General features: G+C 40.7%; 1 protein-coding gene across 1 annotated transcript; it reads left to right on the top strand.

The window, feature by feature from the left end:
- The first annotated feature begins 64461 nt into the window (after positions 1-64461).
- On the top strand, positions 64462-140468 carry HLF (HLF transcription factor, PAR bZIP family member). The gene is made up of 4 exons (XM_044671819.1): positions 64462-64678; positions 66784-67116; positions 133145-133365; positions 140253-140468. Exons 1-4 carry the CDS (start codon positions 64564-64566, stop codon positions 140466-140468), a joined length of 885 nt encoding a protein of 294 aa, XP_044527754.1. The 5' UTR covers positions 64462-64563.
- The last annotated feature ends 3711 nt before the right edge of the window (positions 140469-144179 follow it).

Here is a 144179-nt window from a genome sequence, read left to right as displayed (position 1 = left end):
TCAAGGGTTTCTACCAGCAAAAGAAATATCATATGAGTACAGTTTAATTTTCTAAATTTCATTGTCCTTAGCCATCATCCAGCATTCTTGATGCTTCATGAAGCATTGTGAAGTTATCAAATCATGAAGTTGTTCTCCATAAATTGGGGTTTGGGAAAGAAGCAAGACTTCCCCATCATGATTCCAAGCAGACTGGGGGATAACAGTCTACCTTGCCTGAATGGTAGAGAAATGCCTTATTGTGGCACAATAAATTTATTTCTGCATCTCATATCATTTCTACTTCTATAGCAAAGTTTCTCAAAACAGTGTCATCTGGACAATTCAACTTCATGAGCAGAAATCTTATGTTACATGTTCTGAGAACTTTATTTTGGAAAGCACATCTTTTATTCAACTCTGCTATAGAGAAATTCCATTTTATTTCTCAGGTTGGCCTTTCCTTTTGAGCTGTGTGATTCTTTGTTTCATAAAAAGGTAAGGAGTCATCATAGAAGTTTTTCATCCTCAACTGAAGATATTTCAGTCTTTATTTTTTCCAGACGTTTTTATATCAGTGTAATTTCTCCCTGTGTTCCCCTTCTTGCCAAAGCCAGACAGCCATATCATATAATAAGGAAAAATTCAGTATAACCAGTCAGTACTTTGAAACAGTTTGAAAATGTTTATGATATACATCTATGGACTTCCCAACTGTACAAAGAAGAGTGGGTGGGAGTCTTTTCTTATATATCTTCTTCCAAGTCATTTTTATTATTTGTAATTTTGCCCCAGTAACTTTTCATTGTTATTGATAATTGAGCTTTACATTTACATTGTTTAGTCATTGTGTATTTTGTTTTCTTGCATCTGTTCATTTCAATTTTCATTAGTTCAAGCCTTTTCATGATTCTCTATATTCATTATATAGCCATCATTTCATTACAGCTAGTGATATTCCTTTACATTCATGTACCATAATTTGTTTAGCCATTCCTTAATCCACAGGCACCTACTTTGTTTCTAATTCTTCGCTATCAGAAAAAGTGTTACTATAAAAATTTTGGCAAACACAGGTGCTTCCTTCATACCAATGGCCTTATAATGGTATAAAGCTTAGTAATGAAATCTCTGAATCAAAGAGTATGGTCATTTTAGTCTTTTATTTGCATAATTCCAAATTGCTCTCTAAAATGGATGTATGTATTGATTCTCAACTCTACCAACAATGTACTAGTGCACTTATTTTCCCACAATCTCTCCAGTATTGACTATTTTCCCCCTTTTCCCCTTCATCTTTGCCAATTTGTAAGGGAGCAAGATGAAACATCAATATTTTGATTTACATTTCTCTTATTACACTTTTTTCCTATGGCTATTAAGAGTTTAGAATTCTCCTTTTGAGAACTGTTTGTATACTTTTTTAAATTATTTTTTTATTTTGAATATTTTCTCCTAGTTTTATATTTCATGTTCTTTCCCTCTCCCCCAGCCCCCGCTAACCCCCTTAGCCAATGCACAATTCCACTGGGGTTTTTTCTTTTTTTTTTTTAAACCCTTAACTTCTGTGTATTGGTAAGGGTGGGCAATGGGGGTCAAGTGACTTGCCCAGGGTCACACAGCTGGGAAGTGTCTGAGACCAGATTTGAACCTAGGACCTCCCGTCTGGCTCTCAATCCACTGAGCTACCCAGCTGCCCCAATTCCACTGGGTTTTACATGTATCATTGATCAAGACCTAATTCCATTATTGATAGTTGGACTAGAGTTATCATTTAATGTCTACATCCCCAATAATATCCCCAACAGCCCATGTGTTCAAGCAGTTGTCTTTCTTCTGTGTTTCTCCTCCCACAGTTCTTCCTCTGAATGTGGCTAGTTTTCTTTCTTATATGTCCCTCTGCCTTGCTCTGGATTCTTGCATTGCTGCTAGTAGAGAGGTTCATTATATGTTCAATTGTATCACAGTGTATCAGTCTCTGTGTACAATGTTCTCTTGGATCTGCTCCTTTCACTCTGCATCAATTCCTGGAGGTCTTTCCAATTCACATGGAATTCTTCCAGTTCATTATTCCTTTCAGCACAATAATATTCCATCACCAACAGATACAACAATTTGTTCAGCCATTCCCCAATCAAAGGACATCCCCTAATTTTCCAATTTTTTGCCACCACAAAGAGTGTGGCTATAAATATTTTTGTACAAGTCTTTTTCCTTATTATCTCTTTGGGGTATAAACCAAGCAGTGGTATGACTGGATCAAAAGGCAAATAGCTTTTTTTTTTTTAATTTTAAACCCTTAACTTCTGTGTATTGACTTATAGGTGGAAGAGTGGTAAGGGTAGGCAATGGGGGTCAAGTGACTTGCCCAGGGTCACACAGCTGGGAAGTGTCTGAGGCCAGATTTTTTGAACCTAGGACCTCCTGTCTCTAGGCCTGGCTCTCAATCCACTGAGCTACCCAGCTGCCCCCAAGGCAAATAGTCTTTTAAAGCCCTTTGAGCATAGTTCCAAATTGCCATCCAGAATGGTTGGATCAGTTCACAACTCCACCAACAATGCATTAATGTCCCAATTTCACCACATCCCCTCCAACATTCATTACTCTCCTTTGCTGTCATTTTAGCCAATCTGCTAGGTGTGAAGTGATACCTCAGAGTTGTTTTGATTTGCATTTCTCTAATTATTAGAGATTTAGAACACTTTCTCATGTGCTTATTGATAGTTTTGATTTCTTTATCTGAGAATTGCCTATTCATGTCCCTTGACCATTTATCAATTGGGAGATGGCTTGATTGATTTAGCTCCTTGTATATTTGAGTGATTAGATCTTTATCTGAGTTTTTTCTTATAAAGATTTTTTCCAAATTTGTTGTTTCCCTTCTAATTTTGGTAGCATTGATTTTGTCTGTACAAAAACTTTTTAGTTTAATGTAGTCGAAATTATTTATTTTACATTTTGTGATTTTTTTCTAACTCTTGTTTAGTTTTAAAATCTTTCCCTTCCCATAGGTCTGACAAGTATACTATTCTGTGCTCACCCAATTTACCTATAGTTTCCTTCTTTATATTCAAGGCATTCAACCACTCTGAGTTTATCTTGGTATAGGGTGTGAGATGTTGATCTAGGCCCAATCTCTCCCATACCCTTTTCCAATTTTCCCAGCAGTTTTTGTCAAATAGCAGCTTTTTGTCCCCAAAGCTAGGTTCTTTGGGTTTTTCAAAAACTGTCTTGCTGAGGTCGTTTACCCCCAAGTGTATTCCATTGATCCTCCTTTCTGTCTCTTCACCAGTACCATATTGTTTTGATGACTACTGCTTTGTAGTACAGTTTAAGATCTGGTACTGCTAGGCCCCCTTCCTTCAAATTTTTTTTCTTTATTTCCTTTGATATTCTTAGTCTTTTGTTCTTCCAAATGAACTTTGTTATAGTTTTTTCTAATTGTTTGTATACTTTGTCCATGTCCTTACAGTGGAATGGCTTTTAGTCTCAATTTGTTGTTTATATATCTTGGATGCCAAATCCTTATCAGAGAAATTTGATGTAATTTCCCCATTTACTTTCTTCCCTTCTTATCCTCGCTGCATTCATTTTGTTTGTGCAGAAGCTTTTCAGTTCCGCATTATCAAAGTTTTCTATTTTATCCTTTATAATTGCCTCTCTCCTTTTTTTTAGTTAAGAAGATATCACCTAACCATCACTGTGAAAGGTATATGAGCTGCTTCTCTTCTAATATTTTTATAGTATGGCTTTTAATATTAAAGTCTCATATCTATTCAGAATGTATTGTGCAATTTGATGTAAAGTATTGCTCTAAGATTAATTTCTGTCAGACTGTTTTCCAATTTTCTTAATTTTTTTTCCCAAGAAACTTGTATTTTGACTTTTAGTGAATACTGAGTTATTGAATTTCATTGGTTAGGATTCACCATTGTCTAGTCTAGTCCATTGATCTGGTTGGATTTTTAAGACAATACCAGAGTTTTAATGATTTCTTTTTTGCATAATTTGAAGTGTTGAAAGGGCTATCTCCTCCTTTTCTCTATCTCTTTTCATTATTTTTTTTATCTTCTAGATGTTTTATTTTTCCAAATGAATTATATTATTTAATTGAGCTCTGTAATGTGTCCTGTTAATAATGTTATTAGTATATCATTAAATTATAAAAATAATTTTTGTACTATTATCATTTTTATTATATTGGCATGGCTCAGACATGAGCATTGAACATTCCTCTAGCTTTTTAAGTTATTCCTTATTTCATTAAGGAGCAATTTGTAATTAAATCTATACAGTTATTTTGTACGCTTTGGTAGATTGAACTCCAGATATTTTATATATGTTATAGTTACTTGGTGTTGTAAGTAAACTGAAGCTTGTATCTGATCAGCTAAAGTTGCTATAGACAAGCTAAAGCTGTCAGGGGTTCAACTAATTTGTAAGTAGTAGATGGAAGGCCAGAAGCAGTTTGATCCAACTGTTATTTATTTGTTCTTCAGGAAGAGGTAGGGAGAGGAAATAGAAGGATACAACTAGGAGTTAGGAATAGGATAGGAAATCTCTTAACCTTACACTAAAATCTCTAAATAACCCACCTCCCCCCCCAAACTGGCTTTCTTTAAAGCTTCTTCTTGTCTGCAGAGCAGACCTACACTTACTCTCTCTAAACTAAGATTAAATTCTATCTTACTACCCCTACGCTAAACGAAGAACCTTAAATTTATAATGAACTCCTTAAATTAATTCTTACATTAATGGTCAGTTGAAAGCAGCCAGTCACACACAGACACAGACAGTTCTGCAGCTCCCCTCAAAGAGCTGTGGAGAATAGCCCTCAGAGTCATGTCTATCTCCCTCAGATTACTGAGAAGGGAAATTCCTCAGTAATTAGACTCTTAACTAAAAAGTAGTAAAGTCTTTTCTTCTTCAACCTCCTTAAATTTGTTCTTCTCAAACTCCAACTGCCACCGGCAAAACTATTAGAGAGACCTCTTGACAGAGAGGCCAAATAACCACTCCTACTCTCTGAGATTGCCAGAGAAGATGGAACTCAGAACCAACTGAAATTCTTTTATCATAGGCCTCTTAAAGAGCCAGAAGCAAGATCTGTCTGCTCTGTTTCTTAAAAGTAGACAGCATGACATTAATAAAACTTCTGCTCCTAATGAGACAGAATGAACATTTAATAAATTCCTTTTATGTTGGAATAGGATTTTCCTTTCTATTATTGCCTCTTAGGTTTTATTATTACATGTTATTATAAAGGTATTATTAAATAGAAACGCTGTTGATTTTCGAGCCTACAGTTTTGCTGAAGATATTGTCTTGATTAGGATCTTTGCTGATTCTCAAGGAATATTTAAGTAGACCAATATATCTTCAGCAAATGGGATAATTTTTATCTTCCCATTATGTATCATTATACCTTAAATTTTTCTCTTGTTTTGTTAGCATTTTAAGAGCTCTATCAAAACAACAGAGGAGAAAGTGGATATTTTTGCTTTACTCCAGAATTTACTGGGAAAGGTTCCAGTGATGCTTTCTTTTGCTCTTAGATACATTTTGTGACTTTATAAAAGGTCCCCTTTATGTCAATAATTCTTATTCATTATAGCATGAATATGTTGTCCTTTGTCAAAGACTTTTCCCTCATCTATTGAGATAACTGTGTGGTTTGAGATGCTTTTATTTTTAATATAATTATGTTGATTGCTTTCCTAGTGGTGTTGAGTCATCCTTAAATCCCCGGTATAAATCCAATCTGGTTATGAATGATTTCTTGGAGGAATTGCTGTAGTCTAACAGGATTTATTTCAAAATTATTAATTTTCATTAATGTTATCAGTACACACCTATCAGACTGACCAATATGGCAGCAGAGGAAAGCGATAATTGTTGGAGGGGATATGGCAAAATTGGGACACTAATGCATTTTTGGTGGAGTTGTGAACTCATTCAATCATTCTGGAGGGCAATTTGTAATTATGCCCAAAGGACTATAAAACTGTGCATATCTTTTGATCCTGTAATACCATTACTGGTTTTGTATCCCAAAGAGATAATAAAAAAAGGGGAAAGGACCTACTTGTATAAAAATATAATAGTTATTTTTATTTTTATTTTATTTTTTTTTGCGTTCATAGCAGGTTGCTTTTTTTAAGTTTTTATTTTGAATATTTTCCCATGGTTACATATTTCATGTTCTTTTCCTCTCCCCCTAAGCTCCCTAACCCCCTTAGCCAACGCACAATTACACTGGGTTTTACATGTATCATTGATCAAGACCTAATTCCATATTATTGATAGTTGGACTAGAGTTATCGTTTAGTGTCTACATCCCCTATTATATCCCCATCAGCCCATGTGTTCATGCAGTTGTTTTTCTTCTGTGTTTCTCCTCCCACAGTTCTTCCTCTGAATGTGGCTAGTTTTCTTATAAGTCCCGCAACCTAGAGCAGTTATTTTTATAGTGGCAAAGAATTGAAAATTGAAGGGATGTCCATCGATTGGGGATGGCTGGACAAATTGTGGTACATGTTGGTGATGGAATACTATTGTGCTATAAGAAAGGAGAAGATTTCAGTAAAAGCTGGAAAGATCTGCATGAACAGATGCAGAGTGAAAAAAGCAGAACCAGGAGAACATTATAACAGCAATATTGTATGATGATCAACTCTGAAAACTTGGCTACTCTCAGAAATGATCTGGGACAATCCTGAAAGACTTATGATGGGGAATGCTATCCACCTCCAGAGAAAAAACTGTCATCTTTCACATCAGTGTATTTATGGTTTTATTTTGGGGTTTGGGCTAGATATGAATGTGCTCTTAAAATAACTACCAGTATGGAAGTGTATTTTACATGACAATAAAAATAAAAATTTTAAGGTAAAAAAATGGTATCAGTACATAGTTCTGTGTTTTATTCTTCCCTGGCTTGGGTATTAAAGGTTATATTTGCCTCATAAAGAGAATTTGGCAGTGTGTGTGTTCCTTTTCAATTTTTGAAAATACTTTTGTCTTATTGGTACTAATTATTCTTTAAAATTTTGATAGAATTCTCTTATGAATCTATCAGGAAAAGTATTTTTCCCCCTTTGTTGTTTCCTTAATACCCAGTACTATCTCTCCCCCCTGAATTTGGATTAAGATTTCTATTTAGTCTTATGGTAGAGGAGTTTAAGAATTTCATGTTTTTGAAGGTTTCCCCAGTTTCTTCCATGTTCTTGATATGTTTAGCATTTTGCTGTCCAGAGTAGATCTTGATTTTATTTTTTCTGGTTTTATTGTGATTTTATCTTGCTTATTTGCTATTTGCTATTTTATCGACTTGATTTCTGCTCTAATATTTTTTTTTAATCTTGAGCTTCTGTCTTAGAATCAATACTATATATTGGTAAGGGCTAGGCCATGCTGGTTAAGTGACTTGCCCAGGGTTACACAGCTAGGAAATGGCTGAAGCCAGATTTAAACCGAGAACCTCCAGTCTCTAGGCCTGGCTCTCAATTCACTGAGCCATCTGGATGACACTGTTTTATTCTTTTTAATGACATTGGCTAAAGGCTAAAAGAATAAAATTCGAATTTTATTTAACATTTCTAGAGGTTTTCTTGGATTTCCAGTTTTTCTCCTCTAATTTTTAACATCTTTCTCCCTTTGTGCTTCCTTTGGCTATGTTTATTTGTTGGCCAACTTTTAAAAATGCATATTCAGTTCATAAATCCTCTCAATTTTCCCATTTTGTTACTGTATTTTGTTAGGGATGTGATTTTTCTCCTGCTTTAGCTGCACCCTAGAAATTTTGGTATGTTGTTTCATCATTATCATTTTTTCCATATAGCTATCATGTCTATGATTTGTTCATTGACCCATTCATTATTTAAGATTTCATTGTTAAGTTTCCATTTGAGTCTGCGTCCATGAACTAAATTTGCACTCTTATTGGGTTATAATCTGAAGTGGATATGTTTATTATTTCAGCTTTTTTATATTTGTTTATAATATCACTGTGTTCTAACATGATCAGTTTTTATAAAAGTTTCATGCGGTGCTGAAAAATACATATTTAGTAGACCTATTTAGAAGATGCCATAAGTCTTTTAGCTTAAGTTTCTCTGGCAATTTTTTCAATTCTGTATTTTCCTTTTTGTTTATCTTTGATTTATATAAAACTTAAAAAAATAACACTGAAATTTCATACCACTGTTGTCTTACTGTCTATATTTAATCTTTCCTTTATAAATTTAAATGCTATGGGATTTAGAAGATACAAGTTTATGTTGATATTAGTTTTCTATCTATGATTCCTTTTAGTTTATGTAGGTTTTTTGTTTATCTCATTTTATGTTGTCAGTTTGGAGGTTTGCTTTTTTTTTTTTTTTAAGATTCACCTGATGTGTAGTAAATTTTGTTCCAGATCCTCCTTTTTTTATTCTATATATGACTGTTTCTTAGGTATATTTCTCCTAAGCAATAGATTATGGAATTTTGCTTCCTTGTTCCATTTGTCATTCTTTTTCATTTTATTAGTTTATTTAATCTATTCACATAAAGTTACAATTTTTGTTTTACTCCCATTTGTTTCCAATACTTTTTTCAAATTAGAATTTATTTCCTTTTCCTATATAAACACAGCACAAAGTCTCTTCAGTTATTTTTGCTTAGTGTACTTTAAGACAACTCTATTCCCACCAACTCTTCCCTTTACCCACAATACCTCTCCCCCACCTCCAGTTTGTTACTCTTTCTCTAGTTGTTTTTTTTTTTGTTGTTTGTTTATTTAGTTCCCTTTTCTTTTTTCATTTTATCTAGTTATTTAAATCTACTCCTTTTTCTTCTTCTTGGTTAAGTGCTCAAGAAAATCCCCTCTTCCTCTAATCCCTTTTCAACTTGTTTTGTTAGATTGTAAAATTTCATTTTCATTGCCTTTTTTTTTCCTAAAAAGGATTTCATTCCCTTGTACAGTTAATTACTTATCTTCTTTTTCTTTCTATTCCAGATTTTAATTCTTTGGTTCATTGCCCTTTTACTTAGTCCTTCTTTAGTCACTGGTTTTTAGTCTTTTTATTTCCCATGGAATTAAAGTTTCTAAGGAACCTATTTTAGGTTACCTCTTAAACCTTTTCTATGTTATTACCATCTAGATCTTGACCCCTGCCCTCTTTTCCTGTCATGCCCCACTCTTAGAAACAGGTAATGGAATGTTGCTGTTTGTCCATTTCCAAGGAGGACCAAGGGTATCATGGGGTGATGTCTTGATTCATTTGTGGATTGGATTTAAGTGAAGCAGAGTTGCATAAAGTCATCAGCCTCACTCTCAAAGAGTCTTTGAAGCCCAGGATGACCAGTGAGGGCCCAGGCCTTCGTGGATGTTGGAACAAATTGTGCCCATCTTCCCATTCCACTGGAGTAAGTCTTCACATGCTTGGAGTATACATTCCCCTAACTCACCAACAGGTTTGAGGCTAGTTGGTTACCTTCAATTTGCTTTTGTCTGTCTGCTGTGATAGTTTTACTGAAATGTGACCACAGTGCACACTACAGCTTCTTGGAACCACAATAGAGAGTTGGGTGAAAGGTGGACACCAAAGGTAGAGAAAACAGCCCTGAAAGGAGCTTAACAAGCCCTCACACCAGAGGCACTCGTCCCCATATACTCCAGGTGATAGAATATCATTCCCTGGTGGGTTGGATTTTTTCCTACATCCCTGAATGATCAGTTCATCATTAACTTTATTATTTATTATTAACTTTGCCCTCCCCATAGCTATTTTGCTCCATTTATCATGAAATCTCCTCTCTGGGTCTGTGCTCTCTGATTCATCTGTTCGCCCAAGAGGACCGATTCTCCCTCTCCTGCAGCAGGATGAGTAATCTCTCTCAACACCAAATCCCTGCAGATTATACCCACTATGAGGTCTTCATTTCCTTGTACAGAATAGCTCTCTTCCCCTTTGGGAGTGTTCGTCAGTGGTATTACCTCCTACTACTGAAAAACAGCAACAACTCTTTCCCCTGCTATTCAGTGTTTCCTCACCCATTCTCCTGTATGCTCTTTTCTTCCTCAGAGACTATAGGGTTATTTCCCCTTCATTATTAACTGTTGACATAATTAGAATACAACCCATATTCCCCTCTATCTTCTTCTTTTTCTCTCCCCTATTATGTGCCCTCCTGTTCTATAATTCAGTCCCACAAAAGGACTGATTCATTGAAAGGAAGGGTGGAATGATTTTGAGGGCCTGCTTCTCCATCATCATTTCTATTTGACTTCTAATTTCACCTTTGTCTCCTTTTATATTTTTTCTTCTTTTTCCTAAACCCCAATTTTCTGTCTTTGAAATAATACTAAGTGCTGGTATCAAGGCTGAAGAGCTAGGCAATTGGAGTTAAGTGACTTGCCCAGGGTTACATAGCTAAGAAGTATCTGAGGTCAAATTTGAACCCAGAACCTCCCATCTCTAGCTCTTGCTCTCAAGTCCACTGAGTCACCTTATCAGCCCCTCCTTTCATATTTTTAGAAAGAAATCTGAATCTCTATTATTTTGTGGTGGTTGTTGTCTGTAATATTTGTTTACCTTTCCTATGTTACTGTCATCTGGGATATTAGCAAAGTGAATAATTTGCTCATGTCTAGTTTTCTTTCTTGTAATGCTTAGGATGCCTTTTATTTTTTATTGAGCATCCTTTTTATTTCTTAGTGCTTTAGGTTCAGGTTTACAGGGTATGTCACTCTGGGTTATCTCTTGAAGGCCTTTGCTCTTCAAATATATCATTTTACTCCCTCCTGTGGTTTGGTGGCAAGGGGAAGGGGAAGGCGACTATGAAGTAGTTGTGTGTTTAAATTTTCCTTTCCTTTATATTGGAAGGTCTTCCCCTGGTTGCTTGCAGAATTTACCAGTAGAATTGTTCAATTTAACCACAATGTATAGGGCTTTTGCTTGTTTTCTGGAAGTAATTTGAGTTTTTTCAGTTGGTACACTTTTCTGTGTTCAAAACTTCAGGGATATTTTATTGTATTATTTCTTGCATTATCAAGTTCAGGTTTTTTGACTTATCTTGTTCTTTTAGGAGACCTATAATCCTTAAGTTGTAACTCTACATCCTATTTTCTAGAACATTTTTATATTTTGTTTGTATGAAGATCATGTTTTCTTTTAAACTTATTTTTTCCTTCTCTTCCTCTAGATCAATGATTCCCAAAGTGGGTGCTACCTCCCCCTGGTTGGTGCTGCAGTGATCCAGGGGAGCGGTGATGGCCATAGGCGCATTTATCTTTCCTATTAATTGCTATTAACATTTAAAAAATAATTTCCTGGGGGCTAAGTAATAATTTTTCTTGAAAGGGGACAGTAGGCCAAACAAGTTTGGGAACCACTGCTCTAGATTGTCCTTCATTTCTCTGTATTTATATTTCCAATCAACTTACTCTTTTCTTTGGCAAGACTTTACCAAATTTATCTATTATGCCAATTATTTCTGCTGTGCAGGCTCTGAATACTTTCCCAATTATTTTTCTTTTAAACCATTCATTAATATCCTGCTGTGGTTCCATTCTCTCTTAGAAATCCAGAGTTTTCCGTTTCCCTAGGTAATGATTCATATTCCTTTGTTTTGTAACATGTGTTCATATTATGGATGATCTGGAGGTCATATTTTTTTCTATCTTTAGTATCTTTCCTATCAGTTTATCTGTTTATGTTCAAAATATTTAACTGTATTTTCTTTCTCCTAAGATCCTTTGTTTCTTTCCTTATATTCTCCTGATGCTCACTTTCTGACTCCTTCCTCTCTGCAGTTTCGATGGAGGTTGGACTTCATTGCTGTCTCAGCCTCCTCCAACATTAATCAATTCACATTCCAGCAGGTAGGACTTTCTTGAGGGACAGAAAGGGGCCTGGTTAGCTGCTGGACATTTTTGCTTCAGGCAGGCCTGGGCCTGGTGTTAACATATACATTCCACCCCAGGTTCTGTTTCTTAGTTCTCTAGAAGAGTAATGCTTCAACACAGAGAGCTGCATTCCCAGTTAAGAGCAAGTGTTTGTCTTTGGTTTTTCATGACCTTTGGGGTGAGGACAGGGAGATCAGTACATTCTGAATGGGATGAGGGGATAAGTATGTTAAGAATTAACCACCTCTGCTTTTAGTTCATTGAGTATTTTTACCTCCTTAAAGGTTCTTGGTGTCCTAGACCATGGAAGCAACTAAAATTGCAAGCTGGAACTGCAAGAGATAACTTCAGTTTTGGAGATGTTTGAGAAGTCATGAGGATTGGAAGTATTATCTAATCCTCCATCTTACTGACTACGTGAAGCAGAAAATATGACAAAATCTCAAAGTAAGATATGGAGCAAGTGAAAGAAAATAATACCTAATGTTTTCAAAACATTTGCACTTCAGAACAACCCTTTCACATTGGTATTATCCCCATTTAACAGAAGCAGCAGCTAAGGCTCAGTAACAGGGTAAAACTGGTGTGATGAGAGAACAAGGTAAAATTGCTTCATATTCCTTAGATGAGGCCCAATGTACTTGCCCTCTACAATAAAATATTCATTTTGCTGTAGTGGATAGGATGCTGGACCTGGAATCAAGAAGATATTCATTCCAATATTGCCATGGATACCAATAGCTTTCTGACCCACAGAAAATTATTTAGCCTCTCTGGGCCTTAGCTTTACTCATCTGTGAAACAGGGACGATAATAATGACAATACAAAGGACTGTTTTGAGGTTTGAGTGAGATGATATATATAAAGTGCTTTGCAAGCATTAAAAGCTGATACAAATGTGAATTATTATTATTATTCCTAAACATTTCAAGATAAAGAAACTTAAATGTTGGAATATGATAATAACGATCTACATTTTCTAATGAGTCTTTATACTATATTAAATTTTTATAGAGAAAAACTTGAATCTATGAGAAGAGTTCCTTATTAAGTCTGCTTAGCTCTATTTTTCCTCTTATAAAGAGATTCAAATTCAGCTCCTGCACAGTAAGAGCGAAACAGTGTTTTTCCCCATTACGACACATTTTTTGCTTTATTGTCAATTAGGCCCAAATTAGGCCTCAAAAAAAGAAATCTTGTTAACATTCTGATTAGTGATATTGGCAAGTTGCCAGCTGAAAAGCTCCTATTTCTTCCTTTGATAAGAACTGAAAGAGTAATAACAAATGGAAAAAATAAAATTATGGCTTCCCTCCTGGTGCCAATCAAAATCATGTATTTCCCAGACTGCAAAATTACAACATTTGAAAGCTGGAAAGAAAAGGGTTGATTCTTTTTAGGTTTAGGGAAGACATTTTTGTTGTCACTTTAATAAACTTTCCATCCAAAATATCGAAAACATATTTAAAAGCTATATGAACACTAAATGTAGAAATAATTTCAAACTGTCAAAAAAAAAAGCCCCAAATATTTTAAAGTACTTAGTCGCTTAAGAAAAGGCACACTTAATATTCCTTTGTAAGCAGACGTTTGTCAGGAACTAAGTGAATTTGAAAAGGAGAGAGAGAGAGAGAGATGATAGCCCATTTATTAAGCATTTATTATGTGTTAGGAACTGGGCTAAGTGCTGGGAATACAAATAAAGTCAGAAAGACAGCCTTACCCTCAAGGAGCTTACATGCTAATGGGGGAAGATGGCACAGAAAGAGAAAAGAGAAAAAAGAAGGAGGAAGGCAAGGGTACCCGCAAGAAAAGAGAAGAGCTGAGCCAGGAATGGGCCGAAAAATGAACATGAATGGCCTGGGTGCTTCATGAAATGGGCAGTCCTGGGCAGGAGCTCACTAATGGGTGGAGGAGAAGAGCAGGGATCAAGGCACCTCCAGGATGAGGAGGCTGCTAGTAAAGAGATGTTAAAAGTTTGGAGTCAGGAGTGGAGCTGGGAGAGAAGATGCTCCATCTCACTCATTTTACTGGCTTTCTTCATCATACACACCTGTCATCTTAGAGTTGGGATGAACATCAGGGGTTATTTCTAAATGATAAAAGAATGCATAACTCTATGAATGGATCAATCAATAAACACTTATTAAGTGCCTACTATGTGCCAGGCACTATGCTAAGCACTGAGGATGCAAAAAGAGGCAAAAGACAGTCCCTGCTCTCACGGAGTTTACAATTCGGTGGGGGCCCGCCAAGTTCTGGGCAAATGTAGAAAAGGCTCTGTCTTGGGGACCTTCACCCAAAAGGCCACGTAAGTCAGTATGGGGCAACATCCTGGTATTCAGGTGAGTCTTTTGCTTTCCCACAGAGCGCTACACGGCCCGTCCAAGCCGCCGCGTGGTGGTTTGAACTTCTCTCCTCCATCAGAAGGCAAACATACTCTAGGGCTGCTGAACCAGCAACTTCCTTGCCATTTTAACCTACGACATTTGAATAATGTAAGGAAATAGGTGGGCAGCAAAGGACAGGTATTCTGCTTCTCTATTTTATGGCTTTCCAATGGGAGCTTGCTACTCTTCTAGATTTGGGGAAGTTGCAGTGAGGAACCTCCCCTTCTCTGAGAGCAAGCTGCTCAAGGACCTCTCTTTCTCTCTCTAGAAAGAGCAGATCCATAAACTCTCAAACTGAAGAATAAGTCCACGCATTTTTATTTTTCCCACCAAAACAAAGAGAAAATGAAATAAACCCAGAAAGAAATGGTTCTGGAGCACCCCGGAGTTTGCAGGGACCACTGCAGCTATAAGGGTGATAGGTAACTCCAAGCAAGTCCTACACCTCAGTCCCAATCCCTTTGGAAATTGTCATAAAAGAGCCAATTGACTTGACAGCTCTCCCCACTTATTTACAACTTTCCATCTGCTCCCTCCCCTAAGGTAGAGCTATTATTAAAACTGAAGAAGTGACCCATTATATGCCTAACCAAAGTGTGATTTTGGTGTGAACAGGTCTAGTTTCAGACATTGGGTGACATTTTTGGTTTCAGAGTATTCTCCCAACATGAACTTTACACAAGGAGAGATGGATGATAAGGAAAGGCTTATTGATTTTATCCCTCAGGCCTCTGCCTCTTGAACAGTGAATTTTAAATTCACAACAAACAGTACTCAAAAGCTTCGAAACAAATGACTTAAGAACTGTCAGAAAAGAAAGCCAAGGAGTTCAAGGTTCCATGCTAACTCATTAATCAATTGGAGATCAAAGTCTCCATTAAAATTCTCCAGTTTTCAAGAAAGGGGAAAGTGGAGCATTAATACCTTAAAAAGAAAAATCTAAAAAAGGGAATGAATAGTCCTCCAGTAGCCATCAGCATTGTAGCAATGTTGAATGGAAATAATTTGTGCGTGCAAAAAAAACAATAATGTAATTCCATCCTGTCGTATTTGAAAGAATATTCTTAAATGCAATGGAACACTACTGTGCTGTTAAAAAATGAAGACACAGTTTCAGAGAATAGCATAAAAAAATATTCTGAAAGACTTGAGAATTCTATCAGTCAACCAAGACTCCGGAAGACCTTTGGTGAAAAATACTACTCGACCTTCTGATCCAGAAATGATGGACTAACATGCAGAACGAGACACACATTTTTGGATATGGTCAACATGGGAATTTGTTTTACTTGACTATACACTTGCTAACAAGACTGTCTTCTCCCACCCCCAATGGGAGGGGAAAGTAAATGCTTAATAACTGAGAGGACATTTACATATGTAATGTTAAGGTAACATATAATAAGGTGCATTCAAGGTTTTTATTGCTGGTGTTCAAGAGGTGGTCACCAGGAAAATTCCTAATAAAAAGATTTTTAATAGGCATTGGCTAAGTTAAATCCACTTAATTCAGTACTTCAAAAGAACTGCAGTTTCCTAAATGTGGACACTCTTTTGCTTGACATGGATCGCCACTACCCCCTCCAGGTTTGGGTAAATGTTGGCCATGAATTGCTGTGACCAAAAAAGAAAAATTCATCATCTTGTAGTCTACTTTCTATTCATAAGCCAGCATTCAGAGAGGCTGATTCTTGGAAAACAGGCCATCGCTGAGCCCAAGCTCAGAGCCTTTCTCTATCTAGGGAGGACCTGCCAATGGGCCGTGCTCAACTGGCATCGCCTTCGAGAATCCCTGGTCACCTTTAAGCCTTAAAGAGTCATTGGAATAAAACTTCAGGAGAGGAAGTTAGATATTCTACAGACAATAATCAAAGAGATATTCATACACAATTTTCATCGTCATGTTTTTCTCTGAGTAAAAAGAAGGGGAGAAGTGTTACTTTTGCAGTTTAAAGGTATCTTTAAAAAATTCACTTCCAGTGTGCATCTGTGATGTTAGAAGCTGGGGGAAAAAAAAACAAAAAACTATCTGTAGGATTTCATCTTGTGTGGTGGGCCTCCTTCTGTAAAGCTCTTTTAAACGTGATAAAAATCACCGGCCTGCTGGAGGGAATGCTAAGCCGTGCAAACAGCACAGACAGAGGCATATTTAAAGGATAAGTTAATTTACATTTTTTTTTTAAAAAAAAAACACCTCAAACTGTAGGCAGCTTTTTTACAGCTCTGACTACTCCTAAGACATTTTGCATTTATAATTCAGAGTAACCAACTACCACGTCTCATGATAGGTTATAGGATGACAAGTTTAGAACTGGAAGGGACATTACAGGTCATCCAAACCAGCCCCTTAATTTTACAGATGAGGGGAACGCATCTGTAAGCCAGAGACATGGAGTAACTTGCTCAAATTCACACAGGTTGCCTAGAGATGTCGCTTAGTCACTTTTAGTCATGCCCAATTCTTTGTGACCCTATTTATGGGTTTTCTTGGCAAAGATGCTGGAGTTGTTTGCCATTTGCTTCTCCAGCTCATTTTACAGATGAGGAAACTGAGGCAAACAGGGTAAAGTGACTTGTCAAGGATCACACAGCCAGTAAGTGTGTGAGGCCAGACTTGAATTCAGGTCTCTCTGATTCCAGGCCTGGCATTCTATTCCCTACATCACCTAGCTGCTCCAGTGCCAGGATTCAAATCCAGGTTCTCTGACTACAAAGCCAGTGCTCTTTCCACTGGACCACAAAGAGAAGATAAGGGGAGGCCGAGTCTTGACCCTCAGCCACTAATAATGAGGTCTTGGGGAGTCTTTTCTTGTCTTTCTCAGTGTCATATTTTTGAGGGAAATGATGATGATGGATCCATCTCAAGGCCCTTAAGATTTTACACTTCTCTCATTTTTTACCTAAAATAATGTAATGTAATACATTGGTGCATGTAAGAGAGCCTGTGTTTGGAAAAATTCTGTCACCTAAAACCTCTGTGACCTTCAAGTCATTTAACATTGGGGAGGGGGGGGGCTCAGATTCCTGATTTGTAATAAAATATATATTTATATATGTAACTATAACTGCATGAGCACACATATATAATACAGGCATCGCATGTGTCTGTGCCTATCCGTGTGTGCTAGAATGCAGGGGCTCCTTAGACCCCTGGTACCTCTCTGCTTAGTAAGGGAGCTTTGACCGGTTCCATTTCTGACCTGGGCCGGTCTAACCCCTTTTAAACGATCCGGTGAGATGCCTGTTCCGAGGGTGGGGGTGGGGGTTCACCACATGATGTCACATTTAGTAGCTGGGATTATGGGTCTGTGCCAGCAGGCTCAGTAACAAAATATTTTATAATATGGTGCTTTGAGGCTTGCAAAGCATTGTGTATACATTATATGGTCGGATCCTCACAATAACCCTATGAAGTAGGTATTACACAGCTATCGTTGTGCCCATTTCACACATGTTAAGGCTGAGGATGTGAGAGGTCATGCTCCTTGCCCAGGGTCTTTAAAGTCAGGAAGGTACAATCTGATAGGATTGGAAACCAAGTGCCAAGGCCATTGGCCCATCTATTTGTCCATGAAATGGGAAGGAGTCAGACAAGATGATTTTGAAGGGCGCCTCTAGCTCAAAATCTACGCTTCTCTTTCTCAAACATCCTGTTACTTTGAAAGACATCCCAATTGATTTTAGTGACCAGAGGAAGTAGTCCTCAAATATTCCTAAAAGTATTTTGTCTGAACCCCTTCTTTGCCTCCCTTGACTCCATGTCTCTCCTAGGAAAATGTTAAGATTTTCAAGCCAAGCTTTTACAGTTTCCTCTTTTACTCTCATCAAAAGTCTTCTCAATTCTTTACTTTTTGCCATCAGAGTGATATCACCTAGATATCTAAGATAATTCTCCTAGCAACCTGAATTCTGGCTTTTGATTCATGCAGCCTGGCATTTCACCGGATGCACTCTGCATGTAAGTTAAACAAATAAGGTGACGATATACAGCCTTGTTGAATTCCTTTCCAATTTTAAACCAATTAGTTGTTTCATGTTCGGTTCTAACTGCTGCTTCCTGACCCACTCTTGGCTTCATATCAATATTCAACACATCCCTTCCCTTCAGTAGCTTATGATGAATTCAAGGGGGGAAGGGATGGAGAACTAGAAGGGACCTTAGGGACCTAGTTCTGTCCTGGAGGAAAACAAAAGTAGCAAGGGCAAAGCTGTCCAAATGCAGATCCTTTGACTCCCAATCTGATGATCTTTCCATCATACTATAACACCTGCAGTTATTATTTAACTTCCAAGGTCAAGAGAATTAATCTTCTCCCCAAGGTATTATGCTCTAAATCAATGTTGTTAGACTCAGAGAGAACCAAGTGCCACTAATCTACTCATAGGGATCCTTGCACATCACATATTGACAGTCTTAAAAAATGTTATCTCTTTGTTGTATTTTATTTTGCTAAATATTTCCCAATTACATTTTAAACTACTTTGGCTCACAGTGCTGCAGGAAGGCTGACTGTTTGACATCCCTGCTCTAAATGCTTATTGTTAGAGAATTGCCAATTAAAGCAGCTTTGAGGTTCTGACTTATATACATTGGACTGGCAAAGATGACAAAAAGAAGAAAATGATGAATGTTGGAGGGGTGGTGGGCAAATAGGTACCCTGGTGTCCTGACAATGGAGCTGTGATTGGTCCAGGCATTCTGGAAAGTGGTCTGGAGCCATTCTTGGGAAGTGATCAAACTTTACATACCCTTTGACCCAGCTGCACCACTACTAGGCCTATGCCCCCAAATAAATCAAAGAAAGGAAAAAAATCTATATATAAAAAATATTTATAGGAGCTCTTTCCATGGTAGCCCAAAATTGTAAACTAAAGAGCTGTCTTTCTACGGGGGAATGGTGAAATGAATTGTGCAATATGAATATAATGGAATATAAGAAAGGATGAAATGGACTATTTCAGAGGAAACTGGGAAGACCTCTGTGAACTAATGCAAGGTGAAGGGAGCAGAACTAGAACAATCTTTATACTAATAACATTAGAGAGAAAAACAACTTTGAAAGATTTTAGAATCATTGCAACAATCAATGCAATGATCAATGATGAGTGCTAAAGAATGTGAAACACACCATTCATCTCCCGATACACAGGTAATGATGACCTTAAAATGCAGAAAGAAACATTTTTGAACATGACTGATGTGGGAATTTGATATGCTGAACTATATAGCTCTGTATTGAGGGATATGAGTTTGGTTTAGTTTTGCTTAAAGAAGGGAGGTAGTGGGAGGGACAGATTAACTTTTTTAATTGCTATTTGAAAAATAATTTTAAAAAAGGAATGGATAATGAAGGAGTATTTAGGTATTAAATCATTTGGAAGACTTTCTCTCCATTCAACCCAGGATATCTACACTTGCTCTTCTAGAGGAGTCATCTCCAAAGAGGTCCTTTAGGGGGCCATAATATAGTCTCAGTGGGTGTGTTTAACAAATAAGAGGATGGGAATATGGGTCACATTGCATCCTCCTCTTTATGACTAATCATGGGGCTTGTCTCTATACTACAACCACACCCACCCTTCACCCATAATCTCCCAACACTCCCTGATTTTGCCCCCCTCCTCCTCCTGTTCATGCTTCCAACCTCTCCCCTTCTGTAGCTGGTATTAGTTACTCCCTCGGGGCAATTATAATGTAACCACACCTTAAGATACTCATAAGTAACAGATTCACCCATTTCAGTGGGAAAACCCCCTCCCCGTCCCATCTCAATTTACCCCCAGATCACCTTGTGGCTATGGCTAGAATTGCCTTGGAGGGTATGCTTTGAACTTCAGGGAAGTGACCAGGGGGCAAGACTTCCCATCTCCCTTTTAATTTTGGGTACAGGAGAGTGGGGTCATCCAGAGTGAACCAGTATGAGAGAGTTGTGAGATCCCACTGCTTTATCTTTTCCTAAAAGCTCATCCCAATTCCAGATTTCTCTTATTTCTATTCAAGGAACTATCATCCTTCCAGTAACCTAGATCAAAAACTCCCTGGCATCCTTGATGACTCACTTTGACTCAATCCTTTGTCAAATGTTGGCATCTCTATCTCTTTCATCTTTCCCTTCACTGTACTCACACAGTCACCACCCCACTTCAGGTCACAGTCACCCCCTTCCCATGAATTATGACAATGATCTCCCAAATGGTCCTCTACTCCTCAAATTTCACCAATCCATTTCAGCCCACCCTCTTCACATACCATCCAAAGGGATTTTCCTAAAGTACAGGAATGCTTCTCCCCATTAAATAGACACCAGCAGTTCTCTATTACCCTCCATCAAGTACAAACTCCTCTGTTTGAAAACCTGGCCCCGAGCTACTATTCCTTTCTAACTTTATTATACTTTTTTTTTCTGTACTCTACAAGAAAGAAGTGAGCATTTTCAAGTGCCTACTATGTACCAGGTACTGTGCTAAGTGCTTTATAAATATTATCACTTTTGATCTTCACAATCACCCTGGGAGGCAAGTACTATTATTATCCCCATTTTGCAGTTGAAGAAACTGAAGCAGACAGAAATTGTGTCTTGCCCGGTGTCACATAGCTAGCATCTGAGACAGGATTTGAACTCAGGTCTTCCTGACTTCAGGTCTTCCTGACTCCAGGTCCAGTGCTCTAGCCACTGTACCAACTAGCTGCCCTATCCAGGAAAACTGGCCTTCTGTACTGTTCTTCACACATAAAAACTAATAGCTAAAATATTATAAAAAAGAGCTAAAATATCCAAACGTGAAGAGGACATTAAAGCATGGTACCAATGATTAAGCAGAACTATATCAAAAACCAAGAATGATTTATGTGGGAAACTTTCTGCTCAATTAAAATTAGATATAGTACATTTATATCTGTTGTTTTTGAATTGGGTTTGAGGAATAAATCCAGAGAAACACGACTCCTGCTGAGAAGCTGTTATTTTTTAACCTGATATTTGGTATTGTATCAATGTATCTTTCAATAAAAATGAATACAAAATAATAATGGTAATGGGGCACGGGCAGGAAGAACCGGCCAATGGAGTCTGCTCTTTGAAGCAGGGTCAGATAGTCTCCCTTCTGGTTTTGGTCCAAGAGACCATGTGGAAACTTTACATTTCAGTCATGATGACTCAGGAGTTGGTACTTGGTGATGAAAAAGTCTTCTAACTGGCTGCAGAGCCAGAAAAACTGATGACTCAAAAGGAGCTGATTAAGAATTGAATGAGCAAACAGAAGGTGTGACTTGTCCATCTCTCTTCTCTGTTGTCAAGGGAGTCCAGGACTGCTTTGAGTTGCTAGGGGAGGGAGTGGCAGTTGGCCATGTTCCCTCCCTTCTGACCGTTGTGGGTCCATCCATACGTGGTAACTTGGTTTCTTTCATATTTATTCTTTTCCTGATTCTTAGTGAATGTGAATTCTGAGATGGGAATACCTGGGTGACCTTGCCAGTATGGGAAAACCCCAAAAGTCCCAAAGCTAACTATGTAGATACATAGTGAGGGATTTTGTTTTGTTTTGTTTTTTAAATAAGAGTCAACCAGAGCAGGGCAGCAAGGTGGCTCAGGGGATAGAGAGCCAGGCATGGAGAGAGGAGGTCCAGGGTTCAACTGTAGCCTCAGACACTTCCTAGCTGTGTGAGCCTGAGCAAGTTACTTCACCCCCGCTGCCTAACCCTCACTGCTCTTCTGCCTTAGAACCAGTACACAGTATTGATTCTAAGATGGAAGGTAAGGGTTTAAAAAAAAAAAAAAGTCTACCAGTGTCAGTTAGCAGTGATTATTGCTAAAGTAACAGAGCCAATAACGGCCTATCTACAGGTACATGTGGAAAGAGAGTTACCCAAGGACAACAGCAGTTTCAGGGAGTATGACCTTTTAAGGGAAAAGGGCTGATTATGGACTTTTGAAAGGCACCAATACTCAGAGCTCAGTGGAAAGCCATACAGAGAGAAAAAGGATGTCCAAATTTGAGCCCATTCTCCCCAAGAGAACTTGTGTTTTTAAGGGGAGAGTGTGCTCCCAGTTGGGCCAGTTTTGTACCAAGTATTCTTGCTGTATCTTCTCAGTAAATCCTATTTCTAAAAGCTAACAAAGTCATGAATGCTTGATTAATAATGGAAATTTGACAGCTCATTGACAGCTCAGAAGTTATAGCATTAGAAACCCCACTTTTTTAGAGTTATTCTCAGGACCCTAAAGGGAACAGAAGTCCACTGGCATGTGGGGACTGTGCCCACCAATGTGATTGAGAGTAGGGGAAGTGAGCTTCCATGGGGTTCTAGGCAACTAAACGGAACCCAACCTGCTTGGCTAGCTACATTGATCAAAATGACTGAATAACTATTTACTAAGTATCATTTTCAAAATTTTCTCAAACCCCAGGACAGAAAACCTTCTAAAACAGCAAAGCATATTCAATTCTACTTTGCTTAAGAGTCAGAAAAAAGTTTTGTATCTATAGAATATATATATATATTCACACACATATAGGTTTTGTGGCAGAAAGAAATATTACTGATAGGTGCCTATGATCAAAAGAGTTTGGAGATTTTTGCTTTAAAAAATGAGTAGCAATCGAATCTATCTCTAGGTGCTTTAGAAAGTTAACGGTCCAATGTGAATTGAGCTTACTTCATGGCCTAGCCCTATCACCAAAGGTGGCCAAACTCCTAGCCAAAGTAAAAGCAAATAATTTGTGCATCATCTTCAATGTAGTAGGAAAAGCATCAGAAGTTTTGAGTTGAAGTCCCAGCTCTTTAACCCCAGGCAAATCACTGAGATATGTAAAATGTTTTCCACTGATAAAGTGCTATATAAAAGCCAGTTGTGTTTTTATCACTTCACAAGTGTCAAAATGCACCCATATTTCATCATCTCCTTTAATTTCAGTAGCTCCTGGCTGCATTGTTTCTCCAAGGTATGCTCTCCTATGGAAAATATCTTTTGAATATTTCCCCAGAACCTACCAAAGGCCTCTATTTGACTCTCAAGACAATTTCTCTTTGTGGAAGAAAGAGGAGCTAAACAAATATTTAGAAAACACTAGCTCTTCCAAATGTCCCTCACACTCTTCCAGTCCCCAAATTCCTCCTCTTCTTCTCTTCTTAATACTAAATAGATGATCTAAGCCAGGTTTGTCCATGTCAACTCCCCAACCTTCCCCATTTACTATATAAATTCCATTGGCTGTTACCTCCTTTATAACCTGGCCTCTTCCCATGTTTCTAGCCTTCTTACATTTTACTCCCCCCCCTCCAATGTCCCCCTACAATCCATCACTGGCCTCTTTTGTGATTCCTTATACAAGGTACTCCTTAATACACGCATGCATAGTTGAATTTCCACCTTGGCTATGCCTGAAAATGTCTTTCTGCATTTTAAATTCATCATCTCTGTCAGGAGGTGAATGGTATGCTTAATTTTCCTTCTTTTTGTATTGTGGTTATCATTGAACTGATTAGTGTTCTCAAGTCATTTGAAATTATTTTTCTTTATAATGTTGTCACTGTATAAAGTGTTGTACTAGTTTTGCTTACCCCTGCATCAATTCATAAAGGTCTTCCTAGTTTCCTTTTGAAACTACCCATTTCATCATTTTGTATGGCACAATAATAGTCCATTACTTTCATGAACCACCATTTGTTTAGCCATCGCCTAATAGGAAGACATTTATTTGGTTTCCAGTTTGGGGCTACCGTGAAAAAGACTGTTATAGATATTTATATATATATATAGTTCCTTTTCAAAGTAATGTGACATAGCTGGGTCAAAGAGTGGCAACTTTCTTTGTATAAGTTCAAATTGTTTTCCAGAATGGCTGAATCAACTCATGGGTCCACCAATAGCACACTAGGATAGATGCTTTTCCAAAGTCCTGCCAACATTTGCCATTTCCCTCAATTGTTTTTGAATTTGTTCTAATATTTCTTCTTGACTGGTGGAATCACCGAGTGGTGTTTTCTCTAACCCATTTCTAGAGTCTTCATCTTGGCTACAGTTTTCAGACTTTTGTTCTAAACTGTTTTTCTCCTGGTTTTTTTTTCTAAAAAAGCTCTAATTTCAATCATAATCTTCATTTTTAAAAATCTCACTTCATTTCTTCTACTCTCTCTTGTTCACCTTATAACCAGTCAGTTTTCTCCCCTGAGGCTCTAACTTGCATGTGTTAAGAATTAATTTTTTTCTGAATTAACTTTTCAGGTTTCTCTTAATATAATATTTCATTGTATTAAGCATTTTGTTTCCCATTTTCTGTTTCTAGATTAGGACTTTGTATAAAATTAGGCTTTACCACTTTCCACATCCCTAGAGGAGATAACCTTCTTGGTACTGTAATTCGAATGGAGTGACTGGGACCAACCAGGCCCCACCCTCTGCTACAATCTCTGGCTTCTCCTTCTGGGCTGGCAGCCCAATGTGGGTGATGGCCCCAGCCCAGAACTAACTCCTTTTTCCTATACAATCCCTAACTGGGAGTTGGTTCTGTGTCCTGCCAAAGCTCTGATAAGCCCCATTTGTACACTGGAGATTATCCCATGCTCAGTCCTCCTTTAAGGCCCTCCCCAAACTTGAACATGGTTGTTGAGTTGGCCTTGACTCCTGCCATGTTCCCCCAAGTGTACTCTGCCTTGCCCTTTCGAGCTGAAGTAGTGACCTTTAGGCCAGAGCTGGCTTCAACCCTCAGGTACTTCATCCTGGTTTCTGCCTGCCCTAAAACATCTCTGCTCCGATCATTTACATGTTTCCAGTGTGTGTAATCTATGAAATCAGTTTAGGGATAGGCTGATTCAGGCTGTTTGTTGGAGCCTGTGTCAGCTTCTTCATCCCCTGACCCAACTCCTCCACTAGGCTTCTTTTGTCACTTTTTTGTTCATTCCTAGGCTGGAAGAAACAATCATACTTTCTCTTTGGTCTTTCTTGATCCTGGTGACCTGTTAACTCTTTGCTCTAGCAAATATAAAAGAAATGGGTTCTTCTATAATTTTCTACCTTACTGTCTTAACTGGTAATCATGATAAAACTTTTTTTTTTGGCATTAAACTGAATTAAAATCCTATGATGGTAGGACACCAGCCTGAATTTCTTGGGATTTTAACTCTCTTCTTCCCTCCCCTCTATGAAAGTATCTTTTTAAAATTCAAGATAGTCAACAATCTGAATGAAAAATGCCAGATTTACCTCTTGGGGAGGCACATCTTGGGCCTGATCAAGTATAAAGTAAATAAAAAGAGACTCTTTGACCTCCCTCTGAGCTATTGAAGTCAGATTGTCCCATTTTACTTTCCATTTGTCTCAGGACCATATTTCTTTTCTTCTACAACTGTCTTTTTCCTTAAGAAACAAAAACAAAAAAATGCCAACCACCCCACCCACCCTGCTATCCCATACTTCCAGACCCAGTGGGTTTCTTTCCCTTCTCCAGGGTGGTTGCCTGGCAACAAGGATTCCATGCTGGGTGGCAGTTGGTCCTCTGAGTATCTACCTCCTCAGAAGTCCTTGTGGCAGTTGGCCAAAGAACCGGCCTCTTGCGGTGTTTCAGGATGCTGAAGAATCCAAATAACCCCCAAGTGACTCTGGGCCTATACAACAGCTCCCAAAGATTTCAGAATGCTTCTAGGGAACTATCCAAGATACCCTTTGAGATCTTCACAATTTTTTTCAATAGGTATCATGACCCTGTAGGATTGGTAGGAGTCTGATAAATAAAAAAGCCAGCATTTACATAAAGAATGGTTTAAATATATATTACCACATGGAAGCCTCACAACAACTCTCTGAAGTAGGCATTAGTACAATTAGAATTATTTTGTTTATTATGAGGAAACTGAGGTTTAGAGAGGTTTTGAGCAACTTTCTTATGGCCATCCAACTAATGTTATCAGAGTTAGAATTTGAATGCCAGTATTCCTGACAAAAGCTGAGCAACAATAATAATGACCACTTAAATAAGCATTTATTAAAGCACCTGCTGCATGCCAGACATTGTGCTAAATGATATGCATACAAAAGAAAGGCAAAACGAATCCCTGTACTCAAAACTCCCATCCTGACAGGGGAGACAACATGCAAACAATTATATACATACAAGATACATGCAAGATAAATGGGGGAGTACACTCAGAAAGTGTTTTCTCTGGGATATCTGAGAAGGGGGAAGAGAAGGACTAAGCATTTATGTAATGTCTACTGTATGCCAGGCGCTGTGCTAAGGATCTTGCAAAAGGTAAGTTTTGGTCAAAGACTTGAAGGTAGAGAAGGAGGGTGAAAGGTTGGGATAAGAAAGGAGAGCATTTCAGGCATGGGCAACAACCATTTGAAAGGCACAGAAAGTCAGGAGATGGAGTAAATTGTATAAGGAAAAGTGAGAAGGGCCAGTATCATGGAGAGAGAAGATTGTAAAGATTTTTAATGGCTTTAAAAAGTCAGAGGATTATTTATTTTGTCCCAGGGGAAAGAGGGAGCCGTTGGAGTTCAATGAGTAGGAGAGTAGCATGTCCAGACTTTCACTTTAGGAAAATCACTTCATCTACTACATCAAAACTGCCATTAGACTGGGAATTCTACCAAAATTATTTTATTTTTTAATTTAAATTTTTTAAGAATATTTTTCTATGTGTTTACATGATTCATTTTCTTTCCCTTCCCTCCCAGAACTGAGAAGCAATTACACTGGATTGTACAAATGTTATCATTTGATAGCTATTTTCACATTACTCATTTTTATCATAGAACAATCTTTTAAAGCCAAAACCCAAAATCATATACCCATATGAAATAAGTGATAAGTGATGTCATATGTTTTCTTTTGTGTTTCTTCTCCCATAGTTCTTTCAATGTGGATAGCATCCTTTCTCATAAGACCCTCAGGAATGTCCTGGATTATTGTATTACTACTAGTAGTAAAGACCTTTACATTGGATAGTTCCACAATGTTTTACTTATAGTGTTCAATGTTCTCTTGGTTCTGCTCATTTTACTCTGCATTTTACTCTTGGAAGTCTTTCCAGTTCATATAGAAATCTTCCAGTTCATCACTCCTTACATCTACCAAAAGTTCTTAACATTTCTGCATGTGTCATGGGCCCTATTGATAGACTGGTGTAGTCTATGGACTCCTTCTCAAAGGAATATTGCTTTTTTGTTTGAAGTTTTTGTTTGTAACTGAAGGGAAAGCTAAATTTTAGTTAAAAGTCATTGAAAATAAAGATAAATTTTTTCTCATCTAGGTTCATAGGCCTCTTGAAGTCTATCCATAGTCTGTGGACTGCTAAGAACTCTTAATCTACAATGGAAGTGATGACCCTTAGTGATGACCTAGTCCATCAGTCGGTCGCTGAAGTCAGGAAAATCTGCAATCAAATCCAATTTTAGACACTTATTAGTTGTTTTTCCTGGGCAAGTCACTTAACTTCTGTCTGCCTCAATTTCCTCGTATGAGGATAATAATAGCAGCAACCTCCCAGGGTTATTTGATCCTCACATATGGAAAATAAATGAAATAATAATTGTAAAGTGCTTAGCAGAGTGCTTGGCACATAGAAAGTATTATATAAATGTTAGCTATTTTTAAGAGAGGAGGAAACTAAGGCCCAATAAAAAAGTCACTTACCCAAAGTTGTTCAACTGGTTAGTGGCTGAATTGGGGCTAAAATTCAGCCTTCTTGAATGCTGGTCCTGTTCTTTTTTTTTTTTTTCACTATACTATTGATTACCATTATTCTACAAATAGGAAACTGAGGCATAAAGAGGTTTAAAGACAAAGCATATATTTAAGAAATAGAATTGCCAACAGCATCCCGTCTACCCTGCATGTAGCATCTTCAGCTGTCAAATAAAAAACTTGTTCTATGTGTGTGTATGTTTGGGAAAGCATGAGTGTCACACATCATCAGCCCTGTCAATCACATCTATTCTCACAGAGAGTGATCACTCTCTTTGGTACCACTTTGAAATTTGAAGCAAGACAAGATACAGTGTCAGTTATCTCTATGTGGCTCAGGTTTTTTATCTCAGATTTGTCTTCCTCTTACCACCTAGCATCCTGCTGGGCTGCTTCTCAGATTAGTCAGTGTAAACTAAAGGAATAAAATTTATTTTAATATTTTCTGAAGCAAAATATAGGTAGAATGCTACAGTAAATCCTCTAGGGGTAGGAGTGAAGGAATACGATGAATTCTAAAGTCACATATACTGTGACTTCAGGATTATCTTCCTCCCACTAGCATAAATAACCATGAATTATCTATATTCATTGCAAGCCCCTTTTAACCCTCAGTTTGAGTGATAGGAACAATAACCTGGCTATGTTATGTCAGGCTAATTTAGTATAGAATCACAAATAGTAGACATAGGAGGGATGTCAAAGGTCATCTAATTCAAACCTTACACAAAGCATGAATTCCATCTTTGATAAATCCAACAAGTGGTTATCCAGCCTCCACTTTAAAAATGACCATTTAGGGGACATTTAGGGGACCCTGTAGATAGACTGATAGGCCTGGAGATGGGTGGTCCTGAGTTAAAATTTGGCCTCAGATACTTTCTAGCTGTATGAACCTGGGCATGTCACTTAACCACAATTGTTCTTACTGCTGTTCTGCCTTGGAACTGATATGATTTTTTTTTTACAGCAGGTAAGAGTTTTACAAAGTTTTACAAAGAAAAATATTACAAGAAACTACCCTCCATAGCAGCCTCTTTAATTTTTGACAAATCTAAGAGATTTGTTTTTGTTTTATGTTGAGAAGTTCAGTTAAATCAATAAGTATTTATTAAGCTCCTACTATGTTCCTGGGACAGCCGGGTGGCACAGCGAATAGAGTGTCAGGCCCAGAGTCGGGAGGACCTCAGTTGAAATCTGACCTCAGACACTTTTAGCTGTGTGATCCTGGGCAACTCATTTAACCCTGGTTGCCTTAGTTTCCTCATCTGTAAAGGAGCTGGAGAAAGAAATGGGAAACCACTCTGTATCTTTGCCAAGAAAAAAAACCCCAAATGGGGTCAAAAAGGATCAGATCTGATCAAAAATGACTGAATGACTGTGTGCCTAGCATTGTGCTAAGCCCTGGGGATATGACGAAAAGGGAAAGAGAATCCCTACTCCCAGGAAGCTCACAGTCTAATTGGGGAGACAACATACAAATAACTACATACAACGAGCCATATACACGATAAATAGGAAATAACAGAGGGAAGGAACAAAAATTAAGAGGGCTTCCTGTAGAATGTCTGTTTCCCTGGAATAGTTTTAACAAGTTAATTTGTTTTAAAAACCCTTTCCCTTTGTCTTAGAATTGATACTAAATATAAGTTTCAAGGCAGAAGAGCAGAAAGGGCTCTTTTCATTTGGGATTAAGTGACTTGCCCAGGGTTATACAGCTAGGAAGTATCTGAACACATTTGAATCCAAGCTTGGCTCTCTATCTATTGAGCCATCTAGCTGCCCCTCAATAAGCTGATTTTAATTCTGCCATCCAGTACCAAGCACAATAGCTCTTCAGCTGTTCAAGGGCAATTCTGAGGTTTACTCTAAAGTTTAGAGTCTAAACCCATCCACTCTTTCTGACGGTATATGCAATATTCCATAGCCCACAGATCTAGGGCTAGAAGTCAGAGTCAGCTAGCATTTAAATATCTGCTACATGCCAGGCACTGTGCTAGAGGCCATTCTGTCCAACTCACTCATTTTGCCAATGAGGAAACCAAGACTCAAAGGGGTTAAGTGTTGTGCCTAAAGTCATAGACAGGGAATAAGCAACAGAGCTGAGATGGGAATGTTGTCATCTCCAAGCTAAATATTACCAACAGTCTTCATCTCCTCCCTTTCTGGGATGTTTCTAACACAAGGGCAAGCACTGAAAAGGGAAAACCATCTACAGAATCCCGTCTTTCCCCTAGGATGGACAGCTCTATTCTTCTGATAATTAAATTTTGATGTTGTTCAATTCAGTTCAAACCTAGGGTCTGGCTGGTCAGCAACGAACCTCCAGATTCTCTGCCTCCTAATCATTTTTTTCAGAACTAAGAACGTAGAGGAATCCCATGATCTCTCCACTCTCTCCCTATCCCCATCCACATCACAGTAAGTCAAAAGTAATGAACTGTTTCCCAGTGATGAACGAATGAAGAACAATTGAGGGGAACTCTAACTTGTTGCAGTTTTCAAGAATAAACATTTTGGTTTTTTTAGCAGCTCTCTCTTTGTGGCAAAACTGGAAATTGAAGAGATGCCCATTGACTGGGGAATGGCTGAACAAGTTGTGGTTATGATTGTGATGGAATACTACTGTGCCATAAGAAATGATGATCAGGTTAATTTCTTTTATTTTTAATAACCTATACCATCTGCCTCAGAATCAATACTAAGTATTGGTTCTAAAGCAGAAGAGGGGTAAGAACTGGGCAAATGGGGTTAAGTGACTTGCCCACAGTCACACGGCTAGCAAATGTCTAAGGCCAAATTTGAACCCAGGACCTCCTGTCTCTAGGACTGGTTTTCTATCCACTGAGCCACTTAGTTGTCCTTGAGCAGGTTCATTGGGAAAAAACAAACTTAAACTTACATGAAATTATGAAGAGCAAAATGAACAGAACCAAGAGAATATTATGTACAGCAACAGAAATATTGTTTGAAGAATAACCAGGGTCTTTTTATCTACAAAGAACTAATAAACATAAATACACAAGACATAGTTTTATATATATATATATATACATATATCTTTTTTTTAATGCTTACCTTCTGTTTTGGAAACCATTCTAAGTATCCTTTTCAGGGCAGAAGAGTAGGAAGGGCTAGGCAATTGGGGTTAAGTGACTTACCTAAGGTCATACAGATAGGAAGTATCTGAGGCCAGATTTGAACCCTGGATTCCCATCCCCACTCCAGTCTCCAGGCCTGGCTTTCTATCCACTGAGCCACCTACCTGCCCCTCTAAATATATCTTTTTGTCAAATGACACCTTCTCTAGGGCAGGGAGGAGAAAGAAGCAGGGATGGAGATGCCTGGAAACTTTAACGTAACAAACAAATATTTCTTAAAGGGATCGTGTTGCTTGAGTACAAAGAAGAATGAAATTATATCATTGGTTACCAGTTGGAAGGAGATCATCTAGTTCACCCCCTACCTAAAAGAGACTCCTCTCTACAGAATACCAAGTGATAGCCATCCAGTCTCCATGTGAAGACTTCCTTGTTTATCTCCACTAGTCTCCTGACACAGAAGGGCCAAAGGAGTCATTCAGACCAAAAGGTATCATTTCTCATCAATTTGGATTTATAGGGTTTTTGTTTTGGTTATAAGTTTGGGGTTCACAATTCAATTGATTTCAATTGGCCTACATCATTCCATCGATAAGCACTGATTATACATGGGTTACTGTATGGGCCAGGTGCTATTCAAGGAGCTGATGATACAAAAGACAAAAACAAAACAGTCAAAAAGAGACAAAACCTCTCCAAGAGCTTACATTTAATGTGTCTTTGGAAGAGGTATATATATATATATATATATATATATATATATATATATATATATATATATATATATAATTGTTGAGTTTGGGGAGATGTGATTTTAAATGCTGTACACATGGAACAGAACAATAATGAGCTGTCTTTTAACGAGCTGTTCATCTGTTTATATGCCTATCAACAGAGAGAAAAAGAAATGACAAACTTCTTCCATTTATCTTCTTCCAGACCTGTTAAATTTCTTTTGTTGTTGGTAATAGAAACATTGATGGGGAATTACTTGTGAAGATCAGCATTCCCCTAAACTGCCTGAAATGACCATCAGGAGGCTGGCCCCCAGCAATGCTCTTAAGGGGAGAACCTAATGGATACCTAGTGAACAATGGCAAAAATAATATATAACCTTCCTCCCCTCTTTGCAGAGGTGAAAGATGAATGGTATGGAACATTGCATATACTGTCATACACAGCTAAATGGTTTTGCCAAATTGCCTTTTTCCCCCTTTCTTTTTAAAAACTTTTGTTGTAAGTAAGAAATGGCTTTCTGGGTAGAGGAGAGGGAGGGAAGGATATATGCTTATAGATGGAAATGAAGGTGATATTAAAATCAAAATAAATCTATAAAAATGATATTTTAAGTGACATGACTTTTCTGTAAAACTGCATCTGATCACAGATACCCTGCCTCAAATATTTTACAAGCTGTGATTGGGAAAATCACTTAACAAGCTCTTTGCCTCAGTTTTCCCATTTGTAAAATGGGAATAATATGGCTTTTACCTCACAGAATTGTTGTGAGGATCAAGTGAGATGATGTGTATAAAATGCTTTGCAAACTTTAAGGTGCTGTGTAAGTTTTATCTATGATGATAGATGAGTGATTATATATAGAATACAGTACATGGTCTTGACTCTACATTGCCTATAAGTTAAATCAATAAATGAGTAGATGGATGAATGAATGAGTGAGTGAATGGACAAATGAATGGAAAAACATTTATTAAAGTAAGGAGGTAGAGCATAAAGGTATTAAGAGCATTTGTTAAGTGTTCACTATATGCCAAGCACTTTGTTCAAACACAACCTCCCCAAACTGGTATTCAAGGCTCTCCACAATGTAGCCCAAATTTACCCTTCTATCTATCTATCTCTGACCCTCAACATCAACCCTCTTTAAAACAGGTAGTCTTCCAGTGTCTAGAATGCACTTTAATTATTCTCACCTCCATGCCTTTGCCCATTCAGTTGCCTACTCCTATCAGCCTCTCCTTTCTTCCCTACATAAATTTTGCAAACCCTTTACCATCATGACTGCCTTTTGTTGAGTGGTCTCCAGTTTATTAGCTCCTTGTTATAACAATGTAATCCAGAAACAAAGTACTATATACCAGATGTGCCCTGACTGGGGCAGCTTACAGGGGAAGCATCTCCTTCTTATTCCTAGAACTTCTGCTTCTTGTAAAGTGGCCAAAAATCAGATTAGCCTTTGGCTGTCACATCATAGTGCTGTCTCATAATGAACTGATAGCAGAGAACGTCCAAAGATACTCCTTTTTCTCTAGGAATTCAGTCTAATGGGTGAGACAACATATAAACAGCTATGTACATAGATGATAAATTAGAAATAATCACTGGAAAGAAGTCACTAAAGTGGAAGTGAAATGAGAAAGGCTTCTTGCTAAAGGCAAGACTTGAAGGAAACCAGGGACATCAAGAAGCAGAGATTTTGTGTCATTTGCAAATCTGATAAGCATACATTGTAAGATTTTATCCAAGTCCTTGATAAAATAGTAAGCAATCAAGATCCTAGGACTCTAAATGCAAATGAATATTACATTCATAGCACTGGTATTACTGATCTATCATCATTATAGCATGTGTCTTGAGTTTTCCCAGTAGTGGGAATGGATTTGCTCTAGTCTATTCACATTCTAGAGGCAGCTAGGTGGCTCAGTAGATAAAAAACTGGGTCTGGGGGAGGAAGACCCAAGTTCAGAAACGAATGCAGATACTGGCTAGCTGTGGGACCTTGATCAAGACACTTGACCTCTGTTTGCCTTAATGTACTGGAAAAGGAAATGGCAAACCACTCTAGTATCTTTGCCAAGAAAACCCCATGAACAGTATTGGCACGCGATGGTCCACGAGGTCACAAAGAATTGGACACAACTGAAGAACACTCGTTCTCTTATTGACCTAGGAGGGCATGGGAAGAGATCACTCCTTGTTTTGACTATCTTTTGGAAGCAGAACCTAGAAAGGTCATTCTTCATGGAAGAGGCAGAGCTCAAAAACTCCAAGATGGTGGACATCACAATCTGTTCAAGCTTCTCCTGCTGAAAACAATGATCCAAGACAATTCTGAGGGACTTGGGAAAAAGAATGTTCTCCACCTCCAGGGAAAGATTTGTTGGAGATGAAAACATATGATTCGTCACTTGTTTATTTGGGTATATGATTTGGGTTTTGGTTTTATGGGATTGTTTACTTACAAGAATAATATGGAGATAAAAAATTTTTATTTTAATTTAATTTTTAAAAAAGCTTCCCCTGCTGTCTTATCCTATGTATTTCTATCTCCCTCTTATAGGCCTTTCTCTAGATCTCTTGACATCTAATGAAACCAAAGACTTGTCCATTAGGTGGCACAGAATGTAGGACTTGAGACCTGGAAGACCTAAGTTCAAATTTGGCTGGGTAAATTCCCCATATCTCAATTTCCTTATCCGTTAAGCGAGATTGGATTCTGTGGCCTCTAAGATGCCTTCAAACACTAAATCTATGATTATTCCTTCCTTGCTCCTGTATCCACTTCTTTTTCCACTCATATATCTCTTTCTTGGGGTGATAAAATCAGATTTAGAGCCAAGCCCAGTCCCTATCCCTATTTTTTTTTATTTTTTTACCTTCTCTGTATAGGGCCTTCTCCAGAAGGAACTTCTCTGCCATCTCAGACTAGCATCTTCCCAACAATTTAGTCACAACCGCTTAAGAATCTAAGTTTAAATGACTTGTACAGGGTCTCACAGCCAATGCATCAGAGTCAGTACCTGAAGCCAAAATTTAGAAACAGTTCTCAATCCACCTCCCCGACAGATTACTCAGTATGTATGGGCCAGTCACAACCTCTCAGGGACAACATAGAGAACTACCATACATTGCCAGTCTGTATTGGTAAAGGGACTTTCCTCCCCAAAGAGTTACCCATATCAAAGATCTAGATCGAAGATTCAGACTCTATATACGATGTACATGAGACCATACCATGTACTTAATGGTTTCTATGTTTATCCCCTTAAATTTGTCTTTGCAACCTCATCCCCTAGCACAGTGCTCAGCACCCAGAGGGTGCTTAGTAAAGGCTTGCTGATGAACTAAACGTTCTCATTTTACAGATGAGGAAACTGAGGCGTGATTGGGGGAGGGGGGAGCGGAGCGGAGGCAGACTTGCCTGAAGTCACACAGGTAATAAGTAGCAGCTAATTCGGTTACAAGTCTAACATAGAGATTAACAACTGTGCTGAAAATCGAGGTGATGATGTCTTTTACTGCTTGAGGTAAAATACATCACTGGAGAGAGTCCATCAGGAAGCTTGAGAAGCAAGAGCAGAACCGGGCAGAAAGTGGCAGAAATTGTAACAACTCCCGCAGCCTTTGGGCGAGATAGGATTTGCAAAGCCCCGAGTGATGAGGGGTAACGCTTGCAATTTAGGAAATGTAGACGTTGCACAGACTGGTTCAGCTAGTAGAAGGTGGCAAACAGGCTGACCCCTCCAGCTGTGCCCAATGCCTCCTGGTGCAAGCCTGCCCCGGCCGAAGAGAAGAAGGGGGTGGGGAGGAGGGCACATGTATTTCCATGTGAATCTCTCGGGCAAGGGGCGGGAGAGAACAGAGGAGGTGGCCCTCCGCGCATGCGCCGGCTGCTGGGGGGGGGGGAAGTAGGTCAGACTCCTACTCTCACGTGACCCCTCTCCCCTCAGCTACCCCCGTCTCCTCCCTCTGGAAGGCCCCCGCAGCCGGGATGCGCTCTGCAGCCAACGTGACCGGGGAAGGGAGGAGGCGGGGCCGGTTCGGGGAGCGCGCTGCTGCTGCTGCTGGAGTGGATTCTCTGGTTCTTGGCCCACTGGAGCTGGGCGGGAAGAGGCTCGGGCGGGAGAAAGAGCACTCGAGGAAGCCCAACTCCCCAGACACGAGCGTGGGTGGGGCTTCGGGGGGCAAGACAAGAGACCCAAAGTACCCACAGCCACGTCTGGAGGGCGGAGTTAGGTCGTGGACAGCCCAGTCTGGGGAAGCAGGAGTATCTGGATGAAAGGAGCAGACTCTCATGGCAGGTGTCCGCGCACACGTGCCGAATCCTGCCGAACGCGGATCTGACTAACGTGCAAACGGTGTTCTAAGAGCTGTTCTTAAAGCGACACGAATCGTCCCCTCTGTCCATATACGTTGCCCAGACTCCCACCGGAGGGGAATCAAAACCATCCCAAACCCTACCCTGCATTTAAAATAAATAACTCACCTTCCGAGTTTTACAAAAATGTTAATGGGAGGAGAGTATGAGGAATGAGGAAACCGAGGCACAAAAAGTCGCCTAACCTCTGTTTGCCTCAGTTTCCTCATCTATAAAACGGGGATAATCTTAGCCCCTACCGCCTAAGGTGGTTGTGAAGGTGAAATCAAATATTTGTAAAGAGCTTTGCTTCATGAACAGAATGTCTTGCCTAGGGCTACACCGCCAGTAAGTGTTGGATCGATTTCTTCTTGCCTCCATGCTCATCATTTTTCCTACCCACTCAGCCCCAGCCCCAGTGCAGTCCCACAATCTGTGCTGCCTCTCAGGTTCGCAGCTAGCTATGTAATGTCATGATAAGCCTCCACTGGTATTTAGCATTTATCCTCATTTGGAATGTTTAAAACATTTTTGAGGCCGTGGATGTTGTGACTCCTTTGTTTTGTACAAAGAGAAGAAATAAAATTTGGACCTTCAGGCATACAGATGCCCATTGGCCCATACTCTAATATTCTCATGCAGGAGTATTCACCCTGAGGTCTATAAACTCCTCGTTTTAATTTTTTGCTAGTATTTCAATATAATTGATTTCCTTTGTAATCAGAATTGTCTTATGCATTTAAAAATATTCGGAGAAGGGGTCCATTGAGTTCCCCAGGCTGCCAGTGGGGTCCCTGAAAAAGTTAAAGACCCCAATTCTACAGAATGAGGGATCTCGATGAGGGTGATCCCTCTAATGGTGCATGCCTGCCTATTCTGAGCAACTTTTGTTTTACATTTTCCTACATGTCTGCCACTTCAGCATTTTAGGAAGTTTTCTTTGTTTTTTTGATATTCTTTGGATGCATACTAATGAACAACATGGGATTTCCATTGCTTTGTTCTTACTCTTGATATATGACCATTCTGATTTTTTCTGGTCATGTATTTATCCTTTTAAAAATATTTTAAAAATTTGTTTCCTGAGTACATGTGGATACAATTTTTAATAATCATTTTCTGACATTTTACAATCCATGTTCTCTCCTCACTCTATGTTTTCTCCCTTCCTCCTCCCATCTTTCACCCCTCTCCAAGAAGACAGGTAATATGATATAGGTTGCATATGTATTATACAACATGTAGTTCCATATTTGTCATGTTGTGAAAGAAGACATGTGTTGCTTACACTAGAGAAAAAATTCATGGAGGAAATATCTGCATTCAGGTTCAGTCAGTTCCTTCCATGGTGGTGGCCTTTTCCAATCATGAGTCATTTGGAGTTGTCTTAGATTCTTATTGATAATAGTTGTCATTTGAAGTTGGTCATCAAAAATTTTTGCTGTTATTATGTACAATGTTCTTCTGATTCTTTTGCTCGCTTTACTCTGTATCAGTTCATATAAATCTTTCCAGGTTTTTTAAATTATCTTATTTATCATTTCCTATGGCACAATAGTATTCCATTACAATCACATACCCCAATTCATTCAACCATTCCCCAACTACCATCACAAAAAAATAAAAACAAAAAACGCTATAAATATTTTTGCATAAGTAGGTCCTTTCCCCCTGTCTTTGATTTCTTTGGGATATAGACCTAGTAATGGTGTTGCTAGGTCAAAGACTACACACAATTATATAGTCCCTTGGGCATGGTTCCAAATTGCTCTCCAAAATGGTTGAATCAGTTAACAGCTTCACCAACAGTGTATGTGTCTCGATTTTTCCACAGTACCTTCAACATTTATCATTTTCCTTTTTTGTTATATTAGCCAGTCTGATAAGTGTTCAGTGGCACCTCCAAGTTGTTTTAATTTGCATTTTTCTAATTAATAGCGATTCAGAGCATTTTTATATGACTAAAGATAGTTTTAATTTCTCCATCTGAGAATTGTCTGTTCATACCCTTTGACCACATATTTATCCTTTGTACCACTTCCACATAATCCCTGTTGTAAAATATTGTAACCTGCTTGTGCCTAGTTCAAACATCTCCATTGCTTCTGAATGTTCTGAAGAATATAAATTCTTCAGTAGGTGGTATTCCATGACTCTCAGCCAATAGCATCTGGAAGAACAATGGTGATACAATGGACCTTTGTTTCAAAAAAAACCTTGGGGTCATTAAATGGGCAGGTTCAGGAGGCAATCCATGAAACTTAACCATGAGTTTCCAATTGTACAAAAGACTTTTTAAGATCTAGATGCTAGTTCTTGGCATCCCCACCTAGAGAATGTCGTATCATAAAAGTAGCATAAAAGTGGTGGTATCCTAGTATAATATCATCATAAACACACACATACTTCTGTTTTTCTTTTTCCTGATGTTAAAGTTCTTTTTGCATCTGACTTTGCTGAATAACGGACATCAAATATGTTTATCCCTAATGGAGGAATCAGCCAGAATTTATATTTGGCTTGGGGGGGGGGGTGAGAAAGGAAGGGTTAGAACAATAGTACATAGAGCCTATCAGATTCTGACAGCTCAGTTCTTATAACAGAGAAAGAGGTAAGAAGCTCTACACAAACTAGAAAAAAAGCACGATGATTTTTTTGTGCCTCATAGAGGACAAATGAGAAGAAAAACGGCTACATCCCCATTTCCCAAAGGTCTGTTTGACTTGGAATGCTTAAGACTTATCACTGTTTGGAAACAAAATTTAAGGCAATGCTCCTTCCAATTCAGCTTTAACCTGGTTGGCATCAGCCACTGTAGTTAGAAGAAAAGCAGACCAGTTTCTGAGGGATCACATTAGGCCTGTAAATAATTGAATCTTAAGTATTAAGTCAAAGGGGTATCTCAAAAGTCTTAGTGAAAATTTCAGCTTTAATTGTAACTTCCTTAAGGCCAAATGGGTAGAAAGAAGCAGTCAGGATTCAAACCCAAGTCCCCCTTTCCCAAGAAAAAAAAAGGAGCCTTGCTTACTTGGCTGATTTATTAGGAAAAGTCTATGGAAGCACACTGAATTTGGAGTCAGAAAACTTGGGTTTGAATCCTGCCTGCTCCTTTACTCTTGTGGTTTTAGACAAATCCCTTCACACTTGTTAGGCCACACTTTTCTATTAAATGAGGATCTACTCTTGGCCTTTCATGTCCATTCTAACCCTAATTCTTGGATTATCTGCAGGTAAATTTTGTTTACCTGCTATCAAGTTACTAGTTATAATTGTCTAGGTACTTGCCCAATTCATAGATTTAGAGATGGAAAGCTATTTAGTGGTAACTAGTTCAACCCTTCCCCCTACTTTACCTATGAGGAAACTGGGGCCCAGACAATAACATGAGTTCTCCCTGGTCACCTAGGTAGTAAGAAGTGGAAGATCCAGAATTTGGACTTTAATCCTGCCTTCATCACTGGCCATGGTAGAGGGCCACCATGCTCCGCTCAGAGCTTCAAGAGTCATTGTTATTATGATTAACTATAAGATAAGGTCCCAGATCAGTTCCCTTGTGTTCACCATCCCCTTCTCCCTTAAGGTTTTTGTTCAGAGACGAGTGTTGGTATGTGTGTATGTGCGTGTGTTTGCGTGGGAGAGGTGGCACACATCGCTGAGCTGAGATCCCACCTTACTGAAGTGCTAGCTAAGTGTGCCTTATAAATAACCACTCATCCAGGACAAGCAGTGTTTTTGCCAAGCAAATAGAAAAAAAAGTCTGCTTCATCTATTTTTTGTGAGCTTCCAAGAAAGAAAGCAAGTTGGTTGGGAAAAAAAAAATTCTAGGTTGCTCAGATTTTTGAACAAAGATGATCTCAGCCATGTTATTTTGTGGATTATTTTGGTGTGGGTATTCTTCCTAGTGGTGCAGCTTGCAACCCCTACAAACAGTTCATTCGTGTACTTCCCTAAAGGATCCACCTTTATGTTGGAGGCTTTCTTCCGTTTTCTTCCTTTTTTAAAAAAAAATATTAAGTAGTCTTCAGTATGTCCCAAGTAGCACTTGAATGTCTTCTTGTGTCTAATCTAACCAATGGTAGGACTGATATGTCTGGAAGACTAAGACAGGGGTGGGGAAAGACTCCCCTCATCTGAGTTAGGATTGGTATAGTGGAAAGAGTATTGATTGTGGAGATAGAAGGCCTGGGTTCTAATCCAGACTGTTCTGCTGCATGATTGCAAATTGAGATCCCTCTGTGGGCTACAGTTTTGTCATCTATAAAATCGAGATAGGGTTGGACTAGACATCTCTCGGGTCCCTTTTCAGTCTAGGTCTATACTTCTATGAGAGCAAGTATAAACTAAAAAGTCAGTCTTGGTCTAGGTTGATATCAGTCTTCAGGGCACTGAAATACCAGGGACTGTGATGACTGCCTTTGAGAAGGGAAACATCCCAGAACCTGGAGCAAGGGTGGATTTTCACCACATTTTCCCCTTGGCAGGAGGAAGACTGTGAGCTTGGGAGGACTTGGAGGATTTAGGACTTCCCATCTTCCCACCAGAACTTTGAGTTTTCTCAAATCAGCAGATGGCAGTCTCTGTATTGGGAGTCAAGGACTAGCTGGACTTTACTAGGTGCCCAGCACTAAAAGTACACCATAGTGAAGGGGAACTTCTTGACCATCCCATGAATGGGCAAAAGGGAGTCCAGCAACTGGGAGCCCCTTTGCTAGGTGTGCACTCTGACCTTAAGCTCACTTTCCCCACAAACCCTGTACAGAGTTGAGGAAAAGGGAGTCAAAGATGTGTAAGGCGACTTTTTTTGTATCATCTTTTCTAAAAACTACCTTAGTGAATATATTTTCAATAACTACGATAAGCTGGCTAAAGAAATTGACTTTTGACTGCTTATCTTCGGCCAAAGAACACCCGTGAGGACTCGAGCCAATGACGATAGAGACAATCGCCCTCTACCTCACTCCATGGTACCCACAGAAGCCTGAGGGGGATGGCCTGGCAATCATCTGAAAGAGGAGGAGTTGGGCTGGGCATCCTTGGAGTATACGAAGGCTACATTGGGATAACCATTTTGAAGCAGAGATTCAGGCCAGGAAGGAAGAAAACCTACAGGGAGTATATTTGTTTAGTTCAAGCCGACTTCCTGAGGACTTGGTCCTTTTATAGAAGCTGCTGATATTTTCCTAGGCGAGCTAGCTGGCATGGTGGAAAAAGTGCTTTCTGGCTTGGAGTCAGGGAGACCTGAGTTTGAATAGTGTTTAATTACTTACTGCTTGTGTGACTTTTGGCAAGTCACTTAGCTCCTTTGTATCTCAGTTTCCTCATCTGCAAAATTAGGGAGTTTACTCCCATGGCCTTTAAGATCCCTTCTAGTTCTAAATCTATGATCCCACAATCTATCCTCTTCCATACCAATGAGGGCTGCTGTGGTGGGGGGTGGTGGGGGAAAATGGGGTAAAAGTTACAGGATTCCAGAAGGGAACTCAGAAGCTAATCCAGACTCCTTGTTTTACAGTTGATGAAACTGAGGCCTTGGGAGGGTAAGCAAGTTTCCCAAATCATGCAGATAATGTGAATATTTGATCCTAAGGATAAAGTACCTGACAGCTTTCCTTTGTTAGTGGTTTGATTGACTCTAAATCTGACCATCCAAATCTCCTGCTCCTCAATCCTGGGTTTGGTTCAGTCTTCATCCTGCCCGAGTTGTGCCCGGAGATCATGGCCTCTTAACCTGGGGTCTGTGAACTTGTTTTTAAAAATATTTTGGCGATTGTGTTTTGCAATCACTGGCTTCTTCTGTAATCCCATGCATTTAAAAACATTCTGAGGAGTCCATAGACTTCACCAGACTGCTGAAGGGCTCTAGGATCCAAAAAAGCTAATGAACTCCAAGGGCTTTCTATCCAACTGCATGCCAATACCTGGGCTCACTGTTTTTATCCCCTTTTTTATTCTACTGTGAATGCTTAGACTAATATCATTTACATCGTTGAAGAGCAGCACTGAAAAGCAAAAGTTATAGACGTTAGACACAATTATGTAGCTGTTCCAGCACTGCTTTTATTTTCAATAAGGATATGAGATGGTTCTATGCCCAGTAAATGTTCTAATCTAAAAAGAGAAAATACAGTTTATATTCATATGAGCCTTTGAAATCTGCTTTCCCCAAATTGAGGGTGCATGTCAGACTACGCCTGGTTTCCCCCTCCTCTATCACAAAACCAATTTTCACCCTAGGAACTATTTCCTTCCTGGAATCAGATCCAGTTCAGAATTTCCTCTTGTCATTGGAAGGATTAAATTATCATTAAGGCAAGTCAAGAATTTATTAGCTGCTCTGCTTTTGGCAGAGAATGCCAGCAGTTATTTGGATAACCGAAGCCTCCCGTGACTACTGCCTGTGCCAGACTCGTGGACCTCAAACAAACTCCCTAGGACTAGTCTACTAAGTCACAGATGACTTGCAGTCTCTATAGGTGGAGAACATTCGCTTATCAGGAGCTCCCTGCAACAACAATCACAGGTCTGCCTTTATTCCAAATTCCCTTCACTCTTTTTCATTGTACTTTGATGCTTTACACTGTGCCTATTGCTCCCAAATACTTTTCCCCAGGAACCAACTGGAGACAGATTCACGACTTCATCAAGATTCAATCCAGACAACTATTCACACATTTACTTGAAACTCTGATGATCCAAGTATCCTGAATTTCAAAATGTTTGATATCTATGCCTGTGGTTTCTTCATTGCTTAATTAATTTCTCATTTGGAGATGAAATGATTAGGGGAAACATTTTCTATGTTTTGGAAACCAGAATTAAGTAAAGATCACAGTATTAGCAGTTGCTAGATAGTAGCCTATAAGGAAGCCTAAATAGCTGGATAGCACAGTGGACAGAGCACTAAGCCTGGAGTCAAGAAGACTTAAGTTCAAATTTGACCTCAGATATTTCCTCCTAGCTTTGTGACCCTGGGCAAGTCATTTAACCTTTGTCTGCCTAAGCTTACACAACTGTAAAATTAGGACAATAATAGCATCTTCTTTCCAGAAGTGTTGTAAAGATCAAATGAGATCATATTTAAAAAGCATTTTTCAAAGTACTTAACACATAGTAGGTACTTAGTAAATGCTTCTTTCCTCCCAGTTTCCTTCCTTCCCTCTCTTCTCTTCTTCCGTCACTCCTTCCCTTCCTCCTTTTCTCCCTCCCTCCTTCTTTCTTCTCTCCATCCTCCATTCTTCACTCCTCCCTTCTTCCTTCTGTCTTTTTTCCCTGCTTTTCATTTTGTCCTTCCCTCCACCCCCCCTTCCTTTTTTCCTTCACAATTTAGGGCTGAAAGGGAACTTAGAAATAATTTAATGATTCTCTCAACTTAAGATAGGGGAACTGAGGCTCAGAAAAATTATGTGACTTGTCAAAAATCACACTGTAAATCATCAGAGCCAATACTAGAACTCAGGCCTCCTAACTCAAGCCTAACCTTCTTGAGATCATGACATTGCTAATGATGTCTTCTGCAGGATACTATACTTTGTCAAGTTGATCCAGAGACAACTGCCATCATGAAACATTTATGTCCTTCCTCTAAATGCATGTTGAAGATTTTAATCAATTATGTAATTACATAATTACAATTATGATAGGGCTAAACTAAAAGAAAAACTGTACCCAGTTTTATCATTTGGGGTCTTTTTAGTCTTTTGAAAACTTGGTTTAGTGGTGCTCAAGAGGGCTAGAATCTTAAAATGGCATGTGCTAATACAGGAACTGTAACAATTGATATCAATTTTTTCTGTTCAATCACTGAAGCACATTCTGGGATTATAGGAAAAAAATCAGAAGAGGCTAAATTGCCTAAATCCTTGGGGATGGTTTATTTAACAAAATTGAATTTGTTTGCTGAACTAGAAGTTAAACAGGTTCTGTCCTCCTGTCTCTTCAGACCTGGCCCTCCATTGTCACTTGTGGGATTGATTTTCCCTCTTACAATGGACTGGAGATAGCAAGGGCACCCAGAATATGGATGAGAAAATGAGACAAGGTGACATACAATCAGGGAAAGCAAACATTAATGAACTTTTCTGCCTCCCCCTCCCCAAAGAATTTAGTTCCTTAAACAACAATAGTCAACAGTTTACAAATATACTTAGCCCTAAATCACCTGTAATGGTGTGACCAGGAGGAACCTGTTTAAAATCAATAAATTTAAAAGATGAGGTCTTTGGGTATTCTCCACTAGATGTTAAGGGAAATGGACACATATTAATTCCCGCCTCACTTTTTGCAATTTTATAGTTACAGGAACATGTTTAAGACACATGCACATGTGTCTGCATGCATACCAGGTGAGACTAGAGTAGGAATTGGACTGTATATGGGCAGGGTTATTCTGCCTTTTTGCAAATAAACTATTTGTATTTTGTTTCAAAGAGGACCAATTACATCACAGGGAGATATGTTGACTTGAGCATGAATTAGATTAAAGTGAGGCCGAGTTGCACAGTCATCAGACTTACTCTCTTCCAGAATCCCCAAAGTCCAGGGTCAAGGCAGAAATTGGGATGACTGTGATGACCCGGGATGCAACGCACATCTGACTAAGCTCTAAGGGCTCCACAGCACCTGCTTCCATTGCCTTCATGGCCACTGGAACAAATAGTTCTCATCTGCCCATTCCACTAGGGCAGACATCCCCTAACTCACTGATGGAGTTGAGGCCTGTCAGTTACCCTCAGTCTGTTTTTTTTTTTTTTTTAACTAGGAGGTGGCCACTGCATGATACAACTTCTTAGAGCTACCATGAGAACTGGCAACAGATGGACACCAAAGGTGGACAAGCAGCCCTGAAAAGGGCTCAGCAAGCCCTCACACAAGAGGTGCTGGTCCTCCCTGAACACCCCATACACCCCACTAGTTCATAAATGCCTATTCCTGGTTAACACACTAGAAATCATGCATCTTCTAAGAGAATTATGAAAGCCCTTAAATGAAATTCCTCAAAATAATATCAAATTTCACATTTGTTATCAATTGATGATTTTATTGTGAGGTTTAAGTGACACAATCTATGGATCAATCCTATTTGAGCTCTTAAAGCTACATTAAGTTATTATTATCTCTCTAAAGCAGGCAGGCTCCCTAAGGAAATGTTATACCACTATCGCCAAGACTGTCACACTCTCTCCTCATACTCTAATGAAGATAGCCCAGGACCCTGAGCCCAAGAATCTTGGGAATAGCAATGTCCATCAGTCCCTAGATCTGCTTCTAGTCCAGGCCCCAGGGGTCATCACTGAGTGGAGAAATCCAAATGGAGATGGGGCCCACCTTCCCCACCACCACCAGCAATAACTGCTGACTAAGTGGTCCCACACAGGAGCCCTGGAAGTGGTCCAGCCCTCATAGCCAACCTCCAGGAATGTAGTGGAGAAGGGTCCAGTCATCTCTGCCAACCACTGCACCTAGAGCATGCAAGCCAGCCTAGCTGATGCAACATGGCTACATTATGTGCCAGGTGAGTCAGATCAGTACCACCTCTATGACCATCATTACCCTTCGGACCCTGATGGGTACAGATTAGGACTTTGTACCCAAGAGCCTTCAGCTATCCTCTATGGAAGCAACCTTTATGGAGATGCAGCCTGGCAAATATGTTCTCCTGGAGGCGCTACAGCCACAGCCACTGAAGACCTGAAAAGAAAGTTCTGGCCATCAAGGTTCTTGGCACTGTCCAATATTCAACATCAGAAACTGGTATGATTGTGTCAGGACATACGAATTTAAATAAGAGGCATGATAGGACTTTTCCATCTGATTTGCAGCTGAAACCTTTTATATGGGTTGTCTCCTTATTAAAATGGAAGCTCCTTGAGAACAGAGACTCTCTTTTCTGTTTGTGTCTCTAGCACTTAGCAGTGTTGCTTCATTGATTCGTTCTGTGAGATAAACAATAGAAATAGGTTACATATGGAAAGTACTTTACAGACTTTAAAACTCTACAAAAAATTTCAGCTATCATTACTATTTGTCATATTACTTAGTGAACACCAAATTCCCTTGGATTTGGAAGCAATTTTCTGAAAATATGAGAGAGGAGAGGATCTAGTTGGAATCTTTCTGGGTCTTATAGAACCTCAGATTCAATATCCATCTTTGGTATGTGCAGAGAAAAGAGACCCCATACCAGCTATCAGAAGAGGAAGGTATTTTTAAAAAATCGTTAATATCTTTTGTTTTGCTCTTCCTCATATGATGCCCACCTCTCAGTTCTGGGCATTTTCACTGGCTGTCCCTCAGGCCTAGAATTTCTCTCTCTCCTCATTTCCACCCTCTGTATTCTCTAGCTTCCTCCCAGCTTAGCTAAAATATGACCTTTTGCAAGAAGTATTTCCTAAACTTAGAAATACTTACATGAACTAACAGAAAGTGAAGTAAGCAGAACCAGGAGAACAGTGTATACAGTAACAAATATTATATGATGATTAACCATGAAGGACTAAACCATTATCAGCAAAACAAGGTTCCAAGATAACCCCAAAGGATCCAGGATAAAAACAAACAAACAACACTAACCATAGCCAAAGAAGGAACTATTGGAATCTGATTTTAGACCAAAGTATGCTAATCTTCGCTTTATTTCTTCCATGAGTTTTTTATGGTACGTGCGATATGTCTTCAGTCACAACATGGGGACTATGGAAAGCACTGGTATCACTTCTTTCAGACTATTTACTGCCTGGGGAGGGGAGGGAAATAAAGGGAGAGAACCTGAATTCCAAAATGTCAGAAAACAATTGTCAAAACTTATTTCTACGTGTAATTGAAAAAAATAAAATCTAACAAAAATTTTTAAAAAGAAGCATTTCTCAATCCCTAGCATCTTCCCTCTATTAATTATGTCCACCTTATCCTGCATATGTCTTGTTTGTATGTAGTTATTTGCATGTCATCTTCCTCATTAGATTGTGAGTGCCTTGAAACCAAGGGCTGTCTTTTGGCTTTTCTTTAGCATAATGAACCACGTCATAGATTATTCTTTTTTCCCCAACTTCTGTCTTAGAATGTGATACTAAATATTGGGTCCAAGGCAGATTATTGGCCTACCCATAGCAGGCGCTTAATAAACGCTTATTCCCTGCCCCTGAAGGACCTGGGTATTGACTCCTGCGCATGTTTATGGACGGGCAATCTGTATTGCTCTTCCTGAGTTCTTGTTAAATGATCTTATGACCATCTTAGGGAGCTGCTTAGGATTTCAGTTGACCTCAAGGACTGAAACCCAAACTGTTAGGAATGACTATCAGAGGGGACTCCAATAACCTCGAGCTCTTCACACCAAATTCTAAATGTAGAACATTTGAATTAATCCATCTTATCTCGGTTGAGGCAACTAGATGGCAGAGAGGACCTGAGTTCAAAATCCGCCTCAAATATTTACTAGTGTTGGGATCCTGGGCACTTAAACTGTTTGCCTCTGTTTCCTTGGCTATAAAATGGGGGATAATAGTATTACCGGTTCTCTCAGGATTATTGTGAGGGTTGGAGCAAATAATATTTGTTTGTAAAGGTCTTAGCACAATGCCTGGCCCATAGTGGGTATTTAATAAATGCTCATTTCAAAAATAGGCGATGAGAAAACAAAACTATCACTCTTTGCAGAAGATATGATGGAATACTTAGAGAATCCTAAGGAATCAATTAAAAAACTAGTCATAAAAATGAAGAATTTTAGCAAAGTTGCAGGATATAAAACAAACCCACATGAATCATCAATATTCCTTTATACTACCAATGAAACCCAGCAAGAAGACAGAGAAAGAGAAATTCCATTTAAAATAATGGTAATTGATATAAAATACTTGGGTGTGTACCTACCTAGACAAACCTGGGAACTATATAAACACAGTTACAAAGCATTTTTCCACACAAATAAAGATATATCTAAACAGCTGGAGAAAATTAATTACTTATGGGTAGACTGAGCCAAAATGATAAAAATGACAATTCTATGTAATTTACTTATTCAGCATCATGCCAATCAAACTAACACACTTATTTTGTTAATCTAGATAAAATAACAAAATTCATCTGAAAGGACAAAAGGTCAAGAACATCAAGGGAATCAATGAAAAGAAATGTGAAGGAAGGAAGCCTAGCAGTACCAGATTTCAAACTATATTACAAAGCAGTAATCATCAAAACAATTTGGTTTTAGCTAAAAAATAGAGTGGTGGATCAGTGGAATAGATTAGGTATCAAGTACATAATAGGAAGTAACTAAAGTAATTTAGTATTTGATAAACTCAAAAATCCAAGCTTTGGGGGCAAAAATTCACTATTTGCCAAAAATTGCTGAGAAAACTAGAAAACAGTTTGGCAGAAACTAGGCATAGAGCAACATATCATATATAGCAATACAGGATCAAAATGGGTATATGATTTTTACATAAAATGTGCTATTATGGGGAATAGGGGAGCATTTTACCTGTCGGATTTATGGATAAGGATTAGAGTTTGTGGCCAAATTAAAAATAGAGAGGATCTGCAGGGGAAAAAAAAGAGATAATTTTGAATACTTGATATTAAAAAGTTTTTACACAAATAAAGCCAATGTATCCAGGGTTAGGAGGAAAACAGAAAACTGGGAAGGAATTTTCAAGCAAATTTCTCTGACAGAGGTCATTTCATGAATATAGAGAATAGAGTAAATTTTATAAATATAAGAGCCATTTCCCAGTTGATAAATGTTCAAGGGATATGAAAAAGCAGTTTTCAGAAGAAGCAATTAAAGCTCTAAATCATTAAAAAAAAAAAAAAAACCCTTACCTTCCATTTTAGAATCAGTACTGTGTACTGGTTCTAAGGCAGAAGAGTGGTAAGGGCTAGTTAATGGGAGTTAAGTGACTTGCCCAGGGTCATGCAGCTAAGGAGGTATCTGAGGCCACATTTGAACACCGGACCTCCTGTCTCTGGGCTTGGCTCTCAATATACTAAATCACCCGGGTGCCCCCTTCTAAATTATTATTGATTAGAGAAATGCAGATTAAAACAACTCTGAGGTGAGATCCCATCTCATACCTATCAGACTGACTAACAAGACAAGGAAGGAAAATAATAAATGTTGGAAGGGATGTGGAAAAATAGGTCCTGGACTGCACTGTTGGTAGAGAACTGGTCCATCTCTGAAGAATAATTTGGAACTATACTCAATGGGCTATAAAATTGTGCATACTCTGTAATTTAGCAATACTCTACTAGGTATCCCAAAGAGATCAAAGTAAAATGGAAAGGATTTGTTTACACATAAAATATTTCTAGCAGCTCTTTTATTGTGGTGACAAAGAATTGGAAATTGAGGGGATTCCCATCAATTGGGGAATGGCTGAATAAGTTGTGGTGGAATAATGTGTGATGGAATACTGTTGTGCTCTAAGATATGATGAGCAGGATGGTCTCAGAAAAACCAGGGAAGACCTATATGAACTGATGCATTATGAAGTGACCAGAACTAGGTCATTGTTCACAGTAACAGCAATATTATAATGATGATTAACTGTCAAAGACTTATCTATTGTGATTAACACAATGATCCAAGATAATTCCAGAGGACCTATGATGAAAAATGCTATCTACCGCTAGAGAGAACTAATAAACTAAGTGCAAATTATACTTGTTTTATTTTATTTTTCTTGTGTTTTTTTTTGCAACATGACTAATATGGAAATACGTTTTGAATGATTTCACATGTATAATTGATATCCTATTGCTGTCCTTCTCAATGGTTGGGTGAGGGGCTAGAAGGAGGGAGAAAACTCTGAACTCAATTAAAAAAAAAAAAAGAATGGAGAGAAAGTGGACAAAAATCCAGATCTAGAGACAGGAGGTCCTGGGTTCAAATCTATCCTCAGATACTTTCTAGCCGTGTGACTCTGGGCAAGTCACTTAACCCCAATTGCCTAGCCCTCATAGCTATTCTGCCTTGGAACCAATACTTAGTATTAATTCTAAGACAGAAGGTAAGGATATTTTTTAATGTAAAACAGGGGTTGGCAATGTAGGGCTCTTGAGCCATAACTGGCTCCACCTCTCACTGGCCAGTCCTGGCAGAGCCCCAGGATGTGCCCCAGGGGGCCCTTCAGCCCCCCCCAATATTCCAGCACCTTCTGCCTTCATCCGCCTCCTTCTGCAGGCGTTTATGGCTCTCATGGCTGAAAAGGTTGCCAACCGTTGATGTAAAAGATAACTAATAGTAGCTTTTTAAAAAAATTAAAATGATTCTTTCCTTTATTCCTTCCTTTTTTCCCCTTCTTTCCCCATATTAGGATGTATGCCTAACTTTCTTCACTATCTCAACCTCTTAAAATCCCATCTGATTCTTTTCTGTGAAGTTTTTTTTTTTTTTTGATAGCTCCAGATAGAAAAAAAATCTATTCTTCCTATCACAAGCCTTGGTGTACAGCTCTCTTATTCTATTTTATATAATATATTTATACATTGTATAAATATATTAAATTTATTTATATATTTTAACTTAATTTAATTAATTTAAAATAACTTTAAATTTAATCTAGTTAATTTTAAATAATTTTAATTTAAATATATTAAAGTATATTTATACATTATATAATTACATATGTAATGCATAATAGTCATCTATTATATATCCATATATTATATTTATATATTATATTTATTTACACATTTATTTATTATAATTGTTTATATTATATATTTACATACATTTATTTAGGTATTTATATATTATATATTTACATACATTTATTTAGGTATTTATATATTATATATTATATTTATTTACATATTAATATAATTGTTTATATTATATATTTATATATTATATATTTACATACATTTATTTAGGTATTTATATATTATATATTAATGTATATGTTTATTTTTATATATTCATATAATATGTGAATATATTAAGTAATATATTTACATAAATGTTCTGTTTTATATAATAGTTATTAGTACACATATCTTATCTCCTGAATGAGGGCCCATTCCTGGGAGCAGGCACAGATGACCTACTCTTTAGTGAGCCTGCTTTCTGGAAGTGGGTGACGGTGAATGAACGGAGGGATGAAGCTTTCCGCCTCGAAGCATACAGAGCTATATTTTATGACTCTTACTGTCTGTGAAGAAAAGCATTTTAAAAGGCTGCTGAGCTGGGAAGGAGTGCTCGTCCCTTCTGGTATCCCCATACACGCAGCGTTCTGTGCCCACGAGGAGTTCCGGTGACTCCGTCTGCCCGTCCGCGGACCACCCAAGCCCTCCGACGGGAGAGCCGTGCTGCGCGGGGAGAGAGATTCTGACTTTTTGTCCCCGGTCTCTCCAAGCCCATAGTAGGTGCGTCGTCGACCTTGCTTTAAATGATTCAGCATTAAAGATTTCCAGGGGACAAATTTTCAGTCTCCTTCTATGAACTACTTCCTAATATAATTATTGAATCGACGTAAATCTTAAAATAGGAAACGTATACCCGTCGTTGTAAGAGGGTCACTTCTGGAGGACAGCATTATCAGTTTGAAAGGGGCCTCTAGCTACATGTATCCCATTAAAAGTGTCATCCTTCTCCTGGGGAACTGAAGGCTTCATACCAAGGAATATTATGGATTTAAAGAAAACTGCCTTTTCCATCATCCTAAGAGAGCCGACGCCTGCCTCCACTTGCCCGAGACGTCTCTCTTTTATATGTGTAGGAGGTGGCCAATGGCTGGGGTTTTCCTAGTGTGGCCTTATGAAGCTTTTTTATCAGACGGTTTTTGTCAAGAAATAAAAAATGCCCCCGCTAACTGAGCATTCAATAAATAGTACCGCGGACCGTCCTCCTCTGGAGGTGATTCTTCCCCTTTCCAAAAGCTCGAGTGACTCAGACCGGCAGAAGGTTTGGAGAGAAGGAGGTGGGGCCGCTACTAACACTAGAAATCAGAGTAACAACTCCTAGTTCTGGCACCGCCAAACATGCCGGGGGTGTGAAGAGCACGAAAGTCACACTTTAAAAATCAAGTTCTAAAAAACAAATTCATGCGGAGGTCAAGGTACAGCTCACTGGGGTCACCCAAACCTACAGCTTGAAAGGCTCGAGTCAAGGAGCCAGGGAACAGGAAACATGCCATCTGGTAGCTTCCTACTCTAACTAATCCATCTTGCAGAGAGATGCTCAGCTTTTTTTTCCCTACCTGCTGAAAGAAGGAGCACTATGGGTCCCTCTAAATTGTTGTGTACTGGGACAAATCCCAGATGCCCTACCTTAGTTACGGCTTTCTTAGAAATGACCTGAGCATGTGGGATTCACAAACAATCAGCAAGCTAAGGTTTGTTCCCCTCCACTTTTTTCACACATCCCTCAGGCTACTCTGATGTTCTTTTGGGACAGCTGCCATTCTCTTCCCAGAAAATGCTCTGGAAATTAATTTTATCCCAATTTTACCCTTGCATAAAAATCTTGGAACCCTGGATGATCTATTAAGAGATGGTCCTTATCACCAGATTCCAAAGTATTACCTTGGCCAGGTTAGGGTTTCTAGGGAGGTCCAAAGAGGCAGCTGAAGAGAAGGCAGCGAGACAGAGAACTTGAGAGGGAGAGAAGGGAATTATTTCAAAGAGGAGCTTTTCCCTTTCCTAGTGTAGGGGCAGGAGTTGTAATTGATAGCTAAAGGATTAAGGGTCCAGGAAATGGATCTACAGTACAGTACTCTAAGGCTCTTGGGGACAAGGTAGATTACCCCCATGTGACTAAGAAGTTTGTATTTTTGAAGGAAGAAAAGGTATTAGCCTAGAAAAGAGGTTTGAAACAGGATGGGGAAGGTGGCTAACCCCCAGGAACAAAAAGAAGACTTATCTCAGCGGTGAAATTGTGTTGATAAGATATACAGCTAAGACAAGAAGAGGACAGGGATTGGGGGGGGTTGGGGATGAATGGGGTCACTTTTCAAAGTTTTATGAAAAAAAGTGAATGTATTCCAACAGGAAGAAAAGATCTTAAAACCAAGTCACTAGGACTTGATTTTCAGAGGCTACCATCTCTTTTTGGTGGGACCAAAGTGAAGGAGCAATACATAATTGAGTCTGTAGATATACACAAAGTAAATTAGGGGGAAATAAGCTGGCTGGAACTGGTATTATTCCTCTACTCACTAGATACTGCCAGAGAAGCATCCTCACACCACAGACCAACAATTCAGCCTACAAGCACTAATTAAGGGCTGACTTTGCATCAATCACTGTGCTAAGTGCTATAAAAACAAAGAAAAGGCAAAAATAGGCCCTGTATTCAAGGATCTTACATCTGACAAGGAAGACAATATGTGTGTATATATACAAAGGATATATGTACATATCCATGTATACACACATACTTGGTACATACATGTCTGACCCAACTCCCTCTACAGCTTCTCTAACAATGATCTACAAAGAAAATTGTAATGAGTAGTGATTTCAAAACCAAAGGGAAAACTACGGTGGGTCATTATAGTGGGCAGCTCGGTGGCACAGTGGATAAACTTGGAATCAGGAAGACTCATAGCCCTGCATCTAAATCCAGCCTCAGACAATTACTAGCTGGATAATCCTGGGCAAGTCATTTAACCCTATTTGCCTCAGTTTCCTTATCTATAAAAAAGAGCTAGAGAAGGAAATGGCAAATCACACCAGTATCTTTGTCAAGAAAATCCCAAATGGGATCATGAAGAGTTGGATTCGGAAATTGGCTGAACAACAAACATCTTAAGAGTCTATCTATAATTTGAATCACAAATTCAACCTATACTCAAAAGCAAAAAAAAAAAAAAAAAAAATGGAGCCTAGAAACCACGTTTCAAGAAATCATGAAAGAAAATTGCCAATATCTCTTAGAATAAGAGGACAAAGTAAAAACAAAAGAATACACAGGTCATATCCTGAAAGAAGCCCCCAAACTAAAACCCCTAGAAACATCAAAGCCAAAACACAGAGCTTCTAGATTAAAAAAAAAAAATGCCACCAGTAGACAGAAAGTTCAGATACCAAGGAGCTACAGTCAGGATCACACCATATTTAGCAGTTATCACTAAAAAGGAGGAGGGATCATGAAATACTATGTTCCAAAAGGCAAAAGGTACAAGTTTACAGCTAAGAATAACTTACCAAGAAAGGATGAGTATAATTCTATAGGGACAAAAAAATTGAGCTTTAATGAAACAGAAAATGTCCAAGCATTCCTGATGAAAAGACTATAGCTGAATATAAATTTTGAAATATAAATATGTGACACATGAGAAACATAAAAGGAGTAACATGCCTGGACAACCAGAAAGGTTTATTAAGGGTGAAGTTTTTGCACTCTAGTGGGGAAGGGTGATACTAGAATCCCAGGAGAACTATAATGTCAGAAGGAGGCAGAAAGGGAATTTAAAAAAACATGGAAGGTCTGGGAGTATATTTTGGTATATTGTGAGATTATATTACAAGAAGAGGGGAAAAGGAAGGAGAAAAAAAAATACTAGAGAAGAAAAGTGAGGAACAAGGGGGATTTATTAATTCACATAATTATGGAGCATAAACAGAAGTCTATAAAAACAAGGAAGGAATTGATACAAGGTGAAGTGAACAGAACCAAGAGAACAATTTATACAACAACAACAAAATTACAAAAACAAACAATTTTGAAAGACTTAAGGACTATGACCAATGCAGCGATCAACCACTGTTCCAAAGGACTCTTGATGAAGAATGGTATCTACTTTCTGACAGGGAAGTAATGGACTACATATGCAGAGCAAGACACATTTTTGGTCACAGCCAACATGAGGATTTGTTTTTCTTGCTTATGCATATTTATTGTAGGAGTTTTGATTTGTTTTGTTTTTCTTTTCTCTTTTTTTTTCCCAATGAGGGAGGAAAGGTGAGAGAGTCTCAAAATCTATTTATCATCTCCTGATAATCTGATAAGGATGGCTTAGTTGATAAATAAACAGGATATGGGAGCCGATCTTGACTATTTACTCATAGCTGCTTCTTCTAAGTGCCATTGAATCACAAGTTTATTATATATGAAAATTCAAACTCCCTTTCACCCACAAGCACAGAGAGAGTTTTACAGCTTCGTAGACATTGCAATTAGTTTAAACAACACACAGAAATCTCAGAAACTTCAAGGTGAAGATAAGAGTACAAGGTTGGATTGTAGCTACCTCATCATCAGTTAAGTCTGGGAATATTTTGCTGGGTTGGGAAATCCCTGAATTTTTCAGCCTTGACTGTCTAAAACAACTTTTGAGACCGGGCAGCTGCATTCCTGACCAAAGGGGAAGAATGTTAACCTCTTGACTACTGGTTTGCTAAGAGCTTCAAGCTTTTCAATAAGGCCACAATACTTTTCAACAAGAAAGGGTGTGGATCACAAAAGGGGTCAAAAGAGGAGTCTCAGATTTTTATCTATTTGAGACTCTGTTTCTCTTATTGGCTTCCCACAAGAGAGAGGTTAGATATTTGTTAATTGGAAACAATTTAATTTTTTAAAAAGATGAATACAGAGTAACTGGAAGGTAGTACTAAAGGGGAAGGCACTAGCCTTTGGGAGGAACAGGGCTCCCTTCTATGTCTTTAGTGAATCTCTTAATGTCCTAATTTAGTACTTTTTTGGGTCAGTGTCTGGGAAGCCTAAGTGGAGGGGAGGTCAGATGAACTTGTATGAAATGTTTCAGAGTGCCATCAGTAACTCAGCACCTTAATAGAACTGGAGCTTCTGAAAAAGCACATCCAAGAGAAGGTGAGAATACTACAGTCTTTGAGGGCTGAGGGGGCCAATATTTCAAGCTTTTAAAAACAATGGAAACACTGTATGTTATCTGCTATCTACCCTGAAAAGAGCTCTGGGCTATTAAGCAATTGTACACATACCTCAGTGTATAAGATACCCAAATTGCTAGGTACAGGAGACTCTCCATTACGGAAGTACTGACTGGACGGTCATACCAGGAGGGATAAGGTTGGCAACATGGTGGTAGAATATGTGGGAATTCTTTCCAATTCAGTACGTGCAGAAGCTAATAAGGAAGAGAATGGCTCTAGTGAGGGTTTTAAGTCACAGCAGGTAAACAGAAATCTAAGATGGGGAGGTAATGGAGAATCTGGGAAGCATTGATAACAAACACTGCTAACATTCAGATTGGTATAAAAACCAACAGGCAAAGGAGGAAGGACAAAGCCACTGGTCTCTGTAATTGATATTTTTCATTCACCAAAAGGCAGTCATATATAAACAAATGAAACATGATAAGAAGGGGGAAAATAATAGGCATCTAGATCTACTAATATCTTTAGGTGACCTTGATGCATATATGCAAAGGAGGCGAATACTGGATTATAAAGAGGAGTTCCCCTCAGAATAGCCCAGAAACGCTGGCATCCAAGTTTATCTGGTTGATTAGAGGAGGCCGAGGGTGGCTTTGGGCTCTGTTCCCAAATGGGTCAATTAGCTTTGCTCTGTTCTATGACCACTAATTGCCCTCTTAACCTTGACCCATCCCATGAGGTCACAAAGGAAACCAGATGCATCCCAGCTACTGGAAAGTGATCTCGCAGTGATGGCAGGCAGTACTTTTTACTTCACTTTCATACAGCTTCCAAAAGTCTGCTCTAGGCCAATAGCCAATATACAGCACTCAAATTATGAACACAAAAATTTATCAGGTTAATTTTGTAAGTTTCATTGTATTGAGGGGACAGATATTAGGGACTAGGCCCATGACTTCAGTGACACTTTCTCTGCCACTTATAGTTTAGAACACTAATTAAACAACTCAAATGACTCAACCGGGATCATAAAGCCACTTTGGGTTAGAGATGAGATTTGAACACAGTTCTAATGTCTATCCTCTGTGCCACTCTACTTTTCTTTTATTTAAAAAAAATTTTTTTTATATATATAAACCCTTACCTTCCATCTTAGAATCAATACTATGTATTGGCTCTAAGGCAGAAGAGTGGTAAGGGTAGGCAACGGGGGTCAAGTGACTTGCCCAGGGTCACACAGCTGGGAAGTGTCTGAGGCCATATTTGAACCCAGGAGCTCCCATCTCTAGGCCTGGCTCTCAATCCACCAAGCCATCTACTTTTCTTTTATTATAGGCTCACATATAATTACAGAACTTTATCTAGCTCACACATTTCTTTTGACCAGTTTTCATTTCAGGAAATCATAGGGAGTAAAATAAGTGAAGTTGATATATCTTATCCCATATGATAAGTATTCATTATTACTAAATATCAGTGCATGATGACTTGCAAAGTAACTTTCTAAATTTTCCATTTGGCTTTAAACTTTTCTGTGTTTTCAAGCTGGGAGATAATGGTAAATGTCCATTCTAGTATGGAAGAGAGGCTACAGAAGGGCATACATACCCAAATAGAAATTGATTTCTAAGTTCTTTGAGTTAAATAGTCATGCTTTTTCATATGAGAGTATTTCTCTGCAAAAGAGGCAAACACACAAACACACCCATACTCATATACATGGATTTGTTTGTCATTGTTTTATGCTAAACATAAATATACACATATTTATGTATATGTAGAGAGATATATGGTTACATGTATATATGTATGTGCATGCATTTCTATATACACATATATGCAAACATTAATTTGCAAACTAAATGTATGTATATATATTTATGTACACACCTATATATGTACAAATGAATGAAGAAATCATTTAAGTTCTTACTATGTGCAAAGGATTGCTCAGGGTTACACAGCTAGGAAGTGTCTGAGGTCAGATTTGAACCCAGGACCTCCCATCTCTAGGCCTGGCTCTCAATCCACTGAGCCATCCAGCTGCTCCCCTGATGCCAGATTTGAGCTCAGATCTTCCTGACTCTAGGTCTGGTGCTCTATCCATTGTACCACCTAGTTCCCCATAAGTGAACCTATCATCTACTCTAGTTCTCTCACTGTACAGATGGGGAAACTGAGGCTGTCAGGAGACTTGCTTAAGTTCATCTGTATAAAAAGTATCAGAATCAGAATTAGTACCCAGGTCCTTTAAGTCCTCTTATGAAAAATTCATCACAGTTCTTGTACTTCAACCTCCTTTCACTCACACTGCATATATCTGTTGTCCTTTGGGTCACTTAAAATTGTTTTTCTTTATCAATCATATCAGTGCTCTGTAATTTGCAGCCACAGATCTAAACAGTAAGAACTAAGGAGATGCATAAGCTTTTGTGGGGGTTAACCTGCTAATGATGAGAAGCACTCTTCTGGCATGCTCCAGGGCATGCCTGTCATCTTTGGCTTCAAAATTTCCTAGATCTGGGCAATCTCTCCCCTGGTATAGATTGAAACCACTCCACACCTTCACATCTCATTCCCCCCCTTTTTTTTCTATAAATCTTCTACTGAAGACCCACATAATACACTTGATGTAACCTCGTATAGTGAAGGCTGGACACAGAGTCTGAAAGATCTAGGTTCATGTCCTTAGATAGTGCCTAGATGTAGGAACCTGGGCAAGTCACTTATCTTTATTTAGCCTTAACCTCGGTTTCTTCATCTGTTAACGATGGGTGATAATAATGGAACTTACCTCAGTAAGGATCGCTCAATAGGCAAATGTCTAAAGTCTTTTGCACACTTTAAAATCCTGTAGAAATATAAGCTATTATCATTTAGACACTTCTCTCTGGTTCCCATAGGTACCCATAAGGCTCTTGAGTCCATTAGTCATTATATGCGGAAATTTGCTTGATCCCTCCATGTATCATTACGTTGATCTTTGCTTCACTTACGAATATGGTTTTTCAAGGTCTGTATCTTTTGGGGCTCAGCTAGAAAACATTAAGGTCTAAAAAATGGTCTTTTGTGGCTGAGGTCCTTGAAAGCATTGTTAAGTACTACCAAGTCTGATCTGGTGAGATTCTCAGCCTGCCTGCGACAAGAAGGGGAAAGGCTAGGGGTGAGCAAGTAGAGAAAAAAGAAGAAAATGATTGAGAGTATGTGTGGTGCCCTCATTTTGCAGGTGAGGAAATTAAGGCAAACAAGAGTTAAGGGACTTGCCCAGGGTCACACAGCTAATAAGTGTCTGAGGTCACATTTCAACTCGGGGAGACGAGTCTTCCTGACTCCAAGTCTGGCATTCTATCCACTGGACCACCTAGCTGTTCCAATACTATGAAATTATATACCTACAAATTGAGAAGCCTGAGGGGCTGAGAGGTAGAGAGGTAAGCGGATTAAGGTGGGGTGTTGGATGAGTACTCTGAGAGAGAAAGGAAATCCTCCAGAGTGGTCCCTTCACATCATGAGAGTCTGATATAAGGGTTAAAAATGTAAGAAAAAATTCAATGCCAATTCACCATCATTTATTTATGCAGCGTTTTAAAGATATGCAACGCTTTATCATGTCAAAAATGACAGGTATTTATTACACATTTAACATATATATATATATATCACTACTGTGCTAGCCTTGGAAATCCATGACCACAGAGATCGCGGATCCCTCTGGTGTTTCCATGTAGAAAGTCGTCCTTATTGTTTTAAATAAGGTTCCAGCCATTTTTTGTGTGTCATGGAGCCCTTAGGCAGTTCAGTAAAGCCTATCAACTTTCTCTAGAAAGGTGAAAGACAAGCCCTGGGGGGCTTGCAATCTAGTGAGAGAGGGGTGGCTATGTAGCACAGTGGATAGAGGACCAGGCTTGGGGAGGGGGAAGGGGGGGTTGTAGGTTCAAATCTGGCCTAAAATACTTCCTAGCCCTGTGACTCTGAACAAATCACTTAACCTCAATTGCCTAGACCAGCGTTGGCAAACCTTTTAGAGATCGTGTTCCCAAACTGCACATTCAAGCTGCCTGTGAGCGGTACCCCAGAGAGCAGAGGGAGGAAGTGCTTGCATTGGACTGTTGGGCCAGGGAGTGAGGCATGCAAAAACATCCTCAGGTGCAGTGGAGAGGAGGAATGGAGCAGCCTCCTCTGGTGTGCCAGGGCACCAATGCCATGTCTTTGCCATCAAGGACCTAGGCCTTGCTGTTCTTCTGTTTTAGAATTGTTTTATAACAAAATCAGAAGGGAGGGAAGGCAGGAAGACAGGAGGGAAGGAAGGAAGACAGGAGGGAAGGAAGGAAGACAGGAGGGAAGGAAGGAAGACAGGAGGGAAGGAAGGAAGGAAGGAAGGAAGGAAGGAAGGAAGGAAGGAAGGAAGGAAGGAAGGAAGGAAGGAAGGAAAGAAAGAAGAGAGGGAGAGAAATTTAATGGGGAACATTACATGCTAACAGCTATGTACAGTTAAAAAACAGACAGGATAAATTAAAGATCATCTCAGAGGGAAAGCATCTCTGTGTATCAGACTTCATTAATATTCCTTCATTTTACAAGTGAGGAAATGATGTTGAGGGATTAAAGGGCTTTCCCTTGGTCACACCAGTAAGTGCTGGAGCAAGGGTCTGAACCTATATCATCTCACCCTGGCCTAGGATGTTTCTACTATACTGCTTAACTATCTATGTATTCCCTACTGTGCTACTTAGGCCCCTAGGGGAAGTGGGTGTCTATTATCAAGGATAAATGAATGTCATTTCCAAGTTTCCTGGGCTGTGATTTAGATATAGTGATAGAAGAAGGCTTATCAAAAGTTCATGGTCAAAATGGGTCCAACTCCCAGTGATCATGGATCACTTTGGTGTTTACATGTCCTTGTAGGAAGTTTTCCTTATTGGTTTAAATAAGATTCTAGGCCTGGGTTCAAAACCAGTTTTTGTGTGTCCAGGGCCCCTCTGAAAATTTGTTATAACTGATCAACCCCTCCTTCAAATAATGGTTTAAAATACATAATAGGATATGTGTAAGATTACAAAAGGGAACCCATTATATTGAAATAATTAGCAATTTTTTAAAAAGTACCTGCCTTACCTTTTTTATATGGTGCCATGACTACACAGGCAGGTAAAGAAGATGCTCAGATGCTGATACTTATAACCAAAATCACTCCAGTCTTTCTGTTCTGATCTACCCACGACCCCAAAAGAGCAGCCCCAACTTTCTCCATTGCAAAAATCCAAACCAGCAAATTCTACAAAAGTAATACTTGACAAAGAACTGAGAAGTCCTTTATTCATTCTCTGAGTTGGGTGTCAAACAGAAATGGATCCCTATGGGCCACATACTGACTTTGAAAATCACAAATTAACATTGTTTATGGTTTTTTTTTCAAAATTTAATTTGTTAAACATTTCCCAATTGTATAGGTAGGCAGTTTTGGCTCCACAGGATTCAGTTTGATTCTAATGCCCTATCCATTGATAGATGTGGGGATCCTGTGAACTCAGAAGAGGGGGGGAAATCACCTCTTCATTTCAATATAATTATCTAGCCCAGACTCCTGCCTTAGGCAATTGAATGTCTGTAATACTGATCAGATTATTAAAGGTCTTCGGAAATAGACATTCTAGACTTTCTAGCTAAGGAAATGGATGGATAGATAGATGGACAGATAGATAGATGGTCAGATAAGGGCATTTTTAAGCAGTTAAAATGCCGTGCACTGTACTAAATGCTGGGCACACAAACACAGGAAAACAAAATAATCCTTTCCCTCAAGAAGCTCATATTCTAATGATGGAGGACACTATATAAAGGGGTCCTGGAAAGAAGGTGAGAGGGAGTAAGGGGGAGAAGGGGAATAAGCACTTATATAATACCTGCTATGTGTCAGGTATTGTGCTAAGATCTTTTAAAAAAATTTTTTTTATTAAACCCTTAACTTCTGTGTATTGGCTCCTAGGTGGACGAGTGGTAAGGGTGGGCAATGGAGGTCAAGTGACTTGCCCAGAGTCACACAGCTGGGAAGTGTCTGAGGCCAGATTTGAACCTAGGACCTCCCGTCTCTAGGCCTGACTCTCAATCCACTGAGCTACCCAACTTCCCCCTGTGCTAAGATCTTAAAAAAAAAAAAAAATTCTCTCATTTTATCCTCCCAACAGGGAGCTAGGTGCTATTATTTTCCTCATTTTACAGTTAAAGAATTGAAGCAGAGATTAAGTGACTTGCTCAAGGTCACACAGCTGATAAATGTTTGAGGTCAGATTTTTCCTTGTAGGAAGAGGACCCAACCCAAGGCATGGTGAGGTACCTAGGAAGACTGAGCAAAAATTTCACCTATAAGGAAGAGAAGGAGGGGGAGGATGGAGTCCAAGCTTCCATTGGGGTATGTTGGAGACCATATAATCTCATAGGAATTTAGGCAGATGGCCTAAACTAAAAAGGAAGGCAAGTTGGAAATCATCTAGTATTGTAGAAACTCCTTTACACAGGAGAGAATAGAGGCTCAGTGAAGTGACCTTTCCAAAATCATACAGCTAACAAAAGGCAGGGATAGAAATAGAATCACGTTCCTTCAATTACACCATCATATAAGATTAAGCAAGTTTTGCAAACATGGTGAGAGAGACTCTCAATCCTGGCTTTAGCAAGAAGATGAGAGAAAATATGCTTATATTATCCCAGTTTCTCATGTTCTCTCATGATCCCAATGGATGAATATTGAAGCACTGTCTCCCAAGCCTCTTGGACCTATCCTGGTTGCAACAGATAAGGGCTGATTGACAGGCATCAAATGGATGGATTGACGATCTGATTGGCAGATATCAAGTTTGCCAGGATTCTTGGAGGGCGGATGCTAAAAAAGCCCATAGCCTTTGAATGAGACTTTTTATGGCTTTCCAAAAGCTTTGAAAGTGGCAGCTAGGTAACAGTGGATAGAGCACTGAACCTGGAGTCAGGAAGACTTCAGTTGAAATTTGGTATGTAACCCTGGGCAATTCGTGTTTGCCTCAGTTTCCTTATTGGTAAAAATGAGCTGGAGAAGGAAAAGACAAACTATTCCAGTATCTTTGTCAAGAAAATCCCACAAGGGGTCATGATGAATCAGACATGACTGAAGAGCAACAACATTCTAGGTTCTGAGGATGATAAATTGCCAAGAATATGGAAGGAATTTCTTGTACCAATAAAGTCAAAGATCAAGTCCTCTATTCCTCTCCCCAGATCTCCTTGGGTACTTTAACATAGTAATATCACCCAGAAACTGATAGGATTTTTATCAGTGGAAATGGCATTAAAGAGGAGGCATTACCATCTGCTTTGTCCCTGCACCCTAAGGACCATGAGACCTTTCCATTTGATTTGAAGCTGAAACCTTCCATATGTGTTGCTTCCCCCATTAGAATGAGAGCTCCCTTGAGAGCTGGGGCTGCCTTACTTTTCTATGTGTATCGCCAGGCCTTTGCACAATACTTTGCCCATAATAAACGCTTGGAATGCTGCTTTCGTTCGTTCGTTCCTTCGTTCATCCACAGCCCAGACGGTCTCTGTTCGGTGGGGTGTATGATTTAAGTCCATCAGACAAAGTCCTTATGGCACCTCCGAGATGCCCTGGAAACGACTCCCTCCAGCTCAGATCCTACCTCCACTCCACGCTCCACCTTTCCCTCCTCTTCCTAACTTAATTTTAAGGAGATTTTCCAGGGAAAGAGGCGGGAGGTAGCGCTGCCAAAGCGGGCGGGTCCAAGAAACCACTTCGCTTCACTCTCGCTACCCTCTGCCCTTTCTCACACCCCTCACCAAGGACTTGCTAGGAAAGTCAGACTGGAAACCTCTCGGGGTCCCACCCACCCTGCACCCGAGGTCTTAGTAACCGAGTGTCCGGGAAGGACGCGCGCGACGACGTCAAACTCAATATCTTGGCGGCGGTGGTCGGAGGAGGGAGGGGAGAGAGGCAGAGGCAGGGAGCCGGGGGAGGAAGGGGGAGTGTTGGTGGCCCCGCCCCCGCACGCCTATGGGGGAGCGGTGCGGGCCCTGACGTCACTTTTGCCTGCGTCCCTGCACATGGGCTGCCGAATGCACTGAGCGGGCTGCAGCGGGCCAAGAGCTGGGAGCAGGAGCCGAAGCAGCAGCAGCCTCGGGGAGGGGGGGGTGGGGGTGGGAAGCACGCACGGCCTCGGGCTTTTGGGGCGCGGGCGCTCAGGCTATGCTGTGCATTTTTAAATTTTTCCAGTCCTCTCCGCTGTTTTTGCAATTTTCGACCTAACATTTTGCAAGAAGAGGAGGTGTGAGGAGGGTCTTGTAGGAGCCCTTCTTGCACTTCGGCCGCTTGCCCAGGACCAGCTATTTCCCGAAACTTCTGTATTTTTCATTTTTGTGTGTTTGTCTATGCACTTGAATATATATTAGCATAATTTCCCTTACACTCCCCTGGCTTCCCCACCGCCTTGGGAGGAGGACACGTTAACAGAGGGAGGAAAAGCAAATTGGGATTGGGGGTTTGGGCGGGGGGAGGGGGAGGGTTTTTTTGGTTTTTGTTTTTGCAAAGAGAAAAGCGAAGAAAAGGAAAAAAAAATAAACCCTAGTACACCGAGATGGAGAAAATGTCCCGACCGCTCTCCCTGAACCCCACGTTCATCCCTCCCACTTACGGCGTGCTCAAGTCCCTGCTGGAGAACCCCCTGAAGCTGCCCCTGCACCCAGAAGACGGTGAGAGCCACTACCGCCGCCGCCGCTGCTTGGCTTCCTCGGGTTCCCCTGATCTGGAGAAAGGAGACTTCCAGGGCTGGGGCTTTCCCCGACTTTGCTTTTCTTCCTGAGCACTCACCTTGTATCTCCAGCCTGCCTCACCGCCCTCCCCCCCCTTTACCCTCCCCATCCTCTTCTCTCTACCCTCTCCTGCACTCCCCAGAGCCAAACCCGGTACTGCCTCTGCCTGGATGCAATTGAGGATTGGCTCTCTCACCCGCTTTCCTTCTCTCTCCCCTCCTCCATCTCCCACCCCCGAATCGTCTTTCTGCTTTATTTTAAGTAATTCTGGGAGCCAGTGCCCAACCTCTGTGGTTTGTTCTGCTGTGCAGGTAGGAGCTAATGCAACTTAAAATAGGGGTGGGATGGGGTGAGAGAAGTCAGTCGTTACCCCTTCCCCCCCCCCCCCCCCAGATTAGCGATTCCCACGAGTAAAGTTAAAGGGTGCCAGAGGGAGAGGGGAGTTTTGAGAGGTGAGAGTGTAAATTTCTACTTTTCGTGGTTTTGAGGGACTCTTGCTTGGAGCGAGGTTTGCAGGCAACAGTCCACGAGCAGCGTAATATTATAGTAATGGGATCTTGGTTGTTTTTGTTTTTATTAAGTAATTGAAGGTGTGGATAAGGACGGAATTTTAGGAGGCGTTTTTACTTTCCGAAGTTGGAAGGGGTGGAGTGGGGAGAGATTGGCTTTTGTGTTGAAAGCTGATCCCCGTGCCAGTTTCTCTTGTCAGTTTCCCTCTCCACCTTTCCTGGTGGGAGAGGACTTGAAAAGGATGCTCACGTGTAAAATAAGACCAAGTCTCATGACATTCTGGCGTTAAAGGTGTTGGGGAAAGATAGTCTGAGACGGACTCCACTGACTACTTCTCTCTCTGGTCTGCAGCCAGCAAAGTGTATTATGCTGGAAATGTGAGAGATTTGCGATTTAGGCTTCTGCAGTTCTGTTTCCCAGCTAATCACAACAGTAAGTCTAGTCGTTTATAGTATAAAGGCGTATAAATGGCTCCCTTCTTGAAATTGATTTCAGGAGATTTGTACCCTCTTTGCTTAATCTAGACTTGTTGCTACGTATTTAAGGTACTTTAGTCACATTCCCTAAATGCAGAATGCCTTTATCCCCTCTACTGACTCGCTGGGGGGTGGGGGAGGGTGGGAGAAGACCTGCGGAAAGAATGATGTATTTTAGCTTGATTGGGTTCGGCATTTTAATCATTAATTTGGATGTGGTGGTGGTTAGAGAATTGAAATCAGGTGCTTAAGAGGCCAGATTTCCCCCTAGGGGGCTTGGTGTTGCTGAAATGGACAAATGTCAAATGATCAGTTATAGAGTGAATGAAATATCAGGTGTTTGCCTGAACAAGATAGCTACATGCACACGTGCTAGTACTGTGTGCATGCTGGTGCTTTCTTGCTCTTAAGCAACAGCTGTGACTTGAAAAGTTGTATACAAATGACATTAAAAAAACACACCAGAAATCATCTTGGTGGCCTCTTCTTTGGAAAGAAGCCTTTTATCAAATACACAACTACTCTGAATAATTAGCCAGTTTTGCAAATCTAGATTTTTATGAGCCTTATTGATTAGAATTGAGTTATACCTGTATAGTGAGTATATGTGTGTGTGTGTGTGTGTGTAAAATGTAGTAGATATTGCTAGTTTTAAAGGTGGTTGTAAGTAATTGCAGTAAAGATTCTGCCCTATTGTAAATGTAAATTACTTATATTCTCAGAACTCAACTGTGCAACTGATTGCCCCACTGTGTGGGCTCAGGGATCAGGCTTAAACGGAGAGCTTTTATCTTAGTTCATGCTGAAGCCCCATCCGGCAAAGCATTTGTCTCTTTCCAAAGTAAATAGGGAGATTGTGAAAAGCAGATAGACCTCTACATCCAGCCTGAACTTTTAACTCTGGATTACCTGAGGTCCACTGAGGACAAACGCAGAGGGAGATAGTGCTGTTTGGGATGAGAAAAGTGTCTGTGTTTTGGGGAGGAGAGTCTAGTGGGGTAGAAAAGACTTAGGATTGTTTTTCCTTTTAAAAAATTTAACTTTTGTTTTCTTCTTTAGCATTTGGTAAAGAAAAAGACAAGAAGAAGCTGGATGATGACAACAGTAGCCCTATGGTCCCCCAGTCTGCTTTCTTGGGGCCCACCTTGTGGGACAAAACCCTACCCTATGACGGAGATACTTTCCAGTTGGAATATATGGACTTGGAAGAATTCTTGTCAGAAAATGGCATCCCCCCCAGCCCCTCTCAGCATGACCACAGCCCCCACCCGCCTGGGCTGCCGCCAGCAACCTCAGCCGCTCCCTCTGTCATGGACCTCAGCAGCCGGGCCTCCACCTCAGTGCACCCCAGCATCTCCTCTCAGAACTGCCTGCAGAGCCCCATCAGACCAGGTAAACCTCCTGGATGGCTGCCCCGAGATAGGGTGGGGAGGGGCAAGATGGAAGCTTCCCCGGGGCCTCTGCTCAGAGACTTGCTTGATAGAGGGGACCACTGCCCTGGCTCTGGAGTCCAGAGGACCTGGGCTCAGATCCTTCTGAGATTTTTTACCTGTGTGACCTTAGGCAATTCAGGGTTTCTACTTTTCTCATCTGTAAAACAAAGCAGTTGGACTTGATGACCTGGAAGGTCTTTTCTAGCCCTAAATCTCTAATCCAAACCTGCCAGTTCCCACAAACCTTTTTTTTTTTTTTTTTTTTTATGCCCAAATTGCCTAGATAGCAGGTAGAAAGTGGTATCTCTCTCAGGGTCTAATTTAGTGACTTGTACATGGTAGGTGCTTAATAAATGTTTTTTGATTGAATTTTTTTTGCCTGAACGATTCTGATAGGTTTATTACATTGCCTCAGGTCTCCTGGTATCTAGCCCTTCATTTCATGGTTCTGTAGATTGGGCATGAAGAAAAGAGACAGAAGAAAAGAGAATATTTGGGGGTGAGAAGGTAGATCTTTGAGTCTCAGGCTGTTGGTGTTCTGACTGAGAAATTTAAGTGTCAAAAAAGGCTATTGAATTGAGGAGGATTTGACCCTTTTACTAGTCAGGTTAGGAATGCCCAGGCTTCCCGCCCCCCCCCCTCCCAATATCTTTTAACTATTTCCTTATAAACCAGATGCCTCATCTTAGGTTTTCATCATAAACCAGACCCCTCATTTAACCCTGCTTTGTTCTTGAAAAAATTGTCTATAAATACAACGTTTGGTAAAAAAAAAAGAGGCATATTTTAAGGTGCATTGTGGGTGCTCGGTATTTAAGGGAACTTCATGGCAGATCCCCATGGTCTCATGGTAATTGCAATTATATCCATGCCTGGAATTCCATGGGACACATCTGGTGCTTAAAAATCCCTTTTGCACATAAAAGGCAGAAAGAAAAAAATCTATCTGCACACCTACAAAGTTCTTGTTCAGTGCAAAATGGTGAAAAATAAGGACAATTTCCTACTTAGGTAGGTGAGAAGGAAGATGCAGCCAGAGAAACTGTCAGGGTCTGGAGAGTGGAGGGAACTTACCAATGATGGGTTGTACTATAGACCTTTATTATAGTCTTTGTCCTGCTGTGTAGCAATTTCTGGGACACAAGGAGAGCAATGAGAATAGGAGGAAAACCATGTGAATTAGAAAACTGTTCTCTTAAAATGGAATTGGGTATAGGGGGCAGGGGCAAGACTTTTTCAACTCTCCCCTCTCTGAGTTGGAATCCTGACTCTGAGTTGCTTCCCTCCTCCCCTTCCTGGGATGTGAGCTTGGGCTGTAGAGGATGGACCAGGCTGTGGTGAGAATAGCCAGAGAAATCAAGAGCTCTGTAAAACTGGGAAAACAGAGGCAAAAAACCTAGAGGAAAAGTAAATGTCTGAGCAGAACTAGACTTCAGCATTGCAGTTACTCCTGTGTCTTGTCTCCTGTATCCTTTCTTATCTCCCTAAATACCTTCCTTTCAGAAGGCTTAACACTGGCCTGAGAGGAACTGGGAGATTGCTTGTTTCACATTTATTAAGTAGGGAAAGAAACTCCTCCCAGAATTAAATATCAGGCTGAATTCTACAGGATAACTCTCTGTTTGGGTATCTTGTCTCAGTAATATGTGAACAGGCACTGGACTTGCCTTTTGACTCAGTTGACTTATATCAGTCAGTTAGTATTTATTGAGCAGCTTGAATGGGGAACTGTCTTTCTTTTGTCTAAAATGTATCCCAACATTTGACATCTAAGACTTGTTCCCTGCCTCCCTGTGCCTATTCTTGTTATGAATCAATAGACATTGGGGGCAACTGGGTGGCTCAGTGGATTGAGAGCCAGGCCTAGAGACAGGAGGTCCTAGGTCCAAATCTGACCTCAGACACTTCCTAGCTGTGTGACGCTGGACAAGTCACTTAACCCCCATTGCCCACCCTTACTGCTCTTCTGCTTTGGAACCAATATACGGTATTGATTCTAAGATGGAAGGTAAGGGTATAAAATAAATCAACAGACAATGTTTCTCTCTCCCCTTCCCTCCCCTCCTCTCCCCCCAGACATGCTCAAAAGAAACAGACATCTTTGGTGCCAACCTGGCCTGTTCTCTTGGTGACCTTGGGTCACTGGTGGTTTTGTCACTACCCTTCTTTTAACCTCATGCTGTCCCAGAGTTCCACCCCATAAAAACCTTATAAGTTTGTCACTTCATTCCTGTTGATTTAAAAATCAAAGCACAACCAAACAGGCTCTGAAGGCTTTTTTTCTATAGGTTAAATATGCTTGAAACTCTGTTTCTTCTCAACATGGAAAGACTCATCATAAATTTTAGTAATAAAGACTTTATCAACCTTAATTTTCTCTAAATACATTAATTTCCATTAGAATCCTAGTTACTTGCTCAGCCAATGGTGTTAGTTTTATTAAAGAGTTGTACTGTGTTCTGTTAATGTCTTCAGAATGGCCAGAGAAATGGAGGAAAGCCCCCAGCACATTATGGGGATACCGTGTCTTGGTGGATGGGAACAAGCATTGCACAGAATGGCAGGGGCTCCTCGGATGCATCCCTGGAGGGAAAATCTACTTTGAACTCTCAGTGTCATTAAGTGTTGGAGTTCAAACCAAGCGGAAGGCCATTCAGACAATGAACGTTTGTGAAGGACCTGCTGTGTGCCAGGTTCTGTGCTAAGTGCTGGGGATGCAGTCCTTGCCCTCAAGTAGCTAGCAGTGTAACGAGAGAGACATGAGACTAATTATGTACAGACAAGCTATCTGCAGGATAATAATAATGATAATAATACCAATAGGAGGAGCTAGGTGGTACAGCGGATAGAGTGCCAGACCTAGAATCAGGAAAAATTACCCTCCCAAGTTCAAATCTGGCCTCAGACACTTACTTGCTGTGCGACCCTGGGCGAGTCACTTAACCCTGTTTGTTTCAGTTTTCTCATCTGTAAAATGAGCTGGAAAAGGAAATGGGAAATCACTCTAGTATCTTTGCCAAGAAAATCTCAAATGGGTTCACACAGAGTTGGGCAGACTGAAAACTATTAAACAACAACAAATAACAGGAAGAAGGTATTGGAAATAGGGGATGTTCAGTTAAAAAAAGAGAGAGGTATTGGGAAAGACTTCCTGTAGGTGGGGTTTTAGGTGGAATTTAATGGAAGCCAGAAGTGGAGATAAGGAGGAAGAATACTTCAGGCATGAGGGACAGCTAATAGATGCTGAGTTTGGGGTGTCATAAAGCACAATTAACATGATACTAAGTCCTGTCATTGGAGTTGGCATTTTTGGTATGACTTGGGACCATGTGGGTGAAGACATGGCATGTATGCTCCGGAGGCAGCTCCTGAGGATATTTTTTGCATGCCCTGCTTCTCTGTCCAGCAGCCCAGTGGAAGCACTTCCTCCTTCACATGGCATTGGCCAACTCTGATTTAGGAAATAGAAAGGCATCAAAACCAGGAAGACCTGAGTTCAAGTCTTGCTTCTGAAACAGTGACTGTGACTCCAGGCAACTCACGGCCTCTCAGTATTCTAGATGATTCTCTAAGACCATAAATTGCCAAGAATGGGCCAACCAGCTTTCATTGAGCTAGCATTTCTTCCCCTGAAAATTCTTTATATGCTGTGGTGTGCAGGAACTGGCTTGCAAAATTTCAGCACATGCATTAATGCCTCAGAAATCAGGGCTTGGTTGATTGTCCGGACTTAAGGTGATGGAGGGGCAGTTGAGTAGCAATGTGAATAGAGCACCTGGCCTGGAGTCGGGAGGACCTCAGTTCAAATCTAGTCTTAGATGCTTCCTAGCTAGGTGACCTTGGGCAAGTCACTTAACTCTGATTGCCTGGCCCTTGTCACCCTTCTATCTTAGAACTAATATCAAGGCAGAAAGTAAAGGTTTTTTTAAAAAAGTGATGGAGAAAATGTAAATAACACATTAAATTTAGGAATGTATCTTGGTACATTTTTGCCCCAGAGAGCTGGTTGTTAAAACACCATAGGTCTAGTCTTTGCACACTGCATAAGCTGTTAGGAATCCCAACAATCAGTAGGTTGTCAAGAAGCTATGTGATCCTAATAAAAATGTACTTACCCTCTATTAGCATGTTGGTAAAACTAAGATGTCAGGCTGATCTGGAGATAATTAGAGTGCAGTTTTACTAAACATTTGTATTCTGCTATTTGCTCAGCATGTATCCTTTAAGCCATGCTTAATAGCACCGTGTCACCGATAGCGCCTGGTTGGGAGAAGAGAAAGGAAGCCCTAAGCTGACATCTCAGAGACGTCTTTTTCAGTGCCCAGCGCTTCTTTGGAATAGCAGAAGGAGCTTCCTGGCGAGAGCCATATCACTCACATTTGACCCCGATTTCCCATCCTCCATTCCCCTGGGTGCAAGTGGGATCAGCCTCCTCAGGCAGTGATTGCCCTGATTTGAGGGAGGGGCAGGAGGAGTCTCTGGCTGCCTTGGAGGCTGCTGGATGACAGGCTCCTTCTCTGGGCTCCCAAGGAACTCTTCCGCCCGAGGGTCCTGAGGCAGAGCACAAGGCCCAGGCTCCCTGTGCTTTCAGTGGAGACAAGGGAGAGGCTGTGTTGGGAGAAATGGGAGAATCTGGGCCTGCTGGCCCTGAGAGGGGCCATGCAAAGCGGTTGGTTTAGGACAGCGGTTCCATAGAGGAAAGGCATCCTTAGCGTACAAAGGCAGGATTATGTTGGTCACAGACTAGCCGAGCCAGTTCCTAAATTGGTTCCTTGTGGTGTGGTGTGGTGTGGTGTGGTGTGTTTTTGTTTTGTTTTATTTTGCTTTTTTTTTTTTTTTTTTTGGTCTTTTTGTGATCAGGACTCTCCTTCCTGGTCTGGTGGGGAAGTCAGGGGCTTGAGTTCCACTAGTGTAAAATGGTAATTAGATGGGTGACTGGGGTTAGACTGATCCCAGTCTAGGGTGGTGATGAAACTTTACAGGCTCAGAGAGCAAGATGGCTACTTTCTGTCCAAGGCCAGTAGACACGCACTCTGACTCTACTTAAAACAGTAACAGGTTTATTATAAAATATTGATTTTGATAAGGTGAGGTATGTGGGCTAGGGATTCCCTATCACTAATAATTACTACCTTTCCCCAACCACTGACCCTGCAAAGGGTCACTTTGACCCTCAACAGAGTTGAGTCTATACTCACTCACACAATTTCCAATCCTATCTGTCTATCCTAAGCTAATCCCGCATAGATTTTAGTCTTTAGTGGAAGATGCAGGTCATTGTTCAATCAAGAACTGGTGGTGCCAGGCATGACCTAGACACCCAGGTGTTGACAAAGCCCACCAAGGTAACTGAGCAGTCCACGTCACTGTTGCTAATGATTTCCTCTTGAGACATCAGTAGATGTTATTTCAGAGTCTGGGATCAAAGCTGTATAACTGGAACTGGCAGGTTTCTCACAGGATCAGGATGAAGATCAATAGTAGGAGAGAGCTTAGTTTAGGAGCTGTTTACTTCTCCAGAGTTCAGACCCTCTTCCCCATGATTGTTACCCACTTCAGAATTCTAACCCAGGATTCTGAGATCTTCCCTTGTACTTCCTGGTTTCTTCCATTTCATCAACCTTCTGTGTCTGCACTCTGGGTCATTATCTTCTTCCCAAATTCCTATCTATCACTAGAAATGAATGAGGTTTCATTATCAGAACAGAACCCTATGGCAGCAAGGTTAGCCTTGGAGCTAGGAGGGACCTTGGAGGACAAGTAGTCCAACCATCATTTTACAGATGAGGAAAATGAGGCCCAAGGAGCTGGAACAACTTTCTCTGGATCAAGTAGCTAGCAAGTAGAAGCTGGATTTCACAGTGAGGAGAGAATTAGACTTGTATCTATTTGGCCCCAGAGGGGAGAACCTAGAGCAAAGGATGGAGTTTGCAAAGAAGCCAATTTAAGTTTGTTGTTAAGGAAACAGAAAACAACAACAACAAAAAACCCAACCATAACAATTTCCCAAGATTAGAGCTATCTAAAGGTGAAATGGACTCCTCCTGGAGGGGGCAGCTTCCTCCTTCCTCGAGGTCTTTGAGTAGAGGCTGGATGTCTGTGCCTCTGCTACATTGTGCTGGGGATTCCTTTGTGTGTGATTGAACTAGGCCTTCCAAACTCCCAAATCAGTGATTCTGAGAAATGGCTGAGGTGGGACCAGACTCCAATTTTTTTTTTGTTTGTTTTAGGTCTGTTTTAAGAAAATATTTTAATTTAAATCTACGCTCCAACTATAGTAAATCTAGTGATAAACAGTGTTAGAGACCTCTGCTGAACTTCTCACAAGTGATGTCTCAGTTCCCCTGTCTCCCATGCTTCTAGCTTTCCAGCATCCCTTTGCTGGTCGTCTTTCCCATTAGACTATGACTGCCTGAAGAGCAGAGCCACCTTTGCTGGCTTATGCTGGTAGCCTAAGTGTTTAGTATATCTGTTGCTGTTGTTGATTAGTAGTCTTTCAGTTGTATCCAATGCTCTATGACCCCATTTGGGGTTTTCTTGGCAAAGATACTTGAATGGTTTGTCATTTCCTTCTCTGGCTCATGTGACAGATGAGGAAACTGAGGCAAACACAGTAAAGTGACATGCCCAGGGTCACCCAGCTAGTGAGCATCTGAGGTTGGATTTGAACTCAGGAAGGTGAGTCTATCTGACTCTAGGCGTGGTGCTTTATCTGCCATGCCTCCTAGATACTTATGTAGAATCTATAATAAGCACTTGCTACAGGTTTGTTTACTGACTGCTCCACTTCTTACCCTTGACTTCTCAGGTCCCTTTGCTTCCCTCTGCAGACTCCTTAAACTTCAGCGGGGGAGGCATTTTGCTTCCTTATATCTGTCCACAAAGCTTGGCACATAGTATTTAAAAATGCCTTATCTGGGTATCTTAAGGAAGCTTGAGGAGCTTGGCAAAAAGGTGGATAAGACAGAGACAAAAGGCTGGTTGACTTGAGGCAGCTGGGTGGCTCTGTGGATAGAGAACCAGGCCTAGAGTCAGGAGGTCCTGGGTTCAAATCTGGCCTCAAACACTTACCAGCTGTGGGACTCCGGTATGTCACTGAACCCCCTCCCCATTGCCTTGCTTGGGCCTTTGTCTTAGAACTGATACTGAGACAGAAGGCAGGGTTGTTTAAGAGAGAGAGAGGGAAAGAGAGAAGGGAAGGCAGGCAGGTCCCTCAGGCCACAGTTCAGGCCCTCTGCAGTGGGGATGTCTGTGGGGACAAAGCCTGTTTCTGGAGGCCTGAGAGGGCCTGCCTTTGACTGCTGTAGCCCAGGTCTTCCTTCCCTTGAGGATCCACAGTCCCCAAGTTTTCTCAGGTGGCATAATGAGCCTCTCTAAGGGATGGTGACTGCAGTGAAGCTCTCTAATCCATAGTCATCAAGAAACTTTCAAAAGCGAGGGGACTGGCTTTATTTTAAGTGGACTCTTGGATGCCTGGTGAGCTTTCTGTTAGGTGTGCAGAATAATTTGAGTTTTCCTACCAGACAGACCCAGACCCTGACCACTGCCACTTCTCAGCCTTGTCTGGGATTTATTTCGGGAAGCACTTGTTGGCTGTGTGATGGCCCCAAAGCATCTTCATCTCTCCAAGCCTCCATTTTCTCATTTGTAAAGTAAGAGGAATAATAGCTGTCCTTGAGTTGTGGTGTACTTAGGGGATGCTTTGCAAACTAAAGCACTTTATAATTGTTTGTTAACCATCAGTCAACAAGCATTTATTTCATTTTTCTGTTAAAACCCTTACTTTCTGCCTTAGAATTGATATTAAGTATTGGTTCCAAGGCAGAAGAGTGGTAAGGGCTAGGCAAATGGAATTAAGCGATTTGACCAGGGTCACACAGCTAAGAAATGTCTGAGTTCTCATTTGAACGCAGGACCTCCATCCACCAGCTGCCCCTCAGCATATTTGGGGCAGAGTGCTAGGCAGAGTGCTAGGCAGCAAGGGTACATATTTAAAAGAGAGCTATTTGCCGAACCTCAAGGAACTTCCATTCTGCTGGGACAGATACGGTATGTTCACAGATAAGTAATCGCGACAGCTGCAAAATAAATACTTGGTGTGTGGAGGGGATGTGTGTGGGGGTGGGGGTGGGTCAGGAAGGGGTGCAAATGAACGTCATTGGAGCTGACTCTCCCAGGATGGAGTTCCAAGAAGCCAGGAGGACCGCGACAAAGATCCAGAGAGGAGATGCTGTGTCATCAGTAGGGATTGGAGCTGGGCCAGTTTGGCGGGAGTATAGGATGCCATGGACATTTATTAAGTACCTGTGGTGTGCCAAGCACTGTGCTGAGTGCCGGGGAGCCGGGAAGTAATGGATACGGCATCCTGGGAAGACAACCCCGATCCCGGCAGTGAAAGACTTCATAATCCGAAAAAGAATGCGTCTACTTTGTCACTGAGGCGGCAGGGAGCCTCGGGGAGCTTCTGCAGGTGCGGAGTGATCCAGTGTGGTGTTCTGTGCGGAGACCTGGCCGGAGAGGGAAGTTACGGGCTCTTTGGGCCTGAGGAGGGCCTAGCCCGGGGGATGATGGTGATGGGCATTATTCCGGAAGTACCGCCTACTTCAGTCTTGATTCCCACACCGGAAGGAAGCCGCCTTTGCACTCCCCGGACTCTTCTAAAGATCATAGGACTGCTGACCTAAGTGGGTGAATAGCGGGAATAGCGCAGGGCAGTCTTCCTCCCTTTCCCCAGGTCCATTCTCGCCCCTTCCCCACCTTGCCCTGTGAACTATTGCCTCCCAGCATGGCCCCAGGGGAGGAGGAGGCCCCAGGCAGCTCCGGGTGCCTTGGTCTTTGGAGTGGGAGGCACTTCCGGTCTTGGCCTTCGGTCTCTGTCTTTCCTCCCCTCTGAGTTAGACTGATGAGTGAGGTGGGGTATCTCTTGAGCCAAAGACACTCTCCCACCCACACCAACCACCTTCAAAGCTCCGCCCCTTTCCCCTTCAGTTGAGGTGGGCAGGGCCTTGGCAGTCCACAACTTGTTTTTGTTAAGACTGGGAGAGCCATGGACGGTGGTATTTCCTCAGCGGCCTTACCTGTGTGTCAGCTGAGAAAAATAAGAAGAGACCTCAGATGGATAGGACAACTGAGGTAGTAGGAAGACAGTGGAGAGGGAAAGTACTGAGGTATTTACTAATCAAAGTTTAATGTAGGTACCTGGTGGGGAGCTAGGGTGCTTGGTGGATAGAAAAAGCTAGGCCTGGAACCAGGCAGTCCTGGGTTCAAATAAGACCTCAGATATTTATTTGCTGTGTGACCCTGGGCAAGTCACTTAACTTCCATTGTCTAGCCTTTGCTGCCTCTCTGTCTTGCAACAGATACTTAGCATCAATTCTCAAGTATGGTTTTAAAAAATAAAAAAGGAAGATCCACCTAATTTAGGGCTCTCAGCTATCTTTTTTTCTGGACTGTTTATTAATCGCCTTTATCAAAATTTACTTCTCTAAATCTGAGATAACCCCAACAGGATCATCCTGAAGAAGTCACTTTGAAAACCCATTTTGTGGGATTGTTTTTACTCTGTGCCCATTTTTAATTTCCTGAGTGGTAAATGTTGGGGAGAAGAATGGGTCACAGTGAAGTGACACTGAGTGTTTTCAGTACTTGCAAAGCACTTTCAAAATAAGAGGGACCTATTCATCCCCATTTTACAGATGAGGACTTTGAGGCTGGGAGAAGGTGAGTTGACCAGCATGAAGTCACAGAGTGCCTAAGAATTTGAACCCAGAGCCTCTCAAATCCAACACCTACCTAAATTCCAGTGCTTCAGGATCTTGGGATGGTAGAATGTAAAGCTAGGAAGGACTGTGCAGATCATCTTTTAGAGCTATTCTTGGGAATATCATTCCCTGGGAGAGAGAGAGCTGCCTGTGGGGGAGCCAGTGGGTGGGGTAAATGAGGACCTTTGGGGACTTTTTAGGGGAGATGGTGAAATAAATAAGACTAGAAGCTGGTACTTTGAAAAAAGAAATAAAATGGACAAAATACTGGTCAATCTAATTAAAAAAAGGAAAGAAGAAAACCAAATAATCAGTATCAAAGATGAAAAAGGGAGATCGCACCTCTAATGAAGAGGAAATTAAGGCAATCATTAAAAACTATTTTGCCCAATTTTATGGCAATAAATATGACAATCTAGGTGATAGGGATAAATATTTACAAAAATATAAATTGCCTAGATTAACAGTAGAAGAAATAGAATACTTAAATAATCTCATGTCAGAAAAAGAAATCAAACAAGCCACCAAAGAACTCCCTAAGAAAAAATCCCCAGGACCAAATGGAATCATAAGTGAATTCTATCAAACATTCAAAAAACAACTAATCCCAATACTATACAAACTCTTTGACATAATAAGCAAAGAAGGAGTCCTACCAAATTCCTTTTATGACGCTAATATGGTACTGATTCCAAAGCCAGGCAGATCAAAAACAGAAAGAAAACTAAAGAAAACTAAAAGACCAATCTCCTTAATGAACTATAGATGCAAAAATCTTAAATAGAATACTAGCAAAAAGACTCCAGCAAGTGATCACGAGGGTTATTCATTATGATCAGGTGGGATTTATACCAAGAATGCAAGGATGGTTTAACATCAGGAAAACCATCCACATAATTGACCATATCAACAGTCTAACAAACAAAAGTCACGATTATCACAATAGATGCTGAAAAAGCCTTTGACAAAATACAGCATCCATTCCTATTGAAAACACTGAAAAGTATAGGAATAGAAGGACCTTTCCTAAAAATAATAAACAGTATATATCTAAAACCATCAACAAGCATCATCTGCAGTGGGGATAAATTAGAAGCCTTCCCAGTAAGATCAGGAGTGAAGCAAAGGATGCCCATTACCCACCTCTGTTATTCAACATTGTACTAGAAACACTAGCAGTAGCAATTAGAGAAGAAAAAGAAATTGAAGGTATTAAAATAGGCGATGAGAAGACTAAGCTATCACTCTTTGCAGATGATATGATGGTATACTTAAAGAATCCCAGAGAATCAACTAAAAAGCTAGTGGAAATAATCAACAACTTTAGCAAAGTTGCAGGATACAAAATAAATGCACGTAAATCATCCGCATTTCTATATATTTCCAACACATCCCAGCAGCAAGAATTAGAAAAAGAAATTCCATTTAAAATCACCCTAGACAATATAAAATACTCAGGGGAGATGGTGAAAATGCTGCCTCAGCCCCACAAGAACTTCCTTCCTGGGACAAAGCACAGGCTGCCCTGTGCTACTTATGGCCCTGAATCTGTAGCCAATTCCTTTTAGAGACAAGGGGAATCGACTTAGTAGTTTTCTCATCCAGGCGAAGCAGAGTATGCGACTACAGCCACAGACATTCTTCCGGTGTGTGACCCTGGGTAAGTCACTTCACCCTGTTTGCCTCAGTTTTTTTCAGATGTAAAATGGGGATAACAGTCACAGGCTGTGAAGAAGACACTATTTCTTCACACAATATCTACCTCTCATGATTGTCTTGAGGATCAAATGTGATGGTACTTGTAAAGCTCTCAGTATAGTACCTGGCAGTGGTTGGTACTTAATAAATACCTCCCTTTCTCCCTCTCTCCTTTCCTTCCTTAGGCTGATATTGACAGAGCTAGGATTTGAACCTAGATCTCATTCTAAACCAGCTGATCTTTTAGCTCCAGCACCAAGTCCTTTGAAGAGGAAGGAAGCAGAGTTTGTGTTTACGGCATTTCTATAATAAGGGAATTTCTGTGAACATTTTCTCCCACTTCATATTTTGCTCTGTGTTACATAGGGTGTTTCCAGAAGGCCCAGACATTAACCTGTTAACCCAGTGTGTGCCTCCTGTCTTGGCTTGGGGTTCCCTTGAGAACGTGGGACCTCTTGACCCACAGTGTTGTGGGCTTGTCAAAATCACTTGTGCTGGAAGACTCTTTCTTTAGATTTCATTTACCCTGGGGAGTACTGCTTTCAGCCCTAATGTTCTGAAGTTGGTTTTGGTTGAATCCCAAACAACAAAATAAGTTTTTTGGGGAGATAGTGTCTCTTCTGAGCTAGGCTTCCTTCCCACAGCCTCAGGGACAGCAGGGGTACAGGTACATTAATATTAATATTAATTTATTTATATAATATGTGTTATATAAATAAATTAATATTAATATAATACATTATTTTTCTTCTAACCTGTATTCTCTCTGGCCTTTGTTGCATGGGGGACTTGAGAAGTCCCCAGATCCTGGTGGCTCCTGGGTTAGGTGATACCAATGACTCTTCCCAGTCTGCTTTGTCCACAAAAATTCACAATAGAGGTTCTTAAACTCTTTTGTGTCATGTACCCCTTTGGCAGTCTGGTGAAGCCTGTGGACCCTTAGCATTTTTAAGTGTAGAAAATAAAATACAGAGCATTACAAAGAAGACCCATTATGTTGAAATAAAGATGTAATTTTTTTTCCCCATACAAATTCAGGGAGCCCTTCAAGATCTGTGGACTCCAAGTTAAGAACTCTTCTTGGTTTACAAAAATATTAATGTAATTTCATACAAAAGGAACTCAGTTCAGTTTTTTAAATTGATTTTAATTTCTTTCAATTATCAAGCATTTTTTTCTCCATTTCATTTCCTCCCTCCCCACTGAAAAAAAAAAGAATAAACAAAACCCTGGTAATATAGATAGCAGAGCCAAAAAAAACCCCTAAATTGTTCTTATTCAAAAATATGTCACATTTGGAATATTTTTTAGTCTATTACCTCTTTGATAGGAAATGGGCAGAACATTTCATCATTGGTCCTATGTTGATTTGAGTTTTTAAGTCTTTAAAAGTGATTTATTTTTACAATGTTGTTACTGTATAGTATACATTTTTCTCTTGGTTCTGTGCTCATTTCAGTCTCCATCAGTTTACATGAGTTTTCTGAAGTTTCTCTGAATACATTTATTTCATCATTTCTTAATCCAATAGAATTCCATTATATTCATATACCATAATTTGTTCAACCATTCTCCAACTAATGATACTGTCCCAATTTCCACTATAAAAAATATATTTGACCATACAGGTCTTTCCTTCTTTCTTTGATCTTTTTGGTATCTAGATCTAGTAGTGGTAAGTTGGAATATACTCACTTTTTGGACAAGGTCCAGAATTCTTGTTGTTGTTGTTGTTGTTGTTATTCAGTTGTTTCAGTTGTGTTAGATTCTTTGTGACCCCTTTTGGGGTTTTCTTAGCAAAGATACTGGAGTGGTTTGCCATTTCCTTCTCCAGCTCATTTTTGAGACGATGAAACTGAGGCTAATGGTGTTAGGTGACTTGTCTAGGGTCACACAGATAATAAGTGTCTGAGCCCAGGTTTGAACTAGGGAACATGAGTCTTCCTGGCTCCAAGAAGACTAACTATGCCACCTACCTATATTGTATAGAATAACTTTACCAATCCGAAGCTTTAGCTGTATATATTTGCCTGTTTTCTTATAACCTCACCCACCAACATTTGTCATTTTCCTTTTTTTGGTTGAGGTTGTTAGTCTGATGGATAAGTGTGAGGTGGAATCTCACTCTAATTTGCATTATTATTATTTGCATTATCTAATTATTGATGACTTGAGCATTTTTTTTTCACTATTTTAGAGAGCTTGGGTTTCTTCCAAGGAGATTGTCTATTTGTATCTTTTGACAGTTTATCAATTAAGTAATAGTTCTTATTCATATTTTTAAATAATTTCATTGTACATCTTGGAAATGAGACCTTTAGCAGAGAAACTTTCCACAATTCTTTTATTGATTAGTTGGCATTCAAAACCTTTTTTAACCTAAACCCCTGCTACTTTTTAATTTAGTGACATTGCTCCCCAGCTATTTTAGAAAGAAGACACTCCATCCCTCTTGCTTTGGGTATTTTCTCTGGTTATCCCCCATGCCTTGAACATTCTCCCTCCTCCGCTCTCACTACTTTAGATCTCCCTGACTTGCTTTAAATCCTAACTGAAATCCCATCTTTTAGTAGAACCTTTCTCCAACCCTTCTTAATTTTACTTCATTCCCTCTGTTAATTATTTCCTATTTACCTGCATAAAGCTTGATATATACAAATAAAACATGTGTATATATATATATATATATATTCTGCATAGTCTCTCTTATTAGATTGTAAGTTCCTTAAGGGCAGGGACTATCTGTCTTTTGCCTCCTTTTGTAACTCCAGCACTTAGCACAGTGCTTGGGACTTAGTAGGTGCTTATTGTTTATTGATTGATTAACTAACATGAAGTCTCAGTTCTGATAGGTTATAACATCAAAAATGTTAATTGCCTCCAGTGTTCTCACAGTGGCTCATCAACTGGTCAAAGAAAAAGCAGAGAACAACACTATTGTATCTTAATAATAAGCTACAAATAACTATGAATAACAAGCATTAAGACTTATTCTACATAAAGGTATCATGGGGACCTTAGGAGTTAGACCTAAAGAGCCAAAGAAATGGAAAAAGTTAGAAAAATCAAATGTCTTTACTCCGTTGTATCCAGATAAGACTGGATGTAATCAATTCAAGATTATAACTGTCATATGTTATACTTTAAAACCTAAAAAAGTACAAAGTGATGCCCAGCATGTAGGCAAAAATGTAGGCAGTCCAGATGTATCATCATTAAATATTTTTTAGGTAGTTTCTGTATTTTGAGTGTTGGGGATACAGAAAGAGGGCTAAATAGATTGTGGTTCTTACCCGCCTTACCCCCATGAAGCTTAAAAATCTAGTTGGGGATATCTTGGCATAGACATAAAAGGAGTTATTCAGTTTGGCAAATGTTTATTGAGTACTTACTCCTGCTGTATAATGCGCTGGTGATAAAAAAATGAAGCAGTCCTTATGTTTAAGGAATTCTATTCTTCCAGGGAATAAACATGCACACAGAGAAGTTAAATGTAGGAAGTTTGGGGAGGGAGCAAGCACCAAGAAGGCGAGAGGGTCAAGGGAGGCTTCCTAAAAGAGGTGACGTGTTGGCCAAGAGTCTCAAAGGCTGGGAGGAGGGAGTGCATTCCAGGAATGGGGGACAACCTGTGCAGAAACACAGGTGCCAAATTCAGGGAACAGGTAATAGGCTAGTTTGGCAGGAATCTAGAATGCATGAAGGGCAGTAATGTGAAATTTGTCAGGGAAGTGAAGGTTAGAGCCAGGTTCTGGAAGACTTTAAATGCTAGACTGAAGCCTTTGTATTTTCCTCTAGAAAAAGAAATCAGGATCTATAGAAAATTTTTGAACAGGACAGTTAGGTGGCATAGTGGATAGAGGATAGGGCTTGGAATCAGGAAGACTCACTCACATGCAAGAGTTAAAATCCAGCCTCAGACACTTACTAACTGTGTGACCTTGGGCAAGTCACTTAATCTTGTTTGCCTCAGTTCCCTCATCTGGAAGATGAGCTGGAAAAGGAAATGACAAACCACTATAATATCTCTGCCAAGAAAACCCCTAATGGGGTCATGAAGAAGTCAGACATGACCGAATAAGACCTGTACTTTAAAAGGAAGACTATTTTGGCAGCTGTGTTGAGGGCACATTGGAGAGGGAGGAAACGGAAGCAGGTATGGGATACCCATCAGGAGGGCACTCCAGTAGTCCAGGTAAGATGTGGCTAGGATCTATAATAGGTGATGGTGGGTTTGTAAAAATAGAAAGTAGAAAAATGATGGCAGATGTGCAAAATGCTTCAAAGTTATAATTGACAGGATTGGGCAACCCATTGGACATTGGGGACTGAAGGAAGGGGGAAGAGTCAAGGCAAGGCAAGTCTGATGTAATGAATCTGGGTTACTAGAAGGAGTGTAGTACTTTCAATAGAAAAAAAGAAATTCAGAGGAGAAATGGGAGTGGGAGTGAAGAAGATGAATTTAGTTCTGGATGTGTTGGATTTTACAACCTCAGGGATGGCTAGGTAGAGATGTCCAGCAAGCAGTTAGTGATGGGGAGCCAGAGTTCAAAAGAAAGATGAGGCTAAATATATAGTCTTGGAATCTATCTGAGTAGAGATGATAATTGAACTCTTGGGAATAAGTGATGAATAACAATGAATTGGTACAGGAAACAATTGCTATGGGAGTTGGAAGGAGGGAGATTTTTCCAGGGCTTAGGGTGATCTGGGAAAGCTTTTTATAGGCGTTTGGCCTTGAACATTAAATTAAAGAGAGGATATAGTCATACCAAATCAAAAAGTATTTAATATGTGCTTACTGGCACTAGATGAGATACAAAAAAGGCAAAATCCCCCCCCCCCCCAAATAGTTCTTTCATGGAGCTCAGAAGACAACATAGGGGAGAATTGTAATCAACAGAGAAGACACTAACATTTATAAGAGTTTGGGAAAGATTTCTTATAGAAGTTTGGGTTTAATCTGGGACATGAAGGGAGCTAGGGGAGCAAGAAGATGGGGATGATGAGGAAGATCATTCCAGGTACAGAGAACCAGCTAACAAAACTGCTTGGAGCTGGGAAGTGGAATGCCAAGAGCAAAGAGGCCACTGTCAAAAATTGACATGTATGTGGAGGAATAGAAGGTATAAGACATCAAAGGAGGAAGGTTACAGGTTACAAAGGGCTTTAAAAACCGAATAGAGGACTTTGTATTTGATCTTGGAATAGGGAATCACTGGGTTTATTGAGTAGATCTAGATAAAGAGAGAGTGGATGAAGGATCAAAGATATAAAGACAGAGTTGTATATTGGAGGACATTTAATAGACTGATATGTCAGAGCAGAGGGAACAGCTAGGGGAGTAATGGGAAATAAGGTTAAAGAGAAAGGTAGTGACCAGGTTGTGGAGGGCTTTGAATGACCTGCTAAAGCGGGAGTTCATAAGCTGGGTTCCATGGATGGATTTCAGGGTATCTGTGATATACTTGGATAGGAAAACAATGACATCTTTATTTTCACTAACCTCTCATTTAAAATTTTAGCATTTCCTTCAGTTACTTAAAAACATTATTCTAAGCAGATGTCCAAAGGTTTCATCAGACTACCAAAGGGTCCCATGACCCCAAAATAGTTAAAAACCCTTTGGCCAAAGCATTTGTATTTTAGCTGAGCAAGGGGTCTGATTTGTGAACATCTCTACCTGATGTCAGGGTTGGGCCTCGGAATACTTCCAACTACTTGGCATTCATTGTCTTTGACCATCAAGGACTTTCTTCTGATTATTAGCATTTTAAAATAAATTGTTCTTCCTTGGACATCAAACAGCCTTATAAAACACAATGTTCTAATGATTTAAGGGTAAGCAATTAAAAAACTCAGGGAATAACTCTCACATAAGCAGCCAGCATTTGTAGTCATCAAATGAAACCCTTTGGCAAAGAAAAGTTTGAGGGATTTCTTAATTTCAAACATTCTTTCCCAGTCTATGGAATTTTTAAAGTCTAAAAGTTAATGAGATTGGCCTGTCTCAAGAGAATTAAAGAACTTTAATAAATATAATTCATTAATATTTATTACTTTGAAATGTTTTTTAAATTATTTTGTTTTATGAAAGCATACTGGATCTTGCCAATTGAGTTGATTTTTATGGGTTTTCATGATTATATGTCATTCTTGATATCTGATAACCAGCAGCAGGAATGAATAGATGTCCTAACAAAAACCCCTGGCCCTACTTCTGGCCAGGTTCCTAATTTCTCTCAAGACAAAAATGTATCATTACTTTAGCATTGCCTTGGACTGTATTGTGGTATTAAGCCAAGATGGCATAGCTGCGATAACCTGAGCCCATTCATTTAAATAAAAAATAGAAACAATCATGGTGCATTCATTTAACTTCCAGCAACATAGGACAGATGATTGAAGAGCTCCCTGACAGAATCTTGTCCTTCTGGGTACTGAGAAAATCAATCAGTTAAAGAGCTTCTATTAAGCACTTACTGCATGCCAGGCACTATGCCAGGTGTTGGGGGTAATAATGAAGCCTACATATAATTTGTGTTAGAATTCATAAATAATTCAGATACTGATCATATGAATTACTCTCTGTAAGAGACCTTAGAGATTGTGGGTCAGCTTGTAATCTTGGAACTAGAAGATATCTTAATGCTCATCTAGTCCAACTCTCTTATTCTACAGATTAATTATTATTATAATAATTATTATTCTACAGGAAACTGAGACCTGGAGGTGACTTCCCTAAAGTCACACAGATGATAAAATGGCAGTCAGAATTTGAAACTGGGTCCCCCCAATTCCAAATCTTAGACTTTACATTGCCTCATTTGGGGTTTTCTTGGCAAAGATACTGGGATGTTTTGCTATTTCTTTTCTAGCTGATTTTAGAGATGAGGAAACTTAGGCAAGCAAGGTTAAATGACTTGCCCTGAGTCATACTGCTAATAAGTGTCTGAGGCCAGATTTAAACTCATGGAGTTGAGATTTCCTGACTCCAGGCCTAGCTCTGTATCTACTGTATCGCCTGGCTGCTGTTTAACATTGCCTCACTACCTCTAAATCATTTACTAAAGCCCCATCATTTTATAGACAAGGAAATCTCAATTTCAGACACTTAACAGTTGTGTGACCCTGGGTGAATCACTAAACTGCTTTTTTACCTAAGTTTCCTCATCTGTAAAATGGGAATAAAAATGGTCCCAAGGTTATTGTGGGCATAAAATGAGATAATATTTGTAAAGTGCTAATATAATAATGCTAGCTATTATTATTATAATCTGCATTTTTGTAGTACCGTGAGTTTACAAAGGACTTTACCTCACTGTCTTTTTTGTCCTTTCTACAACTCTGTGAAGCAAGTCCTACAGATATTATTGTCTCCCTTACTTTACAGATGAAAAAGCTGACACCAGAGGTAAAAGACATGTTCTAGGGCCATGTTGGGGGAAGGCCTGTGTGCCCCAGGCTGCAGGAGTGGGCTACCTCCCCTCCCCCTCTCCACCAGCCTGGAGACAATGTTTACATGCCCCATCCAGTTGCCCCACGTGAGCACTTCCTCCCTCCTCTGCCTGGGGAAATTCGGGCAGGGGAAGGGGAACCTCACAGGTGGCTTGAGGGTACAGTTTGGGCACGAAATCTCTGAAAGGTTCGCCAATGCTGGGCTAGAGTATATAAACTAGTAAGTGTCAGAGGGGGATTTGAACCTGTCCTGAGAAACCCTCAACCCCTAAGAAGTCCGACACTCTGGGTCCCATCTCCCACCCCATACCACTTGCCAGTGAGGGAAGAGAAGTTGCTCAAGATCTCATGGGTAGTGATTAGTAACCAGAATTGGAAACCAAAACTCTTTATTTTTTAAACCTTTACCTTTAAATTTAGAATCAATACTGTGTATTGGTCGCAAGGTAGAAGGGTGACAAGAGCTAGGCAGTGGTGAGTTAAGTGACTTGTCCAAGGTCACCCATCTAGGAAGTGTCTGAAGTGATTTAAACGCAGGACCTTCCATCTCTAGGCCTGACTTGCAATCCACTGGACCACCTAGTGGCCCCTGGAACCCAAGATTTTTGACTTCAAATCTTTTTCACAACTCTAAGCTAATAGTGTGCAAAGAATTTTTTAAAACCAAAAAAACCCCATCTTTTCTTTTAGCTGACTTTGTATCCTTGTTTCCCTACAGCTTAATTCCTAGTGCGAATGCAGTTTCCTGAAAAAAAAAATCACATGAAGCATCTAGTACACATTCTTCAAAGTTTGTTTGTTTTTTAACCTTTTTTTTTTTTTTTTTTTTTTTTTTTAAAGTAGGGTTTAAGGACTCTTGTCCATGGGTGAGAACTTTGGGACGTGGCAGAGCTTTAGGGTCTTGTGAGTCAGGCCATTCATTGCCGCCTTTCCTCTCATCATTAGTCTATTCTTGGGGGGGGGGGGGAGTGTGTGCGCGTGTGTGCATGCGTGCGTGCTGCGATCAGACGCCTGGGAGAGCTGTCCCAGCGCAGCGTCCACGACAGGATGCCCCCTTAGCCAGTGCAGGCACAGCCGCGCAGCGTCACCAGGCAGTGGCTGGGCAGTACCGTCTCTGAGGGCGATCCTATTCCTAGTAAGTTCTCGGGTCGCTCACTTCTCCCATCTCTTTGCCGTCGGGCTCCGGGAGGGCAAGGAGGTCCGAGATGGATCCAGCGGCTCATCGCGCCTCTGGTTCGTGCTTCCAAGTTCCGTGTGCGTGGTGAAGTGGCATTGACCATCTGTGGGATGTGAGGTTGGTAGCAGGCTGCTTTCTCTAAAAAATGGATTGAATGGAATTAAGAGAAAGCCTGTAGTGTAATTTGGAAAGGATCTCATAAACCCAAGCAGTGTGTAAACCAGTTACACTGGGGCTACCCAGGCTAGGGCTTTTGCCTCGAGGTGTGAAGGGTTATTTGACAGATGAGAAAACTGAGGCAAACAGGTTGAGGTAACTTGCCCAGAGTCACACAGTAGTAAGGGTCTGAGGCCACATTTGAACCTAGAAAGATGAATCTTCTGGACTGCATGCCCAGCGCTCTATCCCCGGTGCCTCCTCGCGGTCCCTCCTGTGCTAAGGGCTTTCTACAAATATCTCCTTTGGACCTCACAAGGACCCTTGGAGGTAGGTGCTGTCGTTATCCTCATTTTATAGTTGAGGAAATCAAGGCAAGCAGAGGTTAAGTAACATGCCCTGGGTCACAGAGCTAGTAAGTGTCGGAGGCTGGATTTGAACTGATTATTTCCGACTGCAGAATGTGTAATTAGAAAATCTTGAACCCTTGGACTTCATCTCCCAGAATCCTTTTCCCTTTGTCCTTATATAATGTTTATAAGTTTGGTGTAACTCCGCCTCTCACACTCTTCTCTCGAAACCTTGGCTGGGTTAGCTGCCTTTTTACTTTCTTTTTTGCTTCAAGTTATTATTAATAATTTTATTAAATATAATACTTGGAGTATTTGGATATTCATTTTTAAGCTTACAAGACCCAGTGTTCTGTCCTTTTCACCATCAAACTGCCCCTCAGTGCCAGCTGTGTGGAGAGCATTGTGCTAGATGCTGGGGATACTATGACAAAATGAAAAACAATTCCTGCCCTCAGGGAGCTTCCCTTTCTAGGCTTTCTGTTCTAGCACTGGGAGCCATCAGGGTGTTTAGAATCTGCTGGATTAGGTGTTTTCCTTGGGAACTGGTACTTGACTACAGCCCATGGTGCCCCATCGCCACAATGCTGTCATAGAGGAGCCCGCTTTTCCTGAGATTACAAAAATCTTTACTCTCTCAAAGATGCCTTTCCCTGACTTCATTTTTAAATCCTGGGAGACCCAAACTTCAGCCCTTTCCAAATGGTCTTGCACTCTCCTAGTAGAACATAGGCAGACCATGGGACAGGTTAAGTCTGGAATGTCTATGTCAGAAAAAAAACAAAAACATGTCCAGTGTTGTTCTAGAGCAGGTTCTTCATAAGATACTCTCAAAGGGGCCATTCCTTAGGTGGCAATCGGCTATATTTGGGTGTCAGAGCCTGACAGCATAATTAGAAGTCCAAAAGCAACTTTGAGCCCATGTGGACTGTATTTTCTCTTTATGCTCAAAGAACAGCTAACCTTCTTTAATTTGGAATATATTGTAATTTGATTTAGGCTGGGCTCAAGTTCACTTTTGAATTTGCACACTCTTTGTAGATAAATGATATCAAATAAATTAATAAGATAAGCACATTTTTAGGATATTTGTTTAATTGGATAGCACAAAATTGTTTTCATGGACTACATTATTGTGTGTGAATGGATGCCTCTAATTATAGGCTAATCCTATCTGTTTATTAAAGTAGATTTTAGCCACTGAGAGCAACACAACAATGTCTATAATTCAGACTTTTGCACAATTGGTCAAAGTAAATCCTACTCTGGTGCCTCATTGTGGTGTGAAGGTGACTTTTGGCTCTTAAAGGCACAGTTTGGAGCATCAGCTTTCATGTCTCTCAGGCTGGTCAGCCTTTGAGTATGAACCCAGAAATGAACTCATCTAAGGACCAGCATTGCTAAGTTCATAGAACCTCATGACTGGACTAGTGACTTTTTTTCTTGGTCATGCCAACCCACAGAGACAATGTACCAGATCCTAGAAGACCTGTGAGCTCCATTTGTGGGGAAAGCAATGTCACAACTCCTAAAAGCATTGCATTTTTATGTTCTCCAAGTGGGAGTGAGATATCACTAGTATCAAACCATTACTTGTAGGATTTGAAGAAATTCATCTGAGAAAGATGGTTGCCTTGCTCTTCTCATTCCATTTTCCCAACCCGTGTTATAATGATATAATCAAGTCTGACATTTGAGAGGGTATCCCCAATTCATCATTGTCAAATTGTAAGCTGAGCAGCTGCTAAATAAATGGGACTTTATTGAGAGTTGCAGAGATTGCTGAGTATTTAGATTGGGCTCAGCCTTCAAAGCAATAGAGGGATGAAGGGTGATGGACAGGCAGAGTAGATGAACACATAGTCGTTTGCAGTGTAGTTGTAACCATCAAAATGTGGGTGTTGTGGTGGAGGCCAAATTTGGGATTGATTTTTGGATACTACCAATGATGGAGAGCATTTTCAACTTGGAGTACCTTTTTGTGTGATGTGTTGAATTATTCTCTTAAAAAAAGTTGAGTCCTTGTATCTCTGTGACCTTCAAGCCCTGAAATATTCCTCTAGTCCTATGGATCTCTTCCCTTTTTGATGGTTCGATTCCTCTTGTTACCTCCATTTTTGAAAAAAGGGCCCAGGCCAGCCATCCTTCGTTCATCTCTATGGACTTTGCTACCATGCCCCTTCATGTACCTTCCTCCTTTCTTTTTTAGATCCCTTTGGTGTGGAGTTTTACTCCATCAGGATGTAAGCTCCTGAGGGCAGGGATTGTCTTTGCTTGTCTTTGTATCCCCAACACTTTCCATGATGCCTGGCATGTAGTAATGCTTAATAAATGCTTATTGACACATTAACTTTTTCAGCCATTTCAGTTGCTCTTGCTGCTGGTGGGGAGGTGGTAGTTGGGGAGATAGAGAGGTTACCTTCATGTGTGCCAAGGACTTCCATCGTCCTGCCTCCCCCACAGCAAATCACTTAAGTAAGGCTCTTGTTACCTGTCCCCACAGTGCAGAAATGGAGAGGGGCAAACTCTGAAAAGAACAAAATAGACCCTTCTATGGAAACCCAGGGTGATTGAAAACAAGAGTTGATTATTTGGGAAAAGGTGAGGGAGGAGTAAAGTTTGTTAAACAGTTGGGGAGAACAACCAGTTAAGTGATTTAAGAATTGGATTAACCTGATATGACTTTGTTTTTCAACCAGATTAGAAATGTGGAGTTTTTGGCAAGGACCTGATACAGGGCATTGTGTGCTGTAAATATGGGTGTGTCGGAATAAAGCTTTTAAAGATACAGCGATTTAAGGGATCACAAAGTACATCAGTACTGCACTAGGCAGGTTTTTCCCCTTTTGCAAGGGGAGTCTAATACCTTGCTAAAGCTCCTTGGGCATGTTTCTCATGCCCAATCAAATCTCAGTTTAAGAAACCCTTGATAAAAGAGGAGACAAGAAGTCCTAACTTTAAATCCATTGAATCCACTAATAGAATCCTGAAAAAGAAAGATTCAGGAAATCTGATATAAGTACGATGTCAGTGACTGAAATTTAGACTGTTCATGTGAGCATAATTATAGCACATTGTGAAGAAGAAAGGGAGCCAAGTTTGGTGTTTTCTTCTTCAATTCTTATATTCTGACCAAAGGGCAGCTTTTAAAAACCTTGAACCAGAGCTTCTGGCCAGAAAAGGTGGGGGGGGGGGGGCAGGAAGGGGTGTCAGTGTTTTCAAGGAAGGCCGCATGATCACATGCTCTGACAGGAGATTGAGAGACATCATAAATATGGAAACAGCCCCTTTGCATCGTTCAGTTACCAAACAAATTTTGGGGTGCTTGAGAATCATTTTGTTAGGACTTAACAAAATGCTTCTCTTTAATAACCGTTCTAGTCAGTCTTGAGGGCTTCTGCCCCTAGAATCACTTCAGTGCTGCTTTTAATAAGAATCAAAGAACTGTACAATCCTAGCTTTGTAGTGAGATTATTAGTATTGACAATAGTCAACCCCATTTAAAGATTTCCTATCTGTTAGATAGGGATAATTATATTTGTCCTGCTTCATTTATGAGAGCAGTGAGGTGGTGCAGTGGAGAGAGCACTAGGCTTAGAATCAGGAAGACTTATCTTCCTGAGTTCAGATCTGGCTTCAGATACTAGCTGTGTGACCCTAGGTAAGTCACCTATTCCTGTTTGCATCCGTTTTCTCATCTGTAAAATGAGCTAGAGAAGGAAATGGCAAAACATTCCAGTATCTTTGCCAAGAAAACCCCAAATGGGGTCACGAAGAGTTGGATATGACTGAATGATGAAACAACAACTATGGAGTGGTTGAAAGAGAAAGTATGTCTTTTAAAAATGAAGGAATCAGTACTCTTTATGGAGCAAGAGAATTGAACATGACAAAGTGACTGAAAACCACCATCACCTCCCTTATGAGTCCATTTGTAAGAATAGAATTAAATAGTTGGAAAATACTTTGAAAAAATTATTATTAACATTATATATTATTATTTCTATTACATGATTATATTTCTATTAAAATTATTTATATTGATATTAGCATTATTCATTTATTACATTTTACTTAATGCTTTGGGAAAAGAGCAAAAAAATGAAAAAAAAAAGATTGCTTTAAAACTAGACAGGTGATAAAGGTAAAAAGAATGTAGGTCTAAGAACTAAGAGTTAGAATATGGTGGTGGAATAGACCACTAGATCTAGGTTCAGATCTTAGCCTTGTTATTTATTGTGTGTGACCTTGGGCAAATCCTCTCTAAGACTCAGTTTCCCTAGCCTACAAAATGGGGAAAATATATTCCCTACTTCCTAGGGTTATTGTGGAAGAACTTGTTAATGCTTAAATATTTAATTATTGTTTTGCTTGGATCTGCTAGGAACTACGTCTATGACCTTGGAGAAATCATTTTACTTTCTGACCTTAGTTTCCTCATTTTTCAAATGAGGCGGCCTGGCTGGAACTTCTTTCTAGGTCTCTTCTAATGTCATTCTTTGATTTCAGATACCACCTGATGGCAGGTGGTCAAATTATGCAAATAAAATGAAAGTAGCCAGTGCTTGATAAGCTATTCTTAGGCTAATGCCTAGAAGAAGGGAGCTTCCACTTTTCTGACATGTTGCCACCTGAGACAGATTGAGTTTAAATCCTAAAGCTTGCTGTCCTCATCAGTGTTAATGTTCATACTGAATGAGAGAACTATTCGGACTTTTAAAATAATGGTATGTGAAAGTTGATTTTAACTCATTTATCCAGTTGGAATAATCATTATGAAGAAAGAATGTTGGACTTCTCAGACATGTATTATTAGCCCTACCAAAACATGCACGCTCGGATGGACACACACACACACACATGCATGCACATGCACGCACATGCACACGCAGACACGCCTCCTCCCCAACCCAAAGGGAGAGGAAAAACTCAAGGCCAATCACTGGTTCCTTTGATGGCAACTTTCCTGGAAGAGTAGCTGACAACTGTATTTTTGGCTGTACCTCTGGGTGGTTGGACACCCTGCAGCAGGCCAAGTAGATCTTGACAGTGCCAGGCCACTGGGCAAAACATCAAGGGTCCAGGCCAGTGCTATTTCCCTGCACCCTGGAAAAAGTACAGACTCCCCCCCTTGAGGCCCCAAGGCACACATCCTTTTCCCCTCTGAAGGAGCCCTTGTCCTGACTGGATTATTAAAGGGGATGGAATAAAGGAAGTCTCTACTTTTCTCTTCTTGATCACAGGGGCAGGATTTTAAAGGTGTACCGAGGCCGTGGTTCAGTCGCTGTTGGAGTTTTCTTTAATGCATGAGTCAGGCACAGATGTGAGCCTTCCTGCTCCAATAAAGCCATCCAAAAATCCAGATGAACCCTCCAGAAGAGCATATGGTCTCCATTAGGTCGGATCCAATAGTCAGTGCTGAAGATTCACTGGGAATTTTGGCCCAGGAAAGGGCTTTGCTTGTTGGGCCTCCAGGAACTCATATGTTATGTGATTCTTTTAATAAATAGTATTGCTGGTTTGTTTTAAAAATGGCATTAGAAATATGCCAAATCTATCACTCAACTGAACTCTCAATTAACCAGGTTAACAGAATGGAGTGGCAGAACAGAGAAGTTAAAAAAAAAAGTCATTTGGTTTTGGTTTATGAACTCGATACCATAAACATTGATTAAGCACCTATTGTCTGCAAGTCACCATGCAGAGAAGTTAAAAGTCACATATTTTTGGCTCCTGATTTCAATCCATAAATATGAATTAAGCACCTACCATGTTTGCTTAAGCCACCCTGTAGATAAGTGAAAAGGCTTGTTTTGGGTTTGGGGAGTTCAGTTTAATTCCCTAAACATTTATTAAGCACCTACTATGTGCATGGCACTGGGCTGATAATTAAAAAGTAATTTCTTTTTGTTTTGTGAACTTAATCCAATTCTATAAAACATTTATTAAGTACCCACTGTGTTCAAGACAGTAGTAGGAATAAAAGTGAAATGAAATAGCCCCCTACCCTTCAAGGAGATTACATTCTATGAGGGAGGTTACAAGTGTGTGCAAGCAAGTGAAAATGAATTCATTTTAAGAGGGAGGGAATGGGAATAATTTGGGACCCTGGGAATGGCAGAATTTGGCAATTGATTGAAGATGGGTTTGAGGGAAAGGGAAGGAACCATAGCTGATTCCAAATTTTTGAACCTGGGTGACAGGAAGAATGGCTGTGCCATGAACAGAATTGAGGAAATCTGGCAGAAAAATAGGTTTTAGAGGAAATATGATGAATTCTGTTCTTTACTTGCTGGCTTTGAGATGCCTATGGGACATCCAGATGGAAATGCCAAGTAAACAGATGGCAGGACAGGACTGGAGTTCAGGAGGGAGATTAGGGATGGGTATATAGATTTGGGAATTGTCTGTAGAGAGAAGAGAATTGAACACCAGGGAGCTTATGATTTCTCTGAAGGGAGAAAATGTAGAGAGAGAAGAGATGAAGGGCCTGGACAGAGCTTTGGGGGATACTCAAACCAGCAGATCCAGTAAAGAAAACAGAGTTAAAAATCAGACAAGAAAAGGAGAACCAAGAGAGGCCTTAGGATCACAGGATCCTAAGCAAGGACAGCGAGCTTCCTTGTGCTTTTATCTGTCCCTGCTTCTTCCTTCTCTTTTCTGAGTACCAAGTTCGTTTTCTTCTGTTTGGCCTGGATATTAAAAACTGCTCATGTGCTCCTCAAGCCCACAAGTAGCAACAGTATGCCGGACAATTGAGAGGTCAACTTGTGGTTCAGATTCAACTGAGGCTCATCTGTTAAAGGGGTTTGGTGAAAGCAACCATCATTGCCTTCTTCCTCTACGGATGCCCTCAGTGTCTGCCTGTCTCCAATAGCCAGATTTAACCTCCCACCCCAAACTTTTAAGCCATAGATCCCCACAGGAAAGTGCACGGCAATTTGGCAGGAGTTAATGGGACTTTGTGTCTCTGGGGGTTTAAAAACAACAGGGAAGGGAAGAGGCCAAGAATTTTTGTCAGCTGAGGAAAATTGGGCTCAGCTGTGCCAGGACTACTGCAGTGAAATGGAGAAGAGCAGTTGGGCCATAGAAAAGAGCCTGCTACACACACATGCACACATGCAAATGCCCCAAGGCTCATCTAATACTAGATCACTCAGGTGGTATGTGTCTGAAGTAGAATTTGAACTTGGGTCTTTGCCTCCAAATCCAGCATTTTTTTCTGCTTCACCATATTGATACAAAGAAAAATTCCTTATCTAATTCTGATTACCCTGTTGACTTTCAGTGCTAGAGTACATATAACGTAATAATTGGAAGAGAGGCATCTAGGCAGCTCCAGACATTGATTGAGAGCCAGGTCTGGGGGTTGGGAGGTCTTAGGTTCAAATATGGCCTCAGACACTTCCTGGTTGTGTGGCCCTAGGCAAGTCATCCTGGCCACAAAAATGCCTTTGCCCTTGACAGAAATAAGAATGTTGGGGAAGGAGAGGGTGACTGGGGAAAGATGATGAGTTCCATTTTGGGGCATGTTGAGTTTGAGATACTTAGAAGACAGCCACTTCAGGATGTCCAAAGTGCAGTTAGTCAGATTTAGGGTGAATCTATGGGTTGGGGAGTCATCTGCAGAGATGATAGTTGACCTTGCACAGAGTAATAATAAGCACTTTAGGAAGTGCTTCTTGTGGGGCAGCGAGGTGGCTCAGTGGATAGAGAGCCAGGATTGGTATCATGGGAGTCCTGGGTTCAAATGTGGCCTCAGATTCTTCCTAGCTATGTGAACCTGGGCAAGTCTCTTCATCCCCGTTGCCTAACCTATACCATTCTTCTGTCTTGGAACCAGTACCATTCTAAGACAGAAGGTAAGCGTTTTTTAAAAATAAAAATAAAAGAAAAATTTCCTCATTGAATTTTTACAACAACCCTGGACAGCAGATACCATTATTATCCCCACATAATGGTTGAGGAAACAGAGGCAGACAGAGGATAGGTGATTTGCCCAGGGTCACTTGGTCGGTTAAGATCTAAGACTGAATTTGAACTAAGAGTGTTTGGATTGGTGTGACCACATGTCCTTAATCCCAACGCTCGGGCTCTGCATCTTAGACAGGGGCCCGTGGGCCTGTGAGAACAGCCAGCCTTTGTGGACAGGTCTCTCATGCCACCCTCAAAGAGCAGAGAATACAAGCCCTTCCCCACAAGTTAGTCTCAACAACTTCTAGAGATTCACTGAATTTTAGCCCAAGCCCTGAGCAGTTCCCTACTTTAAGCATTAGCCCAGTAACATGATTAGAATTTGCACTATCCTGTCTTTGATGAGGCCACTGAACCGAAGGGGCCTTAGACTTCATTCTAGTCCAGGCCTTAATCTGGAGTCTATCCATAGATTTCAGGAGATGGGTGAATTTAGACAAAAGAAAATATGGCATCTTTATTCCACAGCGATGTTTTCCTTTGTAATCCTGTAGATTTTATGTATTTTAAAGCCTTCTGAGCATTAATCTTTGGCTTGGAGCAGCTAGATGGCTCAGTGGATAAAGCGCCAGATCTGGAGATGAAAGGTCCTGGGTTCTAATTTGACCTCAGATACTTCCTAGTTGCATGACCCTGACTGAGTCATTTACCCTGAATTGCCCAGCCCTTTCCACTCTTCTGCCTTAGAATCAATATGCAGTATGGATCCTAAGACAGAAGGTAAGGGTTTTTAAAAAAGAAAGGGGGTTGGTTATTAAGAAGTTTGGTTCTGTCAGCCTGTAAGAGGCATCCATTTTGCTTTTCTCTCAGTTCCCAGTGCCCTCTCATCAGGCAGCACCAGCCCAGAGCTCTGGAGAGAGAGCCCTCCCCCTGCCAATGTCCAGGGCTTCCTGGGTACTTTCTCACATTCTCCCAGAGATCACATTTAACCAACACAAGGAGACCAGCTAGCCTTGCCTGGCTCTCTCCCGTCACGTGGAGTCAAATGTGTTCCCGCGCTGCTGCTGCCAGACTGCAGCTCTCTGTGCAAAAATAAAAAAAAAAATAACAGCCGAAAGCCGGGCTCGCGGCCAGCCTGGGAACACACACTCACATCAACTCCTTGGCAGAACATCTGTGGTGGTGTCTATTTGGAGAATGAGGCAGCACCCGAGTGCTGTTTCCCTCTTGTGGGTGTCTGCAGGCAGGACTTTTCCTCCTTTGGTGTATCCAGGAAAGAAGATTTGTAAAGTGCTTAGCACAGGGCCTGGCATTCAGTTGGCGCTCTATAAATTTCCTTCCCCTCCCCTGTTGGGGCACTCCTCGGGCTGAAACTCTCCTCCCTCACCCTCTTTTCCTGGCTGAATCTGAAAATTCCGTAGGTCCTCGGCCCATGACAGCTCTGCATCGAGCCCAGAGCTCTGAGGTCCTTGAATGAACCCCATACATGCTCTCTGGGCTCTAATAAAGAGCTGGTTTTACTTTCTAAAGATCTCAAAGATTTCTCTCTCCTTTTGGGTCCAGGTCCAGAAAAAGGAGGAGGGAACCATTAAAAAATCATCAGGGGAACAACCTCTTGAGTTCTGCTCATAGGTTTCCATTGTTATTTTCTTGGAGGGGAGAAGGAAGTGGTGTACTTGAGTGACTCTGCTCCCCTACACTCCCAGTCCATCCCCGCTTGACCTCAGGGCTTCAGCTGAGTCTCTGATTCCTCCTGGAAGGAGAAGTATCTATCTTGGGAAGGAGAAGTTGGGGGAAATCCAGAAGCGCCCTTCTGGGTGGAAGGATGACCCCTTGTTTGGTTTCTGAAGGCATCCGTGTATGTATGGGTCAATTTGGGAAAGGGGGAAGGGAGAGAATAGGTAGAACTTTATTGGGATGATGAGTCTCTGGGAGATGAAACTTTGTTGACTTGTTTTAGCACAGTAGCAAATGCTGAATTGTAAATCCCCCACCCCCCTATCCCAGTCTTCCGTCAGTCAGCAAGCATTTATTTATTTTAAACCCTTATTTTCTGTTTGGAATCAATATCAGTTCCAGGGTAGAAAAAAGGCAAGAGCTTGGCAGTGGGGGTTAAGTGACTTGCCCAGGGTCACACAGCCAGGAAGTGTCTTGAGGCCAGATTTGAGTTCTTGTCTCCAGACCTGGCTCTCTATCCACTGAGCCACTTCACTGTCCCCTAAGGTGCATTTATGAAATGCTTCCTATATGCTGGGTACTGTGCTAAGAGCTGGAGGTGAAAAGAAAAGCAGCATATCACATCATTTATAATCCAGAGCTGGAAGAAGGATCCAGATAGAGAGAAATGCTCTATTCTGGGCTCCCACTCCCCATTTATCAGGGCAGGGAAGGGACTCACAGGCCCGAGGTAGCCCAGGTAGTCAGGAGCAGATAGCCATATCCTCTCTGCTTTTAAATTGTTTCCTGTATCACAAGACCGCCCCATGCTTGTCTGGGATCCCTACCTATAGCCCGGGAAAGTGGCATTTGTTCTGTCAGCACCTGGAGGCCGGGGAGCAGCTCTGCTTGGCAGGAGGCTCCCTGGCAGAGGTTCTGGCCTCTTTGGAAGGGAGAACTTGGAGGCAACCTCTGGCAGGCATTCTCCTCGCAAGGGATCTGTGCTCAGGACTGCAGAGGGGGGGGGACCCTGGGGATCTCCCAGTTACCCTGCCCTAGCAGGCAGAAGCAAAGCTGAGTGAGAAGTGGTACTCTCCTGTTAGGAAATTTAAAAATCATTCAAGGCTTCTCTCTTTGGGGGAGGCCAGAGAATCAGGGAGACAGGAGGGCTGGTGGCAGTGGCACCATTGTTAAAATAAGCGTCCTCGCAGGTGAGGTTAGATAAGGTGAGCTCAGAGAGCAGCCTCTTCTAGTGTATCAGCTGTACAAACACAGCAAAATGCTTCAGATTCAGAAGCTCATTAAGAGGCCTGTTTTTTCTTTTTAATGCCATCGGTTTGAAGTTTCTTTGAAGTCTCCTCACTTCCTACCCCATAAAGACTACTATTTCCTTCATTTTTAAAAGCCATACTTTCTCTTTCAACCACTCTAGAGTTATTGTTTAGTTGTTCAGTCATATCTGACTCTTTATGATCCCATTTGGGGTTTTCTTGACAGACATATTGGAGTGTTTTGCCATTTCCTTCTCCTGCTCATTTGACAGATGTGGAAACTGAGGCATATAGGGTGAAGTGACTTGCCCAGAGTCACACATCTAGGAAGTATCTGAGCAGATTTGATCTCAGGAAGATGAATCTTTCTGACTCCAGGCCTGGGGCCACCTAGCTGCTGCTCTTCCTCCACAGTTAGGCTGATTCTCCTGGTCAGCACTTAAAGGAGTATCATAATGACTAAGACACATTTTCTGCTCTCATAGAATTCAGAGTCTAGTCACAGTGTATATGAGATGTATACCCAGAAAGCTATTGTCAACATATCAGCAGAGAGAACACTTGGTGCAGATGAAAATAGGATTTATCACTTGTTTATTTGTGTATATGATTTGGGGTTTTTGGTTTTATAAGACTATTCACTTACAAAAATGAATCACAAGGAAATATGTTTTGTGTGATAATACATGTATAACCCTGAAAAAAATAAATTAAAGGAAAGAAACAAAAGAACATTTGGCTTTGCATCTGGTGTCAGCACTTGGTTTGGAGTCCCAGCTGTGCCCCTTGCAGCCCTCTGTGACCTTGGGCAAAGTCCCTAGAAGGGGGATGGTGTAATGGGTAGAATCCTAGATTGGGAGGGAGCAGAAGGACCTGGGCGGAATCTCAGACATAGAACAAGTGTTTTCACTTGTTTTCTTATCGGCAAAATGAGGAGGTGAAGTGCTCTCTAAAGCTATCATCCTGTAATTTTTCTGTAGGTTTCAGTTTCTTCAACTCTAAAATGTGGGGATTGGACTGGACTACTATGGTCCTTCCTAGTCCTAAATCTGTGATCCTGAGGAATATATGAGAGAGGCATAAGCAGTGGCATCATTTGAAGTCAGAAGGAGGATAGAAAGACCATATTATCCTTTGCGGGAACAAGAAAAGTTGGCAGGGATGGGGTAGTTGGGAAAATGTGGAGAAGCCCGTTGTTTTTTTCTTTAATGTTTACTTTTTTTCTCAATTACATATAAATAAAAATTTTTTACCATTCTTTTTAAAAAATTGAGTTCTCTATTCTTTCTCTTTCACCGTCCCTTCCTCTATTCTTGAGACTGGAGGAGCTCAGTCTTGAAGAATAGGTAGGATTCAGTAGACATTGTTGGCTGGCTGGGATACATTCTGGGTATAGGAGATAGCATGGCGGTAGGGGAAGCACAGGGTCAAATTGGTTAATGGTTCATTGGGCTTGGAGTGTAGAGTATGTGGTTTGAGATGAAGGTAGAAAGGAAATCATCATCACGTTTTATAAAGTTTTGAGTCCCAGACCAAGGGGATTGGACTTTATGACTTAGTTTTATGTGTAATCAGATGCCTGTTCCTTGTGTATAGGTAATCTATTCTTTGGATTATCCAGAGTAAATATTTAAGCCCAGGCTAGCTTGCCTGGCCACCCAAGGGATATATCTCTTTGCCATAGTTGATATGTGTTCAAGGCTGGCAAACTTATTTTAGTATTAACAGAAGCAATACATAACGTATTCTGTAAGTGAATTCCACCAAGGACAGGGTATTTTGCTGTGGGAACTCTGCCCATGAATTAGCAACACTTTTTTGGATTGATAGGAGCCACATAATGTAGTGGACAGATTGCTAGACTAGGAATCTAGGAGACCTGGGGTCCAGTACTACTTTTGCCACTTACTAGCTGTATGATCTTGAACAGGATATTTAGTTTTTCTGATCCTCAGGCCTTTTCTGAAGTATTTATTTCTTAAGTTTCAGGCAGGTTTCATTTTGTGTTGGGGGAGACACTTGACTGAGAATGTCCCACAGATCCTTCAAAGAAGGCAGGAAGGAAGCAAACATTTATTAAATACCTGCTATGTGCCAGATTCTATGCTAAGTGTTTTATAAGATACATACATTCCCTGTGCTTGTATAATTATATTTATATTGCTTTAAATATCAGTGTTTTGGATCTGTGACATAAATTTGACCAGTTCTGATACCAGAGGAGAGAAAAAGAAAACTTTTCCTCCCTATACCACTTGAAGGTGACACACCACTGTGCATGCTGGGAGCAGATCTTTTTTGTGCAAGTGATAAATGGTAAAAGAAAGGATACCCCAGACTCCATGCTAGCCTCATCCAGAATTGAGCCAGAAGTATAAGCAGCTTGGGTGGACAGACCTCCAGGCACATGATTTTATTGCATGATTTCCTTAATCCTCTGTGATGTGTTCCTTAGTTTATAGAATCACAAATCTGAAGCTGAAAAGGACTTCAGTAGCCTCAGTTTTACAGATGAGGAAACTGAGGCCCAGGAAAGATAAGTGACCCAGTTGGTATATGTCAGAAATAGAACCTGAACCCAGATTCTCTGCCTCAGAAGCCAGTTTTCATTCTATTGTTCTGTATTATTCCTGTGTCCTTTGTTTTTCAGCCATTCTAATGTTTTTTTTAGTATTTTCTGATTGGTGCCTTAATAATAGAATAAAATATTTCCTGAAGTGTTTTGAAGGTGTTTAAAAATAAAACAAACAATTAACATCAAATTTTCTGTCTTTCAATGATGGAAACATGACTGCAGAAGTTATAGCCTATAGATGTTCCCAGATCAATGGCAAGAATTTTTAAAAGTATTCCAACAGTTTTTTAATTGATCTATTAAGTACTTAATTAAAGGGAGGTTGGTGAAACATGGCACTAAGGAAAACAATTATCTTCTTGTCACCTTGTTAAAAGAACTATTTGGAATCCTTTGCCCAGTAAGTATTCTCTCTTCTAAAAAAATGTTTAACTTTCATTTTAAAAAATTTTGATTTCCAAATTCTCTCCCTCTTCCCCTACCCCTTAAGAAGACAAGTAATATATCAATTATACATGTGGAGCCATGCAAAACCTATTTCTATATTAGCCATGTTGCAAAAGAAAGCACAAACTCCCCCCAAGAAAAAGAAAGCACGCAAAAAAAAAATAGTATGCTTCAGTCTGTCCTTAGAATTCCTCAATTCTCTCTCTGGAGGTGGAAAGCATTTTTCATCAGGAGTCCTTTGGAATTGCCTTGAATTATTGTATTGATCAGAGCAGCTAAGCCTTTCACAGTTCGTCATCTTTATGGTATTGCTGTTGCTGGGTACAGTGATCTCCTGGTTCACTTTGCATCAGTTCATGTAAGTCCTACCAGGTTTTCCTAAAAGGCAAATATTCTCTAATGTGAATGTGACATATGGGGAGAAAGGATCACAAATTTAAAGCCGAGAGGTTCCTTAGATGGCAGCTAGTCCAGCCTCCTCATTTTCTGAAAGAGAAAATGCAGTGACTTGCCCAAGGACCCTTGGGCACCACTCCTGCCATTTAAGGGTTGCCTGGGACCCCAAGAAGTCAAGTAATGTGCTCGGTCCCACAGCCACTATGTGGCAGAGGTGGGACTTGGACCCACATCATTCTGGCTCTGGCTCTGGCTCTGTAGCCCCTGCTACAGTGTCTCTTAGAAACCTTCCGGTGTGCTGTATCAATGCCAGCTATTGTGGACACCACAAGGCGACATCAGCTTGCATCACTTTTATGTTTGTTCCATGGAATGAAGAAAGGCAATGCAGTACATGGATGGAGAGCCAGTCTTGGAGCTGGGAATGAATGAAAAGGCACACATGAAGGACTTTATTGCATGGGGGCACCCCATGGTGATACAGATAGAAAAAGAGGCTCTGCCTCCAGGGGTTTGGGGCTGGTATACACACACACACACACACACACACACACACACACACACACACACACACACAAAAGAATGGAACTGCAGCAGGAGACAACGACCTGGGAGTCCTTCGTTCACGTCAGGATGCCAGTCCCATAGGAGGAAGAAGGAAGTGGAAGGCTCGGAGTGTTCTGGCTCCTCTTGGGCAGGCTGGGCATGGTGGTTCCCTGCCTTCTCAGGAAAACTAAAGATGAAGGAGGAATTGGCAGGACGGTGGTGGTGGGGAAGGCTCTGGGGCAGAAGGTGGAAATCGAGATCTGCCAAGTGCCTGTTCTGGTTTTGGTCTTCATACTCTTGAGGCAAACACTAATGACCTTTTGTTAAGTTTGCTCTTCAGCCATTTCAGTCATGTCCCATTTTTTTCTTGGCAAAGATACTGGAGTGGTTTCCCGTTTCCTTCTCTGGCTCATTTTCCTGATGAGGAAACTGAAGCCAACAGGGTGAAGGGACTTGTCTAGAGTCACACAGCTAGTAAGTGTCTGAGGCTGGTTTTGAATTCAGGAAGATGAGTCTCCCTGACTCCAGGCTCAGCACATTATGTCAGCAAGCTGCGCAGTTTTGTTGAGTTAATATTGGGTAAATAAATAAACTTTTGAATCCTTAAAGGAGAAACATTCTCTGGCAGCTGCTAGGCCGCCGGCTTATGGGTGAACCCAGCGGTGAGGTCCAGCTGGTCATCAGAACTGGGCTTGTGGCCTAGGCTTGTGGCCCTGGGCAAGCCCCCTTAACCTCGTAGTTCTCTGGACCACTCACAAAGACTCTGATTTGCACAGAAGATGACTCTACGTTGGTAGAGAGGGCTCCCTCACCTAGAATTTCCTGTACCAACTGAAATTATCTCATTGACAGGGGGAAAAGAAGCTTCATTTTTCTTTAAAGAAATTAAAAGAAAAGGGATTGCTAAAACCAACTGAGTTCACCGGTGCTGTGCATTCCTTTCTAGTTATGCTTTATTAGATGGGTCTCTGGTGATTAGGGAATGGGAATGGAATGCTCCTTAGAAAACCTGGAGGGAAAACTCTTCTCACCATCCAGCATTCAAGGAAAGGAAAAAAAAAACACACACACACACAACAACCTTAGCCTAAAAAAAAAAAAGTGACATGACACAGCCTCGAGGTTTAGTTCATGAAATTAGCTTGCCAAAGGACTACTGAGTCAGGCTTAAATTAAGCCTTCCAGAGATGTCCTTAACTTTTTGTGTCAACTTGTCTGGTCTGAGGGCCAGAGGGTATCTGTGAGCCCTAAAGAGAACAGTGTTTACAGAACCCTTCCCTTCTGGGAGTCATGATAGTCGGTATGTCCGGAGTACCCCACTAAGTAAGGGCTGTGAGCAGATACCGGAGAAATAGATGGGCTGGTCTCTGCCGCTGGGAAATTTGCAGTATTGTTACTGAGAGAAAACGAATGCGTCCACCCCAGCTAAAGCACCACTTACAGAGTCCCATATCAATAAGCACAGATTAGTAGCAGACAAACAAGGGACATTAAGTACTGAGGGCGATGATGAAAAGGAAAAAAAAAAGCCAGAGACCAGAGTCCATGGGCTAGATCCGGTTGGCAGAAAGTTTCTCTACTGAATGCCTCAGGGATCTGTTCTGCAAAGAGCAAGGAGAAAAGATTTGTATTTAAAGTGCAGGGCTCATTTTCAAAGTGAGCATTAGGGAGCTTAATTTAAAATTTAATTTCCTGCCTTCCCGGGTCCTTAGAATTTGGAGGGCCTTCTGTTCTGACCTTACCAGTGAAGTGAAACTGGAGGATACCTGTAGTTATCAGAAGAGACAGAGGACATCCAGCAGAACAACCTTAATAGAGACTTGTTGAATTGAGAAATTGAATTTGAGGCAGTAGAGAGTCTCATTGAGTCTAACACTTAATTCTTCCTAGAAGCTAACCTAGCTTCAGAGAGGAAAAAAAAAAAGCCAGTGGCAATCCTATTTTCTTTGGATAGGTCTGGAAGGACCATAAAGAATATTGGGGAGTGGGGGAAGAGGAGGGGCCACAGCTGGGTGACTCAGTGGATTGAGAGCCAGGCCTAGAGATGGGAGATCCTGGGTTCAAATTTGGTCTCAGACACTTCCTAGCTGGGTGACCCTGGGTAGGTCACTTAACCCCCATTGCCTAGCCCTTACCACTCTTCTGCCTTGGAACAAATACACAGTATTGATTCTAAGACAGGAGGAGGTAAGGTTTATTTTTTTTTTTTAATGTAGACAAAATGTTCTTAATCTCAATTTCTGGTGTCATGGACCCCTTTTGATCATCTAGTGAAGCCATCACAGAATATTTTTGTTTTTTATTTTATTGTATTCTATTTCATATACATTTATTATTTACTATGTAAATGACATAAATGCATAAAATACATGGAATTATAGCGGAAACTCTTATGTTGAAATGCACTCAAAATATATTAAAAACCAGAACAGGTTGATGGATTCAAGATTAATAATTTCTCATATAGTTTGACTCACTTTATTTTACAGAAAAGGTACTGAGTCCTTGAGAAGTAAAATCACTTGACTAAGGCCAGAGGTAGTAAGTAGCAGGTTGAAGATTTGAACTCAGGTCCTCTGAGTCCAAATCTAGGAAACTTTCTGTTGTGTGACATACCTCTGCCAAGTCCTAGAAAGTTGACTTCTTCACTGATATGTCCCAGTACAATCTGGAGATGTGTGAAGTAAAACGTTCTCCATGGCAGTAGGGGGTTCCCTTGGGAGAAACTGAAGAATCTTCAGGAAAAAAGGGACAGTAATGTATTAATATTCCAGGTAGAGCTCTAGCACGTGACTCTACTCTTATTCTAGTCAGCAAGGATCTATTATTTATTTTTAAAAAATCTTCTATATTTATATCAGTCTTTGTCATTTTTAATCATAACAAATCAATACCGTATATTGTTTCCAAGGCAGAAGAGTGGTAAGGGCAAGACAATGGGGGTTTAGTGACTTGCCCAGGGTCACACAGCTAGGAAGTATCTGAAGCCAGATTTGAACCTAGGACTTCCCATCTCTAGGCCTGGCTCTCAATCTACTGAGCTACCCAGCTGCCCCCTCAGCAAGGGTTTATTAAGCACTTATTTGTTCTAGCTTGAGAGCAAGGATGTCTTTTACCTTTCTCTGTTTCCTCCTTATAGTACCTGGAACATTAGCAGGAATTTGATAAATGGTTATTGACAAAGAAAGACAAAAACAGTCCTTACCCTCAAGGAGCATACATTCTAATGGGAAAGAAAACTGCAAATAATAGTTTATGCTTTGAATATATGAAGGTGGGGGCAGCTAGGTAGGTAGAGAACCAGGCGTGGAATCAGGAGGACCTGAATTAAAATGTGACTTCAGATACTTCCTAGCTGTGTGTCCCTGGGCAAGTCACTTAAATCAGTTTGTCTAGCCCTTGCCAGTTTTCTGTCTTAAAATTGTTACTAAGACAGAAGGTAAAATTAAAAAGAAAAGAAAGAAAGAAAAATATATGAAGGCAATCTGAAAGAAGTTGATGACATTAGCGTGGAGGACAAGGAAAGACCTCCTACAGAAGGTGGGATTTGAGCTAGTCTCGAAGGAAGCCAGGGAAACTCAACAATATAGTCTGTCCCTTCCCCCGTATCCTCTTTAAAGAGATGGCAGCAATCCTGAAGAGGGACAAATTGTTCTCTCCACATAGCATCCGCAGAAGGGAGTTTTCTCCTGCGTGGAGAGCTGTTGAAGAAGGGGATCGGCATCCCAGAATGGATGTGCCAAAATAGATTTGCGTGTGAGGGTGAGGGTGATGTGTCTGGCCTGTGTTCTCCAAGTGGGGACCAGATGTGAGGTTGCCTTGTCAGAAGGCAACAAATGTAACTCCTTCCCTCTTAGGAAGCTCACCCTCCTGGGAGAGATTAAAGAGCCAGAAAAGAACCTAAAGATCATTCTGCCCAAATCCCAGCCAGCCAGTCAGCAAGCATTTATTTAACACTTACCAACCACTATCACACTGCAGGGCTGGTGCTGGGCACTGGAGACAGAAATACAAAAAAATGAAGTGATTTTTACTCGGGAAGCCTGGCTTCTAATGGGAGAAGGAAAGGGAGAAGGAGAGGGAAAAGGTGTTCAGAATAAATTTGAAGAGTATTATTTGGGTGACTTAGAGTCGGTGGCAAAGGTAGGACTTGAACCTAGGATTTTCAAATGACTCCTAATCAAGTTTTTTCCCCCATATATAATTTCCTGCTGCTATCATGAGGCTGTATTTCTCTTATTTTGTTTTTTTTTCTAGATTGTGCCCCCCTTCCCTTCTTCTTCCCCTCCCCAACTCTTACACTGTTCTAGAGTTGGTAAAAACAAGTATAAAGTGAGTGAAAGCAACAATCAGAGTTATCACCCTGCCTACTGGCCTATTTCCTTGGGAACATGTTTTCTAGATTTTGACATTATCGAGTCAGACACATGGCACATCCCATTAACTCTTGACTCTCCCTCCTGACATCATCTCTTAGTCCTCGAAGGCCTCCTGCTTCCTTTAGTTCATGGCTGGTCTCATATACTATGGCCCATTTAGTAATTGAATGGGAGGTCAACTGGGAATACTGGGCAACGTGACATAACGGGCCTGCGTTCAAATCCCAGACCTGATCATTATTAGCTGTTTGACTGGGCAAGTCAATTAGACGTCTCATATTCCTGTTGTTGAGCTCTTCCATCTCCCACTCTTCGTAGATCCCTCTTAATGAGAGGAAACTATAATGCAGGCAGTAATCCAGAGTGAGAGAGAATATGAGGCTATTTTATATTTGATCTTTGGAGTGCGTTAATGTGATTTTTTTCAAGGGCAACAGCTTTATCTTCCAAATTAGGTTTTTTTCTGATATTAAAATTGAAGTTATATTTCTCAAGCATATACCAACTGTTGGCAGGGGATGGTGATTGCGATGATGACATGCAGTCAACATCTATTTATTAAACACTTTCCTCTGTTCCTGGCGCTCTGTAAGCTCTGGTTAGGATGGGAGTGGGGTGGGTGATGGAAACAAACCTGCCATTAAAAAGAAAGTAGATATGTTACAGTGCCACAGATAATCCATTAAAGGGAAGAACTCTGTGTGGATAATTTAGGCTTGACTTATATATTGAGAAGGAAAAAAAACACACACACACACACACACCCATTTAACATCCCCAGAGAAGCAAGGCATATGTCTCAAGGGTAGTTTGGTTAAAGGAGACACGCTTGTAGGTTAGAGGTGGCATAATTGATGTGATGTGACAGTTGCCGTGGCAACATGCCCACTTGATGAAAATCAGCAGTAGCGGGAATATAAGGTAAAACCCACATCTCTTTTCCAGGGATAAGCAATCACTACCCTCTGCTGCTGTACTCTCCCAATGTCCCGTTCTTCGGGCCAAAAGTTTGGGAGCAGAAAGGGCTAATTCCTCATCCAGCTGTTTGCCAGCTGCCTCTGTGGGATAGATTTCTGGTTAAGATAAAGAAATGAGTAAACAAAAGCAGATGCCTGGAAACAGAGTGGGTAGAGGGTGAGATTTGAACATAGTGAAAATTGCTAACACCTCTCAAAAAAAAACTTTCTTAATTTTTATATGAATAGATCAAGTGATTTATTGCGTGTTTCTAGGAAAACCAAGGCTGGTCCAATTCCACTGTAAAGTGTCTTCCGTCTAGACCGCGTACTTTATGATGGAATTCTCTTCAGTGATAAAAAGCTACATTAAGACTAGAATTGATGGGGTAAACCTGACTGAAGACTAATATCCTAGCTTCCCTATCTGAAATGGAATAATATAAAATAAGAGTTTTTAACCTGAGGGTTTGTGATTTTTTTAAAAAAAATTAATCATTATATTTCAGTATTGTTGATTTTCATTTGTTATCCCACATAGTTTATTTTATGCATTTATGCCACACTGTATCTGGAGACAGATAAGATAGATGATAGATGGCTGGATAGAAAGATAAATAATAGATAGATAGATAGATAGATAGATAGATGGCACAGTGGATAGAGTGCAGGATTTGAAATAAGAAAGACCTGAGTATAATTATGTTTATCTTAAGTTGTATAACCTCTGTCTGCCTGAATTTCCTCATTTGAAATCTCATATATTTTATTTTATGCATTTATACCAGGCTGTCTCTGGAGACAGGTAAAATAGATGATGGATAGATGGATGGATGGACGGATAAATAGACAAGATAGATCGATTGCTTGGTGGATAGAGCTATAGGACTTTAAATAAGAAAGACCTGAGTTTAATTATTTGTATGTTAAATCATATAACCTCTGTCTGCCTGAATTTCCTCATTTGTAAAATGGAGATAATAATAGTACCTACCTGCCTGAGTTGTGAGCATCAAATGAGATAAGTTCTGAGAGAGCTTTCTAAAAAGATTTAGCTAAAATCTCACCTTCTGCAAGAAGCCTTTCCTGGTCCCCCTTAATGCTGGTATCTCTCCTCTCTGTTTACCTCCTATTTACTCTGTATATCTTGTTGGCACATAGTGGTTTGCCTGTTATCACCCCCTTTAGAAGGTGAGCTTCTTAAAGATAGAGACTGTCCTCCCCTTTGCATCCCCAGAGCTTAGCACAGTGCCTGGCCCATATTGTAAGTGCTTAATAACTGTTTATTGACTTATCAACTTGACCAGACTGCCAGAGGTCCATGATACACAAAAAGATCAGAACCTCTGGTCTAATATATTAGGAGAAATACTACATTTATTTTCCATTTTTGTAATTTGTGAAGGAATTTCCTTCTAGCAGGTGAGGCTCAGTAACTTGCCCTTTGTCATATGGTTAGCTGGCAATAGGGTGTAGATTTGAACTTGGGTCTTCTGGGATGGGTTCTTCCAAGCTGCTTCTCTCCCACCATACTGCTTCTTCCCCCTCAGACCCGTCTTCCCCAAACCAGGCTGACTCCCCATCATCATGCCTGCTTTTCCCAAACTGAGCCTACCTTCCTCAAACCAGACTGACTCTTCCCACTTCAAGGATTTTAAGTCACAAGTCCATCTCTCTCAGGTGCTTGGCCTGCAGCTGGGATGTGCTGCTACTGAATATAGAGTTGAATCTCTGCTGTGGCCTTGGGATTGGAAGAGCGAGGCCTTGGATATTTGTCCTTATCTAAGGGAAGGAGGAGGGCAGTGTTTTCCTACCCAGTATGATTTTTTTCTGTTAAAATAGGACGCTTTATTGCCTTATTGAAACAACGTACTTATAAAGATGCACCATTACTGAAAGACTTTTTTTTTAAAGCCTCAATTACATTAATGTTTTTCCTCACTACTTCTTAACTGTTTATGATTCTTAACCTTTGCGTTTCTTCTCCTTTATGGTCTTAAAAAAAAAAAGTCTTTAAAACTTATTGCAGCCCTCGTACATAGTTCTCTAGTTTTCATTATTAAAGCCCTTCAAGTTTCCATCATAGTTGTATTTACCTGCAAATTCAGCCTTTTTCCCCCTTGCTGAGCTAGCCGAACTTAAAAACATCTGGGAAGGGATAAAGACAGCAGCAGCTCCTCTCCCTCCGAGGGCCTCAACCTAAGGGATTATTCCTCTTGTTTCTGGCCCTCAGATTCTGCTACTGAAAGTCTCCCAAAGGTTCTCGTTCTCTTTTCTTTGCGAGCTTATCTTCCTCATCCCTCCCCTGCCTCCCTGCCCACTCTGTTGCTGCCGAGGGAAAAAAAGAAATCACATTTCTGCAGAGCATCTTCTTGCCGTTGGCAGCAGGAAGCCTGCATTTTCTCCAGCCAGAGAGATTTTTTCTCTGGTTGCCTCAAACTCACAGGACTAGTCCTGCATACCATAGGCACTGAAGGGGAGGTTCGTTGAGTTGAATGAGTTGGAAATGGATTTCTCTTAAAGGATTTAAGAGTTAGGTTCTTGGAATTTTAAAATTCTAAACACTTATTTGAACAGAAGATATCAAGGATGTTAAGCCCAGGTATGAAATGATTTCTTCTTAGTTTATACGGCCTGCCAAGATTTTTCCTCCCAGTGAAGTACCCTGGTGGGAGGGAGCATACCAGCATGTTCACAGGATTTTAAGCACAGGTGTTGAAAAGCTAACGAAGAAATATGCAGAAACGTTAAAGAACCTACAGAAGTGTTTGCTAATTACATAGTGTCTAGTTTCTGTTTACCCAAGAGGCACACAGACTGCTCCTTGTGCCAGAGAAGTAGCCAAAGGCTGTTTCTTGCCCTGTACAGATTTCTACCCAGAATCAACACCAAGTAGGAATTTTCCCTATGGCAGCAGTTAACATGAACAGAGACGAACTGTCCAAAAATAGTAATAATAGCTGATGTTTAAATAGGTATTTAATAATAATAACAATAACAACTAGCATGTAGGACTGTAAGGCTGGCAGATTCTTTGTGTATAACTCATTTTATCCTCACAACAACCCTATGAGGGAGGTGCTGTTATAACTTCCATTTTACAAATGGTAAAATTGAGGCTGAGAAATGTTTTGTGGCTTGCCAGGGCCATACAAGCCAGGAAATACCTAAGGCGGGGCTTGAGCTTCAGCCTTATTGATTTCAAGCCCAACATTCTATTCATTGTTTCATCTAGCTGGTGGTATAATAGAGTCAGAGGCTCTAAGTTTTATTTTTTATTTTATTTTTATTTTTATTTTTTTTTAACCCTTACCTTCCATCTTAGAGTCAATACTGTGTATTGGCTCCAAGGCAAAAGAGTGGTAAGGGTAGGCAATAGGGGTCAAGTGACTTGCCCAGGGTCACACAGCTAGGGAATGTCTGAGGCCAGATTTGAACCTAGGACCTCCATCTCTAGTCTTGGCTCTCAATCCACTGAGCCACCCAGCTGCTCCCAGAGGCAGTTTAAGGACCTCTTAGTTCCTGATTTTATTACTTCTGTAACCTCCGGCAAGTCAGCCAACCTCCCTGGATCTTAAGTTCTTCTTAGGGTAGATAGAGAGTCAGATGGATAGATAGATGGATGGACAGACAGACAGATGGATAGATAGATAGATGGATGGATAGATGGGTGGGTAGAAAGACAGATAGATGGATGGATGGATAGATAAGATGTTGGATGCATGGATAATTAGATGATAGATGCATGAATAGCTAGATGATTGGATGGAAAGACAAATAGATGGATGGAAAGATGGATGGGTGGATAGACAGATGGATAGATAGATGGGTGGATAGATGGATGGAAGGACAACAGATAGACATAGCTGGATGAATGGATGGACAGACAGCTGGATAGATAGATGGATAGATGACATAGATAAATAGAGCCGATAGATAAAATAGTGGATAGAATGCAGGACCTAAAATGAGAATTATGTGTTTATATAGAACATACCCACATACACACATAATTTTGGGGAAGGGTACAATTATATCAGTATGGAAATCTCCCTTTACAAATGTAGACTGGTGATTCAGTTGAAACTTAGTGACCTAAGCAACTTTCTAGAACTCTTAAGAAGTTCCATACCTTGCAGATTGTAACAGTTACACAATCAGTATCGTCAGAGGCTGGATTTGAACTCACCTCTTCCTGGCTTCAAGGCTTCCAAAGCACTTTACATATGTTTTCTCATTTTATGCAATAACCACGTGAGGGAGGTTCTATTATTTTTCCCCCTCTTTTACAGTTAAAGAAACTGAGTTTAAAAGATATTAAGTGACTTACTCTGGGTTACAGAGCCAGAGGTTAGGCAACTTTTTTTTTTTAAACCCTTAACTTCTGTGTATTGGCTCCTTGGTGGAAGAGTGGTAAGGGCTAGGCAATGGGGGTCAAGTGACTTGCCCAGGGTCACACAGCTAGGAAGTGTCTGAGGCCAGATTTGAACCTAGGACCTCCCATCTCTAGGCCTGACTCTCAATCCACTGAGCTGCCCAGCTGCCCCTTATGCAACTTTTTAATAATAATGATAATAATGCTGATGGCTAACATTTATATCACACTTATTATGTGTCAGGCACTAGGCTAAACATTTTATAATTATTACCTCATTTGATCCACATGACAACGCTCCAGTCTAGGTGGTATTATTATCCCCTTTTTCAGATGTGGAAACTGAGGCAAACAGATTAAGTGACTTGCCCAGGGTCAGACAACTAACAAGTATCTGAGGCTGGATTTGAACTGACCTTGGAAACAATATTCACTTCCTACTCTGCCACCTTTCTGCTTTGATACATGTATGTGTGCCTCTCTGCTTTGATACATGTATGTGTGTATATGTAGATATGTGAGTATTTGATTGTGTGTGTTTGCTCATGTTTGAGACAGCTAGGTAACTCAGTGGATAGAGTCCTGGGCCTGGAGTCAGAAAAACCTGAGTTCAAATCTAGTTTCAGATACATAATTGTTGTGTGACCACAGACAAGTCACTTTACCTCTATCTGCCTCAGTTTTCTCAGTTAGAAAATGATAATAATACAATATAACAAAATATCTACTTCCCAGGTCATGAGGATCAAATGATCAAAAATATTATAAAGCATTGGGCACAGTGCCTGGCACATAGTAGGTGCTCATTAAGTGTTCGTTCCCATCTCTTCCCTTTCTGGTTTTGGAATAAGGTCACCCTGTGGAATTAAACTGACTGTGGGGGGTGGGGGTGTCCCTGTTTGTGCATGTGCATACAGAATTCCATAATCCTAGTGGTGTGTACTCCCTAAGTGTCTGCAATTGCCTAGCAACAGCTTTTTAAGTATTACCATTAAATTACTAATGGATGATCTTATAACTTAGGAAAACTTGTGTGGAAATTTATTACATGTAATTGGCAAAAAAAACATAAATACAATTATGCCAAATAAGATAAAGTAAAAAATTACTAATGGAGACAAAAGATGCCCCTTTGTATGTTACTATCTTTCAACAGCAAGGATGCTGTGTTTTTCTAAGACATCCACATCTCTGTAAACTGTGCCATGTACACACACACTGAGTGTTTCCCTCCCACTCACTCTCTCCTTTTTTTTCCCTTCGTTTTTCCCTCTCCATCTCCCACACATATTCCATTGAGATAAGGAAGCTGAGGGTACAATAATAATAAACGATAACATTTATCTGGTGCCTTATGGTTTGTAAAGTGCTTTACTAATATTATTATGGTTTTGAACTTGAAGGAGGGGAGCTGGTTAGGGGAAACAGACCAGGAGTTCATTCTTAAATATGGTGAATTTGGGATGTCAACAGGCCGAGAGATGACATAGGATTTTCAGGCTCACTGGGAAGTTTGTTACCCAAGAACTACAGGAAATATTAAGCTGAAAGCCTTTGGTGTTATTTGGGGGAAGATTTACACAGGAGAGAGAATATTTCTTGACTTCCCTAAGAAACCATAGACAGACTTCTATTTCATTTTCTATTTGAGCAAGAAAAACCCTGGTTTCTCTTAGATTTTATTTTTATTTTTCTTAAAAACCCTTTTCCTTCTGTCTTACTATCAATTCTAAGACAGAAGTGTGGCAAGGGGTAGGCAAATGGGGTTAAGTGGCTTGACCAGGTCTACATGACTAGGAAGTGTCTGAGGTCAAATTTGAACCCAGATCTTCCTAACTCCATGCTCGGGACTCTATCTATTGTGCCACCTAGCTGCCCTTCTTGTTAAGTTTTATGAAAGACTTGGCAAAAGAAAATGTATACAGTTTGATCCTGGATTATTTGTTTCTGGTGAGGCCTATAAGACCACTTCTCAGAATAATGTTTATAAATGCATAAAATAAAATACACAAGATTACCAAGGAAGTCAGTTATATTGAAATATAGTGATCACAGTATTAACAACCACCACCAAACAGAAGTTCATGGACTCGAGGTGAATACCCCCCTTGCTCTGAGAAACATCTTCCATTTCACCTAATTTTTCTAGAAGCTAAGAACCTTATTAAAAGAGAATAGAAAAGAATGGGCATATAGAGATGGACAAATAGGGAAATTATAAGAGGAATGTGGGTTTTGGATGAGCTAATAATAAGGGCTACTATAATATATGTATATTAAAGATTCTTTTTTATCAACAAAATAGGAACATTAATACTTAAAATATCTGCCCCATTGAAGTTTTGTGAGGAGCAGGCATTGTAAAACTTAAAGTGCCATTTAAATGGCAGTTATTCATCTTGATTTTACCCAAAATTTCCTCAGTGGGCACAGTCCCTTCACTGATACAGATCACCCCCCTCTCCCTCTCAGCAGGTGGTCACAGTGGAGGTGTTTTTGCTACTCAGTGAGGCATCACTGGTGGCCTGACTTCTAAGAATGAGTGTCTCTGAGGTTAGCAAGGCCAGACCTTTGAAGAAAACCTAATTCTCATTCTTGAAAACTATTTTAGCTTTGAAGGAACTTAGAGAAACTCATGAAACTCCAGAATAGCCTTGGAGAGAACTGCAGCCCCTTTCATTCCACCCTATGGGGATGTGTTGAGGTTGGGTGGAATAAGCTTGCTACAGTTAGAGATAGAACTTTGAAGAGTTTAAATACAGCGTCTTTAGGCTAAACCAGGGAAATAGAATATGCATATTTTTCATAAAAAAAGTTGGCAAGGGCTACATGTCCAGTTGTCTCCTCCTTTTGGAGCTGCTGCTATATCACACATGGGCAACTAAGTGGTGCAGCAGGCCTGGAGTCGGGGACAGTTGTCTTTTTGAATAGAAGTACAGCTGTAGATGCTTACTAGCTGGGTGACCCTGGGCAAAAGCCTCATACCCTGTTTGCCTTGGTTTCCTTATCTGCAAAAATGAGCTGGAGAAGGAAATGATAGACCACTGCGGTATTTCTGCCAAGAAAACCCCAAATGGGGTTATGGAGGATCAGAAATGATTGAAATGACTAAACAACATGATCACACATAATTTAGAGATGAGAGGGACCTTAAACAGGTAATTAGTCCAGCCCCCTTATTTTACAAAGGAAGAAACTGAGACTCAGAGATGATAAGATAAGTAACTGGACCAGAGCCACACAGCTGAGGCAGCATTCTGCCCAAGGTTCTCATTCTTCAAATCATTGTAAGGGAAAGAAATCAAGAAAGAAAACTGAGAAAACAACATCAGATCACAACTTATATTTCTATAGCTACAATGGCGGGAGGAGGAGGAAATACAAATAGTCCTTAGGCTTAGTTTTATTTGGGGAGTTAGAAATGCAGATAACACAGACCTCTTTCCAACTGAAAAAAAGGTCTTTTGCTTGGCCGGGCACGCTTTCCATCGATTTCTGGACTCTCTGTAAAGTAATTTTCTGAGGTTTGTTTGACAGGGATGAAGCAAGGGAAGTGGGAGGGAGATAAGGTGAGGGTTGGGGGGGGAGTTGTAAATCCCCAAACAAATGTTGTCCAAAGTGCCTCCTTGGTGATGTGGTAGGGCTTTTCTTTTGTGTGTGGTTGTGTTTGCTGTTTTTAGCCAAGTCTGTCTCCCATTCCTTTTCTTTTATAAGAGGTTATTATAAAGGGAGATAAGGGTCATATGTGCAGACTAAAGTAAATAAGCTTGGGATTATTCTGCCCTTTTAAAAAAAAACAAACCTTCCTATCAAAATTCAGTTGGTGGCATCCCTGGCACGCAGGGAGGAAGGGCGAAAATGGGGCTAGTTGGGAGGTGTGGGCTTGCCTGTTCTGTTGGAACATTGTGCTAACGAGGCTGAGGTGAAGGGTAGGAATGCACCAGGGACCAGTTAGCTTATCCAGAGAAATATTGTTATCCTGCATGGGCTAGGCTGGAGGCTGGCTTCCAAATGCCTCTCTCTCGTCAATCACAAGCTGGGAAGCGGGTTAGAGGAGAGGGTATGACTGCTGCTGCTGATGGCTGGTATTGATAGAGGGCTTTACAGATTGCAAAACGCCTTCCTTAATCAATGGCAACAGTGGGTGCTTGATAGAACCCAGGCCAATTACTGGAGAAAAAAACAACTCTTGTGCCTTCCTGAGATGTACATTAGCACCAAAACTGAGACCTGTAATAAAACCTCGATACCAAAGTAATGGGAGACACAACAGCATTGTGCTGGGCAGTGGATAGGGCATGCCAGGTCTGAGAGAAAAGAAGATCTGAGTTCAAATCCAACCTCAGACATTTAGTATCTGTATCTCTGGGGGAGGCACTTAATTAACCTCTATTTGCCTCAGTTTCTTCATCTGTAAAAAGGGGAGGATAATAATAACACCTACCTCCCAGGGTTGTTGTAAAGATCAAATGGTATACTCTTTGTAAAGCATTTAGCATAGTGCCTGGCACTTAATAGATGCTATGTAAACATCAGTTATTATTATCATCATGATCTGGGAAGATGCAGAGGCATAATACAAGGAACCCTCCCTCGAGGAGCTTACATTCTATGTAAGAGAATATTGTCTGCCAAGATCAAGTGTCAAATGAGTATAGACAATAAATAGCTGGAGAGGATTCAGAGATTATTGAGGGCCAGGAACTTAAGTCTTCATCAGACTAGTCACAGGGAAGAAAGTGGGATGTTCCCCCAGGAGAAAAGATGGCCTAGATGGTAGAAGGCTTGAAGTTGAGACTAAGGAAGGCAGACTTTACAGAGAGCCATCGAAGGTTTCCCAGCTGTGGGGTGATGTATAGAAAGCATCTGTGTGGCCTTGGAAAAGTCATTTGATATTTATTTCTTCATCTATAAAATGAGAGGACAATTGTTGATTCCTAAATCCCTTTCACATTCTAAATCTATGATCTTTGTCTATAAAATGAGGGATTGCATTCTTCATCCGTGACCTCTAGAGGCCCTTTATCATTTTAGAAAGATTAATCTGGTGTTGCTGGCAGTGGAGTGAGTTCTGGGGTTGACATCAGGAAGGCCAAAGCTCAAACCTTACCACCCTCACTTAACTAGATGACCCTGGGTGAATCACTTGATCTCTTCTCATGCCTCAGGCAACTGACTCCTAAATTTTGACTTATTTACAAAGTTATATTAATCCACATTGGTGGTAGAAGGAACACCCACACCAGAAGTTCCCTCATTCTAACAAAATCACAAATTTGTCACATATTTAAGTAATCTGGCAGCTGTGTGCCAGATGGATTGGAGGCAGGGGAGGCAGAAGGCTATTGTAATCGTCCAGGCATCTGGTGGTGGGGGCCTAGAGCAGGGTGGCAACAAGAATAGAAAGGGAGAGAGTACATGAGAAACATTGTGAAGGAAAAGCTCACATGGCTTATAGAATGTTAGAGCAAGAAGGAACTTTATGGGTGATCTAGGGGTTCTTAACCTTTTTTGGTGTGTCATGGGCCCCTGAAGGTTTCTGGTAAAACCTGTGGAATCTTTCTTAGAATGATGTTTTTTTTTAATCAATTAATAAAAATAAATACACCACTTACCTTGAGACTTAGAATCAATATTGCGGATTGGTTTCAAGGCAGAAGAGCAGTAAGCACTTGACAATAGAGAATTAAGTGACTTGCCCAGGGTCACAAAGCTATAGAATAATGTTTTTAAATGCATAAAATAAAATACAAAAGATAACCAAAAAACTCAAGTATGTTGAAATACAGTGATCAGATTATTTTAAAAAACAAACTCATGGGGCAGCTGGATGGCTCAGTGGATTGAGAGCCAGACCTAGAGACAGGAGGTCCTAGGTTCAAATGTGACCTCAGATACTTCCTAGCTGTGTGATCCTGGGCAAATCACTTAACCTCCATTGCCTAGCCCTGTAACAAAATAAAAAAAATTAATATAGAAGGATATATATACATATATAAAATATAAAATTAGGGCTTAAAAAAAAACACCAAAAAACTTCATAGCCTCCAGGTTATAAAACCCTGATCCAATCTAATCTTCTCATTTTACTTATTTTTTTTAAATCCTCACTTTCTGTGTTAGTAATAATTCATACAGCTAGGAAGTGTCTGAGGCCAGATTTGAAACCAGGTCCTCCTGACTGCAAGCATGGTGCTCTTTCTACCATGCCATTTAGTTGCCCCCTTAGTATCCTCTTTTTATAACACGTATGAGGCCCGGAGAGGCATAAACTGTTCAGTCATTTTCCAGGCAAGCTCAACTCTAAGTGCCCTCATTTGGAGTTTTCTTAGCAAAGATACTGGAGTAATTTGCTATTTCTTTCTCCAGTTCATTTTACATATGAGAAAACTGAGGCAAAAGGGTAAGTGACCTCCTCAGTCATAGAGCTACTAAGTGGCCGAGGCTAGATTTGAACTTGGGAAGATGAGGCTTCCTGTCTCTGGACCCGGGACTCTATTCACTGTTGCCTCGCTGCCCTATAAAGGACTATGTTCAAGGTCAAATGAGATAATATTTGTGGAAAGTGCTAGCGCCTGGCACACAGTAGGTGCTCTGTAAATGCTTATTTTCTCCCCTCTCCACCTCCTTTCTTTTCCCTTCATGGAGTCTGCTTGTGGCATAATGGAAACTAGCAATATTCCTGATTTCTTCTTCTAAACTCCTTTTTCCATAAACCAAATTACCTCCTGACAAGAGATGGGGAAGAAAAGAGAGGAGGGGAAGAGAAGGGTGATGCCATGATTTTGAATTTGAAGGAAAGGATCTGGTTTTGGGGAAAAGGTGAGGCATTCAGTTTCATACAGTGTGTGTGTGTGTGTGTGTGTGTGTGTGTGTGTGTGTGTGTGTGTGTGTGTGTGTGTGTGTAAGTGTAAGAGTGTGTGAGATGAGGATAAGCCAAGAGCAGATAGCAGAGGAGTTCAAGAGACTGAAGTTTGCTATCCAAGAATGACCAGGAATTTTAGGCTGGAAGCCTCAGGTCCTCTTCGGGGAGATTTGTACAGGAGAGGGAATATTTATTGGCCTCCCTATGGGATCTTAGAAAACCTTATATTTCAGTTTCATGTTTGGGCAATGTAGAAACCAAAGGAAACTCTTTTTTCCCTTTTATGATTAATGGGTGAGGGGCAGGGTGGAGCTCAAAGAAGGAACATGTGTACACTTTGTTCCTGGTTTGGGATTTAATATCAATGAGAGGTTGTATTTCTAGGCACACAGAGTATGAAAGTTAGGGTCCGGAACACCTGGGTTCAGATTCTGCCACAGAACTCATTAGTTGTTTTATCTATACACAAGTCATTTAACCCCCTTCAGCCTCAATTTTTTCATCTGTAAAATGGGATGATAATACCCGAAGTACTACCCTTATAGGATTAGTTGGAGGTTGAAATAAAAACAGAATATGTAAAACTTTAAGAGTACATAAAAACTTTTTACAAGCTTTAGAGAGCTAAGTATGTACCAATTATGAATAGCTGATATAATAACTGAAGATGATAATAATATGATAGCAGAATATAATAATAGCAGACACTAGCTATGTGACCCTGGAAAAGTCACTTTGCTTCAGTTTCCTCATCTGTGAAACAAGCTGGCAAAGGAAATAGCAAGCCAGTGTCTTTGCCAAAAAGAAAAAAAAAAAAACCAAATAGGGGCACAAAGAATTGAGCATGACTGAAATGAGTAAATGACAGCAAATAAATTCTAAGAGTTATAGGTGAGGAAGGGGTTATTTTCCAAGTATGGGAGACAGCCTGTGCAAAGGCTAGGAGATATAAGATAGAGGGTCATCAATATGCTAAGAGTTATTCATAGAATGTGAATAGAGTGAATGGGGGAAAGGGAGAAATGTGGCATTTTTCTGGGAAGTTTAGGAAGGTAGACCGGAGCCTGATATGAAAGGCTCTAAAAATGACACTTCCTAGCTGTGTGACCCTGGGCAAGTCCCTTCACCCTCATGCCTCAGTTTCCTCATTTGTAAACTGAGCCAGAGAAGTAAACGGCAAACCCAAGAAAACCCCAAAGGTGGTCCTGAAGAGTCAAGCATGACAGAAAAATGACTCAGCAGCAACAACAAAATGCCAAACAGATTTGATTCTCAAGGCATTAGGGAGCCCTTGGGATCCTCCTGAAGAGGGGAACAGCATAGCCATAATTGAGCTTTAGTGATATCACTTTGGGCATCGTTTGGAGTATTAATTGTGGAGACCGGTTAAAATGTTAAAAAAAAAAATGGTAATAAATGGTTCAGAGGAGAGAAGATGGGGGCTTCAGCCACGGTGGTGGAGATGAGTAAAATCAATAATTTTGACAATTGACACAAGTAACAAATTAACCACTTAAAAAAAATCAAAACACAAACTACTGAATAATAAATACAGTGTCCAAATGTCTTAGAGGAGTTTGAAGCTGTAATAGAAGGTAGGTGGCACAGTGGATGGAATGCTGGACAGTCAGGAAGAGGAATTTCAATCCAGTCTCATACATTTAACTTAACTATTGAATCCTGGGCAAGTCACTTAACCTCTATCTGCTTCAGCTTTCTTAGCTGCAAAATGGGAATAAGAAGCGCTTCTATCTCCCAGGGTTGTAATGAGAATCAAAGGGGCGTATATTTGTAAAGAGCTTTGCAAAACTTAAAAGTTTTGATATAAATTCTAGCCACGATAATGGTGAGGATGTTCTTTATTAATGGTCTTCATGGTGTCTGGATGGTGCTAGTCAAGGCAGTAAATATAGTTTAAAAAAAAAAAAAAGAATTGCTTCCACCTTTCATGAACATACATCTAAACGTGGACCTTGTGTTTTCAAAATTTAAGGGTATCTGAGTTTTGATGCTATAGTCCCATCAGAGTGTAATGTTCACTTTTCCACATGTATTCCAAGAATGGGAGATGGAATGGAGATGGAAGAGAGAGGGTCATCTGTGTGGTAGGACCACAGAGGAAGTGAAAGGGTGTCATGTGTCATTTTTCTGGGAAGTCTTTCAAGGGAGAACAGAACCTGATTTATAAAGGGGTCTAAAAATGACACTGGTGTTGTGACCTTGGGCAAGTCACTTACCCCTGTTTGCTTCAATTTCCTTGTTTCTTCCCCATCTTCTCTTAGGAGGTAATTTGGTATATGGAAAAAGGAGTTTGGAGTAGGAGTTTTTCCTAGTTCCCTTTCTGGTCACTAATAAACTCCCTGAAGGGGAAAGAGAGGAGGTGGGGAAAAGAGGGAATATGCATTTCTCTACAAATATTACCTTACCTAACCATATCTCATGTGTAAAATGAAGTCATAGAATGTGTGAAAGATAGATTCCAAATACTTAAATTCATTTCTAAGGAAATAAACAAAAGAACCTCTTAGGTCTCAGTTTCCCTATGAAAAGTGAGGGTAATTCTATCTGTCCTACTTACCCTATATTTTGGATGAGAGAATAAAATGAAATCATAGGAACAAATGTACCTTGAAAAGGAAGGATGCATAGTTTCAATGCAGGATGTCATTTATATAAATAGCAACCCTTCCCAGAGCTTGGTTTGTGGCCCGCAGAGTCATCCTCTGCCCTCCAGAGTTTGTGTGCCCTCCGGCCTCAAGGTTCCAGGAATGCCACCTTCCTTTCTAGTCTGAGATGCTGTCTGAGCATCCGTGGACAAGGGCCCTAAAATGAAGTCGGTGAGGTATCTGGAATCTTCAGACACAACTTTCCCCTCTTAAGATGCAAAAGGGAAGTTGTCCTTTGCCTCTACGGATGGTGTTCTGTATTTCTTCATGTGTTCTTGTGGCAGCCCTGGGAGAGATCATTCTTCTGTTTTTTTTTACAGAGGAGAAAAAGTATTTTTAATGCCTTAAATTTACAAAACTCTTTGTTCATAGCAGTTCTGAAGTAGGTGGTATAAGTGTGATTTTCCTCATTTTTTACAGATAAGGAAACCGAGATCCTGAGAGTTAAGTGAGTTGTCCAAGGTAGCACAACTAGTAATTTTATAAGCCAGGCCTGGGATAAGTCTTCTGACTTCAAGACCAGTGTTAATTCCACTGGACCTCACCTCTTCCCACCTCGCTGTCTCTAACAGTAGGCTGCTTGTGTTCTTGGTGGATATTAGCTTTGTTGTCCGGTTGAATAGAAAAGGCCATCAGGAATGAGCCGAGGTGGAGACGGAAGCAGAGGAGGGGTATGTGGTGGCTGGGGGGAGCGACGTGAGACAGTGCCCCTGTTATTCCTCACTGGCAAATCCTCCTGCTTCCCCACTCCAGCGTGCCAGTGTCACCAGCTCTGAAATACACTTCCTTCTGGCCTTGGCACCTGGCACTGTGGCCTTCCTCCCTGGCTGGCCTCACTCCCTGCAACGTCTTAGGTCTACTGACCTCTGTTGCCCTCAGGGATGGCCAAAGCAGAGGACCTCATGGCCATCATACCTACTCTCTGGCTCCTGTGTGACCCTGGGCAAGCCACGTCACCTCTTTGACTTAGTTTCCTCATCTGTAAAATGAGCTGGAGAAGGAGATGGCAAACCATTCTAGTGTCTTTGCCAAGAAAACCCCAAATGGGCTCTTTACTTAACCCTGTTTGCCTCAGTTTCCTCATCTGTAAAATGAACCAGAGAAGGAGATGGCAAACCATTCTAGTGTCTTTGCCAAGAAAACCCCAAATAGGCTCTTTACTTAACCCTGTTTGCCTCAGTTTCCTCATCTGTAAAATGAGCCAGAGAAGGAGATGGCAAACCATTCTAGTGTCTTTGCCAAGAAAACCCCAAATGGGCTCTTTACTTAACCCTGTTTGCCTCAGTTTTCTCATCTGTAAAATGAGCCAGAGAAGGAGATGGCAAACCATTCTAGTGTCTTTGCCAAGAAAACCCCAAATGGGGTCACGAAGAGTCAGATATGACTGAAAACAACTGAACAACAGCTTTTAGACCACAGAAAAGTAGGCTGGCTACTTGGGGAGCCTGAGCAATTGTGTATCGTCTCCTTATATAGAGTGAGCTTCCAGGCTGTTCTAATTTCCCTCCATTCCTTCCCTGGCTCCTCACCTTTGGCTCCATGGCTGATTCTTTAATAGAAGGTGGCTCAGTTCTGCCTTGGAGTGCAGGGAGATAGAATTCTGGCTGGGCTCGTTGGCAGAAGCAGCATGCACACACCCACACACGGAGACACCATTAACTCCAGTCCAGTAGCCAAGACGAGTTCCATCTCAAGTGAGGCAGGCCACACAGGGCGCTGTTGTATCTCAGGGCCGGTGAGTTGTGCTGGGTACCACTGGGGCATACCTGGATAGTGAGCCCCCCCTCAGAGTCTGGTTCCACAGAGAGGTGCGGATGAATGACAGATGGCAGAGTGTGACAGGGGAGAGGAGGAGGAGCTACTGGGACCAGAGCAAGTAGCAATGGACCAAATGCATTTCTTCTGCCTAACTTTTTTGGAGTATTAATTACTGTAATTTGGGAGTTTGAGAACATACCTCTCTCTTGTGTCATCCAGCCTTTAAAGTCAGCTTCTAAATTCCTCTATTGCTGCATAAGTCAAATACTCTAGTGAAGGGTCCCCCATCCTTTTTCTGATGAGAAGCTTCTTTTGATCCATCAATATAAGTTTATTTTTTTAAATGCTTAAGGTCAATGAAGCCTAACTATTAATTAAAAATCTCCATTAGCCAGGATATTAGAATTCATTCTGAAAATATTTATTAAAAATTTGAGTTGACTAGATGACATAGTGGACAGAACACCCTGAATTCCATTGCTACCTCAGATGATTAACCAGTATGTATCACTGGACAGACAAGTCACTAAAACCTCTCAGTGTCTTCATCTGTAAAATGGGAGATAATAAATAACAACAACCCCCTCCCAGGATTGTTGCAAGTATCAAATGAAGTAAAAGCCTTTTGCCAACCTTAAAACACTATATAAATGCTAGCTGTATAATTTTGGGTACTGTCCTTGGCATTGTGGGAAATTCAAAAGCAAAGAGGATATGATTTACCCTCAGTGAGGATTATAGTCATGAACTTTGATTTTATTGCAATCATTGAGGAAGTGAGAGATGGAGATAAAGAGCATAGAGCTGTGAGATGTCTTAATCTTAAAGGCAGTTGAGTCCAATTCCCTCTTTTACAGATGAAACTAAAAGGTATTAGTGATTTGCCCAAGATCATAGCAGTAGGTGGTCAAGTTGGATTTGAACCCACTTCTTCTGAGGGCACACTTTTCTCTGTTCAGTGCATCTGTCCCAAATGGCTAAGAGGTATTAATGACTTGCCCAAGATCATAGTAATACTTGGCCAAGCTGGATTTCAACCCATTTCTTCTTCTTTTTATATCATCTAATGTTTATTTTGTTTTTGTTTTTCTTTATTTTATTCCAGTAACAAATAGATACATAGGTTTTCCAAAGTTACATGATTCATTGAACCCATTTCGTCTGAGGACACGCTTTGCTCTGTTCAGTGCTTCTGCCCCAGATGTCTAAGAGGTATTATTGACTTGTCTAAGATCATAGTAGTACTTTGACCCAGCTGAATTTGAACCCACTTCTTCTGAGGGCATACTTCCTCTGTTCAGTGCTTCTGTCCCAGATGGCTATGTGATCTCTGAAGTACCTTCCACTTGGGAGATGAGGTGATTTTGGGGGGGAAAGGAAAAAGGATAAGGAGAGAGAAGGGGGGGGGAGAGAGAGAGAGAGAGAGAGAGAGAGAGAGAGAGAGACTGAGACTGACTGCGACTTTTACTGTTACCACTGCCTCTCCTGACCTCTGTGGGGACTCTTCCTGCCCCTCACTTTGAAGGAGGATGAAGACACAGGCATAGGAGCTCCCTCCCTGCTCTTCAGGTCAGGCAGACTATAGTTCCCTGGCTCTTGGGGGTGCTGTGTGGGGTGCCTTTAGGGATGGGAGCACAAGCTGGGACCTTTCTGGATTAATTCCCTCTGTTAGGGAAGGCTTGGTAGACTGGTTCCTGGTAGTCAGTGTGTTGGGGACCCTGGCTTTATTCAGTAAAGCTCTGAATTGGAGAGTTGTTTTTTTTCTTCTTTTTTCACTGAATGTTCCCATGTGCCTATGAGTAGCCTAGTTACCTATTACAAATAGTGACAGACATATGCTTCATAGTGAGTGTTTACATTTCACGCCTTGAGCTAAATTTCTAACCTCACACCTTTGCTTGTATTTGTGCTGGCAACTTGATCCCAGGCAAAGGGGAGCATGGAAAATAACTCTGATAGACTCTGTGTTGACTTTAAAACCTACCTCAGAAGGGTTAAGTGATTTACTCAAGGTCACACAGCAAGTTCGTTGTAGCCCAAATCTTCTGGCATTCATTCCACTATAGCAACTATCTAGATTGGACTTTTGCTTCTCAAACTAATGATTTGTTTATTCAACTTACCTCCCGGGGGACCCTTTCTTAATGGATCATTGACTTAGAGTTGGGAGGGCCCTTAAGGATCACCAAGCCCTATCCCTTCATTTTTACACATGAGGAAACTGAGACCCCAACACGTTAAATGAGTTGGCTAAGGTCTTGCTCGTCAGTCTCTGGATCAGAATCTGAACCCGGGTCTTGTAGCCATTACACCGGACCTCTGTATTTTCATTCCACGAACATTTCCTGAGCACCTGCGATGCGTCCTTTTCCTGATCTCCTTCCATGCTGGTACCTTTTCTCTGTTAACCATCTCCAATTTATCCCATCTAGAGCTCCCTTGTTTCTCGTGTCCTCCATCGATGGTACGTGGCTCCTTCAGAGCAGGGTCTGTCTTTGCCTCCCTTCGTGTTGCCCGTACTGGATCCGTAGCAGGTGATTGATGAACACTTGTTGGATGACCAACTTCACACCGCTCACACCTGAACAACGGGCAGAGATCTTTTCCCCTTCTTGTTGAAGAACATTTCCTAACTGTGTGTAGGGCCACAAAGACTTGAAATGAGTTAGAAAGACTCCCAGATACCCAGATGTTGTCCAGAAGGAGCCATTCCCAAACTTAATCCTCAACTAAACCTTTCTCTAAATTGAGCTCACGCTATGTTAGCGATGCATGGCAGGCTCTTTCTTGGAGGGGGACATCCCAGATGAGCCGGGGAGGACTGGAGGACTGGTTCGTAGGCATGAGCCCTTTGTGAGAGGTGGAAGGTAGGGTGAGGGAATGCCAAAAAATAAGGGATTATAGACTTGGCACTAAAAGGGACTTTAGCTATATCTAGCACATCCCTTCCTCTGCTGCCATTTTCTGAGTTATGTAAACAGACTCGTAGAGAAATTGAGTGATACACAAAGACACAGCAAGATTTGAACTTGGGTTCTCTGATCCTAATTCACTTTTTCCATTTCATCATAAAATATATAAGAAATAAAAAATATAATATAGAGGAGCTGATGAGAGTTGGGGACAGACAAGCAGAGGAGGGGAAAGAAGGAGGCTTCAGATTTGCAGATTTTTCCTAGCCTTTTTTCAATGTGTCATGGAGACTTTCAAAAGCCTCATGATGTCTTTGAATCTCACCTCAGAATGATGTGTTTAAATGCATAAAATGTGATACAGAGGATTTTTCTAACATATGTATCTACATACAATGTATCTATATACATATCTACATATTATGTGTCTACCTACATAGAGGAAACTAATTATATTGAAATACAGTCATCAAAATGTTTTTTGAAAGAAAAGTTCATACTTCAGCTTGAGAACCACCGATTTAAAGGAAAATATTTATGTATCTTCTCAACAGCCTGTATGTCCTCTTGTGAAACCAGAGAATTAAAGAAAAAAAATTAAGGCCCTGTGGTTGTCAGGGAAGGAGTTTTCCTGCTAAATAGTTTGTCTCTAGGGAAGTGAACTTATTACTACTGCAAAGAGAAAGAGACTCACTAATCAAGTTAATGTGCAAGAAATAAATGGGAGCCTGGTTGGTCTGCTTGTTGTGGCTACCTGCTTTTAATGCTGCAGTATAACAAGAAATTACACAGACGGATTTGTGATCATTTTAATGGGAGTATTCTTTCCAGGGCTGCAGGTCACAGCCCTTCCATGCCTGCCCTTCCGTGCTTGCCCATCCCCAGTAGGCTTCTTGCCCGTGGCTTCTCATGAGTTCAGCCTGAAGCGCTGAGATCTGCCCTTATTTTCTCTTGACATTAGATGGATCCTGTGGAGCACATGGGTCATCCAGAAGTTGGACCTCTCTCTAAACACATTAAATGGCCCAGTTCTTTCTCACTCCCATATTTTTGGGTGACATCCTTGGTTCTGGGGCAGTTAGGTGGCACAATGGATAGAGCGCCAGGAAGACTCGTCTTTTCCTGAATTTAAATTTGACCTCAGACACTTGTAGCTGTGTGACCACGGGCAAGTCACTTTCCTCTGTTTGCCTCAGTTCCCTCATCTGTAAAATGACCTAGAAAAAGGACATGGCAAGCCACTTCAAGTATCTCTGCCAAGAAAACCCCAAACAGGATCACGGAGTCGGAACCAACTGAAGCAATTAAACAATAACAAGTCTTTGATTCTACTTCTCTTTTGCAATTCCTTGTTTATGGGTTGCTGCCTGTTCATGACCATCATGTGCCTCTCTGTTACCCTTGGGGTGAACTTAAATTTCAGTTCTTTTGGGTGGCTGGGAATGAAAGAACATGGACACAATAACTGTGTTTTCCAAAACAAAACTTAGGGAATATGATGTGATATTCATTTTGCAAAAGATACTCATTTTGTGAAAGACATTCATTTTACGGAGCTTTTTAAAAAGGAGATTTTTCTTGAAATGTGAAGTGTCACGCAAAATCTAGGTCCTGTCTATGATATAAGAGGCTTTTGATGTCTGGGAAATTTTTGTAGATTGGGATAAAGGGACTATAAATCCTGAAGAAGTTTCCTGGCACAAATCTGTAACGGGGTCACTTCCTAAATCTAAGTAGCTTCTATGACTTGAGAGTCTCTCTTCCCTTGGGGTACCCTAGGAGCCTGACTAAAGAAAGGAGTGGTAAGACCAGCTCATAGTGCAATGGAAAGAAATTAGATTTTGGAGTCAGAGGACTTGAGTTTGAATCCTTGCTCCATCACTTTTTGTGCAACCTTACATGTCATTCACCTCTCTGGGATTCCTTCCAATCATCTGCAAAGTGAGGGATTGGGGAATTGGACTCTACAACCTCTAAAATCTCATCCGGTTCTAAATATATAACTCTAAGGACGAGATTTTCAGAGTCACTTCAAGGCTTGAAAGGAAGCCCTCCAGCTCGCCATAAGCATTATCCCTGAATTATTAGTTTTTTTATTTCAGCCTCCAACTGAATTATTTGGTAATGGTTAATGACCATTAAAGATAGGAGTAAATTAGTAATATGACAGTACTAGAAGACATTTTGGAAGGTCGTCTTGGTCAATTCCCTTGTTTTAGAGGAGATAAAGTAATAAAACTCAGGTTAGGTGACTTGGCCAAGGTCACACAACTAATTAGGAGCAAAGCTCAAACTAGAATCAACCAGCCATTAAATATTAAGTGCTTGCTGTATGCCAGGTGCTCAGAATTCAAGTACAGAGAGTAGAAGCAGTTCCATCTCTAGGAGAGCGCAGATCTCCTGACTCCCAGACCCCCAAATGTTCTTTTTCACTTTATCAGCTGCCTAGATTGGATCTGAGTATAGCTACTTGTAATCCCAAACTAATATTTTGCTTATTTAACTAATGAGAGATATGTCCCAAGCTGGGGCACAGGGAAACAATTAGCTATGGAGAATAAGTAGTAAACTAAAGTATAATTTATTGCCTTGCTACAGCTGTAAGTCAATAAATTATCAGTCTCTGTCAACATGGGCACAATTGACTTGGCTTGCTGGTCATTGATAAAACATTAGTCAACCAGCTAATGGGATATGAGCTGCAAAATTCCTTTTAAAATTCATGCATAACAGGAAGCATACAGTTTTCAGCACTCTTCTTTGAAATTAACACGTCCAGTCCTGTGACAGAAGGGAAAGCCAGCTTTGGGGAGAACTGATGTCTGTCCAGCTTTCTTCGGTCCCCTTTGATCCACCTTTTTTATCCCTCCCAGATCCTCCCCAGCCCTTCCTGGAAGTCTCAGTCATCAGGACCCTTTTAAGAAGAAGAAGCAAAGAATGGCTTTTGTCCTCATCTCCCCTCTCAATCTTAATTCTCCGCAGAACCCAATTCTAATTCAAAACAGAGAAAACACTAGAGCACATGTTTTTTTTTTTGTTGTTTTTTTTTTAATTTTTTTAAAGCGAGTCCCACATAATTAATTAGCAAATGTGGCTTGCAGAAGGAGGGAGGCCTGTAAGACCTCATTTGCATCTCTGAGAGCAAAAATCTGCCTGCTTGGCTGGGCTCCTTCTTGGAAGTTATAATGCAAATGTTCAGTGTTTGCAGGGAAGGCATAGTGGGATGTTTGGCAAGTGCATATTTCATCTTCCATGGAGCCTGGGCCAGGTTCTAGGGGTCCTGAGCAGGCCACTTTACTGTCTAATATGTGGTTCGGAGGTCTTTTCTCCAGGCAGCCTTTGGGGGTGGTAGAATTGCATTGCTTTAAATCAGAGAGTTCTTAGACCACCTCCAATCCCAAGGCTGGGCTGAAATGCCAAGGCATCTAGGCAGATGTGTAGACAAGAGTGCTGGACATGGAGTTAGGCTGGAGTTCAAATCCCACCTCACATACATGCCAATTATTCGACCTCTGTCTGCCTCAGTTTTCTCAGTTGTAAAATGGGGATAATAATAGTACCTACTTCCTTCCCAGGGTTGCTGTTAAGATCAAATGAGCAAAGTGCATGTCAAACCTTAAAGCGTTCTCTACGTACCAGCTGTTACTATTATAGAACATGGTTGTCCAGAGGGCCATTGGCAGTGGCCAGCACACCTGGACCACCTGCTCAATGCAGACTCCTGGATTAACCCCTTTGAGGCAATAAGACCCAGCTCTCCAGCTAGGGAAGACCCAGTACCTCCAGGATCAAATTTAAAGTCTTTGGTTTTTAAAACTCTTCATAATTAGGGCCTTTTCTATCCTTCTAGGATAGTAATTCTAGACTCCCTTCCATGTATTCCAAAGTACTGTCTCTTCAATCAGTACTTTTTCATTAGCTGGACCCATATTTGGAATGCCCTGTCTCCTCCTCTCAACTCCTGGCTTCCTTGACTTCCTTCAAGATTCACTGTAAAATCCTACCTTCCACAAAAAGGCCTTTCTTGCCCCCCCCCCCCCCCATGACTTACCCCTGCAATCATTTTCTGATTGCCCGGTATTCTTGTATTGACACAGCTTTTTGCCATTGCTCTCCCACCAAGAATGTGATTCCCTTATGGGTAGGGTTGACCTTTTGTATTCTAGAGCTTAGCCCAGTGCTGCTTGCACCCAGTTAGGGCTTGACGCTTAGAAGGACTAGAAGTTAATCGATATAAATTTTTTAAAAAATTTACTCTAATTTCTCTTCTCTGTGCAAATGTATTTTAAGTACAAATTAAAAGCTGATACTATAATTTTACTCTGAAATAAAAATTCTCATCCTGCTATCTCTTTTCTTTGCTTTATGAATGAAAGAAAATGCCCTCTGTCAATTGATAAAGCTTGGTCCTATGAGATACTCTTAAATTCTAGCCCTTTATATAAATAAATACTTGTTGATTGCCTAATCAAGGACCTCTTGGAGGAGGATAAAAAGTTGAGTGTGTAATTATCATCATCATCATCATCATCATAACAATAATAATGCTAGTATTTTTGTTGTTGTTTAGTCATGCCTGCTTCTTTCTGACCTTATTTGGAATTTTCCTGGTAAAGATACTGAAGTGGTTTGCCATGTCCTTCTGGCTCATTTGACAGAAAAGGAAACTGAGGCAGTGAGCAGCTAAGTCCAGCCACCTCCTTGTCACCTGTTGAATGTCCTCACTGGCTAGAGGAGAGGCAGTTTCTATTGAGTAGATTCAGTTTGGGGGTACATTCAAGAAACACAAGATCCCTCCCAGTGTGTGTTCTCTAGTTGGGAAGGTGGGAGCTTCTCTCTCCCAGAAGCCCTGCCCTTTGCTTGACAGAACCTCTTGGACCCAGTTCCTCTCTTTTTGTCTGCAAGGATGCAGAACCGAATGAGACTCTAAAAGGTCATTTGGAGGCCTTGTCTTTGCAGACTCATCCCCCACCCCTCCATTTCCCCACAGATCTGTCCCACTCAGAGTTTGTGGGGCCAACTTGTACCCCGTGGGCTTCCTGCTTCTGCCCAGGACATGTTTTGGAGAAACCTGAATGAATCTCTCTGTTTTCCTACACCTTGGCAGCGGCAAGGAGTAGGCGTGAGGTGATTTTAGCCGCCCAGCCTCTCCCCATTGATGTTTTGGATTTGAAAGCAGCAGTTTGTAAAATCTGAAGCCAGGACCAAAAGCTCCTAGGACATAACCCTTTTTGTTCCTAAGCAGCAAATTCCGCAAAGCCCTTCTGTGACATTCTTGCTGTAGGGGGGAGGGGGAGAGCCCTGGAAGTCTGGGGCGTATTTTTAGCAGGAAATCCATTGACTCCATCAGTGAGACTACATAAGTCTGGTCTTTTTGTGTGATGGGCCTCTTTGGCAGCTGAGGAAAACCTAGGCACCTCTTCTCAGAATCTCATTTTTAAGAACCTGAAATAAAATTAACTCATTCTGTTGATACATATACTTGTCACAATGTTTTCAAAAACACTCACAGGCCCTGAGGTTATAAACCCTTGGGTATATCATGGACTGAGAGTCAGAATACATCTGGTTTTCAGGCCTGGCTTTAACATTTACTAGTAGTTTGAGCCTGGATGGAGTCACTCTCGGAATTTCAGTTTCTGCTCCTGTAAAATTGAGATAATACAGGCACTGTCTATTTTAGGGGAAGGGAATAATTATTTATCAAGTGACAGGAACTAGGCAAATAACTTTACAAATATCTCATTTGAGCTTCACAATAACTCTGGGAGGTAGATACTATTATTATCATCCCCATTTTATAGATGAGAAAACAGGCAAACACATTAAGTGACTCATGTGGGCTGATTCCAAATTTGAACTCAGGTCTTAAAAAACCCAACAACTCTTACCTTACGAATTAGAATCAATACTGTGTATTTGGTTCCAAGGCAGAAGAGCAGCAAAGCCTAAGCAGTGGGAGATAAGTGACTTTCCCAAGGTCACATAGCTAGGAAGTGTCTAAGGTCAGATTTGAACCCAAGATTCTTATCTCTGGGCCTGGCTCTCTTTTCACTGAGCTACCTAGCTGCCCCACCAGACCTCAGGTCTTCTTGAATCCAGCTTTAGCCCTCTATGCTCTAGTCCCCCTAGCTGCCTCATGGAATTATTGGTCAAGATTTATGAATCTTAAATTTCTGTCCATACACAAGTGATTAGACCTACTGTGTGAAGTTTAGCAGGTCACCTTTCCTTTGTGGACTCTGGTTTTGCAATGAGTAAAATAGTTAAAATTTTATTAGCCTTGGGGGCAACTGGGTGGCTCAGTGGATTGAGAGCCAGGCCCAGAGACAGAGGTCCTGGGTTCAAATCTGGTCTCAGATACTTCCTAGCTACATGACCCTGGGCAAGTCACTTAATCCCCATTGCCTAGTCCTTCTCACTCGTTTACCTTGGAACCAATTCACAGTATTTATTCATTCTAAGATAGAAGGCAAGGTTTTTCTTTTAAAAAATTCTCCTTTTTTTTTTTTTTAACAAGAATATTGTTGGGTAGGTAAAAGAGCAGATGTCAGAGCATGGAAACAAAAGGGATGATTGTTTTACGTTTTGTTTTCTCCTGGAAAAATGGGCTGCTATTACCTTTGGGGGACTCCTTGGGGTATTTCTGTTTCAAAACTCCTATGTCATTACAGGTCAGATATTATCCACAAACCGCAACACGCCAAGTCCCATTGACCCTGAGACCATCCAGGTCCCCGTGGGTTATGAACCAGACCCAGCTGACTTGGCTCTGTCCAGCATCCCTGGCCAGGAAATGTTTGACCCTCGAAAACGCAAGTTCTCAGAGGAGGAGCTCAAGCCACAGCCCATGATAAAGAAAGCTCGCAAAGTCTTCATCCCTGAAGATCTGAAGGTAAATTGGAACTGGTAACTAGGCTGGAGAGAGGAAAATTCAAAGGGTTTACCTGAGGAAAGTGATAGCATCTTGCAGCCGGGAGAGATGGATTTTTGGTGTTTTTTCCTTTGGGAAGAGGGAAAATGACTTCATCTCATTGTGTCTCAATTTCCCACCTTCCTGAACCCTGCTTGGTCCCTCTGTATGTATTTCACAGAAAAATTAGGAGAATCAGTAACATTTTAACAGCTTTGAAGCCCTTAGCAGAAAATAGCTCCTGGTTGTCTACTATATAATATTCACTTTATAGTTTATCCTGGAGGAATGCTTAATCCCAGGTTGGCTTATCTCTGCTTTGCCGAATAAAAATAGAATGAGGAACGTGCATCTGTTCCTGGAATATATATTATATATTATAAAGCCAAATAAAAAGGACTTTTTCAATTATTTAGTGTTTGAAATCAGACATTTTTGCCTACATTTGGGTTACTCTAAGACACTTGTCTTCTATAAATTCAAAGTAATGACACAAGCAATTAAGTTAATGTTTATTGGTAGGCTGATCGTAGAGTGAGAGCAAAGAGATAAGTGTTGGGGTTTGACCGGCATCCATAGTCAGAAGGTCTGGAAGAGAGCTCTTACCATGTTGAGTGGATACATCCCTTTGGAGGATTTCTGGAAGGATATGGATAAGAGTACCATAGGATGAAAAGGCATGGATGGGATATAATCTACTGTGCTGTTAGAAAAAATGACTATTGCAATGAGATCTCAGATCCAGTGATGTATGTAGAAATAACTCTCTGCCCCCTCCTCCTCCCTCCTACTCACCCAATCCCAAATATGGTACACAAAGTAGAAAACTCTTTTGTTGGAATAAGGGGGAATGTGAGCTTTCTTTAACTGATTTATGCTAATAGTTCCCACCTTCAGTTTCTAGAATGATCTCTGGGGGAGTGAGGAGTAGGGATGAAATAACAGTGTTAACTCCTATAACAGGCCAATTTAAATTCCTGGCAACAGCTTCAGGTGTAAGGTTGTATTGAGTCTTGGTTCCATTGTAAATCTCAAGTTGAAAACTAGATTTCAAAGGGACAGAGAAAGCAGAATCTGCTACTCTTAGGACAAGATAGAAAAACAGCAAAATATAACCCAAGACCCAGCTTCTTGGTCAAATTGACTTTAAAAAAGCTGAGGAAAATGATGGTTACATAGGCTGGAAATTTATAGTCATTCCTACATTCATCTATTTATGTTTTTTTTTTCCTAGTAAATATTTACTCAGGGTTTTAAGTACAAGTCATTGTTCTGGGCAGTAAGAAGCAAAGATAATATGCGGTCCCTGCTCTCAGGTAGCTTACAGTCTAATGGCACTGATATTCAAGATGGCAGTATACTTTCTTCCAGTTGGTTGCTCTTCCCTGATTTATTTCCATATTACCTAAATTCTACCTATATTTCAGGCCTTTATCTATTGCACTTAAGCTGGGGAGCCCATCTAATACAGTTTTCTAAGGCATTTGAAAATTTCCCAAAGTGTTGCTAAGTGGGGATGTTTCATTCTTGGTAAAAAGCCTAAAGAGGGTTCCCAAGACCCAAATCTCCCACAGGTAAAGGATGTAATAGTCAAAGATTCCAAATATTCTTGATAGTAAAATGATTCCTGGTCACATATTATTATGTCCCTTCCCCCTCAAAAACAAGTTGCTTCTTACAATTTTTGTAAATGAAAAAGTAAACAATTGAGCAATGTGAGCAAAAAACTATCAAGTGCTGAATGTATATGAACAATAGCAAATGTTGTTAACTGGTTAAAACTTAGAATAAAGTCAATTATAGATCAATAATTATAATTTAAATTGAGTGAGGATTAGGCATAAATGGCAAGCACCTTATAGAAATAACTAATTATTAGTACTTTTATAAAGTCTAAAACCCCACACTTTTAAAATCATGGTGGGAAGGGGAAAATAGTATGGTACAATGGATTTTTGAGTGGTGACCCTTTTGAAGACTTATTTCTAACTTACGAGGACCAAAGAAACCAGGTCTCACCATTTTACCTCCTCCTCAAGGCCTCAGGAGTCAGGATAGGGCAACCTCTAGGATACCAGATCAAGTTTAGTTTTGGATGAGATATGTTGACCTTCTGTAATAAACAGTAGGATTCCCCCCATCCCCAATAACGGTCAGAGTCAATGAATGTGATTATGTCAGAGGGTCCCAAATTATCCCTACGCCTGCACCCAGTACTCTGAAATCTACTTTTCATGCCCAGAGACTTAGGGAAAATAGAATTATCATTGAGGGGCATGCTATAGAAACCCCTGCTGAGGCAGGTTAGGACCATAATGAATAGATTGTTGAGAAGTAAAGATGAAAATGGGGAACCCCAGAAAGGAGAATTTGTGGGCCAGTTTCTCTCTAACCCCTTCAGAGAGTACATTGGGGTGGGAAGTGTGAAAGAAAGATTCATATCTTCTGATTCATTAGTCCAAAACCCAAAATAACTCCTCTATGGTTACTATACCTACCAATGTTCTACTAATTATGAATCCACTTGGGCTTATGAGCAAACATCCCTGGGATGTAGTATGAGAGGAGACGCTTTACATATGAATCAGTTTTATCCTATAACTGGAATGTTAGAGCTGGGAAAGAATCTTGAAGCTAACCTTCTAACATTCTCTCTGCTTTTTGGAAGTGAGAAAACACCGGTTTACTAACTGAATCCCAAGAATTGTGATGGGGGGTGGAGGTGGAGGGGATGGTAGCAAACATTTTAGAGGATGGATCCCTGAAAGGAGAGGGTGCCCTTTTAGAGAACTTTGGGAATTAAGACAAGTACTTAATCCTGAGAGAGTAGAAAGCTTAGAGACATGACAGGGGAAAGAAGTATTTTTCAGGGGAAAGAAGGAAGGGAGCAGAGAAACTTTGATATGTTGTCTCAGCCTTGTTTTTTTTTTTTTGTCTTCCCTCCCCAGATAGAGCTGAATTTCTATAATTTATTTATTTATTTATTTGTTTTATTTTATTTTTTTAATTTTTAAACCCTTAACTTCTGTGTATTGACTTATAGGTGGAAGATTGGTAAGGGTGGGCAATGAGGGTCAAGTGACTTGCCCAGGGTCACACAGCTTGGAAGTGTCTGAGGCTGGATTTGAACCTAGGACCTCCTGTCTCTAGGCCTGGCTCTCAATCCACTGAGCTACCCAGCTGCCCCCAATTTATTTATTTTTAAAAAACTAACCCTACCTTCTACCTTAGAATCAATACTGAGCATCAGTTCCAAGCCAGAAGAGGGGTTAGGGTGAGACACTTGGGGATAAGTGACTTGCCCAGAGTGCGGAAGTATCTGAGATCAGATTTGAGCCCAGCTTCTCCCATTTTCAAGCTTGAGGTTCTGTCTACTATCCCTTCGTGGTCGCCATTAATGTAAGAAATAAAATGGATATAAAAGGATAGATTTAAAAATATTATGGTATTAAAAGATTTATTGGTAGCCATTGGAAAAATGAAGCCACGTGCCATGTTAAGAGTCATTTTAGAAGACGCGCCCTGTTACCTCCTCTCCCCATTCTGGATCAGTTGCAAGTCACCAAAGAGGAAGTGCCAATCCAGTCACTCACTATATCCTTCTATCTACATGATTACACAAAAGAGGAAGCCAGTTGGATCATGGGAAATGTAGTTTCAAAGACCCCAAAATGTCCATAGGAAGTTTAGATCAGAGACCTCAAAATTTCAATTACATACATCTAGCTGCCTCTAGCCATGTTTCTATTCCCACTCCCACTTCCAACCCCCTTTCTCTAAGGGACAGCCTAGAAATGGTTGGAAAGCATCAGAATCATTGTTTCAAAATTTAGAAGAGACCTTAGAAACCACCTAATCCAAATATCCCCATTTTATAGATGGAAACTGGCCCAGAAAAATGAAGTGATTTATCCAGAGTCACTCAGCTGCAGGGTAGTTTAATATAAGGCTGTTGAATTTCTACCAATTAGAAAACTAAGAGGATTAATGAGGAAAGACTATTGAGAAAGTTAAGAAGCTACAGAGCATTCAGTCAGTTCTCTTGGTTCAGAAAGCAAGCTGATTAAAGTAGTCTAAGGCAGAGAAGGGTACCGGTACTTCGACTCGAGGGTGGGAGGCACGGAGGTAATTTTGGAGCGTTGCAGCATTTTGGGAGAAGGCAGGGCTGGTGTGAGGACGCCTGAGCCACAGAGATTTGCTGGGGGTGGAGGATAGAATGTGCAGACTCATTAAGGAGCTCGAGACAGGGAGGTGGGCAGAGAAGAAAGAAATCTGTGACAGCTGTCCCTCTCTGTCGTGGGCCTGGGATGGAGGCTGCAGACGTTCCTGACCTGCCCCCTTTTCCTTCATCTTCTTCCTGGGCTGCACGACCACCGCAGGGAAGTTTTAGCTCCCCTTTCTTTGTGAGCATCTTCATGGTGATGACACCCGGGGATGATGGGCAGGAGTGCTCCTATGGAGCATGCAGAAGGGGTGTCTCGATAGGGACCAGTACGAAAGAAATAAGCATTTAGCAAGCACCTACTATTTGCCAGGCACTGTGCTAAGATTTAATTACAAAAATAATCTCATTGGATGCCCACAGCAACCTTGTGAGGCAGTTGCTATTATTGTCCCCATTTTATAGTTGAGGAAACTGAGACAAACAGAGGCTAACTTTACGTGCTCGGAGTTCCCCAGCTGGTAAGGGTCTTCCTGACTTCAGGCCAGCCCTCTAGTCTGCTACCAGCTACTCCAGTAGTGGTTTTTATAGTGTGCCAGCTCCTCAATAATAATTCCATTTCCCTCCAAGGTTTTGGGCATGAAAAACAGATCTCAAAGTACTGGGAGCAGGCCTAGGGGATAATTTGGGCCCCTCTGACATAATCACATGCATCCACCATGACCCCTTAGGGTTCCAGGGGAGAATAAGCAGATTAGGTCCCTCAGGGCTTCCTGGATGGCATGTGACTGCAGACATCAGCTTTGCCCCTTTCAGTCTGGGATTAAGAGATTTGTTGTTGCAATTCGTTAAAATAAAGAGGGATGGGGCTCAGGTGGCTTCATAAATGAATTGCCTAAAGCTGATTTTGAGAAGAGGGGGGACCTACATGGAGAGTTCTAAAGCAAGATCTAGGTGGGGAGTGTTTTCCTAAGAGGATTTTCTTTTATTTTTGTTTGATGGAAAGTAGGATTGCTTTCCTATCATCCACCACTGAGGATCTAAGTATCAACCAGCTTAAATAATGTCTATAAGAAAGGGCTGTCAGGAACATACAGAATCTTATGTGTGTGTTGGGACTCAGTTTACCCTATTCCTTTTTTTTAAATTAAAAAATTATTTTTAAAGTTCTAGTGTGCTATTCCATTATTTTTATTTTATTTGTTTTTAAACCCTTACCTTCCAACTTAGAATCAATACTGTGTATTGGGTCCAAGGCAGAAGAGTGGTAAGGGCTAGGCAGTGGGGGGTCAAGTGACTTGCCTAGGGTCACACACCTGGGAAGTGTCTGAGGTCAGATTTGAACCCAGGATCTCCCGTCTCTGAGCCTGGCTCTCAATTCACCCAGTTGTCCCTACCCCATTCCTTAAATATTCCTTGGCCCCTCCTATATCTCACAGAAACGTGCAATAATAGTGTACATCTGTGAGTTCCCTAGTGGAGAGATTATATTGTCAATTCCTGATTATCCATGAGAAAAGAAAATAATTCACTTTTGTAATTTGTCAGTGATATTTAATGCTATACTGAATGTAGAGTTAGAAATATACACACACAGATTCGCACAGAGTCAGAAATTATATATAGAATTAGGACTACATACCAATAATGCATGCATATATATTCATTCATGCATATATACATAAAGAATGTCATCAGCATTTTACCAGAAGCGTCAATAAAAGCTGACTTACATATGTGTGTGTGTGTGTGTGTGAGAGAGAGAGAGAGATACAGACAGAGAGATAGACAGAGACATACTGGTGATCCTGGGCAAGTCTTTTAACCCCTTTAAGCCTCTGAGGTTATAAGTTATTTATAAAGGTTGCTGATAAATGTGATAGACGTTGCTACTATCAGCAATCCAGGACAATTCTGGGGGACTTGGGACAAAGAATGCTTTCCACCTTCAGAGAAAGAACCGTTGGAGTAGAAATGCAAATGGAAGTATATGATGTATCACCTGTTTATCTGGATATATGATTTGGGGTTATGGTTTTATAAGATTATTTGCTTACAAATAATATAGAAATATGTTTTGCATGATAATACGTGTATAACCCAGAAAAAATAATTAATTAAAAATTAAAAGAAAGGTTGCTGCATTCGTAGAGGACGTTTTTCTCTGGAGAGTTCCTCACATCAACAAAATCACAGGTCTGGTATATTAAAAAAAAAAAATCTGCGTGACAAACTTTTTCTTGCTTCTCCTGATGGGTGACTGCCCAGGCCTTCCATGAGTCTGAAGAAGGAACAATAATCTTCCAGGAGGGAGACACAAGACAGGAAGAAAGCCTTTTTCTTCTCTGCCAGGTCAGGGCAGAGCCATTACCAGAGTGGCATACATTGGTGTTTTGCCTGAGGGCACCGACAGGACTTGTGATAGACTGCAGTCAATGCCCCCTCCCAGGCCTCCCTCGCCCTTCCACCAGAGGGCACCCTTTGGCCCTTTGCTCCCAGTTGTACTTCCCGGGGCTCACAAATTCCTCTTTCGAGCTCAGCGTCAGGGAGGGACCAGAGAACGGCCGAGGGCCTAGAAGCCCCCGACAGTATGCAGCAGGGAGTCCAAGAAGAATGACCAGCCTGTCCTTAGTGCAGTGTCTGGGCGTCCTGGAGTTTTGCTGAAATCTAATATCTTGTTTCTTTTCTTTCTGCAACTAATGAGCAGGATGACAAATACTGGGCAAGGCGTAGAAAGAACAACATGGCTGCCAAGCGCTCCCGAGACGCCCGGAGGCTGAAGGAGAATCAGATTGCCATCCGGGCATCATTCCTGGAGAAAGAGAACTCGGCCCTCCGCCAGGAGGTGGCTGACTTGCGGAAGGAGTTGGGTAAATGCAAGAACATACTTGCCAAGTATGAGGCCAGGCACGGCCCCCTGTAGGATGGCATTTTTTACGGGTTGGCATTTGAATAGATGGACAGAGTTTCCTGTTTGATAACATCACATCCAAACCAACCTTGCTGTCGTCAGCACTTTACTAGAAGCATCGACAAAAACTGACTTGTGTGTGCGTGTGCGTGTGCGTGTGCGTGTGCGTATTTGTGTGTGTGTGATGTGTGCGTGTCTGTGTGCACTCACGGGCACATACATCGTATGCACCGAGGTGGGAGAATGAGTACAGGTGCATTTTCCATTTTTATGAAACACCTTCCTTATCCCCCTCTCCCCTCACCTCTGACTTTTCATTTAGTTTTTTTGTTTTTTTTTAAGTGCCACATTTTTACTTGGACTATTGAGAACGATGGTGGCTATTCTCTCTCTCCTTTGTCTCCTGCATCCTGACCCTCTCAGCCCACCCCACCCCCAGTCAGTGCTGCTTAAGTCCTTTATTACTCTTTTGACTCTTTTCCTTGGATTTAGACAGAATGATCCCAGTTTAAAAAAAAAAAAAAGTAGATCTCAGTTTTTAAGAGTACAAGCTATTGTTTATGTTTAATCAAACGTTAACATGCTAATAAGGTGCACAGAATAACTTAGTGCTACACTGCAGAAATATTAATTTAGAGATTGCTTTCCTCATCTTTTTTAAATTCTGGTGATACTTGTCTACAAATCTCAAGTGTTGTTTAGACTCATTAGGGCCCCCGTATTTACTTATCCCTCTCTGCTAAGTTTCCTTTCCAGTCTCCAAGCCCCAGCTATGTAAGAGCACCATTACTAGGGCAACACAGAGTGTTTTTTGCACTGTCTGTACCTAAAGCAATAACCCTGTTGTATGCTAGAGCATGCTGCCTGAGTCTTACTAGTGGACGTAGGATCATTCCCTACCTGAGAGTTTCATTGTCTTTAAAAAAAAAAAAAGGAAAAAAAAAAAGGAAAGTGACGCATTTTGAGCATGCCCAGAACATCCCCAGATAGGAGAGTCAGAGGAAGATGCTGGGTCTACCAGAAGATGGGCTATACATTGATAACCAGAGCCAAATAACAAGTCTCGCTCTCATCAGCTTTTGACACCAAAAGGAGTTTAATTGTGTTGCACCCTGCCCCCGCCCCAAATTTCTTTTGGCATTTTTCTCCCCTTGTTCTAGTTTGAAGATGACATATATCCAGAACATAGTTCACTGGTTTCAGATTTTTTTTTCCACTTTTGTAAAATATATATACATATATATTTTTTGTGAAAACTCTTGCTGTTTCTAAAAATGATTTTAATTAAGTTAGTAAATTAGGTGTTTTTTAAGCCCTGCTCCTTTTTTCTTCTCTACCCTGGTGTCGTCTTGAAATTATTCGTGAAATAATAATGATTCTGGAATTTCCTTTATTGCTTTATTGCTGTTTGCTTTTGGATGTTAAGTTCTGTTATAAAGTGGACTTCTGAAAAAAAAATGAATGTAAAGACACTGGTGTATCTCAGAAGGGGATGATGTTGTCATAAACTGTGGTTAATCCAATCGATTTGAATGTTTACTCTAGACCAAAAGGAGAAATTATTAAAAAAATTGTTTAATGTTTATACAGAGTAATTATAGGAAGGTTTTTTTTTTGTACAGTATTTTTCAAATACAAATACTGACCATGTATTTTGAAAGACATATATTATATATAGCAAAGAGAAAAGGAAAAAAAATTTATTCCATGTTTTAAAATTATATAGCAAAGATATATATATATATATTCACCATTATTGTACAGAGAAGGAATGCTTTGGGGTTTTTGAAATCTTTACTATTTCAAGCCAATCACTGACACATCAGCATGTTTTCTGCTGTAAATGAAAATTTTATGACAGTACTGAGACTTGCCACAATGCTTCATGCTTATAAACACATAAGGAACTTTCGTATTTTCTTTTAGGACTTAAAAAGTAAGTCAGTCAAAATCACCCAGAAGCACAAAATGGATTTTAGTCAAATATTTATTGAACGATAACAGTATTTTTTAGGAAAAGCATCTGCCACAAAATTTTCATGTTCACTCTAGAATGACATATTGCCGGGATGGGTTTCCTGCTGCAAGTCTTTGGAACAGCCCCATTCTCCCTTTTGCAGACACGTGTCTCAAATACGGTGTTGAAATGTGGGGTGAATATTGGTGCTAAGTGTTTGGTCCGTAATTTGCTAGATGTTTCTCCTTTTAAAAAAGATTGTTCCTTGTTTCACTGGAGTATATTATGTCAACAGACTGCAATGTTACTTAAAAAAAAAAAGATGGAGCATTTTGTTTTAGATTAAATATTTCTTTTATTCAATGAGATTTTCTAATTTCCTGCCTCCAGAGTCCCTAGTCCTCACTCTCAGTCCTTTAGTAATGTCTGTGTAGTAGCATCTTTGTGAATGTGGCAAAACTGATAAACTGGCTAGGTTCTTAGCCTACTACTGGCATTAACTCTGTCCCCTAACAACAACTCACGGAGGGAGATGGGTAAGGGAGTAGAGTGGAAATCCATGTCAGCTAGCATTGAAAAGTTGGCTTCCCAAAGGTGGAGTAGAATGAGATAGGATATCAGTTCAAACTCAAAATGATTATGAACTTGGATTTTTTTTGGAGGCAATGGTTAATTGCAGTGGAATTGGTAATTGACATATTCCTAATGATATGGGTACATTTAAATAGCCATAATTAACAGTTGTGAAGTCAGTGACAGAAATTATATCTTGCAAGTGGAAAAGTGTTGGTGGATTGCATTTTGGACCATCCTAACTCATCAAAGTATAAAAAGGCAGCTGAGCAAACAACATTGATCTTTCTTGGAATAGGCTTGTTTGTAAGGAATGAACATCACAGATGTTTTCTGTGGAAAAGGAAAAAAAAATAACCCACCACATTCTTTCTGTTGTGTGCCAGGAGAGGTTTAAAGCAGCTACCTCGTCTTTACAAGTTAAATACTTCTGAGTCTGCACAGGTGCCTTATATCTGTTGCACTCTCTCTTTCTCTCTCTCTCTCTCTCTTTCTCTCTCTCTCTCTCTCTCTCTATCTCTCTCTCTTTCCCTTTCTCTTTTTCTCTCATCTCTCTTTCTTTCTCTATCTCTTTCTTCCCCCTTCTCTCTCCTCTCTTTTTCTCTTTCTCTGTCTCTCTCCTTTCTTCTTCTTTCTCCCTCTCCTCTCTCTTCTTTCTCTTCCCCCCTCTATCTTTTCCCTTCACCTGCTCTGTCTCTGTTTACACCACCGGCCCCCCACTTGAGCTAGTCATGCCAGGAAGGTTAATAGTTCTGGTCATTGAAGTGTAAGTAATCTCATGCTTTGACTTGGTAAGATCTGGAGCAAACAAGACAGAGAAATTCAGTCCAGTCACCCTTAGAATAATGTTGATTGAACATTGTTCTATTATAAAAGTCACACTGTCACTTCCATCCATCATTAGAAGCACCTTCCAGGGATTAATTGCCATTAAAAATGGGTTTCAAAGATCACATCACCTCCAAATGAATTGAGTTGAAACTTGAAACAGGAGTTTATAGACTAGAAACTTGCTGGCATCTGCATTTGACAATTCATTTTGACTAGACTTGCAGGGAAGTCTCAAAAGTTTATCATCAGCCAGACCAAGGATGTTGATGGACAACAATAAATTCCTTCAAAAAGTAAATACTCTTCATTCTATTTCTGTGGCTTCTTTTGGCCCATGTGAAATAAATTCACATTTGAGCAGA

Source organism: Gracilinanus agilis, chromosome 4 (assembly GCF_016433145.1).
Source record: "Gracilinanus agilis isolate LMUSP501 chromosome 4, AgileGrace, whole genome shotgun sequence".
NCBI lineage: Eukaryota > Metazoa > Chordata > Mammalia > Didelphimorphia > Didelphidae > Gracilinanus > Gracilinanus agilis.
The sequence above is the reverse complement of the archived record's forward strand: the minus strand, read 5'-3'. Positions and strand labels throughout refer to the sequence as shown.

Bases quoted from the DNA above. Each gene is read 5' to 3' on its own strand.
- HLF (XM_044671819.1), top strand. From the start codon at position 64,564: ATGGAGAAAATGTCCCGACCGCTCTCCCTGAACCCCACGTTCATCCCT. The intron at 64,679-66,783 runs GTGAGAGCCACT...TTTCTTCTTTAG, and splicing joins GCCCCTGCACCCAGAAGACG to CATTTGGTAAAGAAAAAGAC. The intron at 67,117-133,144 runs GTAAACCTCCTG...ATGTCATTACAG, and splicing joins GCAGAGCCCCATCAGACCAG to GTCAGATATTATCCACAAAC.